The sequence below is a fragment of the Mustela putorius genome, unplaced genomic scaffold, assembly GCF_011764305.1.
Source record: "Mustela putorius furo isolate JIRA1106 unplaced genomic scaffold, ASM1176430v1.1 tig00000785_pilon_pilon_pilon, whole genome shotgun sequence".
NCBI classification, from domain to species: Eukaryota; Metazoa; Chordata; class Mammalia; order Carnivora; family Mustelidae; genus Mustela; species Mustela putorius.
The window spans coordinates 372,760-516,938 of record NW_025421480.1 but is presented as its reverse complement, the minus strand read 5'-3'; the positions used below and the strand labels follow the sequence as shown (position 1 = coordinate 516,938).

Genomic DNA, 144,179 nt, shown 5'->3' with positions numbered 1-144,179 from the left:
CCAGGTGCCTCAATTTCCTTCTTTTTAATATCCATCTTTAATATATTATTTCAAAATCATTTTAAATTGCTTTATTATATTCATTTAGTCGAGAGTGAATTCATCACAAATACTGAATACACTGACTGATGTTGACTATTGAATATTAGTTTCTGTAACACGCTTTAGAATTTTAGTTTGTAAGCTCATCTTAGACGGAAGTCAGTCTCTTAATTCTCACAGTGAGCTTAGCTCTCGTCCTTTGTCATGTATGGGGTCCTTTATGTTCTTTATACCTCATAGGAGTCAAATTTCTTTGAGGCTGTTTCTAGTCCCAGAGTCTGGCAGGCCTGTGCTTTCTTCCTGATTGTTGTTTTGCTTCTTATTATTTATCAGCAAATATATCTAACATTTGTTAAAATGTATTTATATATATGTAACATATGTAATACATAAATAATATAAATAAATACTGTATAGATATATAAAATATATAATATATTTAGAGTTTTAACATTGTTTTACTGCTTTAAGAGCAGCTGTACCTTTTAAATGTATACACACAGAAATCTACTGTTGCTAAGTCTTCGAAGCAGAGGAGTGAGACTTTAAACTTACACCTTGACTGGAAATGCACTTACTATTTCTTCTTTTCTTTTAGTTTCTAATTATGAGACCCAAAAAATACATGAAGGTTCAGAACATATTGTATTCACTTATGTACCACTGGTAAGAGAAAACATGCTAATTTTTTGTTTATTGCCTCAAGTCTTTCATTTTTAAAAATGTAAACTATTTCAGATGATGTTAAAATCCCTCCATCCTTCCCTGCTCTTGCAAAGTAACAATTATTTTACACATGATGCTTCTGTTTCCTGTATATTTAAGAAACATGTAACAGGTGTTCCTATATGTAAACATATATTTCCCTGTATGTTTAACAAAGATATCCCAGTGTGTTCCCATTTAAAAAATTTTGAATGGATGAATTATTCCATATAAATACAAAACTCTATTTTATTGTGACTTAAGTTTTGAGATTCAATAGCATATGGGAGTTTCATAGCACGTATTTCCCTATTTCAGAACTGGTAGGTTGTTTTCACTTTTAATACTTTGTTGGTATTAAAAATGGAGCTAAGACAATCATCCCTGGGCATGTGTCCTTGCACTTAGGTGTGTGAGCTTCTGTAGGATGGACTTCAAGAAGTACACTTGCCAAGTCAATACTTGAATGTTTAACTTGAATGTTGCAATGATTCGACAAAGTAGTTGTACTATAGTAGAATCCCAAACCTGTGTGGGGTTCCCAGTTCACATCTTTGCCTTCATTGGTGTTATCAGATATTACATTTTGCCTTTCTGGTGGGCATTAAACATTATCTACTTATTTTTAGTTGGAATTGTTCTGATTCCCGGTTAGGCTGAGCATCTGTTAGGTTTTTTCATCTGTTTAATAGCTAGTTGAGTTTCTTTTTCTGGAGAATTATTTTTTCATGCCCTGTACTCATTTTCCTGTTAAATTTTTATCTTTTAACTTTATATTTGCTACTTATATATTCTTCATAAACATAACAAATTCTTTTATTTATTTATTTATTTGACAGAGAGGGAGAGAGAGATCGCAAGTGGACAGAGCAGCAGGCAGAGAGAGAAGGAAAAGCAGGCTTCCTGTTAAGCAGAGAGCCCGACGCAGGGCTCCATCCCAGGATCCTGGGGTCACGACCTGAGCCAAAGGCAGAGGCTCAACCCACTGAGTCACCTAGGCACCCAGACACAACAAATTCTTTGTCAGTGTTATAGTCTATAGTGTCTCATAATGAAATATAGTTCTTTCTTTTTGGGCACATGGAAAATGGAATTTCCTGGCCTCCTTGGAATTGGGTAGAACCATCCAACTAGTTCTGCTAAATGAATTCTGAATAGAAGTGGTGTGGATCACTTCTAGGTTAGAGCATTTACTTAACAACCAGTATAAACTTCCAGAACTTTCTTTCCATCCAGCATGGTTCATGGCAACAGTCAAGATGTTGGTGCTCCTATAACTAGGATCTCTGGGTAATTGCAGTGCGTAGCATTCCCTGTTGACTAGCAGTGCCCACGCGACATGGCCAAGATATACACCTGCATTGTTTTAAGGCACTGGACCTGTTGGAGCACTGGACCTGTCATTCTGTCATAACCTAGACTATCCTAATGTACAGGATTCATTATACATGTTACAAATTACTTTTCTCCATCTGTATCACACTTAATGTTTTAATTTTAATGTAATCAGATTTATCAATTTTTTCTTTATGATTTTTGCCTTTTAAAATTGTGTTTTGTAAATTCTTTTCTCTTCCAAGTCATAATCTCTTCTAAAAAGTTTTAAAGATTTCATGTTTTGGAATTTATTTTTGTGTATTATATAAAATAAGATTAATTTAATTTTAATTTTATACATAGATGATCAATTTTATAACTTGCATTGATGGAATTGCTTAACCTTCCCCCACTGCTTTATAAGCCTGCCTTGATCCATATCAACTTTCCTTAAATTCTTGGACATGTCTCCCAGCCACTCCACCCTCCATTTGTCAACTTTATACCATTACCACACAGTCTTTGACAATCTCTGCTTTTGACTGAAAATGTTTTATTTTGCTTTTATTTGTGTATATTTAGCTATTATATAAGATTTTAGTTTGGCAGTCATTTTCCATCAGCACTTTAAGAATTTTGCATTTTCTTTCAACTTCTATTGTTGCTATGGAAGCACTTTAATTGCTATTGCTTTGTAGATAATCTGTCTTTTCTATCTGGTTGCTTCAAGGATTTGGTCTTTGTCTGTGGTGTTCTGCAAATTCACAACAGCAGGTACAGGTATGACTTATTTTTATTCATTTGTTGAAAGTTATTGTGAAGCTTAGATGTGAGAATTCAATATATTCATTGATTCCAGAATATTTTGAAACACTTTCTCCATTCTTTTTTTCTTCTATCACTGCAATGAAATAAATGCTACACCTTCTCATTCTATCTTCCATGTCTCTCAATTTCCTATATGTACATGTATTTTTTGTGTGTCATTAATTATCAATCTGTGCTACATTTTAGAAGTATTCTTATTTCTCATGCTACTCATTTCTCTTCAGATACCTCTTGTCTGTTGTTTAAACTGTTCATTGAGTTTTAAATTTCAATAACTTAAAATTTTTTTTCTTGAATTTTTTCAGTTGTCAGTTTCTTTTCATGCTTTACTTATTTATTTGACTTTTACTTATTTTTGTATACTTATAGCATAGTCATTTTAATTAGCAATAATCACACCTCAGCTAAACCTCATTGGCTATGATACTGCCACTGCACAAAGCTTAGCATAGTCATTCTATAAGTCATATTATTGTCTAGTTATCTCAAGTTCTCAGGGATTCCAAGCTTGCTGTTTGCCATATTTGCTATTTTTCACTCACACCAGACTGTTTCTTTCGGTGTTCTGTAATTTTTAATAGGAGTGCATCCTTAAATAGGATGGGTATTTTTTTTCCTCCTAAGAATCCTTTGTACCTGTGGATGGAATTCCCGAGTCACTTGCATCTGTCAAGTGACCCAGGAGTATTACTAGCCATCGATCAATTTTACTATTATTTTCTAGGGCTAGAGTTTTCTAGATCACGTAACATACAATTTTAAATCTCAAACACCTGCCAGAAAAAGTAACATATTTACAAATTATCAGGAGAGACTTCCTTGCCATGTCTGTATATCTATGGTAATTTTTTTCTATTCTATCCTTTAATTAAAGATGCAAGCCTTTTTAAGCTCTGGATCTGTTCAGATGGTCTTTGTTTTAATTCCCTGTTTTATATGGTTCCAAGGCATCAGCATCCATCTCTGTAAGGATGATAGAAATTATGTCCCTGGTATAATTAGGGGCACACACCATACACATTCTACCATTTTTCCTTTCCCCAGTGGTTTTCAGTCTTCCTTCTGATTCTGGCAACTGTGGATTTTCCATTCTCAGCTATGACTTCAAGAGAACATTTGAATGCTTGAAATATGCCATATTTTATCTAGGCGTTCTACGTTTTTGCATTTGATAGGTTTACAGATCATACTGTCCATCAATTTCCTAGAACTATAATTACTCAATATTTTAAAATCATATGTCTTAAGATAGAGAAGAAGAGAAATTCCATTTTGTGTTTATTATAAAACAAAGCAAAAGAATCATACTTCCCTGGACTACTTGCATCTGACCATATTTATCTTTCATAAAAGTCAACCAGATATAGCTAAGCTACTTCATTTCCTAGTGTTAAAAGAATTTCCAGAGCTTTGATTTTACCAGTATGAAGATACTTTTCAGAATATCAAATAGTCACTGAATCTCATTCTATGTTATACCCTAAGATTGCTTAGATTGAATTTTAAGACCTCCCACTTAGAAGTTACATAATCTTAGACAAATAACTTAGTAGAGTATGGGAACAAAAATCGTATCTATCCCAAAACATTGTTCAAAGAGATAAATGAAAAACTAAAGTAAAAAACTGAAGTCCAGTACCTGGTCATAGAAATCACTGAGTAAAAGATTTACTCAAATTTTTTTTACTCAAATTTTTTACTCAAATTTACTCAAAAAAATTACTACTGCTAGTAGTAATTAATAATAACACCAACAATAATAATAACAATAATAATGTGGAAAGTAGTATTTGGTCCCCAAATTCCAGATGGTCCTGAAGAACCAACTACATTTGCTTCAAAAAAACAGTTCGTTTATGACACCAAATTTTCTACACATTTTTATAGAAATCCTGGCTGTCATAGTGAGGAATAAGATTAAAGTGCTTGCTTTAGCATCCTTTTTAAAGCTAAGTTAAAGCCTTAAATTATTACATATGTGACTCCAAATTTTTCTTTTTATTGTTTAAGTTAATTCACATTAGGGATAAGCAGTGAGAATGGCACCTGGCACTGAGCATGTGTCCGTTTCCCTCTCGTTATTATTACTTGTATTGGCACAAATCTAAGTCTGTATTTTCAATTCGGTATATAGAAGGAAGTTAGTAAATATATTTGAGCTACTCAAAACTAATCACTATTTGATTATTTGATCATACAGAAGGCCTTTCATGAAGAAATTAGGTCAGTCCTCCAGAGAATGGTCACCACATTTTCTTGGCCACACTATACACAGCACACTTGGGAACTGTTCACATGAAAGCCTTGGCGAGTAGCTTTGTCTTAGTGGTCTGGAGCTGATTCTGAGATTGGAAAGATTATAAACCAGTATAGTATATGCCAGGCACTCAGCATAAGTCAGCAAATGTACCTACTATTCCAGAAGGCGAGATCAAAAATCTTGGCCAGTAATCCATATTGACTTTTACATTTTATCTCATGGATGAAATTGATTTCAGTAGATTTTCATCTCAAAATACTTTGTAAAGTCCCCACTTTTATCTCACATATTCTGGTGCAACTAGAATACCTCTTTGCCAATTCTTTGCAATACGGAGTTCTAGATAACCTTTTTGAAGGGCAAAATGAAAACTTAATTGAGTGTCATATCCAAAACTAGATCTCATCATTTTTGGGGAAAAAGCAGCTAGAAGAATGCTGTGTACAATATGCAACTCAGATCCACTATAAATTTTGGAAATCCTTCCTGCCTGGAGTCTGGAAAAAACCCATTACCTGAAAATTTTAAGTATTTTTTCTGCCTCCTGGAAAGGGACTTGACTTAAAGTTTGAGGCAACGTATCCCTTTGACCTGAGATAACTTTCCCAAAAAAGATTTACTTAAGGAAATGAAGAGCAAATACCTTTCCCGGAATGGACATGTTTGAATCAATATAATTTCCAGGCATTAAGCTGATTCTCACCACAATGAAAAAGTTAAAATGAATGGAATCAATGCATTTCTGGAAGTTGTTTCCTTTAGAGGAATATTTCTTTCCTAGGTATGATTACACTGCTTGGCCTCAGACTCACGACTGCGTGTTTATGTCACTGAATCGCCTTTCCTCCATTGCTGGCCATGAGTCATCACGCCTAAAACAAATTACTAAAGGGATGACTTATACTTTATTACCAGTGAGCTGTCTGGCTTCCTGGAGGAACTTAGCATAAACAGCTGCTTCAACTATGTCGGCTAATGCAGAAAAAGATCCAAAGTATATGAGCCTGTAGTATAATCCTTATACCATTTAGCCCACCCTTTTGTTTCTTAACTTAACTTCCCTCAATTCTACTTTTTTCTTTTTTGGTTAAGATAACATCAGTTTCTGTAACCTCAGAAGTGATAGCAATTTGCCATGCCATGTCTCAAAGAGGTGTGATTCCAGGACTCAGAATCTTTTTGTCTTGTGGCTCTGCTATCTTTAACATGTGGCTCCCAAGTTACCATGTTCACCTACATCAAGCTGTGCAGAAAAAAAAAAAAAAATCATGGAGGTTGAAGCACAAGAAATTTTATTGCCAGGCACAGAATGAGTGTACATTATTACCACTCAGAATCCACGGGTTCAAAGCCAGTTCTAAGACATAGATTTGGCAGAGCCTAACAAGCAGACTCTAACCACCTGCCCAAGAAGAAAAGTAAATGGGTTTGGCAAAGAGTTGGCCAGTGTAAAATCACACTGTCTTTACTTCTTTATCAACCAATTTTTTAAACTGGAAGTTTACAGTTTTTCATGGGAGGCTATGGTTCTCATTTCTAGCTTCCTGCAGCCTCACAGAAGTAGAGGATTTTCATATTCTAGAAGTCAGAGGAGTGAATGTGCCTACAGAGACACCTTACAGCTACATGGGCATTCTGGTCTTTACAGTCACCTGCTGCACATCAGGAGCAAAGACCGAAAATCAGAGAGAAGTGGAAGTGTGGTCCTCACCTTATGTGAGGGAGGAGTAAGGAAAGAAGTCGGAATGGGATTGCTAATGCCCGGCCTGGATTCGGCTGACCATCTCATGGGGTGTGTTCAAAGGCTATTCAACAGCAGGGCCAGTGGAATGATTACAAACAAAACTTCAGTCATCCCCAGACAGGCTGAGATGAGCACTTTTAATATTTCTAAGTTCATCAGAACTTTATTCTGGATCTCTTGGATATTGTTTTCCCCCTGTCAGCCTTCCTAACGATGCGGAGCTGGGAGCAGAGTGGCTTCCCACCAGCAGGGCTGAGCTTCCTGAGGCTGGGTCGTACAAGTTTCAGAGCGCGGCTCCGCTGGTAGAGCATCGTGGGGCTGGAGGTCTGGAAGGCCGTTCTAGCTGAGGGCTCACGAACTGCAGAGCCTGAAGCCATCCAGCTGGTGCTATCTGACGCTTGCTTTACACCTTCTGCAACTCTTTACGAAATGAAAGATGCAACAGACACTCCTCCTACAAAGGAGGCACCTGGAATTTTTACGCACATTAATAATGTCTAGAGACAGAGAGCCAGTATCTTAAATGACTGAGAGAGACTAATTTGTAGACTTGGGCAATAGCTTAATTCTTATCTTCTCAAATTTTTTTAGATTTTATTTATTTATTTGAGAGAGAAAGAGAAAGAGAGAACACGAGACGGGAGAAGGTCAGAGGGAGGAGCAGACTCCCCGCAGAGCTGGGAGCCTGATGTGGGACTCGATCCCAGGACTCCGGGATCGTGACCCCAGCTAAAAAGGCAGTTGCTTAACCGACTGAGCCACCCAGAAGCCCATTATCGTCTCAAATTTAACAAAACGCTCTGATAGGCTTTGCGGAAAGACAGGGAAGAAAGGGTGATGCATAGGTCACCTGGTTAACTTTAGGGGTGTGAGAGAGGAGATAAGAAGTCCCACATCTGTTCATCAAAGGATTCAAAGGTTCAGTTATGCAGGAGGAACGAGTTCCAGAAATCGAATGCACGGGTGATGACGGCAGTCCGTACTGTATCGTATGCTTGAAACTGGCTAAGAGTGGTCATAAGTGTTCTTGTTGTAAAAAAATCACAACTCTGTGAGGTGATGGTTGTTAATTAGCTTGACTGAGTCATCATAGCACAATGTATAAACCTCACATTGTGTATCTTAAATATATGTAATGTTTACGTGTCAATTATGTCTCAATAAAGCTAGAAAGGAGGAAATATATATACATTTAACTAAAACATATGGCATAACAGTATGCTGAGCCAGAAATATAGACGAGGGGTAGCGACAGTACAGAAGAGAAGTGGGTTCATTCCCATTGGGTGGTACGTAAGAGGGCTCTCAGAAGAAGTGCCGTGCGAGCTCAGTCTCGAAGGAGCACTGGCTTACGGCTGGTGGAGACGACGCAAGAAAGCTCATGGGAACAAACGCACAGAAATAAGCAAGGTCGTAGGTTTGGGGAGTAGAGAGTCATCTGATCCCGTGGAAGAGGTTCAGATGTGAGTCAGTGAATGTGTGCAGGCCTACCATGTGTCAGATACTTTCATGGGTACTTGAGATATATCCAGGAACAAAACAGATTAAATTAAGAAAACAAACAGTGGGATGCGTTCAGGGTGGGAGGAGCGTAAGCAGTGTGAGGGAATCGCGGAGATGAGTAAAATAATTGCAGCCGGTACAGAGAAGTCTAGAATCCTTCGCTACTAAGCCAAAGGGGCTGAATTCAGAATATAGATTTGGAAGTCCTTGCATGCACACACGCGAGAAACAAAAGCCCTGGGGTGAATCTCGCTCCATTGAGAGAGGAGAGCCCAGGAGGAGATTTTGGGGAAGGCCAATATTAAATGATGGGGAGGAGAGAGGGGGTTGGTGGAGCAGACTGAAAGGAATGGTTGTGACACAAGGGTCCCCAAAAGGAAGGGACAGCACCTGCCTTTTCACCACCAGAGAGCCCCAGTGTTCTAGCGTGATGCTCTCCACATCGGAGCGCCACTGTACGCATCACAGAAAGGAACCAGGAGGCAGCATTAGAGATCTCAGAGGGTAGAAAAACTTTGAAGAAGGAGCCAGAAAAATGTTCCCAAGTGTAAGTATGCCGGTTACGCCTTTCACTCCCTCCCCTGCAACCCGGCAAATCCATTACACACCCCTTCTCTGCCCAGCTCTGCAACCGCTAGAAAACTGACACCTACAAACCATATTACTTAAGCTTTTCTTGCCCACTGTTCAGCTGGGGTTAACCCACGGGAGACGCGAGCGGGGGACATGAGAGGGTAAGAGAAGAGAGAAGGGAGGAATTGCTTCTCCTCTCTCTCCTCCTGCTGGCCGGTGGCTCTGGCAGAGGCTGAGGGTCAGGGTTCCTATCAGACGGCCAGAGCGCCTGTTCATTTCCCATCATGCTCCTCTCCCTCACTGCTTCAGGCCTGGCTCCTGCTCTGGCCAGTCCCAGGCTCCCTCACCACCCAGGCTAGCTCCCTCAACCTCCCCACAGGGCTTCTTGACTTCACTAAAGTCCACTTCATTAAAATTAAACCCTCAGTGTGCGGCTTCCTGCTGTGACCACGGCTGAAGGAACAATTACACACTCTAAGAGACCATTCTGGATCCTGTAGCTGGTTAGAGAGGAAGTCTGGATCCGGGTAGGAGAAGTCGACTGGCCGAGAGTAGGTAGAAATGTCAAAGCTGTGAGCGGAGACTTTTTCTTTTGATTTACAGGAGGGTGAATGGCAGGAACAAAGAACGTGCTGTAAAGAAGAAAGAGCAAAGGAAGGCTTTTAAATGTGTTTTAGGATGAGAAATAATTTAGCCTATAAACATGGTCCGTGCAATGAGCCAGTCGAAAAGGAAAGAGGAGAAACTTCAGCCTCAAAGACGATAATTAATGGAGCACGACTCCAGAGGAACACTGGCTAAAACCTGTGAGAGAAAGGGGGGCTTATTCTGGGACAAGCAAGAAAACTGGAAAGTCGGGGGCAGAAAGGTGGGACTGGTCACAGTAAAAGAAGAGCGGAGAAGGGGCTGTGTTTCCCGCGCCGCACCTCATGAGTCATGTCTGCAAAGATGCTCTTAGGAGACTGCTCAGGATTTGAGAGAAATGAAAGAGGAGAGTGAGTCAGAATGTTGTGGAGTTTAGTTTTATCCTATACAATGGTATCGGGTAAGAGACGATGAAAGCTCTGCCTTCCTATCTTCAATCTGGCAACAGTGAGTAGGATGGATAAGAGAGAAAGGAAACCACCGTATCGGAAACGCGGAAACTGCAGTTGTCCAGAGCGAGCGTTAATGAGGGTCTGGCCTGGACGGAGAAGAGTCAGGCTGAATGAAGATGCTGCCGAAAGTCAACTCGTGCATTTAAACTGCTCTGTTGTTGACTCTGTAGAAGGCACGACAGAGATTTCACAGGCAGCAGAAAATATACGGTATACCCAGCATACAGCACGAGTTCACTGGGAAAGCACAGACACCAGGACAAAGACCCAAGGAAAGGACAGACCAGCAAACCAGGTGTTGCAGCCAGGTTTGAGTTGCTGCGTGCCTCCGAGGGTGCGGTGGTAACGGATTCTGGGTCACATATTGCCCCCATTAACATCTCAGCTTCCTTATCTGACCCATGAAGAAGTTAAAAAACTGATGGCCTCTCTGATTTCTAGATATCATTTTTGAATAAGAAAACCTAGGGCTCCTTGGGGCAATGACCATGGCTAGAGCGCGGGGGCAGGTAGAACAGAGGATGAACCTGGAGCGCCTGCAGCGGCACAGGGGGAGTGGCCGGCAAGCACACCGCGGGGGACGGGTCTGAGCTCCCAGAAGCCCACCTGAAGGTGCACACGATGGTTGAACTTGGAGCCACTTGATCAACGAAGCAAACTCTGACCTTGGGTTATAGCCCCAAATACAAAATAGATCTACATGAGAGCATTTTGATGAGATAAATGGTTCAATAAAAAATATAGGGGAGAAGAGTCAAATCTTTTTTACAGAAAAATTTCAGATATACGTAGATGTTCCCCCTCCCAAACATGAAGAACAGTTCCCCTTCCCACCCAGATGCTCCCTGAGATGGGTCTAGTCTTAGTGACTCAACTCCAGAACAGAACTGAATAGGGAAAGGAAAACAGTTACGTTCCCCGGGGAAGCCGGGCAACTTCGATGTTAACCAAGGGTTGGAAATTAATGTCACTATTATGTACTCACAATATAATTGCACTATCATGTACTCACAACATACTATGATAAGCACTTTGCCTCTATTCTCTCCCCCAAAACACCTAACTGCCGGCTACTGGTGAGAGAGACATCATACAAACTCGGAGGAGGACATTAAGGGAGCCCTCGCCGGTCCTCCTAAGGACTGTACCGGGTGTTAAACAAACAAAACAAAGGACTGACTGAAACTAAGGTAACATTGCGGGTCAACTGTACTTCAGTTAAAAAAAAAAAAAAAAAGAGGTTGGGGTCCCTGGGGGGCTCAGTCGGTTCAGCGTCTGCCTTCAGCTCAGGTCATGATCCCAGGGTCCTGGAATCGAGCCCCGTCAGGCTCCCTGCTCAGTGGGAAGCCTGCTTCTTCCTTTCTCTCTTCTCCTCCCCCTGCTCATTCTCGCTCTCTCTCTCACTTTCAAATAAATAAAATCTTTAAACAAGAGAGGCAAAGATTAAGAAACTCACAAATCAGAGGAGACTGGAGAGACATGACAACCAAAGGCAGTGTGCTGTTCTGGATCGAGGCCCGGAACAGAAAGAGGACCTTAATGGGAAAACGGATGAAATTCAAATAAAGTCTGGAGTTTAGTTAATTAAAAAAAAAAAAAAAAAACTGATGGTCTCTAAAGTCTCCTCCAGCTGGTAGCTATAAGAATAGCATTTATTATCTAATTGCTTCTTAACTGTGCTCATATCCCTTACTAAGTGCCAAGAACACACGAGGTAAGGGAGCCATTAAGGCAGGCTGGAAGGCTTTAATCAACTGGTTTTTTTTTCCCTCTTCTAACTTCCTGTAGTTGTATGTTTCAGTGATGTCATATGTGGTTAGCTCAAAACAATTTTTGAGGCAATAAAGCAGTGTTTTGGTGAAAGTCTCTTGTCCGTTACTTTCCCAAACCAGTGCTCACCCTGTGCCCTGATAAGGACAACCTCAAGTGACCCAGCAGGTTTCCATCCGCTCCAGCCCTGACTGATTTCCCGAGCCTGTGCCACCCGCCACCCAAGGCAGCCCTCTGTGAAGCCGTTGCTATGGAGATGGTCTCGGTGGCAAGACTACCTTTGGCTCATTTGATTTTCCTGGACAGTTTCTTTGCTTAAAAAAGTTTATGGAGCCCCAATGTGAAATCATGCTGGCGCTGATTCATGACATTTTCCTGAGACTTTATAATGTTTCTTTTTTCTAAATAAGCAATTTCAGGTCAGGTAAAAATGTGAGTAAATCATGCCTGGCTCTTGTTCCAGATGTATCAATTTCTGTCCATTCCCGTTTTTTCTCTTTCATGGCTTTGGGGCAATAAAAATAAGCAATGCCTCCACTCCGGAGCCCTTCTGAGGATGCCATATATAAACGGGGCACCGTGCAGGGAGCAGTGTTTCCCTGCCTTGGTCATTACCGACCTCAGCGTTTTCTCTGGCAATTATCTGAAACAGAGCAAGAACGTGGAGAAAAACGGTTTTTGGCACACTTACGACCCCTGGGAGGATCAAAGAGGCTGATGTGACAGTTCGTGGAATGGGGAGGAAGCAGAGCGTCCCCCACTGCCAACACTAACACAGCCCAACGCTGCGGAGTCAGGGGGAGCCCCGCTGCCAAGGGTCTGCCTGCATTTTCTCGGGGGAGCCAAGCTCAGAGCCAGCCTGGAAAATCATGGCTTTTATCAGGCAGACACTGTGGCTCTCTTTGTGGATGGCCGAAGTCTCCCTCACTGCTGGGAACGGCAACACGCGCGGTCTTCTCCGGAGAGACAGAATATTTTCACAGGCTGGGAAAGAAGGGTGCCCCACAAGGCCGCATGGATGTGGGACACGAGGGCGAGGCTGGAAGCAGTGACACGTTGGTGGAGAATATGGAGGGAGCGCCCCGGAGCCACACTGCGTGGGTTTTTAATCCCAGTCCTCTCCTGGGGCCTTTCGTTCTGTGTCACTTGAGCAAATTCCCTAACCTCTTCGCCTCAGCCCCCTCGTCAGTAAAATGAAAATGGTGATGGAAGCCAGGTCGGTGCACGTCCAGGCAGGAGTAGATACGGAGCGCTCACATAGCACGGTCCGGCGCTCAAGCTCCAGAAAAGTCAGCAGCTCTTATTTTCATTTTAATCGTCATCATGCAGGAAAGAAAGTACAGGTTTTGTGATGTCCTGAGAGTGGCTTTTTCAGACTTATCAAGTCTTCAAATAGTCACTAAGGCTTCAAGTGTACTAAGCATTGTGTAAAGCACTGTAGGTAGTTTAAGAACAAACAAGTCCGTTTTTTTTGCCTTAATATTCCAGTGGCAGAGATAAGAGAAGTATGCACGGGGCGCCTGGGCGGCTCGGTCAGTGCAGCGTCTGCCTTTGGCTCCGGTCATGATCTCAGGGTCCTGGGTTCGAGCCCCCGGGTGAGTTGGGCTCCCTGCTCAGTGGGGAGTTTTTCTCTCCCTCCCTCTGTCCCTCTCCTGCTCATGCTCTCTCTTTCACTCTGCTCGCTCGCGCTCTCTCAAATAAACAAAATATTAAAAAAAAAAAAAAGAAGGAAGAAGAAAAGTCTACACAGAGGAGGATACCTGATGGACACGTTCTCCCCCCGCCCCCGCGCGCCTCTGATTGGGAACGACTTTGGGGCTCCAGAAAAGAAGTGAATTGCCTAGTAAATGTGATGGGGAGGGTCTTTGTGAAGAAGGTGGCACGTGTCCAGAATTTGAATCACAAATGGAAATTTTTGGTTTTAATGACGAAGATTGGCACAGCGTGGGGGGCAGGCAGGTGGGCGGGCGGGCAGAGAGGACTCCGGGCAGACAAGACGACAGAAGAGGAACTTCAGAGACAGGCATTAAACCAAGGTTTCCTGGTGGGAAGTTTCCAAAGACAGAAAAGGCAGCCAGGGAAGGGCCCCGAAGAGACTTAGCTGAAGGAGTCTGCATTTTTATTTCATTATGAAATTCGGCCTCTTGAGGAACACATCGGTAGTGCTAGAATGTTGGATTCGAGGTGTGCTCTAGAAACTCACTCTGGGGGCACCTGGGTGGCTCAGATGGTTAAACTTCTGCCTTCTGCCCAGGTCTGATCCCAGGTCCCGGGTTCCAGCCTCACATTGGCTCCCGGCTCAGTGGGGAGTCTCCCTCTCCCTCTCCCTCTGCCTCGCCTCCTACTTCTCTGTCTCTTTCTCTGTTAAATGAGTAAGTAAAATCTTAAAAAAGAAAAACCCTCTCTCTGAGAAAACATCCTGCCACAACGCTGACACTTCCTCACACAGCACAGAAAGATATTTCTATCATCTATCATTGTCTCCAGTACATATGTTTTTTTAAACTTTAAAAATTAATAAAATATCTTAACAAAACCCTAGTTCCTCGAAGATTATGTGCTATGAGTTTTACAATTACAGAATACTTTTACCGAAGGTTTATAGAACACATTATCTTTAAGTTCAATAATTTTAATAACAAAAAGGATTTGCCAACAGAGATTTCTCTTTGAGAGAAGAGTTTCCTTTCTCCCCACACTCTGTTCATGAAGTGTTTGCACTCAGCTCTGCTTCACACTTTTTTTTCACATTTACATACAAAATGATTTCTTATGCAACAGTTTTGGTCAAAAGGCCAAGTTACTTCAGTTATGCAAATACAAGACAAAAGAGACCTCAACAAAACAGGTTTTTTCAAATATTCCTTGAAATTAAACTCAAAAACTTCACTCCCAAGGGTTAGTCACAAATTCTGCAAATAGAATATTTTGAAGAGGCCCAAATACTGCATCTTTATTCTCTTTGGGATACTAAGCCCCCTGAATTTGGGGTCTGTTTTCTGTTTCAGAGGCTGGTGCAAAAGCCCTTCCTGCCTCCCAGCCGCCCTCCTTCCCTTTCCTTCTCTCCATCAGTAAAAATCCGTTCAGCGAACGGCCCGCTGCCAGTCACTGTAGCAGATGCTCCCATATCAGCTTCCATCAGCCCTGGTGCTCCTATTTGTTCATTGGTTCCCGTTCAAGCTTCCCAGTCAGTGATGACGGAGAAAAGCACCGCATCACGCACCCCAGCAGTCGCTTCATGATGTTCTCTTGTAAAAAAAGCTCAGTCTTTAGTTACGGAGGGATGATTGCAAAGCTTTTCAGGGATTCTCCAGGCACTCTTTGAGGCCCTTATAGTCTGCTTTTCCATCGCACACAGACCCTCTAAGCACAAGTCCTGGGTAACAGTGACCTTGGATGTTAGTCAGAATTCTTCAGAACTCAATTTTGGTTGTGATTCCTACAGGACCCGAAGGTAAGCCCGTAACTCACTCTCCCTGACCTTTGGTTTCTTAAACTTATAATGTATTAATAATACTTGCTACATGTTGCAGAACAATTAAGGCACATATGTGGGCAGAGTATTTGGAGCTCCTTAGATGAAAAGAATTATATGAATTATTAAATAAAAATAACAGAAATGGCAATAATGCCAAGACAGAAGAATATTGTGCGGAGTTTTACTTCTTCCTCCATGGAGTTTTTCCACATCCTTAAAGGAGTTATGAATTAATTGTCTTTTAAATGGACACTGACTGGCAAGTCACCCATTAAACAAGAGTGATACAATTCTGTGTACCCTATTATTAAAGGGAGCGTCTCATAGCAGAAAAGGAGCACCTAAGAATTATCGGGAGATACACCGTACAGAGAGGACGCAGCCCTCCATGCACAGCTGGGAGATACAGACCGTCTCTGACCTCTGGTTCCACGGCTATAAAACAAGGAAGTGAGTCTACAGCATTTGTCAGATCCTTTCCAACACAAAAAGTCTAGCATTCTTGGAACCCTCTTCATGCTAAGCCCTAGTGTAAATTTCCAACCACTAACTTGAAACTTTTTTAGAATTTAAAATAGCCATAATTTCTGCTGTTTTGGCCTTGCCCACTCCAAAACTCACACCTTTTGATGGGGCAGCCACAGAACATAGTGTTTTCCCAGGGTCTTTGTTCTCAGCAGAGTTGTGCTTCAGTTCAACTTCCCCGGTGACTTATTCCACATTCTACTGAAATTTGGCACCCAACTGCTCCATGAAACACTGCACCACAACTGAGAGCTCGAGATCATTTATTGTCTCGAGCCTTCTCGAATTTATTCCCAAAGAAGGAGACTCTGAAAGCAGCTGAAAGAACCTCCAACCCTGAGTGCTTCTTTCCAGAGGCAGCTGAATTCAAGTCCGAGGGCCTCATCATCTTGTCTGTCGGCAGGGGAGCGTATGGCTGCAATTCTCAGATAACATCACCATTTGTGTTTTGGGAAACTCAGGTTGAAATGAACAAAGGAGTCTGAATAATCTTTCTCACAGTCTTGTTTTAAGGTTTTAGGATAATGTATGTAAGGGTCCCGATCCGTGGGAGGTACTAGTATTGGTGGTCATTATTAAGGGTTACCTTGATTTATTGGATCAACTCTCATCATATCCATCCCCCATTCTCAGCCTTTGACAAACAGAAACTTCAGTTTCCCATAGTTACTATGCTTTCTATTCCTATTCTATTCTAATAATTGAAGCCTATTATTTCTATTCTATTCTCATAAAGCTGAGAATGATTTCTAGTTGGGAAAGGGATTGTAAATATGTGTATGCTGTTCCTTTTGCTTGTCCCAACCCTTCACTCCATTCCTTCTAACTAATTCCTGTTCAACATTTTTAAAATCAAAATTCAGTCATAAATTAAATAGATATTTAATGAGAACCTACTATGTCCAAGGCACTGTTCTTTGATGCTGTGAATACCTCAGGGAACAAATCAGACCAAAATCCAGTCATGTGTTCTCCCTAATATGGCTTGTAATTACCAGATGCTCCTCTGGTTATGTTCCTTTCCACCCCCATGTGACTGCTTGCTCCCTGGGAGGGAGAGAACCATGCCTTTCATTGAAATACAGCACCATGCGAATGTCTGGCGTTCAAAATTTGAACAAATAAATCATTAAGCCAAATAAAATTAAGAAGAACCAAGAATAAGTAGAAAAAAACAGGAAAAGGACAACACTTGAGGCATGTTATTAGGACCATTAATTATAAGAGCGGCATGAGGAGAAGAGAATACTCAGGCCCTAGGAGATTCCTGATGGTCATTATGGACTTTATTCTCAAAAATCACAATTCCCTTAAAGGTAAGTTATACATCTGTTTGATCCCAGGCACATGTTTAAATTTCCCTTGAATGTGCATTTTTTTTTCCAAAGGGGGGAAAAAATCATCCTTTAAGATGTTTCCCAAGAAGCATTTTGAAGACTTCCATGAAAAGCATGGCACGTGCAGAAGAGGGACATGGAAAGAATTACGGAAAAGAGAAGGAAACTTTTAAAAAGCAGGAAAGAAAAAAAAATGTTAAGAAAGATGCACTATGGAGGAAAGAGATGGACAGTTTAAGAACATGAAAAACAGCAGAAACCATACAAGGAGCAGTAAATAGGACTGTCATAAGTTACTCCCGAAATTGCTTTATTGATTCACTCCGCGGCTTTGTGCAGGGGGAGGCCGCCCTTCCCATGGCATACATAGGGAAACTAGGGCCCAGCACTTTCCACGGCCAGGAATCAATGGTCTCTGATTTATGGTCTAAGAATTTTCCCACGAAAAGGGGAAAGATAAGATCTCAAATCGAAGATAAGAATGAGGAACAAGCCGTGCTCAGTGAAATGTTTGCCGTCGGAATGGGAAACAGACGTGGAAACAGGAAACAGAGATTGAAGATGTGAATTCGACTTCAGGGCAGGCGCTTTCTAACCCAGATCACGGAGCCTGTTCAAGACATCGCTCCTGACTCCCATTGTTATCTGCGAGATGTGAGTAAGAGGAAGCAGTTAATATTCTCAGTTTATACATAACAGGGTTGGTGAGCAGTGAGTCCGCCAGTGGGCCCGGCACCAGCCACAGAGCAGGTGGGCAGGAGCATGGTCGACGGGGCAAGGACATTTAATGAAGAGATTTACAGAGATGGAGGCTGGAATAACCCATGACTGGCCCTAGAGGGACATGACTTCTACCCCAGGCCCAAAGAGACCACAAACCCCAGGGAGAGCAGCAGCCGGGAGAGAGGGCAGCTAGGCAGCCCCTGAGGTCTCTGGAGCTCTGACAGAGGAACGCGGCCATGGATGTGTAATGTGTGTAATGTGGTGCATCTTCTCCAAGAAGATAAAGTTGAGAAATAAGGACAAGGAGAAGGGGGCAAGACGACGGACCCTACTATTTTTATGGCAAGACGACGGACCCTACTATTTTTATGGCAAGACGACGGACCCTACTATTTTTATGCAGGGGACAAAAAAGGAGGAGAAAGCATGTTTAAGTTATACGAATTTATGAAATGGATTACATATATGTACACACACGTATACATATACTGTCTACTTATCTTTTCAATTTCCCTCCATTCATTCTGCAACAGTGTAACGAGCCCACAATCGCGACAATCGCAAGACAATTGCGTAGAAGTCCTGCTCCAAAGGAACCCCCGGGCTCCTGGGGAAGAAGATGTGCGAGGGAAGGATTGCAACAGCAAAAACTAGCAGGAAACGAAACAATGCTGCAGCATGTTACAAAGAAGCACATATCTGATTCCACCCTGCAAAGATAGCAGGCCTGACTCCGCCCGCGGGCAAGGGAAGGTTGGGGAGGTTGGGGAGGGCTCATGCCTGGGGGTGACGTTCAAGCTGCACTTTGAAGTAGCAGCTCGGAAGCAGACCTGTGGAAGGAGGCGTTCCAAGCCAGGAAGGTGGCCTGTGAGACAGGACTCGGGGAAAGTGCGTAAGGATTCGGGGAGCTGGGATGAATCGGCAAGGCTCGCGTCCCCGTGTGCAGCAGCAGCAGCAGCACGAAGACCATCGGCTACCTGCCGCCGATGGTGGCAAGCCACTGGAGACTGGACAGCAAGAAAGTGATGTTTATTTCTTGTTAGATATGTAAACCAGAAAGTCTGTACTGAAGTTTGCTTCTGATAAAGAGACTGGAAAGGAAGCAATGAAAGGAGACAAAAAAAGAACAATAGAGTGTAAGTTTATTTTCACTCAATTTCTGTTTTTATCGATCATGTTTTCATATGTTTATTTTATCTGTTTGATAAAGAACGGCCATTTCGATCTGAGATCAGAAGGGGAAGTCCATGTGAAAGATGGGATTTACCATCAAGTCGGCGTCCCAGCTGATGGACGTCTTCGTGCAGGACCATGGGGGAAGAGGAAGTGCTCGTTGCACCGACCTGGAAACGACCTCAACATTGAGGCATTTTCCCCTTCTATTTTCCTTTCTCCTTGTGGCTAGCCCACCAAGGAAGGGAAGTGGAAAGGGAAGCCTCATCCTCTAGCCGGTGCCCTGTCGGGCAGTGCTGAGAAATGGTGCTGAGCACTTGAGAGGCGCACCGGGGTCCTCTCCTTCTTTCCGTTATTCCTGACAACAGATGGAAAAAAAGGCAAACCCTCACCTCCGGGGTCACTGCTGATACTCAACTGGGAACCTCCTTCTCGGTAGCTACAGATTTTCCTAATCATTCATCTTAACACTAAACCTGAGGCTGGGTTCTATTGCCTCTCCTGAGAAAGGTCTTGGGAGGCTGTAAACCTCTGTGGTTGGGTCAAGAGAATGTACCGCCCTGGATGGGGAAGGAGGGGCTGCACATTTCCAACTTTCACAGCTTGTCCGCCTGTGGAGACTGTGCTGCAATGTGCTCTTGGAATCATTTGGGTGGGCCTTGTTTCTGAGGAAATAAAGAGGCCCCAGAACCTCCCAAGTGAGTGAAAGAATGATTTCCAGATAGTCAAGTGCAGCAGCCCATGAGCCGGATGGGCTTGGCAGCGGTTGCATGTGGCTGGCCAGTATCCTGAGGGTTAGCAAAGCAGAAGGGCAAATCTTTGGGGAGCTAAAAGACATGTTGATGTGCCAGTGCTTTTGACAAATGCTGAGTTGAATTGTTGTCTATGATTCTTCTCCTGAGACACAAACTGTGTGCACCGGGCACCAACAACGACCTCTGCCCACCTTCCTAGACCCTAGGGGGAGTCTTCACAATCACAGACATTTGGGCTAAGGGTCTACCCCCCCAGGAAATGGATAGATCAGCCCCCAGGGATTAGAGAATTATGCAGGGCATGGGAAAGTAGAGAAATGTCCTGGGTGACAGGGAAGACGAAACTCACATAAGTAAACCCAAAGAGTTTCTCTACCAAACTTGAGAAAAACTCAGAATTTCCTATAACAATACCGGTGAGATGATGGTCAGAAGAGACTTGGGTAGATTGCTGAGAAATCTGGAGGCTCATTCCAGAACTGGTAAATTATTAGTATTTGGAAACCTCAGCATTCCAGGATAGAATTCAATTGGGGATAAGTTTACTGGAAACCATGGCATGTACAGTGAGTTCAGAGACAAGTTGTGCAGATGCTGAGGTGAAAACAGAAATCTGAGCTGTCCAATCCCTGAGCTTCGTGACAATTTTCTCCAAGATCTACGTCTTTTACAATCCTGCCCCCCTCCTTTTTTTGGCTACAGCTTTCTCGAGTTATGTTAATGTTCCACCATTTGTTCATGCTCAAATATTTATAGCTCTGCATTGTGTAGGATGCCTACATATTCCACTCTTGCTAAGTTGGGAAGATTGGAAGATGTATCCCCTCTGAATAAATGCTAATTGAATCAGAATCTTGCCAGAGACAGCAGTGTTGCTTCTTCAAGCAACAGACTGCAATGGTTAAAAAAATTCCCAGCTCTACTGTTAACACTGCTCTAGAGATTGGTTTCAATGGAAAGATAGCTCAATTTTGACTGATTATTGTCAAAATGTTTGAGTCAAGAGACTTACGCATTAGATGTAAAATTTAACCTCTCTTTATAACAGTGTTGAGGTACTTGTTACTTCTACTGATGGTCAATTTTATGAATAATGACAATAACATGTCAAATCAATTTCATGGCAAGATCTTCAAGCTAAGTAAGTCCCAGCAGAAATGCTAAGATGCTGAGTAACTGATTCAAGGATGAGTTATCCATTTTCTTTGAATCTAAAATGCTCAAAGAAAATGGAAACTTTCTTGGGAAGAAGTTGAATGTAAAAAGGCTTTTAAAATCATAAAACTGAGAATGACATCGAGTTGGGTAAGGGATTGTAAATATCTAGGGAAATCTATAAGTAGCCTTCCACAGAATGTCAGCCTAGTAAAGGAGAATACAAAAGAAGAATGTACCTACAATTTAAAAAAAGTTAAACAACAAAAACTGTCATCAGAAAATAAGCAAATCAGATGGGATCAGTATTGGCAAATTCAGATTTTAAAATCTGACCAAGACGGTCCATATGAGGGGTACAATAACATTAAATAAAGTTAAGGAAGTATTTAGGCAGGAAGAGAGAAAAGAAGAGAAATTGTACTGATTTTCCTTGACAAAGAAATAACTTATCTTGAACAACCACATTGACTTCCGTTAGAAGAAAAAAAAAAAGTGTTTTATTTTGTTTCAGTTTCTTTTTTTTTAAAACCAAGAAACAGCTGGGTATGTCTGAAATAAAAATAGTGTGACCAGAAAACTTGGTTGGATAAAAGATCCCACCGAAACTCTGAAATTAGTACAAGGCCATTTGCACATCGAGTTGTACTTTAAGAAGCAGTAGTAAATCTTCTGGTATGCTTTGTTTGGAAAAAAAAAAAAAAAAAAATGTTAAAGAGCCTCAGTGAAGCCTCTCAGACATGTGTCATGGGCTTTTTGTTGCTGAACTCTTCCATATTAACAAGCTAAGTCGTTCTTCCTTTCATTCCTTTGGCCACAGGACAGGCAAAATTTACCAATGTCTCTACCACAGACATTCTCAGATGTTGCTAATAAAAAGAAATAAACCCAAACCAGAATTGGTGGTCCACATTGTGAGAATGCTAAATATCATCACAAAGCAGTAATTATCCTACAGCATGCTTGGTGGCTCAACATTCTGAAATGCAAATGTCACAAGCACATAATCTCGATGACGTTGCTAATGGGAGCTCATGTTTTGTGCTGGGTGGTCTTCTGTTCTGCCTGGTGGTCTCCTTTCTGCCTGCTATGACAGCACTAATGGTTTTATAGAGTCCCCAGTCCCACACAGGATTCACTGTCTCTCTTTAATAAGGCACAACAAGTCCTAAAAGACAGACTACCCAGAAATGACACTGCAAGTATTCCAGACATTTTCTCTCTTGGTGGTGACAGTTCCAAATCAAGTTGGCTCAGTGTCGAAGTCAAAGCATTTTTTGAAGGCTCAAAACACAGCCTTAGATCTGGAAAATCAAACTGGGCTCTTCTTGCCTCTTCCATCACGGCTTGTAATAAATATTCAACTGTTGGACCGCGGCTAGAAGCTCATGATAGATGAAGCAGAGCAGGATCCAACTCTCTCTTTCCCAGATGTAAAGAGCTCATCTTTGGGTCAGAGAGACTTCACTACCTTTTAATAAACATAGTCAGATCATTTTACAGACTTTCTTGTCACACTCACTTAGGATTTATTTTCTAAGGTCCCACAAAGAGTAGCAAGGGAACATTCATAGTTGCGTAGGATGTCAGTATAATCTCTGTTCAGAGGGTCAGAGTGTCACATAGCCCAAGATTAATCCAAGCAGTTCTCCGAGCCTTAACTCTAAAGTGAGAATGCTCTCCAGCATAAGCTGACCTATGACTCTGTTCTTATAGGACATCAAACCAAGAATTTAATCTCAATAAAATTTGGGAGGATCATCAGTCAGGATGGGTTTGGACATTCAGTCCCAGCCCCCATAAACCACCCACCCCAAATTAATCTCCCTACAAACCCCTGAGGCACTCACTGCTTCTCCCATTCACTGGCCACTTTACTACATTTGGTCTTGTATTGTGAATAAATTTTCGTAGTAATTCCTTTGTTGAACATCACAACTGAGTTCCCACCAATGCTTTTTAAGACCTAGGAAAAGGCAGTGATACTGGGGCTAAGCATTCTAGGTGCTTCTATTACGTCCTGAAGAAATACCTGGCACAGAACCTGTCATACTATATTGTAGCAGGGTTTTTTTCTGTTTTTTTTTTTTTCTCTATTTCCCCTTCTTTATCGTAAGTTCCTTGAAATCAGATACCAGACCTATGCATCATCATTTACTCAGTGTCTAGCAATCTGCCTGGTACATAGCAAAGGGATCACACATTTCTTAATGAGTAAATTAAACTTGGCCACGTTGGACTGCAGAAAGTGATCATGAAGATGAATCAGTCTCTGTGCCTTCCCTCAAGGTCTTTCTCATCTAGCTCGTGTCCAATACAGAGGAGGTCCTCAAAGGCCATTGTATCTGAAGTCAAACCTGGACACGTGTTCTCACACCAGGAGAGGATATTTGAAGATAGGACTGTAACACAGCATCCGTAATGTTTGGGTTTTAGTACTTCTGATCTCCAAAAATATCAAAACACACTTTATTCTTTAAAAACTTCTATTTAGGCCTTCACAGTTGAATGAAAAAATAAACATGAATGTGCTTTGAAAACTGTATAACACACAAAGACAAAGAGGGTAAGGGCTATGGACAGAATATGCATTTCTGCATTAAAAAATACACAAACTGATTTAGTGAGTGTACACATGAAGAAATAATAATTTGAAGCCTTCACCAATTTGCATACATTTTTTTTATTGAATACCTTAAAGCATGAGATCTAATGTGAAGTCAGAGTCAACATGTACCAGAGAAGGAAATAAAAGCAGACGGCAGAAGAGCAGGGAGTTGCCGGAGTGCTTAGGAGTGAGGGGATGTAAGGGGTCCGCGTGCAGTTATACAGCCTGAGAGAGGAAATCAGAAACTTGTTCAACATCTACTCCACGGACTCATCAGTGTGCATGTCTGAGGGGCCAGGCACATGGAGTTAAGAACTGCGGAGGACACCAAGCAAAATAAAATCCAGGCCGGTGAGGGAGGACTCACGATGTAGAGGCAGCGGGGCGGAGAGAAAGCAAGAGCAGCTGCATGTATAAAGGCGACGGCAGAAGTGGTGGTCGTAGAGGACGAGAGGCTCAGGTGGAAGTGTGCTTGGAGTTCGGTGAAAGGAAATATCTCCTCATGGAAGGATGCGTCAGAGTCATTTTATAATCTTATAAAGGGGATGATGCTTACACTCAGCCTGAGATAGAAGGAATTCAAGAGGCAGAAAAGGAATAACGAACATCTTAAGTGGAATTACCAGTAGGAAAAAGGCAGGGAAGCAAGAGAGAGCTCCTAGATCTGTTCAGTGAGGACAAAGTGGGTCCATTCTGCCTGAAGTCTAAGGTAGAGATGCAGTGAGAAATGAGGCGGACGGCTGCACTGTGGGTCGATTATAGATAGCCCCGAATCCTAAGTGAAGGTTTGGAATTTATTCGACAGTTTGGGGAAGCTAATTAAGGTCTCATGAGATCAGAGCTTTATTTTCAGAAGTTGAATCTAAACACAACGCAAGAGTAAGGTAAAGGAGACTGGGGTTGGGAGATAAATTTGCATGTTGTTGTAAGCAGCATAGTACTAAAATAACTATTTTCAAGAAGGAGATGACTGCCAGAATGTAGGGTTATTAAATGCGACAGACATCACGGCCTGTTTTAATCAGTGTGGCAAAATGAGTCAACAAAGACCTGAATGAGACGTCAGTATGGCTGGAACTGAGGTGGGGAATGACACATGGAAAACCGTAGCCAGATCAAGATGACCAAAGGCTTTTGTGGTTGAGTCACATATAGGGTCTCATGACAGAGGGAAGATGTGTGAGTAAAAGAAGGTGGCAGAGAATGTGAGGCGTACTTCAGGACTGGGGTCCCTTCTGCTGAGAGTTACTCTGAGGGGAGACTTCAGACACATTGGCTTGCGGCTCAGGTGACTGCAGCCTTTCTTAGAAAGCTCTGTCTTCATGAGGGTCTTTCTAGGTCTTAAAGGGCCCATGAGGATCTTTCTGGATCCACCAGGTTATTTACACAAAACGTAGTAATAGAAGGAACTTCACTAAAAGGATCTCCTCTTCTGAAACCCTTTCCCCCAAGTCACTCATTTCTTCATTTAGCATGTGCTTATCAAATAACTACTATTTGCCAGGACCCTAGACTAAGTGCTTGGGATAGCTCTGTAAACAGACTAAAAAAAAAAAAAAAAAAAAAAATCTACCCTTCTGGAGTTGAGACTGTGATAGATAGAAATATTAAAACATAATTATATATAGTACATTAGAAGGTGATAAGTTTATGAAAAGATTAAGTAGATTAAAAAATAGAATAGAGTCAGAGAGTGGAGATGAGCTTGAGGAAATTTACAATTTAAAAAAGTGGTTGGGCAGACCGTGTTGAAAAGGGTGTAACTTGAGCAAAGGCTTGAGTGAGAAGAATGAGTTCTCCGTGTGGGTATCTGAGAGAAGACACTCCAGGTGAAACCACTGGCTCAGGGGCGTTGAGGCAGGAATGTGTGTGCTGTGTGCTAGAAAAACAGTGAGACCAGCATGACAGGAATAGCAGTGAGGAAGGAATACTGTAAGATGACATTAAAGACGGAAGAGAGGGCAGATCACGAAGGGTTTTGGGGGCCACTGCAAAGGCTGGTCTTTCCAATGAACGACGTGTGCAGCCACTGGAGGAGTCTAGCTCTAGGACCGATGAGATCAGACTCGCATTTCCAGAGCATCCCTCTGGCTGCCTTACTGAGAACAGACATTAGGGAGTGAACGTGGCCTCAGGGAGACCACCATTCTAGGGGGCAATTACAGTAATCCAAGTAAAGAAAGATCATGTCTTGGCACAGACTAGTGGTAATAGAAGTAGTGAGAAGTGATTTGATTCTAAATACATTTTGATAGTGGAGCCAATAGGATTTCATGGTGAGTAAAACACGGAATGAGAGAGGAGTCAAGAATTTCTCAACAGTGTTGATCTAAGCAACCAGAAAGAACTGCCAAAATCTGAGGTGAAAAAGATAACAGATGGGGCAGGTTTGGGGGAGAGTTATCAGGAATTCAATTTTGTATGTTTTTATGTGCATATGGAAATGATACACAGGCATCTTAAAGTCAGTGGTGACGGCTAGAGATACAGATTTGGGAGTCTAGTATATTGATGGTGTTTAAAAGTATGAAACTGGGGGTGCCTGGGTGGCTCAGTGGGTGAAGCCTCTGCCTTTGGCTCAGGTCATGGTCTCAAGCCCCGTGTTCAGCAGGGAGCCTGCTTCCCCCACCCACCCCCCTGCCTGCCTCTCTGCCTACTTGTGATCTCTCTGTCAAATAAATAAATAAAACCTTTTTTAAAAAGGTATGTGGGGGGTGGGAGGTTGGGGTACCAGGTGGTGGGTATTATGAGAGGGCACAGATTGCATGGAGCACAGGGTGTGGTGCAAAAATAATGAATACTGTTATGCTGAAAAAAAAAAGTATGAAACTGGGGTAAGTTCACCAAGGGAATGAATGTGGACTGAGAGGAGAGTCTGTGTTGTGACAAACTAAAAGTTCTAGAAGAAGAACCAGGAGAAGAGACTGAGACAGCATAATCAGGAAGATAGGAGGAAAACAGAGTGTGGTGTTCTGGAAGCCAATGGGTAGAGCATCAAGGAAGAGGGTCAGTCGACTGTGTCAGAGTCTGCTGCCTTCTCAGGTAAAATGAGCACTGAGAGTGGCCACTGGATTCTCACCAGGTTGTTAGGGACCCTGACTGCAATGGCTTTGGTGGGCTGGTGAAAAAGCAAAAAGCTGAATGGCATGGGGTTAAGAGAGAATGGGAGGAGAAGAGCAGGACACAGCAAGCATAGGGACGCCTGGGTGGCTCAGTGGGTTAAAGCCTCTGCCTTCGGCTCAGGTCATGATCTCACATGACCCCCCCCCACATCGGGGGGGGGTCGAGCCGGGAGGGGGGGTCTGCTCAGCAGGGATCCTGCTTCCCCCCTCTCTCTGCCTGCCTCTCCGCCTACTTGTGATCTCTGTCCATCAAATAAATAAAATCTATTAAAAAATAAATTTAAAAAAAAAAGGTTTTCTCTAAAGCAGAATGGATAATGAGGTGGTAGTAAGAGAGGGAAGTGGGGTAAAAAAGAGGGTCTTTAGTGTTTCTTATTGTTAGTTTGGGTTATAGCCTGAATTGTTTTACCCCAAATTTCTATTGAAGCCCTAAACCCGGTATCTCAGAAAATGACTATACTTGGAGATAAGGGCCTTAAAGACATAATTAAGTTAAAATTAGGCTATTAGGGCGGGCCCTAGTCTGACATGACCAGTGTCCTTATAAGATGAAGAGATTAGGACACCTGGAGACACTAGGGGTGTGACCTATGGAAGGACCACAGTGGGCAGGAAGCCATCTGCAAGCCACGAAGACAGACCTCAGGAGAAACCAAACCTGTCAACTCCTTGATCTCAGGCTTCTCGACTCCAGAATCGTGAGAAATATAAAGTTCTGTTGTTTAACCCCACCCACTCGGTGGCATTCTGCTGCAGCGGCCCTGGGAAACGAGTGCAGTTATTTCTGTTTGGGCGGTTTTATTTGTTTCTGTTTTTTTGTTTGACGGAGTAGTTGTTAAGATGGAAGAAATAATCACATGTTTATGTATTTTGGGCAAATATCCACAGGGGAAAAATTATTGTCTAGGAGTCAGAGGAGAGAACATTGATAGAGAGATATTTGTGGAGAAGGTGAAACTCTTTGTTTGGGATCCGGTCATTGTTACTCATCCCAGAGCTCCTCGCAGTTTTAGGCCTCAATCAAGGACCTAAAAATAAATATCTGATTTCTTGTTGGTTATTGTACCCGAATCAGTAAACTTAATATGGGAAAGGAGGAGCCTCTACTAAACCTGATTTCTAGAAAAAACTGTGGGTCTGTTAACAGAAATAGATTCAAAAAAGAGAAATTGGCTTTTAGTGGAAGGAAAGAGACAGGGAGACAGAATTGAGGAGAGCCAAGGAAAAGAAACAAGGTGAATTTAACTTTGTCAATGAGAAGTTTGAGTTCGAGAAGATATGTAGGATTTGAGAGAAAATTTAGTAAAACCCAATGAAAGAGATGGAATGAGTCTTACAAGTGAATCTCCCCTAAAAGTTTTATATTTTCAATCAACAGTTTTCTTACTATGAAAAAATTACTGCCACCACACTATCCCTCCCTATCTTTAAAAAGACATGTAATAGTTATCAAAATAAGGTCATTAAGATGAAAAAAAGTGGTTTGGTAAAGGGAAGTTGGTTAAGAACCGATTCCAGTTGGGGAGAAGAGAAATAATGATGCAGTCTTGGCACCTTTGAGAGGTTTAACCGCAGGCCGAGGACAGCCCGGAGATAAGGGAGAGAACACGAGGATATTAGAGCTGGTGTGAAGAGAAATGGATCATCTTACCACCCCTCTCACGGCACCCCTGGAATTAGGAAATCTACAAAGACTTACCCCATTTTTGCCGTGGTGGGAGAATCGTAGCAAAGTGAGGCTAATATATAATAATAAAATATATTTTGAATGGGTCCCATATGTTTCAATGAGTCAGGATCAGGGACTCCTGGTTCCTAGCCAGGACTCTACCCACAAAACGGTATTTCTTGTGTTTTTATTTTTTGATGTTGAATGAATTCTCCATCTCTCTCACACAGTCTTATTCTCACTCTGGGTCTTCCTCCCTCCCTTTCTCACACACCACAGATGACCCTTGTATGTGTCCTCCATAAATCACTCCACAATGGAGCCCCTTTGTTGTTCTCTTCTCTAGGTATCCAAAGGAAGATTATGGCAGGAAAACCATGGCTCACCATGAAGGGAGATAATTGAAGGTCATTCAGCTGAAAATAATAATTCATATTTATCCACGGCTTCCTCTACCAGAGCATCTGGTTTCCGTTAGCCAGCATGGTGTCCTCTGCTTCTGACAGTGGTGGCCTGCAGTAACCACATTTTTTTGCTCAGAAGGAAAGAGGGCTTTCTTACATCTGTTCCCGAGATGTTTTTTCAGCTCTTGCTTGTACGAAGCAATGCCCTGCATTTAGATGAACAAAGACTAAAACTTGATGGTCTTAGGTCCTCGTGACCAAGCCCTCTGTTGAGCACCTTCTCTGCTGCATTCTCTTTCTGTCAAGACCAATCATAAACCTAAAGCTGAGGAAAGTGAAAACCAGTTCGTCCTGCTAACGCGTCCCCAAACGTCACCGTCCTAAGCAGGTTTGGATTTCTTCTGTCTGTAAGGAGATTTTCTGTTCTTATCTCCATGTATGGAGAACACAAGAACTCATTCACTAAGCTATGAGCTGGTACCTGTAGGCAGGCTTCAGAGCACCTGCCCTCCATAGACACTTTATTTTCATTTTTATTTTTTTGGCCATGACTGTTGCATTAGCAATAGGAACTCTTACCTATATTTATAACCGTAATCTCCTTCAGCTAGTTTATTTCATAAATGATCTCCTCCTGTTACTACCAGTTATCTTTTAAGAAACTAATTTAAGAGGCAAAACATGAGCTACAAGAGAAAGGAAAGTGAGAAAGAAACATTTCCTATAATAGGATAATGTAGGGAAAAAACAAACATACATAAATATTAGAAAAACAGAACATAGACGTATAATCAACAAAGGTGAATTTTAACCTTATTCAAAAATGAGTGATATTGCCACAACTAATAGTAATAACTAAAACTTATCAAGTGCCTTCTGCATGTGAGGTGCAGAGTCTTAGGTCTAATTTCTCAGTTAATCCTCACAGCACGTCTATGAGGCAAATAATATTTTTATACTGATTTTGCATGAAAATAAATGGAGTCTCAGATATATTTGTGGGTCCCAGCAGGAAACAAACGGAGCGCTCAAAACTAAGTTAGTTGGAGGAGGTTTTAGTAAAAGCACTATCTGACAAAGTATAGGCTGGGGGTAAGGAATCCATAAGGGATAACACAGCACCTGACATGGGTAATGCTGGGGTCATGGCCATCCCTAAGCCTGGGCGCAGGAGGGAATGATCACCTGAAGCCAGAAGGAGAGCAGGCGGGGAGGACCCATAGTCAGAAGCCCCTTTTGTAAAGGGACGCAGCCAGCCTGACGGAGATCCAAGGAAGAGGGAACAGGTCCTCTACCTTCATTCTCTTCCCATGCTTCAGTGCAGCTAAAACCAGCCAGAAGGCCCAGAGCAAGGGTCCTGCGGATCAGTCCACAGGGGTCAGACTACTAGGGAAGAGAGCAGGTGGGGAGGGTGGAGAGTGGCTCTCGATGGGCACAATCTCCTTTCTAAGGTCACAGTGACAGAGCAAGTCACCGAGTGAACTGAGGTCACCAAGTGAGGAGCAGGGGTTCGAGTCCATAGTGGCCGACGGTGGGTCTCAGGCTCCTCCGCACCGGCTCTGATGCTCACACTGTGAAACGGCAAAGGGAAAGGAGGCTAATTGGGCAGCGCGGAGTGTACGGAGAGGGAGAGAGGCAGGAACGCACAGGACTATGACAATCTACTAGATGCGTGACCTCTGGCTGGACTTCCCTGAATCCGTTTTCACATCTACAAAATATGCCTCAAATGCAAGATGCAGTCCCTTTCCCTCAAAGCAGCGAATATCATCGGTTTCATTATAACTGCTTGGATCTGGCCTGGAATCAAAATAAGCCCCAGCCTTATGCTCAGAGACAGTAGCTCCGGCAGAGGTCAGTGCGTCGTGAACGACTTCTTGCTCTGTAGGCCACACATGGGTAGCCGGGGCAGAAAGAAAGCCGCCATGAAATTTTCTGTTCCTTTTTCTTACCTTTTGCACCTCCCATAATAGAAGTACCCAATCATTTCGCCAAAATGTGATTCAAGAAATTTTGTATCGATGGCAAAATAAAAGTTAAGAGAGGTGATTTGATTCCAAAAGGGTTCTCCACCGACAGAAAGAGTCCCTTTAAACACAGAAGTGGCAGCCCTGACACAGGGGAGTCTTCTGTGCTGGGGTCAGCCCCCGGCAAATGGGCCCGATCGCGGCTATGAAAGTCCACACGGTGCCAAGCCCCTAGGAGGTCTAGAGAGGTCTCATAGCAGCTTACACAATATTGTTCAGAAACTTCTTGTGCCAAAAGCGAAGGTGAAAAACAAGACTGTAAATTGGAGAGAGAAAAACCAGGAGAGCCAGAGGGAGCCCAAGTAGAAAATGCACAGCAGGAGTAATTTGGAAACGAGTCTGGGGTTGTAACAGGGCCTCTAGTTTCACTGACATATGATGTAAGAGAGGATCAAGTTCAGTGAGAAATCAAATTTCCAGAATAAAACTTCAACAGAAGGATAGAAAGATATGGTCTAGTTTGCTTCCTGGAAGCTCCTTTACTCCTGGAGTAAAAAGGAAAAAAAATGGGAAACACAGGAAAAGATAAAAGACTTAGGAGATGAATCCAGAAGATCGAACCTCTAGCTATTATGAGTTTTGAGAGAAGAGAGTAGAGAGAGAAGAGAAATAATCAGAAAAGCAAAACAAGAATAATTTTCCAAACTGAAAGGCTAATTAAAAATGGATGGTTCCACCAAATGCCCTAGTAATATAAATGAGAAAATAGAGAAGCACACTTAGGAAGACTGTTGAAAACATTAAGAAATTAAAGAAGCAGACCATAAAAGCACCCGGGGAATTTGCACCCTGGAGGTTTTCTTAGCTGTGGTGCCGATCATTTGCAACCTACATATGTATCAAATTAATATGTACACCTTCAATTTACACAATGTTGTACCTCAGTTGTATCTAAGAAACCTGGGTGGGGAGTGGGGAGGGGCCTCCAGGGAGAAAAGCAGACGTCTTGTAGGTAAAACCACATACTACAGAACAATATCTTCAAATTTAAGGATCAATTTCTTTCAGCCCAGAATTTATTCACTTTTTTCCTGATTTGATACAGAGATATTGCAAATTGATTACTACAGTGAAGTTAGTTAACACCCCCAACCCCTTACTTCACTATTACATGTGTGTGTGTGTGTTGATAACATTTAAGAATTCTCTTAAAAACTTTCAAAGTATAGCATGCATTACTGTTAATAATGGTCACCATGCTGTATTTTAGACCCCCAGGACTTATTCATCTTGTAGCTGGGAGTTTCTTTTCTTTTCTTTCCTTTTTTTTTTTAAGATTTTTTTATTTATTTGACAGAGAGAGATCACAAGTAGGCAGCAAGGCAGGCAGAGAGAGAGAGAGGAGGAAGCAGGCTCCCCACCGAGCAGAGAGCCCGATGCGGGGCTCAATCCCAGGACCCCGGGATCGTGACCTGAGCTGAAGGCAGAGGCTTAACCACTGAGCCACCCAGGCGCCCCTGTATGTGTTGTTTCTAAATAACGACCCAGCGGTATTAAGCATTCAGTCTAGTTAGCAGCACAGTGATTGCCAGAGGAGAGCCAGTGTCCTGTCCACTGATAGGCATCACCGTGACCCAGTGCTGGAAGGGGCTTGTCAGCGTCTTTGCATTGCCATGAGTCCGGGAAGCCTGTCTCAGACTTCTCACACTCCTGATGGATTGAAGATTATCAATCCAGTGAACTGCCTCTTCCTCCACTTATCTCGGGAGATCCTCCTTCTAGGGTTTCAAATGATGCTCCTTCCCTTTCCACAGTACCACCTTCTCATTAGCAGAATAATTCATAACAAAAATGTGACTCAGCGAGCAGAGAATAAAGCAATCAGGAATATGTACGTTTTGTCTGCCTGCTAGACGTGGGGCTAGAGGGGAAGGATCACTGCCCCACGGCACCTGCATGGGTCGTGTCTGTGTCTCCCAGTTCCCCATCTCCCGTGTCCTTTCCCATTTGTCCAGGCTCGACTGTCTTCTGTGCACTCAACTCTTTCACCAGAGAAAGTACAACACAATTGGGTTCCAATTACTAAATTAAAATCACATTCTAGAACTGCCTGCTTGAAATTACACCCAGGTGACCTTAACCGGGGCTTTCTGTGTTCCCAGACACTTCAGGAACATATTTCCAGACAGTCTCCAGACTTACTCCTACAGATGGCAAACCTTATTCCCTAGTCCCAGTTTAGGAGGAAGCAACTCATTGGTGTCTTGATTGTACTGTTGTCATTCAACAGAAAAATAAAAATCTATCAGTCTCTCCCAGGCATATAGAATCCCTCCTCCCCTCTGCCTTTTTCTTCTGTCCTCTCTCTCCCTCAAATGAACCTCCTCTAGCTATCCAAAATCCATGGAAGTCTAAAAATAAGAAATTTTCATTTTTAGATGTAAGAGTCACCAGCCAAAGCAGAGATTAGTGGGTAAAGTCTGATTCGAGTATTAATAAGAGCTTTGCATTAGATGGTTTTTGTAGATTTTTTTCCCTTTATTTTCTTCTAAATTTTTCATGAGTCAAAAATTTTGCAAGTTTTCCTTTCATACGGCACAGATAGAACTTACATCCCACAATTCACACAGCTATTCCCATTGATTGGTTTGTTTCATGTTTTATGGTAATCCCAACTGTTACTTTACCTCATATGTCCTTCTCGAGTGTCAGCCTGTCACTCGGGGACATTGAGGAACGGGTGTGACTGTGTTATAACACAGTGCCTGGCACGCAGCTCATGGGATGATGCAACATGGCAGGGGGAGACGCTGGCTTCCCTGTGCCCTCTGTCTAGACAAATCTCCCGCCAATCTTCTCCAGACCTCACTGCCCTCCCCTCCTTTTTAAGAAGAAAACACAAAATAATCATTCCATTTGGTGATGCTCAAGCAGAATGAACAATAATTCACCAGGACAGAGAAGGGATGAAGTAGAGATGGGGAAGGCTCTCTGAAGACTGGAAAGAGAGAAAAAGAAGGGGATTTAATACATCTTTAACTCGATTTCCTGGCCCTTGTATGCCTCCTAGTTAAGGCATCAATAGCAAATTTCTTTTACACTTCTGACATCATGGCCATCTTGAGTCTTGGGCCTCAGATGGAAATCTGGAAAAGCCATTTAGAAGTAAGTTCTTCCTTTCACACTCCCACACACACGCAGAGAAATCTGTACGCAGACGCAACTGGCACACCCACCAGCAGCCACATGGACAGGCAGACAATGAAAACGCCAGTGGTAGCCAGAACCAAGGCCGCCGCAGATGCCTTCTGCGGCAGACAGCACATGTGCCAGCGTCCTCAAGCCCACGCAGACACAAAGACCCACACACAGATGCCACTGCCACACCCACGGCCCCTCCTTACTCCGCTGTGACTTTCCTCCCGCGTGCCCTATCTGAATGCAAGACTGTCTTGAATTAGAATTTCCCAAGTCCATGTTTGCTTGACTCATCAAACTGCTCTCTCCGCAGCCTCATAAAAACTCACCTACTGAATTGCTCAGAATAACCGAGAAGGGAGGAGAAAACAAAGCACAACTCACTAGACAGTGGGGGGGGAGGGGGGCACGGGAATCTGGAAAGCCAGGTGGGAAGGCTGGCAGGACTGGCAGGGTCCCACCCCCACTGGCTCATCAGTGGATGGAGAGCCGGGTGGTCTGGAGATGGTAACAATGCAGTAATTACTGAGGAGTGAGCACTGACGTTAAATGAAGAAGAAAATAATATGACCTACTATGGGAAGAAAATGTACGTTAGAGCCAAACAGACTTAGATCCAAATCTGGCAATGTCATTTATTAACTGTAATCTTGGGCAAGTTATTTAATATCTGAGTACAAGTCTACGCAACAATAAAATCTACCTTGCAATATTCTTGTGAGGGTTGAGTGTAGTGACATATGTAAAGTGGCTATTACAGTGTTTGGCTTCGTAAACACGTGTTTTACTTTTGTTACTGAAGTTGTTCCCAAGGTATCCCATGAGCTCTTCAGGCAAATGACAATGGCTTCGGTTTTCCAACTCGCTAAGCCAAATTAGATAGGTTACATTCTCACTCTTTCCTCACGAACAGAGTGCCACCGGAAAGCAGTATTTGACAGAGGAATAAGCAAATGAGGGGACAGACGGATGACTGAAGAAATGGCATGACTGCAGCAGACTTCTAGTACTTGGAATTCTGAGTGCCTGGTGCTGAATCTAGCACAGAGTCCTGGCACTAGACAGTCCTCAGCTTAAGGAGAGAGACCTCTGGGAAAAAAACATTCTAATGAAGAGAAACATTGCAAGGTTTTTTTTAGCAAAGAGGAAAAGAGTAACTCTACGAAGAGACAAGGGGATGTTTCAAGACAGTTCTCCAAAGCAGCGCCATCTCCATCTTGAAGGCTAAGCGAGAGTTTATTGGACAGCAAAACCTAGTAAAGCCACTCCAGGAAGGAGGGATGATGGGCAATCTTTATGGCCTGGCCCTGAAACTGCATAAGGTCTCCTCTGCCCCCAGTCCCTTTACTGGTCAAGGTAATCACAAAGGTCCACCCGGCTCAGGGAGGGAACAGAGACCCTGAGCTCTGGACGGGAGGACTTACCATGTCACAACACAAGGTCACGATGAGATATTCTGTGGTAGTCATGCTAAGAAAAATACAATCTGTCACAAAAACACAGAAAGAAGAGCAAGTCTGAGTCCTGTTTTGAACGTGTTGAGTTTCAAATGCCTGCAAGACCACCCAGATGAAGAAGATAAGTGGGAAATGATGAACTTGGTTTGGGAGTTCAGGATCTGTCCAGGGCGTATGTGGCAATGGAAGTCAATGGTTGTCCAGGGAAAGGGAAGAAAAGAGAGAAGGGAAAGCGAAGAGAAGAGGTACGGGAGGATAGGGGAGGGCTGTTAGCATCATAGGGTTGCAGGAACAAAGCACCACACACACTAGGCTAGAAACAAGAATGTATTGTCCCAGTTCTGGAGGCTGGAAGTCTGAAATCAAAGTGCTGGCAGGGCCATGACCCCTTGGAAGCTTCTTGGAGCAGAGCCTTCCTGGCCTTTTCCTGTTTCTGGTGGCTCCAGGTGTTCCTTGGCTAGTGGCGGCCCCACTCTGATCCCCCCCTCTGTCTTCCTGTGGCCGCCTTCCCTCTGAATATGCTGTGTCTAAATTTTCCTTTTCCTGGGGCGCCTGCTGGCTCAGGCGGTTTAAGCATCTGCCTTTGGTCTGGTCATGATTCCGGGGGCCCGGGACCGAATCCCATACCAGGTACCCTGCTCGCCAGGGAGTCTGCTTCTCCCTCTACCCTTCCCCCCTGCTCATTGCTCTCTCTCTGTCTCTCAAATAAATAAATAAAAGTCTTTAAATAAATAAGTACATTTCCTTTTCTTATGCAAACACCAGTCATTCTGGACTCAGAGCCAACCTTACCTCCCTACAACCTTAGGTTAACGTAGCTAATTACATCTGCAGTGATGCTACTTCCAACTCGATAAGGCCACATTCTGTGATGCTGGGGGTCAAGATTTTAAGACGCCCTTTTGAAGGGGACCCAGTTCAACCCATAGAGGGAAGAAGGGGAGGGAAAAGTGGAGGATGGCAGAACCAGAAGCCCAGGGGTGACCCAATGTAGGACGAGGCAGAAGAAGGGGAACCAGTGGGAGGAAATGAGAAGAAAAAATCAGAGAGGAATACGTGGGACAGAGTTGGGGAAGAAAGAAAAAAAGATGTGATTCAAAAGTATTCCGTCAACAAAAGGCCCGAATGCTCTGCGTTTGAGGCATGAACTGGAAGGTGACTAGAGACTTTGGTGGGACCAGATGTAAGAGGAGTGGTGGGCAGGAGCTCGCCTTGGGATGCCAGTGACTGACAGATGAGGAGGGGCAGGAGTCCGTCTGCACCGCGGGGCTGCAGCCGGTCCACAGAAACGCCCTACAACTTTGCCCCAAAGCTAGCTCTCGTCATCTCTTCTTCCCATTAGCTAAGCTGCATACGCAGAACTGAAAGGAAATCCTGAAAGTGGGAGGGAGAGAAAAAGAGCATAATCGTGGGGAGCAAGCGGAGACGGCCATTTTAGGAACTTTCTTGTGGTTTCCCCATAAGCGGAAAAGCAAGCAGCTTTGAGCAGCCTGGCTCACCCCGGACGGCTGCTGAACGGGAGCCCCCCAGCAGCCCTCGTGGGGGTGAGGGCAGCAGACGCAGGACGGGACCCTGCACAGAGAAAATGAGTGATTGACTTAAGGAGTAATTTCAGAGGTTTGGAGAACGCAGGAGAGGGTGCAAATGCCAGGAGGAAAAGGGTGTGGCCAGGGCTAGGCCTAACTGTTTATTTCCTTGATGTCTCAAAAGCATCCAAGCAGAGAGGCCGTTCTGGGCAGCTTGCTTTAAATCTGCCAGCTTACACGAGTGAGCGCCTGGGAGAGACCGGCTTTCTCTTCCCTCTCATTCTTTGAAGACTCATCCCATCGCCCAGACCCGGACCCCTGACTTTCTCATTCTTCTCCTGTTCCTCTTGCACACTTAATGCTCATAGACTCTGCCCTCTTCCTTTAAATACTCGGCTTCTTGCTTCTCCCGTACCCCCCGTCTCCACCCAGAGTTGGCCTAACCACACGCAGACGACGGCAGGGGCCGTCGTAAAAACCCAGGTCAGTAGTCCTCATCTCTGTCCACATTTCCTGAGTCTCGATGACAGATAGAAGGATAACACCTGTGTGGTCCTCCCAGAAGATGAAGGAAGGCATGTACACCCTAGAAATGCAGGCTGAGAAATGGGTAGAAACGGTTAGAATTCGAGCTAGACTTTGACAAACTGAATATCGCTAGTGCAATTCTTTCTAATTGTGCCCCCAAACAGCAACTGATCCTTTCTTCTTTATGGTGGCTGAGAATTTGGCTTTGGCTTCTCTTCAGAGGGAGTTTTGTTCTAAACTGGTTGAGTGCGCAGTGGCAGCAGTGACCCACCTCCTAATCTGGGTAGCTTACTGGGAGAGTAAGGGGGGCAAATCATGGATCCCCAAGCGTGTGGGGGCTAATAAGCAAAAGACAGTATCTTTACATACTCGGATGAAGGGCCCAAAGAGGAAATGTGTCCAGAAACATGGCTCAGCCCAAGTTAACAAGTAATATAACTATCCTCATGCAAAATATCCGGACTAATAGTACTTGGAAGGCAGCAGGGTATTATAGTGGGCAAGAGTACTCTAGAGCCAGATTATGATTCAAATTTGCTTTGCTGGAGCAAATGAGTCCATGTCGGCCGATGACCATGGTACCAAACTCACAGGGTTAACGAGAAGACTAAACGAGTTACTGTAAAGGTCCCAGACAATACCTGGCACATAGTAGCACTATATAAATGTTACTCGTTATTATGCAAATTAACAGTTATTTAATTACTTATATCTAAAACTATAATAGTGTTATTATATTATTATACCTAAAACTATAATAGTGTTATTTTTTTGATTTTTGATTTTTAATTTCTTTTCAGTGTACCAGAATTCATTGTTTATGCACCAAACCCAGTGCTCCACGCAGTCCGTGCCCTCCACAATACGCACCACCTATAATAGGGATATTTTTACAATTCTAGCCTCCAGCAACATAGCATGGTCTATTTGATACAGCACATTGTATAAGGGAAACATTTTAATTTCTGTCAGTTTTATCTTCAGCCATTTTTCTTGCAAATATTTTAAATATTTAAAAATCTAAAATAGGGTTTTGTAAAATGCAGCTTTTTGTGAATGCTGTTTGTTCTTTACTCAAATATCCAAAAATATAAACAGAATATATTTTGTTTTTATAAAAGGAAATAAAAGGAGGTTAACATTGAAAATGAAAAACAGATTTCTTCTCAAACTTGGCTTTTGATAAATACACAAGCTATTGTTTTCCACAATAAAATAGAGCCAGTGTCTTGGAAGGACTGCTCCCCTGAGCATCAGATTTAATTAACGAAATTTAAAATCCAGATTCTCAACCGCTCCCATGTTTAAAGTGTAACTTTAAGGAAATCGACAACCGGGCCCTACTTAGACTTCACAAATATCCAGATGACACCGAAACAGTGAACTCTGGGTACAAGTAACATATATCTTCTTACCATGACCTTCAAGTGTTCTACTTGCCTGGTGTGTGCGCACGCACACACACAGACACACACACACACCCCTGAATCAGTCAGAACTACTTTCAATAGCAGGTGACCTAACAGTAGCTCAGGTGAACATGTGATTGTTGTTTTCATTTAACAAAATGGAGGTAAGTGACTTCTGGCACTGGTTCTGCGGCTCAAAAACGACAAGGCTTTCTCTCAAGGCTGTAGGGTGGCTCCCGCATCCCAGACCATCCCTTCAACACTCAAGGCAGAAAGAAGGGTTTATACACAACACCACCAGGTCTGTCCTTGTATCAGAAGGCAGAAAACGTCCCCAGAACTCTCTCTTCCACCCTCCCACTCACCCAAACACACACACACACCACACGCATATTGCCAACCTCCCCGGAGCTGGTCATCTACTTACTGGGTTCCATGACCACCTGTAAACTGCAGAGGAGTCTGGGAAAAATGAGAAAGACAAGTTACTTAGGATCATCTTAGATCTAACACGATTTAGCACCTGGGCCTAGGCATTACCACCCTAAATAAAAATTAGGCCTTTGCCCAGAGAAAATTTAAATTTTGGAAAAATTGATCAGAAAAATAAGAAGGATAAGAATGCTGACTGTGATTTCAAAGATACGCAAGTTGTCTGAGAAAGATTGTAAAAGGCAAAGTCACTGACATTTAGTGTAAAATCAGTACTGACGGTCACATGAGACAGTTACACACAGCTTTGACATAGAAGGAGAACAGCTCCAACTACTAAAGGAAGATGACGGCCTGGGGGGCACCGAGTGGCTCTTTCGGTGAAGCGTCCGACTCCTGGTTTCAGCTCAGGCCATGATCTCAGGGTCCTGGGAGCGAGCCCCTCATTGGGCTAGCATGGAGTCTGCTTGAGATTCTCTCTCTCTCCCTCTGCCCCTCCCTCCACCCCGTGCTTGCTCTCTCTCTCTCTCTCTCTCTCTCTAAAATAAATAAATAAATCTTAAAAAAAAAAAAGGAAATTAGGGCTTGTGTTCTCAAGGAAAAAGAAAATAGGACTATCTCATAGGTAGCTAATAGTGTCTATCACAGTAACTTAGCACTCAAACTGAGCGCCTGTATACACAGACGGCACAGACGTAGCCACTTCACACCCACATATGTCATTTAATTTTCACAACACTGTAGGATAGTTCTTTGTAAGTGCTGGTTGTGCCCTATTCCTCATAAATAGGGAAAGTGAGCCTCACTGAAGTTGTAAGTACCTCACCCAAGTCAAACAACTAGTAAGTGCCAGGCTGGAATCTGAGCTCAGGTCTGATCCCAAGTTCATATTCGTTCTACAGGGTCATGATGCCCATAATTTTACCACCAGTTCTGCGGCCATTCCTGATGCCGTCTGGCTACAACATACATACACCCTTGACCTCATGCTCTCTTCATCACAAGCCTCCCCACTACCAAGTCATCTGGAGTCTTCATTGAGAAGGTTGCACATTGTCTTTCTACACGTCAAAATGTTGGAAATACAACAGGGAACAGAGCAAACAGGTTCCTGATCTTTGAGACGCCACTCTGATAGGGAAGAAAGGCATTAAAACTATATAAACAAAGATAATTCCAGAGAGTGGGAGCATTATGAAGAATATGGAACAAGATAAACGGGAGAGTAAATATATCTGCGGGCTACTTCTGATGTGACGGCTAGAACCGAACCCTGATAGCTAGAAGGAGATAGTCTGGCAACACTGGGGGAAGAGAACACCAGGCAGTGGGCCTGTGATGTGCCAAGGCCCCGAGGCTGGAATGTTACATGGTACAGACAGGTGGAGAATAATGATTGGAGAGGGATGTGATAAGAAATTAGATTTGAGAGAATCTGCATTTTTTTTTCAACGTGCAGTGGGAATTTTGACTTTTTAAATAAACAGGGGTAAAATAACTTCATTTTTTTTAAACCACCATGGTAGCTATGAGAAAGCAGCTTTGAAGAGGTCCGGCAGAGGAAGTGAAGATTTCAGTGAGGTGACTTGGCCAGAGCAGTGCTGCTAGAGACAGGGGAAAGATGGGTTTGTTCAAGATGGAGAAAACACTGTGACAGAACTTACCTGTGAGGAAATTTGCTCATTCATTCAATTTTACATGGCTTTGCAATACCATTACATTTTCTCACCTTCTTATGTATGACCTCTGAGGAACTGTGATTACATTTTCTTCTTAAATGCTTTTAAAATAAATGTCTTAACATGCTGACAAATTTCAACCTGATTTAGCATCTTCTCCTACTTGGATGGACTGTGTCTACAAGGCAGTCCAGAAGCAGTCAGTTCATGCAAACCTCTGAATTCAGAACCCCCCAACCCTTCCAGAGAAAATATAAATAATGGTCAGTCTCATATCTTTTTTATAGATACAGGCTGTCAGAGGTTTCGGTTTGCATAATTTGCCATAATAAATTATAAGCTTCTCCCTTTCTCTGAGTTCATGAAATTAGGATAGTGGAAGTAAGGTTCCCCCCAGAAACTGTTCTGGGGCTCATCAGTGTGCTCCTGATTGAAATTATGAGTGCAGTAAGTGAGGAGAAACACACGTCACTTTTGGAAGTCTCCATTGTAAATTTACTGTGGCTGAATGCTAGCTCCTTCTGGAAAAAACCATCTTAATTTAGCTGCAGTGGTAACTGATATCAGCACTAGTGTTCCTTCGAGAGAAACTTAGATGCCTCTGACCCGGCCTGTCCCATCCCGCTCTCTCGGAATCGAAGCCCTTCAGGAGTGACTCAGGGTGTTGCTCTGTGCAGCAAGACTGAGCTTCCTCAGTTATGATGGAAGGAAGGCAGTCGGCACCAGAATGAGTTCTTTGTAAGTAAGTTATACTTTTCACTTTCATCAGTTTGGGTGGAGATGACATAACCTGCAAGTCCCGAGAGGAAACTGGGGGTATGGCTCTTACAAAGTAAACCGGGTGGCTGGGGCCAAAAGTACTCCAAGCAGGAAATCCTGGGCTCATGGATCTTTACAGGCTGAAAGATTCTGCTCTGAAGACTTTCAAGGGGAAGGCCTACCTTTGGGAATCTTCAGAGGGCTGAAAACAGATGTCCAGGTGATCAGCGCCGAGAGTAAATGTTTGCAGTCACAGCATTCAGCTCATGTGTTCTTGTACAACCAAAGGAAAGAAAAGAAATCAGAAGACATTTAATGCCTTTTAAATCCAGGTAGGTTTAAGCATAATAAAAACACACACCATTCCTTGACTTCCTGGACTGACACGCCCCAGGTATGGTTGTGAACCTGACCCAAACTACAGGAACAGTGAACCAGAAAGTCTTGTTGAAACTGCAAAGTTTCTATAGGTCTCCTATTCTGAGTTAGGCTCAGCAGCCAAACTGATTTATAATATGTCAGGGGAAATGGGTTTTTGAAATAAATAGCAGACATCTCCTGGTTATTAGGGATTGCTGACCAGTACTTGGTTTATCTACATCATCTCCTGTTAATTCAACAAATAAAAGGCTCAGAGAGCTGCTATTAGTTTCCATATGCATTTTTTAAACGATTTTATTTATTTATCTGACAGACAGAGATCACAAGCAGGCAGGGAGGCAGGCAGAGAGAGAGAGCGGGGAAGCAGGCTCTCTGCTGAGCAGGGAGCCCGATGCGGGGCTTGATCCCAGGACTCCGAGATCATGACCTGAGCCGAAGGCAGAGACGCAACCCACTGAGCTGCCTGGATGCCCCTTTCGTGTGCGTTTTCAACAGCAACAGACTATATGAGCTTCCATTCATCACAGACTTCCCGAACCCTGGTACATGGCTTGCTGGAGCTCTCAGAATCTCCAATAACTTGGAATTTCATTCCCCACCTGCCTATCGCTCATCTCATTCTTAACCATGCAGCAACCCCTGCCTCCCCCGACCCCCCAGCAGCGCTGCTTATGTACTTTGTCGATCTGAAGGCGATAATACTTGTAACTCCACCACGTGACTTTCCATTTCTGGTAAGCCAAACAAACCACTGCATATTTCTGTACTTCCCTCTCCTTTTATCAGTGGTCCTGGGGTAATCATCCTGGCTGCCTATTTTGTTTTCATGAGTTCGGAGAGGACTGACATTCATAAAACATTGTAAATAAAGAAGAAAGCTGCTTCTAAGTGCCTCGAATTACTATTTTCACATGTCTTAACTGCCATAACAAGAAGAAAAATCTTCACAATTGGGAAGGCTTTCTGAAAATTAGCCCCCACTGCACCAAACCTTTGATCCTTTGGTCAAACTGTCAATCTCTTGAGAACTCAGCTTTCTTGTGAAATTTCCAGGCTGTTCCCAAAACAAGTGGTTGCATAAGATCTGGGAGCCAGACCCACAAAGCTTCTCTGTGTTTTGGAAAGCTCAATAAATAGGCCTAGGTAATGATGGGACTAGCATGGGGACGGAGACTCAGGGAGTGGCACCGCCTTGTCCTTCCCTGGCACTGGGCTTGGCTCACTTGTTTCGTTCTCTCACCATCTTTCCCCACCCCACTACTACCCTTTTTTCTGTCCTCTCTCTCCTCTCCTTTGTTTCCTCCCTCCACAACACTTCTGGGCCTTGGGCTGGACTCCGACATCACCTGTTTGCTTAGGCAGGTCTGCTGCTTGACCTAACGATGGAGGATGTTTTCCCTGTTCAACTAAAAACCCAGGTCGGACCCCACACACCACACCTGCACTTAAGTTCTAGTGGCCAAGTTCTCCAGGGACAAGTTTTTTTCCCCAATGTTTCTGAACTTTTGCTACAAACTCCAAGGAGGAAATAACAACTTTGGGTTAAAAAGCTATGTAACATGCCACGGAGTATTACGCAGCCATCAAAAAACATGAAATCTTGCCATTTGCAACGACATGGATGGAACTAGAGGGTATTAGGCTGAACAAAATATGTCACTCAGAAAAAGACAGTTATCCTATGATCTCACTGATATGAGGATTTTGAGAAGCAAGACATAGGATCATAGAGGGAAGGGAGGGGAAAAATGAGGCAAGACCAAAACCAGAGAGGGAGACAAACCATAAGAGACTCTTCATCTCAGGAAAACAAACTGACGATTGCTGGAGGAGAAGAGGGTGGTAGGGATGGGGGTGTCTGGGTGATGGACATTGGGGACGGTCTGTGCTGTGGTGAGTGCTGTGAAGTGTGTAAGACTGATGATTCACAGACCTGTACCCCTGTTAATAAAAAAAAAGTAAATAATATATAAAATATAAAAATAAATATGTAAATAAAATATATATTATTTACATGTAAATAATATATAAAATATATATATATAAATATATAAATAAAATTTAAGTTAAATTAAATTTTTTTTTAAACTACGTAACATGGCATGCCAAATAACTGAAAACAAAGAGTTGTTTCATGGTAAGACCTTGCTAGTTCTCACTTTTCTTGAGTGTAGAGTTAAAAGTTTGATTCCTTTGTTTCGAGAGCAGGATTGATTTGCTAAATTGGAATAAATATAAATTGAAAAAATAACGTATAATAAGTTATCAATATAACTGTTATACAATTATAATTTACTTTGGTGTTGACTTCCTCTTGATGTAATATTAAAAGACTTAAAATTATGCATGCTATTCTGTGTGCTTTTTGTATCAGTTAATAAGCTTATCCTGCCAATTTTATATACAATGATAAGGTGTATTAAACTGACTTATTTCTTATTGACTTTATATTTAATAAACAAAATGCATATTATTTTATGTTAGTTATTATTTTAATCACTAACACTTACATATTTGTAGTTATTATTTATGATTTTATTATTTATATTTTTCTATAAAAATGGCACTTTGCATATGGAAATCAACAGATAATCTTTTACAAAAAAGGGCCTATACTAAGGATCTTACATTTGTAAAGTTGCACGTGAAGCATTTTATAGCAATGACAAAGGAAGTGAGAGAATATAAAGAACATGCAGTTAGGAGCAATCTCTAAACACCACTTTATGAGTGGATAGGAAATGGTGCCAAAAATACTGTGGAAAGTCAGTTATCGCATCACTTTTAAATAGATCGGTTTAAAAAAGCATTTACTTTTCAAAAAACAGAGAATATAGGGCAGCAGAAAAATCAAATGAAGTTTTTATTGTGATCAAAATATAATTAGCCCAGAATTCCTAAAGATTAAAACTTAACTAAAAAAGCTCTCCCACTGTGCTCCTCCCCACTCCAGGAGTCTCAAAGAGGGTCTAAAATTTGTTCTGGGACCTCCTACAGCACCACCTCTCACCATTCTTGGGGGAGAAGGTGCAGGGACTACTTTAAGAACTCTATCAGTCAGATGTGCAAATAGCTATACTCACTCTTTACAAACATGGTTTGAAGGAAACCCATTTCCAGATACTCAACTTCCATATCTACTCTTCCTAAAAGCAATCTGTCTACATAGGTGTCTTCAATGAGACCTTTGTAGGCCTTTTTTCTCACTTCGCCTTGTCCATAGCCTGTCCCCCACGTGGTAAAAGAAAGGTACCGCTGTCCCCTGTCCCTGTTGGTGCTATGCTTTGTTCTCAGGTATAATCATCTCTGGAGTGTCAAACAAAGAAACAATTTTAAATATTTGTGTCAACTCATTTGGTCAAGACACCATAAATCTCCAGTACCTATCACACTAAGAAGTGCAATTTTCATTTTTCCCCAAACAATTTTTAACACTTAGTAATTATAAAAGTGATAAATTTTGCATATTGGTTTTGATTATTTGCATATGAAAAATAACTAGTGATTATACAGAGAAAATTTTGGCTTGTAAAACTATAGGGTTACAGAAATTTTATCTTCTCTTTTACTGATAATTTGCTACTGATTGTAGCAAAAGGAATTTAAATTTAGACATGAAAGTTTTGACTATGGAGATTATGAAAAAAAAAAGGAATAGAAATTTTTTAAAATTTTTGTTGCATAGGCATATGAAAGGATAGTCAAGGGATGCCTGAGTGGTTCAGTTGGTTAAGCATCTGCCTTCAGCTCAGGTCATGATCCCAGGATCTTGGGATCGAGTCCCTGCATCAGGCTCCCTGTTCAGTGGGGAGCGTGCTTCTCCCTCTCCTTCTGTCCCAGTCCTGACTGGTGCCCACTCTCTCTCGCTCTCTCAACAAATAAATAAACAAAATCTTTTTAAAAAGAAAGGGTAATCAATAAAAGATACTTAGATATAAAAATGTTACATTGGTATAAAATTCTGAGGGGGAAACAAGTAACATGAAAATATAATTTTAAGGAGAAAAGAGAATGATAAAAATGTCTAATTATTAAAGAGGTATTTGTATTCCTTTAAAAACAGATGATGGTATACATAATATTGCTATAGATAATATTTAAAAGTAGAGTAACAGTTTTACCTTAAAATTCAATTTAAATGTACAAGAAACTATATATTTTAAAACTTTATAAATGTATGATTCAACATTTTAGTTTTAAACTTTAAAATGTGCAAAGGAGAACCACAGTTGAAATTATCTTCAGTATGTCCTGTTGAGGAGAACATGCTCCGCCTAGTGAAAGTCACATTCCTAACCGGAAGAAGTCAGACAGGGAAGGCTAAGCACTAAGTGACATTTTTTGGTTTATTATAGGAAATATGTCCTGTGCTTTCTCCTCCCACCTGGAGGCTCTCAATAAGAGAGAAAGAGAGAAATCAATCAATCAGTCAATCAACGTAGACTATTTCTCTTCTGGTCTAAGTGGAGGTGGCTTTATGCAATGGCTAGAAAATACAAAACAGATCCCACAAGCCAGCTACTCTACGCGAAGACCTCCCAGTATCTCCAAGTGACCGGATTAACCTTGTGTTTCCTGTGTGTCCAACCAAATGCCAGCAGCCAACAAAATACTACACCCTAGAAGCAGGGTACAAGCACCTTATCTGAAAGAAATCAGGTTAAAATATGCGTCACAGAGAGACTTGAAAGAGAAAGAAAAGTGTGCAGAAAGTATTTGAAAGGGAACTCATGGAAGCAAGAGACCAAGACATGACTATGACCATACAAAGGATTGGGAGCTGATGAGATGTGTATGTTGCACAGAGATGTGTGTGTGTGTGTGCGCGCGCGCGCGTGTGCGCACACACCTCTGTTGGGGGGTACTTTTTTTCCTGCACTGCTACCTGTTTGCTATGGACTGAATGTGTGGTGTCCCTAGAATTCACATGTTGAAGCCCTAATCTCCAGTGTGTTGTTACTTGGAGGTGAGGTCTTTGGAAAGATACTAGGTCAGGGGGATCAGGGGGGTGGAACGTTCACCATGGGATTAGTTTCCTCAGAAGAAGAGAGACAAGAGAAGTGATATCTCTCTCTCTCTCTCTCTCTCTTTCTCTCCCCCTTTCCTCCCCCTGTGAGGATACAGTAAGGAGACAACCAACCACTCACACAAGCCCGCAAGGAGCTCTCACCTGAACCCAACCATGACGGCACCCTGATCCTAGACGTCCAGCCTCCAGATCTGGAAGAAATGAATATTTGTCCTTTTTTTTCTTTTCGTTTTTTTTTTAAAGATTTTATTTTTTATTTATTTGACACACAGAGATCCCATGTAGGCAGAGAGGCAGGCAGAGAGAGAGAGGGAAGCAGGCTCCCCGCTGAGCAGAGAGCCCGATGTGGGACTCGATCCAGGACCTTGAGATCATGACCTGAGCCGAAGGCAGAGGCTTTAACCCCCACTGAGCCACCCAGGCACCCCTGAATGTTTGTTCTTTAAGCCACCCCGCCTGTGGTGTTTTGTTACAGCAGCCTCGATTGACTACAACTTTCTGCAACAAAGCATTCCCCAAGTCTCAGGACCCCAGTCTGCCTGAGTTGTTCCTGCCACACACTTTACTCTTTCAGTAACATAAAACCAGGAACAATTTCTCTTGGAGTGTGTTTCTGAGCCCAAACCATTGCTAAGAACACCTAATTCCTAAGAAGGGAACAGGGAGCAGTGAAGATGAAAGAAAAATATATAAAAAGAAAGGGATGCGAAGAAAAAAATGATGAAACCTTGGGAAAGTGGGAAAAATCAAAATCAAAACCATGAGAGTGTATTAACCAGTTTCAATGGAAAATTTCTATCCTTAGTTGGATAGATACAAAGCAAATTAATTTTACCCTTCTTGTCATTATTTCAACACCACCATTCAATACCCCCCTAAAAAATCACAACGAAAATGCCACTCATTGAGTTTTTTGAATAAACCACTGGCACAGAGTTACGGATAATATTTGATTATGTTAGCTAATTGGAAAGGTTACCAACTAAATTTCAGTGGAGAATGAGTTTTGAGCACACTTAGCTCTTCCTAGTGCTCTTGTAAAAAGCAAAACCCTATTTTTAGATTTCACCCGAGAGGAAGATTTACAGAGAATTTAATGACACTTATGCTTCTAAGTGGCTTTTTTTTTCTTAAGATTTTATTTATTTATTTGACACAAAGAGAGAGAGATCACAAGTAGGTAGCGAGAGGCAGGCAGAGAGAGAAGAGGAAGCAGGCTCCCCGCTGAGCAAAGAGCCCGATACGGGGCTCGATCCCAGAACCCTGGGATCATGAACTGAGCCGAAGGCAGAGGCTTTAACCCATTGAGCCACCCAGGCGCCCCTTCTAATTGGCTCTTAAACTACATGGACTCTATCAAAGGCCCTTAGAAGCCACACAGGTTTTTGTAAATTTTCAAAAAAGATATTTCAGCCTCAATCAAAGAGACAACTGTTTCTTTACGTTCTCGCTTTCCTGTCCATACATTCCATAATCACAAATGCTAGTTATGCTGGTGTAGAAGTGCCATCCGGACCAACTCCCGTGGCCACCTGTGCTTTCTGCCTACTGTCATGACCCAAAGGTTCTGGGCCAGGGGACAAATAGGACGGGGAACATGTCCTGAGGTGGCAGTGCAGGGAGTACATGGGAAGTGGCAGAGAAGGAAGTGAAAAACCTATGAAGTCAGAAGCCAAACCTGAAGAACAGTTTTCTAGTCATGAGTGGAGTAAATTTTCAGTTTCGCATCAGTGATTTGTTCTTCATAGATGCCTCCTCAAGACACACCTTCTTCCCTGACAGGAATATAATGCAGCCAGTACAGTTACGACACATTGTACACTATCCTTTCTACTTTGGTGGGAATGGTGAAAAAGAGAATACTGGAATTATCACAATTCCTATGTACATAGAGGGTACACTGGAAGCCATGGTAAAAATACTGAGTGTGGACTGGGTATTTACCCTAAAGATACAAATGTAGTGATCCAAAGGAGCACGTGCACCCGAATGTCTATAGCAGCAATGTCCACAATGGTCAAACTATGGAAAGAACCTAGATGTCCATCAACAGATGAATGGATAAAGACGATGTGTTTCATATATGCAATGGAATACTACGCAGCCATCAAAAGAAATGAAATCTTGCCATTTGCGATGAAGTGGACAGAACTAGAGGGTATTACGCTGAGCGAAATAAATCAATCAGAGAAAGACAATTATCACATGATCTCCCTGATATGAGGAAGCTGAGATGCAGGATGGGAGAGCCGTGGGGGGTAGGGAAGGGAAAAATGAAACAAGATGGAATCGGGAGGGAGACAAACCATAAGAGACTCTTAATCTCAAGAAACAAACTGAGGGTTGCCAGTGGGGCAGAAGGGGAGTCGGGAGAGGGGGGTGGGGTTATGGACATTGGGGAGGGCATGTGCTATGGTGAGTGCTGTGAAGTGTGTAAGCCTGATGATTCACAGACCTGTACTGCTGGGGCTAATAATACATTATATGTTAATTTTTAAAAATTAAATAAAATAAATACTAAGAGTGTCTGCATATGAAGCCACAGTTGTATTCATCTAACCCAGAAGTCCTAAAAAAAACAAATTTTCAATCAACTGTGCTAAAAGGCAGACCGTGATATCTTTCTGTTCTCTCTGTAGAAAATATGACAAAATTGTTTTAATGTGAAAAGGCAATCAAAACCTATGCAGTCAAAAATACAGGAAGAGAACATAGTGATATGTTGACTGATAAAAATTATTGTTATTTTTCTGGATTTTGTGACATAGCATCGGTCAAATCTTTTAGTTATTTTTGGGAGTCTCTTTTCTCTTTCTAAATTCTTCAGTTTCTGCTTGTGTCCCTAAACTGTAGACTCTTCATGCTTCACTAAACCCTGTTTGCTCTGTTCCTGAATCCATACCTCATCAATAGACATAAATGGTTCTGCCACCCCTTGTCTGCGTTCCAGGTGACATCGTGAGTCTCGCCTCCTATGTATGGGGAGCAACTGATCCAAGAATAGGGAAGAGTTATTACATACATTTCTTTTTCTTCAACAGAGTTAAACAAGGGCTCACTCTCTGGCTTTCCAGATGCACTTAAAATGAAATAATAATGTTGGGCCAGTCTTGCCCTGCTTTAAATTAATCACTCCAGGAAGAGACATTAAAGCTTTCAGACCACCAGTGTGCGTAAATGCTTTAGTGCCCAGACCATACACCCTCTCTTGGTTATTCAGGACACAAGGAAAGGTAAGCTCAGTAAATGAGGCTGTTTTATGATCCATTTAAATAATCTGAAAAGGAAATTAATACTTTTATTACTTTTTATAAGTGAAAAACTTCCCTAAAAATCTGTAAGAGTTCTTTATGTTACAGTGGTTAGGACTGCCCAAACCAGAACATGGATCCAGAGAAATAATGGAAGCTTAGGGAAAGCATGCATGGGCACACAAATCATAATGGAATAAACAAGAGAGGCTATAAAGTAATTTGGTGCTAAAAAAAAAAAAATCATGTCTAACAGAGCCAAGAAAATTCACTTGATTAGAAACCAGATTATAGCTAAAATATATATATTTCTTAGTCTTTCTGAATAATAATGTATTTTTTCTAGCACTATTGCATTTTGGAAGGGGAGTCCAAAGAAAATGTAGGAATAGTTTGGGGTTCTTGGCCCACATTGGTACCTTTAATACTTCTTAGTGAGAAATATCCTACTAGTCACTTTGCAAACACTCATCTCGAACATAAGTGCTCACAGCAATCCAGTAAAGAAAAATGTCCTAATTGGAAAGAAAAGAAAACTAAGGTTACTTTTCTGATGTCACCTTTTACCCGTTTCTGCCTCAATCAGTTCCAGCCATGCTGGCTTTTTCTCTGTTTTGAAAAACACCTCGAACAGTCCAGTCTCCAACTCTTTGAATCAAGTGTCCCCTCTGCCTGGGACACTCTTCAGCTGGCTTCCACATGGCTCCCTCTTCTACTGTACTGAATATCTGTTTCGATGTCACCTTCTCTGAGAGCCCCTACTCCATTATTCTTTGTCTCCTCACCCTGTTTTATTTTTCTTCTGAGCATGTCACAGATTTACCCTTCCCATTAAACTATCCTCAAGAGCTTATAAACATTTGGAGATTTCTAATTATTACATAGCTGAAGAGGAACACAGAAATTACCTTTGCTGTACAACCATCACAAAAATGCTGGCTTCCAATCTGACACCTTGCACTATCTTACCTGAAAGATTTTCAAGCAAAGCTCACAACTCAATTTTAACAGGTAGTACCTTGTCAAATTCTTCTGTTAGCTGGACATTATCTCAGTAACTTATTTCCTTTTACTGCAGCATTTAGACCAGTCAGATACACAGTGGGCACCAGTTGACATACTCAAGCCAAGAAAACTCTAGGAATGTTAAGTAAGGGACCATTTACGTGGCATATTAATTTCCTAGCACTGCTGTACAACAGTTTGGGAGGCTGGAAGTCTAAGATCAAGATCAAGATATCAGCAGGGTTGCTCCTTTTGAGGCCTGTGAAGGAGAATCTGTTCCTCCCTTTTTCCTAGCTTCTGATGGTTTCTGGCAATCTTTGACATCCCTTGATACCTCACCCCCAGATCTCAACCTTCACTTTAAATGGCATTCTCCTTGTGCATATGTCTCTATGTCCAAGTTCCTCTTTTTTTTTTTTCTAAAAATACAGTTATATTGGATTAGGGCCCACCCTAAGAACTTTTATGGTAACTTAATCATCTATGAAGATCACATTTTCAAATAAGACCATGGCTATAGGCACTGAAAATTAAGACTGCATTGTCTTTTAGGAGGATGTGATTCAACCCATAACACATAGTAGAGATGAGGTGTAGAAGAATTGCAACATGCAATGTGGTAAGGGACAGGACCGTTTCTACCTCTAGGCCTGAAAATGTAAAGGAAGGACCCAGATACTCAAACAGGAAGGAGAAAGCTGTGCATGGAAGCTGTCTCAAGAAGAGCACTGACCTTTGATTTAGCAATAGAGCCAGGACCAAAGACCTGGGAGAGAAGGACCCTCTTTTCAGTCTCCTACGAGGGTTTCTGTTGGTCCAAACTAGCCAGGAATCAGAAAGCTAGGAATCCTTTTGCAATCATCCACACAAATCAATGTTTTAAAAACACTTCTAACATTTAGTATGATCTTACTGTTTTTTAATTTTTGTCTTTTACAATTTTAAGAGAAGTTTACTTGGAGGATTACTTTACATTAGCTTGGAAGATTCCTTTCCTAGTTTTCCTTTATTAGTGGAGAGAAAATGCAGGGCTAAGAAAAATAACTGAGTGGATGAAGACGTTTCTTTCCCCCACTTGCACGGGCTGCCTCAGAGTCTTGCCCAGAATCTTGGCTCCACCATTTACTAAATAGCTGGACGTGGCTTGCCTGCCGAGGGTGTCTGCTGTTGTGTAAAATGAGGGGGCTGGAGGCAGAGTCCGGGAAGTTAATGATGTTGTATGTGATGTGACTTCTCCCATAACTTCTCAGATCTTCAGTAAAAGCACTAGAATATGACATATTTGGGGAAAGCAGGTTTTGCATTCAGATGACACAGGATGACTACAAAGCAAGGCAGAGAAAACCAAGAAGAAGGAAGCCATTAGGAACTCACGGAAACTGCGGAGATGATTCTGAACCTGCCTAGGCATCAGATGGAAATCGTAAACTGAGTTGACCTAAGTCTGCAAGGCACAGTAGGACTTCTGCTGACAGATCCTTGGCAAAATTCTCCAAGGATTTTTATGCTTTAAAATTTTCATTTTTTTTTATAATCCCTCTCATTAAGAACTCCAAGTCTAAATTTAAATTCTTATTTCTGTAATTTCAGCTGAGCCTAGGGGTTGTAGGAATAGTCATAATAGCTTGTCAGGTATGAACAATGGAGTCAGACTGTCTGGGTTTGAGTCCCAGCTACACTACTTATAAGCTCAGGTGAATTACTCACACCCTTGAAACTACAGTCTTTTCATCCATCGAATGGGATTGATGTCTACATCCACCATAAGGCACTTGTGACTATCAGATACATTAATGTGTACAAAAAAATGAAGCACCTAGTACAAAGCAAGTCCTTGATAATATTTGTTATTAATATCATCACCATATGTTGGGTGTTGTGCTTTTTAAATAAATCATCATATTTCATGCTCACAATAACCCTCAGAATTAGCTATTTTAATCTTCAGTTTACATACAAGGAAATTAAAAGTCAGATAACTTAAGAAACAAAAAATAGCTATTTTTATCCATGTCCTTCTGTATTTACTGTGGGGTCAATGTGATCATGGAGAAATAAATGTTTGAATGAATAAATTTCCTCCTCTGAACTTTCATGGACCCAGAGAAGGGAAAGAAATAATTTGTCTCTTAATTCTGCCATTTTTTTACTGCCTACTAACACTTTCAAACTAAGGATTTGAGTGCCAATTTCATTAATGCTCTATTTTCTTTTTCTTTCAGAGAAGCAATAAAAATATTTATAGGAAAGAGATGTAAACCATATTGCTTCCCAAACTCCAACACCTTGACTTTTATTTTCTTGCTTCTTATACAAGGCACCTTTAGAACATAATCTATGCCAACTGAAACTAGCTATCAAAATAAATAAAAAATACAATTTTGCAATTTCCGAATCATTCTATAAAAACTCTAATAAATAACATCCGCTTTTCCTTCTCTTGCTAATAGAAAATTATTCTCCCAAAAAGTAATCTAATCTTCTTGGTACAATTTTTCCTACAGAAATCCATAATCTTTCTGACTCATAATTTCCTTACTCCTTTCCAATGTTTCTTCTCAGAATGCATCTTGTGATTCTTTAAAACTGACATTGGATGATCTAACTGGTCCTGACTACAAGCACTTTCTCTGTTTTTTAGAGCTGAGTCTATACCTTAAGTTAGTATTAAGTCCCACTGAACAGAGCTAGTCCTTCTTGTAGATGCAGAATTACTCTGCTGAGACAGTCATTGGGACGTAATGACCATCAAATGTCTATACTTTCCATTTCTCACCTACTGCTGCTTCAATCTTCTGCTAGTTTTGCAAGTTATTCTTTACTCTTTAGTCGTTCCAATTCTTCCCTTCATTTGATAAGAAGCAAGTGTGTGGAAGCAAGTCCCCCCATCCTCGAAGTACACGCCGCCAGCTCCTAGACCATTCTGTCCCTTTTCACTAACTAGTCTGCCCTGTGTTAGTAAGAGTAACATGTACAAGGGCACCCAGGTAACTCAGTTGGTTAAGCATCAGCCTTTGGCTCAGGTCCTAATCCCGGAGTCCGAGATCAAACCCTGTAAGGAGCTCCCCGCTCAGTGGGGAGTCTGCTTCTCCCTTTGCCCCTCTCCCTGTGGATGGTCTCTCTCTCTCTCTTTCTTTTTCATATAAATAAATAAAATCCTAAAAAAAAAAAAAAAAAAAAAAAAAAAGAATAACACTGACCGTATAGACTGGAAGCCGTGGGAACTAAAAGATCAAAGATACATGTATCTGCTACTGCGTAGCATTTCTTCACCTGTATTCAGCCTTAATAGTGCTGTGTCCTCTTTTGCAGACATCATAGGAAAGCGAAGAGCTTTAACTTCTTTACGTGAAAGTGACCGACCATCCATATCCCTCGGGGTCAGCCTCTGTCCCTCCCTGCGACACTCCACACTGTGGTGCCTCGCTCCTCAGCAGCTGTCCCCTCCGCCTTCAGTCTGCCGCCCGCGTGCTCTCTGCTTCCTGCGTGTCTTTCGGACGTCTCCTCCTCGTCCACGTGCCTCATCACGCGTGCTCTCTTTTAGACCTTTGTTCCCACTCAACAAACGGGCACAGGGGGAGGATACAGAGATGAGTGGACTCTGTTCCCAGTGCCTCTGAGTTCCCCAAAGTACAGAATTGTCTTTCTCTCACTCCTGAAGTCTTCGGGGGCGGGAAAAAGCTCTTGTGTGTCTATGGTTATAATATCTCATAGCATCTCTGCTACAACATCTCTGGCCCCTGTCAGGTTGCTTTCACAGAATCAGAGAGTTTCAGAGCCAACGTTTGTTACACAGATAAGCCATCTAAACCTGGAGAGAGGAAGTCACTTGCCCTTGGCCACGAGGTTTGTAAGTGGCAAAGCAGGACCAAAACCAGACCTCGGGGCTCCCACTGCTCCTGCTGTCAAGCCTTGTGGCAGCCCTTTGTGGGCTGAATTTTCCGTGTTAATCCATAAGTAACTTCATACTCAGTGACATAAGAGTTTGGGATTTCCCTCCCATTCCACAGAGAGGATAGCACGGCCTGCGGATTTGAACAGGAACAAAAATTCACACCTCTCTTGACAGAGCAAACAAATGCTTCAGGCTCCGTGTCAGTTTGTGGAAGATCTGCTCTGAAAGCCAGTGACCTCTGGCCTCCAGGCTGCAGAAGTCATTCTAAGTCCATTAAAATTCATGCTTGGAGCCTGATGGATCATAAGGGAGCTGCTGTAACAGAAATCATTCCTAAGGTCACACGGTGCGTTTACCCCCTTGCTCCTCCCCACAGTGACGACGGCTCAGATCAACAAACGTGGATTTAATGAATCCTCAGATAGAAAAGTCTATCTGGAAAAAGGGTGGATGGTGTCCCCCAGGGCTGTCGGATGCAGGACATAGCATGAAAGAGCAAACATTGACAGAAACCTGATAATATTTACTTTTCTAGTGGTAAAGATGACATGCAGATATTCTGTGTCCAAGTAAGGAAATGGGAGAGATTTAAAAAAAAAAAAAAAAAAAAACAAGGGAGGGGAAGGAAGCCGGGGAGGGGCCGGGGAGGGCAAGAGAGGGCTGGGGAGCAGGGGAGGGGCGGGAAGAAGGAGGTGCTGGGAGGCGAGGAAGAAAGGAGAGAGAGACAGAGAACAGGAAGGAAGGAGGAAGGCAGGCAGGCAGGAAAAAAATGGCAGGAAGGAAAACGGTTTCTCCAAACTGACGCCCGTCAGATAAAAGAGATTAGAGCCATAAATTCCTCCCAGCGTTTCTAATGGGATTTTAATACAGCATTTGGCCATCATCTTTTTTTCATTCCTTTAATGACATACATGCCTGAAGTGTAGCCACGGAGCCTCTGAACTCTGTATATTTCTGTAATACACAAAGAAAACAGCCGTCACATCCATTTTTTTAAGGAACTTTTAAATACATTACAGTGAGGTCCGTAGGCCCCGGATCCGAAGGGAACAGCACAAAGCCTGTCTGTACATCATCTGTGACGGGCCTGAATTCCAGCCAAGGCAGGGCTTTTTTTTTTTTTTTTTTTTTTTTTCAAATAAAAAATAAAATACTGTTTTTTTAAAAGGAACATTATATTTTTAAAATGGAAATCATTGTATTTTGTATCTTATGTGGCATCTGAAAGTGATTTAGTTGAACAATGTGGTTTCTGATTGGTATTTGAATTGGTTCCAGAACATTTTTCATAATAACCATCTTAAAGATCCCAATTATCTGATCGTCTTCCCCCCCCTCACATGGTTCTGTAGGAGGTTTCCAGAGAAAGAGAGAAACCTGCAGGGGCAGACAAGCCAGCTCACGTCCAGCTAAGCCGTGTTTGCCGGCTGGGCTCAAAGGAAAGGGCTTGCTAGTTATTCTGAGCTGTCCAGGACACATTTATGACTTCATAAAGGAGGACTTGGCCTTAGCAGAATAATTACTTACTCAAACAAGCCCATAAAACCAAAGGGTCGCCCCAACTAAAAGGCAAGCAGGGAACTTTTTTCCTTTTAGTGTTAACATGTAAATCTAGTAAACTGTATTTAGATTTCTATAAAATCAGCTCTGGATGCAAAAATGAATGCTTGATTTACCAGGTGGGTGCTGAATCAATTCCCCCGGGTTACAGAGGAGCTCAGGGAAAGCAGTCCTGTTAAATATGAAAGAGCTCTCTTTCACAAATAGACCCAGCCTCGTTTGCAACGTGCAGAAATTGTGTGGAAGGTGAGAGAGCGGGTCTGGGGGGTCAGCGGGGTCTGATGCGTCTCCAGCACTATCGCACGGTGGTCCATATTCTTTAGGTTTCATGTGTAAAATAGCACTCATGTAATACCTATTTGACCCAATGTCAAATAGGTATTACGTGATAGGGTTGTTGGACGAAATGAATAGAATTCTACCTGTGAGCAGCTCGAGTAATACCTAGTGGCACACACAGTAACAGTAGTTCTTACTGCTGGAAGTAAGAAGCTGAGATCTACAGATCTACAGAAAGCATTCCCGGAGTGATTAATGGTGTCTGCAAAGCACCTTGGGAGAAGGGAACATGGCAAAAACGAACCGAGGATCTCTTTGGCCGAAGTGGAGAGGTACCTGGGCAGCACCGGGGGGAGACAGGGTGAGAAATGTACCATACTAGTTACGGTAGGCCAGTCCACAGCAACATGGACATGTGGCTTTCAAAATCGACATAAGTGGCACCGTCCCCATCAGCTGGGAGGGGCGTGAAGGTGCCTCTCGGAGATTCTCATGGCGCCGCGCCTGAAAGTGGCACAGTAGCACCTTTGCTCACATTCCGCTAGCTCGACTCAGCGACGTGGTCCCCCCTGGCGGGAAGATCTGGGATCTGTAAACCGTCTTTGTCAAGGAGGAGCAGGAAGGAGTATTATTAACAGCTCGTCTGCCATAGGAAGTAGAGCCAGATGATACAGAATTTTAGTTTTATCTCAGGACCAGCGAAAATCTATTGAGGGGATTTAAGCAAAAAGGAGTGAGATGATCTGATATGCATTTTGAAAAGATCACTCTGGCAGCAAACTGGAGAACCGAGGAGAAGGGACCAGAGGGGTGGTAGGGAGATCACGTACTTGAGGACCTTTTAGCACTCTAGGCTGGATGTCACGGGAGCTTGGAATAGGGTGGTTGGTGAGGCTAGAAACAGGGAGCAGCAGACGGATACATCATTACCAGGAGACAAAGCAGTGGCTAGAGAACAACAGGCAAATATCTAATAAGCCCATTTTCTTTGTTAAAATGTTTTCTACTTCCTGTTACCCCCCAGCTCTCCTTTTGTACCACTAGGCTCTTCCATCAGCATCGGCAACAATGAAGATGTAAGAATCATCATAAGGGGGCGCCTCCATGGCTCAGTGGGTTAAGCCTCTGCCTTGGGCTCAGGTCATGATCCTAGGGTCCTGGGATGGAGCCCCGCATCGGGCTCTCTGCTCAGCGGGGAGCCTGCTTCCCTCTGCCTCTGCTGGCTGCCTCTCTGCCTACTTGTGATCTCTGTCAAATAAATAAATAAGAATCATCATATCCTCGAATTTGGGAAAAGTTATCAAAGGGCCTTTAAAGCAGCTCTGGACAGAGTCCCTAGGATGCCAATGAGCTCAGGATAGCCTGGCCTTTTTTTTAATACCAGGCATGTAAAATGAAGTTTAAAAAAAATTATTTTAAGATTTTATTTGTTTGAGAGAGAGAGAGAGCAAACACAAGTTGGGGGCAGAAGGGAGAGGAGAAGCAGACACCCCACTGAGCAGGGAGCTTGTCTGGGGCTTGATCCTAGGACCCTGGGATCATGACCTGAACCAAAGGCAGATGCTTAACCGACAGAGCCACCCAGGTGCCCCTAAAAATATTTTTAAAAACAGAACACTAGAATGAGCACAAGACAGGAATCAGAAAACACAGGGCTCTTGGGCCGCTGTTTGTTTTCTGATACATAAAATGAGGATAATGATACCTATACATCCTTCCTCTTATGCTCTGGGTGCTGTGAGAACGAAATGCCGCAGAAATCACTTACACGGAGGTGCACGGCAGTTCATATTAATAGGCTCTGTGGTGTTTGAAGTTCTATAATTGCTTGTTCAGACCATTTAAGTATTTGCACATAAAATAAAGAATTCCATGTTCAAAAGCCTGTTCATTCTTTCCTTGCTTTACTGCTACCTAGTATCACCGTGAGTTAGTTACTTGCTAGCACAGACGGCTAAGCAAACAGTGGGCACATAAGCACATCATTCAGTGTGCGCTGTTTAACTGAAGAGTTGAGAGTTCATGGTGGAGTTTACTGGTGTGGGAGAGGGAGCTGTTCAACCTCAGCTTCCTCACAGCCACTAACTTCGGTTTCTCCCCTAGTCATCTCGTGGAAAACAGAAGTAGGAAGGGGGGCGGCTCGGTTGGCCCAACTCCCGATTCCAGCTCAGCTTGTGATCTCAGGGCGGAGCGACGGAGCCCTGCGTTGAGCTCCTCGTTGGGTGTGGAGGCTGCTTAGAAGTGTCTCTCTCCGTCTTCCACCCACCCCTCTGTCTCTAAAAACGGGGGGAAAAAATCATAGGAGGCAACTCTTACTAAATACCAAGCACTGTTCTAAGTAACGTGTGCAGACGCTCCCACTGCGCACACGTGTATATCAGTGTGACTAAGCCGCTCACCACAACCCCACCCAGAGGACACACTTACCACAACGCCCAGTTTACGGGTGAGGAAACCGAGGCCCTGACTGGCTAAGAAACTCGCCCAGAGTGCAAAGCTAGTGAAGACCTGAGTCCGAATTCAAATTCTGGCACCCAAACTCCAGGGTATGTCCTCCTAGTCCCCTAGAGCCGCATCTGTCTAATGTTCTAAATGCTGAATAAAGTACGATATTCTGCCCCTATTAAGATTATCCTCCTTCTCGGGGCACCCCGGTGGCTCAGTCAGTTAAATGTCTGCCTTCGGCTCAGGTCACGATCCCAGGGTTCTGGGATAGAGCCCCAGACAGGCTCCGTGCCCAGCGGGAAGTCTGCTTCTCCTTCTCCCTCTGCCCCTCCCCCCTACCTCCCACTCCCCGCTCACGCTCTCTCTTATAAATAAATCAATCTTTAAAAAACATATATTATCCTCATTCCACTTACTGCATTGTTTTCTCTAGAAGAATTTTCACGGACAGTCATCTGACTAAATTACTCCAAGAATTACCACTTGGCCCCATAGCTATTTAAGCGAGGCTAGTAAGATAATCCCAGATGGGTGGGGGAACGGAAAATTCCACAAGGAACTGCAGCCAGATAAGTCTTGCCCGGCAAAGAGCAGGTTGCTGTCACAAAGTCGCTGTGTCGGCGTGACAAATCCCAGGACCCACCAATGTGCAGGGACAAGGAAGTAAGGATTCGGACCTTTCTTTTCTGGTGTCACCGTCTTGTTGGATGGTTAAAGAGAAGGCATTACTTGAACTGAATCTTGGAAGTTGAACAGGTGCTCATTGACTTGACAAAGGGGGAGTGATATCAACTCGGGCAAGGACAGACCCAGCAGAGAAGAGAGAGGGCACGGGCTAGCGAGACGGGAGCGGAGTGGCCAAGTACGAGAAAAGGTGCCAGGAACCAGGTCATGTGGGGCTTCGTGTAATGTCGTAACCTTATTCTGTGTGGCTCCAGGGAGCCACTGAAGGGTGTTGACAAGATCGGTGATAAGTTTCAAATATCAGAGAAAGTATGAGGGTTAAGGGAAAGATTATGGTTTCAGGACTTGCTGAGTTTGAGAAAATCAAACTGAGGGAAATCCGGTGGAAGTGTTCTGTGGACAAAGGACATGAAGTCTACAGTCTAGAAGTGCGCTACGGGCAAGAAACAGATTTGGGAGTCGACCCCAGTTAACTGGCAATTGAAGCCATGACCGTAAAATGAGATTTTTCCAGGCAAAAATACACAAAAAGACAGAGGAGAGAGATTGGGACCCTGAGGTCCACACTGGAGGGTGGTGGACAGATGAAGCATGAGCTTGGGGAGAGGCAACACGTTCGGGGAATTACATGAGCAGGGCATACGCCAAGGGAGGAGGGAGTATTATTGAAAAGGGTGTGGGCAAAAATGTCAGATGTCTCAGAGCGGTCAAATGAGGTAAGGACTGAAAAACCCTTCCTGTTCCAGGGCAGTGACAGGCCAGCTCCTAACAGCGGGGTAAAAAGTGACCTCGGGGTTCGGAAGTGAAATATGAAAACAGGTGGAGAGGTTTCTGAGGAAGGGGAGGCCGAGGCAGCAACTTGGCAGCCATTCCACGTTCTGCTTTTCAGGGGCCGGTTTCCTCAAGAAGCTGGCAAGAGGCGCACGGTGCCACGGCCCTTGTCCCTCTGACGGCCTCCCTCTGCAGACACCTCCCCAGCTGGGAGTTTCACGTGGGATCCCACGAATCCAGTTTTAAGGTGATTTTCTAAATCCCTAAACCTCGGGCCCTCCTTTGAGGCCCTGTTACCTAATACCTACTGAGCTCACGTGATTGCCTCAGAGCCCAGGGTCTTCGGTGTGTCTGGGGCCCGCTGACTGAACTGAGTCTTCCTGTCCTGTCGTTATAAATCCCAGGTAATTTCACAGGCTGCAAGGAATTCTCACTGATTAGTTTTACTTTCCTCTAGGGTTTATTAGTAAGTTTAGTTCATAATCATGCAACCTCAGGGGTATGACTTAAGACAAAAATATTCAAAGGAGCCCAGCTCTGTAGAGACGGCCCAGCTCGCCTTTCTCTGCGTTTAAAATTTCATGGTCTGTTTTCTCCACCCCACCCCTCCCTTGTGTCATCTTGGACATGTCCGTTAATTTTGCAGGATCTCCTTGGCCTCAACTGTCTAAAAGGGGACTGGACAAGATGCTGAAGAAAACCGTATTACTCCACACCAGGGGTCAGCAAGCTTTTGCTATAAAAAGCCAGATAATAAACACATTTGACCTTGCAGCCAAGTGGGCTCTGTTGCCACCACGCGGCTCTGCTGTCACGACCCTGAAGCAGCCGCGGAGAATGACAAACAAATGAACATGGCTGTGTTCCGATAAAACATCATTTACAAAAACAAGCAGTGGGCCAGATTTGGGCTTTGGGCTGCAGCTTGCCAGCTCCTGTTCAAAGCTTTAAAATTAGGTCCTTCAGTGTGCTAAGCTGAGCTCTTGGACTCACCTGTTAAAATATTCCCATCCCAGAAAAGGCAAATTACTCAGCTACTGCCAGCTCTTATGTGGGGGGAATCACAAAATTCAACTCATGCACAGCAAATGAGAAAAAGCAGAGAAATAGAAGGTTTAGTATTTCATTGGTAAACAATCCGGTCTTCCTCAAAAGGGAGGTGAGAAAAATATACTAACAATCCAGCCAAACCAAAAATTCAGTTTGATCCAATAATTTAAACAGTCTATTTGAGAAGTATTTAACATCTTTTTTGTTAAAAATTCCCCATCTCTGTGAAAGCCTTTCCTCCACCTGCATGAAGACAGCAAGGAATGAGGAGGTCAAAGGGGAGGAAGGTGACTTGTGGGTCCCCAAAGGCCGCAGGGAAGAGTAGGGTCTCCAGGAACAATGCCCCTTCCTTCCTGCTTTGGGAGACCATCTTTATCTACAAGGCGTTCATGCCCTGCAGGCATTCAGAGGCCACGATCTGTGGTCAGTATAACTTGCCTTCTAGCTGGTCTTGGCAGGGCTCCATCGTGACCCTTGGCTGATTCTGCCTCACCTCTGCTCCCGCTGGTGTTAGAGACCCCTCTGAGGTCTGCCAGGTTGTCATTCATTAGGCCCTGGCTTGACAACAAACCAGAGTTTGCAGCTCTCACCATGGAGCCACTGCAACCCCTCCCCCAACACGGTGACATCCCCTCTGCCAAGTTCCATAGCCACAGTCTCGGCTCTTTCTCAAGGCTGTCTGTGCAGCCATGCCTCAGAAAAAGGTCTACCTTGGACCCTTTCTCTGCCTGAGTTTGCTGCATGACCAGGTTGATGGGAATGTGACCCAGTTTGGTTTAAGGCAGCCACTAAGCTGGCCTCTGCCACAGTCCCAACCTGCTTTGAGTTCGCTTCAACTTACCTAAGGGTAGAGGAAGCAAGACATAACAGACCACTTCACTACCTCACTCTCTACTACTCCACTCTACTCCTCACAATCTCTGCTCATCCACTTTACCGACCCCCCCACCCCCCGGCTGCCATGGGGCTGACTCCACCTCAGGGCAGAAGATTGTCTGATTGCTGCCGGAGACGTCTCAGAGCACAAGCTCTTCAGGCTGCTCATAGGCTAAAGGCGGCAATGAAGGGAGCATTTAGGGAACACGTTCCTATCAATGCCTGCTTGGCTCTCCAGACCATTGTTCAAAATCTAGTTTGTCTCATAGAAACTGTTTCCTATCTTTCTTCCTTGAATTCCTTACACAACAAATCATAATCTTTCCCCAGGTTCATGGATGGATGAATGTATTTGGAGCACTCGGATGAAGGTCTTGGGTTCTAAGAGGTCAATTAAGCAAATGCATATTTCCAAGGTAGCCTGTCATTGCAATCATTGTCTTAATTTATTCAATAGTGTTCTGTTTTCATGAAGACAGCTGAATAAGGGCGAGTTCCTGAGAGAAATAATCGCAGGGTAGGTTGGTATGAATGTAGGAGAACATGCAGAAGCAGCGAAGAGTATGTCGAGACTGGCGTGCTGGGTGTTCAGGGTTCAGCACGCAGCCATGATGCAGAGGGAAGAGGAAGAAGGTTGTAGAAATGCATTTCATGCATGTGTCCAGGATTAACGTGACCCAATGTGACAAAGGGAGAAAAAGACATGAAGCATAAATCAGTCTTCAGTCCAGTAAGAAGGCGTGGAGAGAAGACTAAGTCACAAACCCGAGCAATGATCTTGCACTATCTGAGCATTAGAACTTCAAGAGTTAGTTCTGTTGCCAAAATGGTGCCAGGGATATAGAACCCTGTTGAGAAACAGAGCAAATTTATTGAGTTGATTGTCTCTGTGTGGTTCCCTGACTGTGGGACCAGACTCAAGTTTCAGGAGGCTCTAGTGGTGAAGGGTCCAATAGGGTGCCCCGGGGAGAGCTCAAGAGACTAAACATCCATAAAAATACTTAGTCACTGAATAGAAAGTTTGTATTTTATTAAAAAACGGATAATTGCTTATGGTCAGAAACTTATACCTACAGTTTAAATGCCATCTTGCTACCTAAAAAGCCATGAAAATCCTATCGGTAATTTACTTTTGACTTTCAAGTGTATAATATAATTTTAGAATTATATTTTTTCATGATTATGTCACCCCACGGCTGACATAAGCATTTCTTGAGGGTGCACTGACTAGTAAAGAGATGGAAGAGGAAGTCAGTAAAAAAGCCAACCTAGCCCGAAAATGCTCTTGAGAGAGTGGAATGTGTGCTTCATTTACTGACTACACAAAAGGTTCACAAAACAATCCCAGGCACTTGTGTATATAGAATAAAGACCGTGCTGATTCCTCTCCTCAAGGAGATTAAGGTCTAATGGGAGAGAAATAAAATACATAAAATCAACATAAATACATACAGATGTGCACAGCAATTACAAGAGTGCAGTGGTCATACGGAATCGAGAATTAGGCTCATTAGTCAGGGAATGATTAGGTAAACCTCAAAATACGTATATGAAGAAAATAGGGATGCAGGATTCAAGGTGGTTATCCGTGTAGTTTCCCCTAAGATTTAGTTTCATGATATTCCTCGAGTTTATACCTGTAGCAATCCCCAGCATCTAGGAAACTTGATTTCCAAGACTTATTTCCTACCTGATACCCCCAATCACTGCAGGGATAAGGGTTTGTTACCAACCCTCACAGATGGCGATTTCTCTGTCAAAAATGCCAAAATCAAATGTGAGAGCTTGCTAGGGTGTGATGGCAGATGTACGTATGAGGGTACATAACAACTCAGTCTTGCCAGGTTCCCATTGCTGTGATGTGCGTGGTGTAGGATATTCTCACCGTGGGTTATCTGCGGCCACGGGGCCCCCAAATCCTTCACCAACACCACAGGTACTCCGGAGGAGTACCTGTCTGTGCACTGCAACAGCTGCAGAGAAATCCTCTCGCCCGCTCTGAAGCCTGATGGAAGCAGGTTTCAATGGTCGGCTCTCTAGGATCGTCTGTCCTCTCCTTTTCCAGACCAGAGGAATCAGGAAGAGGATCTATTGTCTGTCTGTGAGGAAGACCGAAGACCTAATGTCTAAGAAAGGAAAGACCGAAAGGCAGGAGTGAGTGAGAAAGTATATTCTTGGGCGCCTGGGTGGCTCAGTGGGTTAAGCCGCTGCCTTTGACTCAGGTCATGATCTCAGGGTCCTGGGATCGAATCCCGCATTGGGCTCTCTACTCAGTGGGGAGCCTGCTTCCTCCTCTCTCTGCCTCTCTGCCTACTTGTGATCTCTGTCAAATAAATAAATAAAATCTTTAAAATAAATAAATAAATAAATAAATAAAATAAAAGAAAGTATATTCTTTGTCCAAAGGGGGATCCAAAAAAGACATCCCACCAGAGGAGAAAAGAGCCAGAAATTAAAAAAAAAAATCAATACAGCAGAGTCTAGAAGAGCTTAGAGGCTCTGGAATCCTACAGGCTGTTGCAGTCATTTGCCAAAAACCCACCCAGCAGTTCTCTGGGAAAAAGAAAAAAAAGCCCATAGGGACTGAAAACATTGACTAATAATTCTTGAATCCATCTCCACAATATTATTCATCTCTGCCAAGGTCAAGTTTGGTCACTGCATGGCTGGAGGTCTGGGCATGCTGTTCCCAGTTTTATTTTTACAGTAGTTATGGAGCCTTTATATTTTCTAGGGCCCTCCTGTCACTTATTACCCACCCGTCCAGACCACCCACCCACACTCCCACACACAATATGTCCAGACACACCCACAAATACCCAGATTCTTTAAACCTTATGGTGATTCAGGCTACAGGAATAGTGTTTGCTCCAAACGACTCTGTTCTACATTCTTGGAGTTTCCCAGAATAAATCTGTTTCCCTGTCTGGGGCGCAGTCTGTGGATCTCTCCACTCCGCAAACATTTACGGAGCACCTACTGTGTGCAGGGCGCGGCTGGACGGGGGAGCTGAAGGAGGCTCCCCGGGAAGCTGGGAAGTGGCGGTGAGCCGGTCCCGCAGAGCAGGTGGCCTGCTTCCTGTCACCGCGGGCGCTGGCGGAGGGGAGGCTCTGTCTGCACGCAGACCATTTCTCCCGCCCGTACTTCCACTTCCCCCCTTCCTTTTCCTTCCCCTTTAATTCATTTCTTCATCTTTTGTGTCTCTCCCACTGCGTCCTCCCCTTCCTTCCCCGTTCTCCTTTTTCTGAGAAAAATGGGAGGTTTCTAAAAACACCTCGGAGGTTCTGTCAGAATGGGGAGCTATCACTGTGCTTTTCCCGCCTCCTCAGTGAACAACTCATGGGCCCTGTGGCCAGACAAACACAACAAAACATGAAGGGGGGGGGCAAACAATTGTCCTAACTCAGAAAAGCTGACTTGGAGGAAACCACTTTCCTCCACATCCTAACACTGGGTGCCCGCATAGCAGGAAGGCCGGAAGGGCCTCCAGCCACCCCGCGCTCAGGGCTGGCTGCCGTGTGGCCCCACAGCCTCCCCAAGTTCCCCTCCCCCACCCCAGGCCCTGAACCCTTAGGATAATTTATGAGGTGTCAGGATATTCTGGCCACAAGGTCAGAAGAGAATGGTTTTTACACTTCAGCTGCCATGAAAGAGAAACAATTTAATTCTGTTTTACTCTGGCACTGTCTGTTTTCACAATGAACAGGGGATTTGGGTCTCCTCAAGATTATTTGTCTAAGCAGAGACCAAGCCTCTGCTGAGTCTGGAGAGGTCTGATTTGACTCTGGCTTCCTTCTCCTTCCTCCCCAGCTACGGAAGGAGGCCCTTGCCTTTCCCATTGCACCAAAATGAGATTGAAACCCATTTCACCGAGGCAGTTGTGCGCCAGTGAACACACCCGACACTGCAGTCATTCCATGCTCCTCGCGGTTTTAACGGGCAAAGAGTGCTTTGAGCACGGAAAGGTATGAGAGAGCCCACTCCTAAATTCAGCAGGCCCCAGGGTCTCTGCCAAGTCGTGGTCTTGAGTCTGAAGCAGTGTTTCCCTTGGCGGGGAAGCACAGCCTCCTGGCTCCCCCCAAAGCTATGGAACCAAAGACATTCCGCTGAGTAGCCCGAGGGTCTGCCTGCCAGCAAAACCCAAAGTCTCCTCCGAGAGATCGCAGAGTGGGAGTGCTTCCTCCCTCACTGACAGAGCAGCCAAGAAAACAAACGCAAGGCAATCCGGCTTCTCGAGACCCCACCGGCCCCCTTCTCTGAGCCAGACTGGAAAGGTCAGCCGAGAACCAGAACGGGGCAGACGAATCCCATTACGGCCATTGCCCAGGATGCTGACACGGTGGAGACGGGCGCCTGGGCTCCAGGGCCGAGAAGCAACAGGCATTTCTGGACCAGTCCACGCGGTCTGCCGTGTGGAACTCATCTCCCAGGGTTTGGCCACATGGCAGGCTCCAGAAAGACAGGAACAGTACCAAGATAAAATGGAATAGATTTCATCAAAGCTTAAATGTAACTAAAAGGAACGAAAGAAATCTCTGCACGCTGAGAGGTAATAGTCTTTCAGAAGCAGTAAGTGAGAAAGGCAAAGGCATAATACAGTGAGCTTAGTCAGCTACCGAGTGCATAAAAAGAGGCTGTTATAAATTCATATATACTTCTGGGAAAACAGAAGAGGCTTGTTTTAGAGTTTGTCCCCAGAAAAGAGAACAAGAAGCTTCGGGGTCAAAATTCAGATGCAGATTTTCTTCTTCTACATATTCTTTTGTGTTTACAACTTTTTAACCCAGAACTCATATCACCTTTATAGAACAAATTTTTCATTAAAAAAATAATAAAGGAAAACCCCAGAGAATGGCAAAGAGAACAGAGATGGAAGAAGAAAAGCAAATGATTGAACTTTAAATGCCGCCTTACATTGGGCCAGCCAATTCCCCCAAAAACCACTCCCCTAAATTAGAGCACCGAATTCTTGGTGGGAAGGGTAAAGGAGCTATTTGGTAAATGACCTCTTCGAGTTCCCTGAATAGTAGTACTTAAATGTGTATGGCAGAGTTCTCTACTTTCATGTGGGCGAGAAGATTAATCCCCAAAAAAGGGCTTCAGTAATGCATGGAGCCTCCTTCAATCTCGCAGCAGTGAGCCTCCATCTCAAGCCGGTGCTGAGTCAGACTGATCTGCTCTCCCCTCTCCCCTGTCACAGTTTCCAAAGTCCCTTCTCTATTCTGCTTGTCACAGTAGTAATTATCCTTTGCGTTTCCAGAATGTCATTGATCCAAGGCAGGTGTGCGCCTGCAAAAGAACGTTGGATCCTCGGCCAAACGCCCGTGTGTTACTGTACCAGCCGACTCTCTGGGCTGCAGTTTTCTTCTCTGTGCAGAGAAGGATCTGAATGAGAGGCCGTGCTATGAAATGCCTTAAATGCAACAGGTCTCTAATTCTTTGAACATACAGTTATCGGGCTGTGGGCAGAGGGAGACCGGGATATATTACAGGCCTGTCACAGGTGTCCATGGTGCCATCTGACCGTCTGATGAACACATATAGGAAAGTACTTTCCAACTTGTTTCTTTGTTAATTGGAGATCATTGAATTGCCGTCCCAAAAATGCTGTCCACAACCAGACCATGAAAACAAGGTTCTGGAAGTACGTTCTGCCCTGCCATATGACAGACAGAAGAGACTACTATGTTGTGAAGTAAGCCTCCAAAGTACCCTGGTGTCACCCCCAGGACCTTGGATGGCTGGCCCACTGCTGACCACATCAATCATCTGATAAGCAGAGCTTCTCACTGAAGGCTACATCCCTGGGTAGACAAGACATGCCCCACAGATGAAGGCCCCTCTTCCCATTCTCCATTCCGCTGCACGTGGTTTGGGGTATCAGAAAGTATTTTCTCCATGTCAGGACAAGGTACTCTGGTAGTACCTAGTACTAGCAGTCTAGTACCACCGTCATGGTTGCCATGAACCAGAGAGGCCTGGGAGAAGGCGAGACAGAAAGAATGAAAGAATTGCCAGCATGGCCGCCTCCATCCATCCACTCTACCCTAACCTCAGATGGGAAACTTAAAAAACTCAGTTAGTTATCAGCCAACCTGAAATGTGTCTGGTTCGTTCTCTGTAACTTCCTCCTCCTCTAACATGTTCCCATTCAGAATATAACCGCTCCTCATTTCTTTCCCCCAGACATTCCAATTCTTCGGTGCCACGTGTGACGTTTTCTCCTCAGCCCTATAAAACAGTCTTGATGGCTCCTTTCCTTAGTTGCACTTTTGGGTCTACATCCTCGCGGCAACTTGAGTACACTGAGACAGTATGAAGAGCAGATTCTGAAGGGATGACAGGGGAGAAGGCTTAAGAACATGAACTCTGGAGCTAGAAGCCCTCGCTTAAATTCTAGCTCTGGCCTGAACAGATGGCAGCAGCCAGAGGCCCCCTCAATGGCTTTGGACCTGCTGTTCATGGAGGACTAGGCCCTGCTATGTTGCAAGAGAGCTGCCGGTCCCTTAGAGAATTGTAAATTCCATCTGAAAATGGAATTTACTGGTGAGCACCACAGCTGGTAGCAATGGAATGAAATCATAAATGCCAATGGAGGAAAAGGGAAACTTATGGCGGCTAGCTGTGGTTCTGAAATTGACCTGAGCTCATTAGCCATTGGACAAGTTAAAGGAAGAAGAGGCCACGACTACCAAAATCACAGACACTGCCGAGGAGCTGTGCCTTCCTCCCAAGGGAGCTGCCCTGCTCCAAGCTAACTGAAGACATAATCACGGTGTCCCTGGACAACTGGAAAAGGATGTAGAGAAATGACAGAGCAAAGAAAGAAGCCCACGGACCCACCTCCATCGGATCCAGTCATGTGTTTTCCCACTCTCAGCGTCGCTGCTTTATATGCCAAAAAGCCCATTACACTGGAATTAAGGAGCCATGGGACACATACAACTTTCTGCCACTTATAAACTTTTGCTCTAATACAGGTGACAGTTAAATGACTTCTAACATAGGCACAGTGTTATGAACAGTGCCTGACACGCACAGCACTGTATTAGTAGTAGTAGTCGTAGTAATAGTAGTAGTAGTAGTAGTAGCTAATGGGGATATTAGATATCCTTGAGGACCTTGACACACGGCACCAGGTTTACCAAAAAAAAAGTAAAGGTGCTATTTCTGAATCCCTCAGGCCCTCCCAGAACCCCTACTTCAGCCGTGGGTCACGACCGTCGTCAGCTCTGTCGTCAGCTCTGTTTCTTCATGTGCCACGTGTCAAGCTTCCTCCGCCCTTACTGACACGTTTCCTTACTTACACACCTACCCCCCGCTTGTCCGTGTCCTCTCAAATAATAAAGCTGGTTTGCTCTTCAGTTTTGAGCCGTTCTCCTCCACTTCCCTGTTCCAAGTTCTAGTATTTAGATTTGAGTACTAACAGCAACCGAAGACTTTGAGAGGATAGTCAGACTCACTGTGATCTTTCATGGGATTCTGGTTTCCTCCCCGTCTTCTTTTCTTTAAAGCGAAATATTCCATGTGGGTCTGCTTTCAGTTGAGGGAGGTCGAGGAGGACATTTTTCCCGGGGAAATGAATAAGCTGTTCATTACCTGCCCAACCCACCTCCTCCTCTTACTTACTAATCAATCTCCAGATATACTTAGGTAGCAAGCAGAGGCTTCACACTTTGGAAGAAGTTTAGCCCCTTCTCCGGCCCTACTCTCCGTTACGTTCTCTTTGCCAACAGTCAGAGATTGGTCTAAGACCCAGACCTGGCTCATAAAACACAGGAGAAAGTCTCCTGGGGGCAGGGTGGGAGAAGCTTCTGGTAACTCTTTCCTCTATTTATTTTTTTTAAATTTTACTCATTTATTTTAGAGAGAGAGAGAGAGAGCGAGAGAGAGAGAGCATAAGCTAGGGGAGGAACAGAGGGAGAGGGACAAGCAGATTCCATGCTGAGCTCAGAGCCTGATGCCAGGCTCCATCCCATGACCCTGAGCTCATGACCTGAGCTGAAATCAAGAGTCAGATGCTCAACTGACAGAGCTACCCAGCATCCCACAAGGAAAAAGTTTGTTTTCTCTGTCTCTAAGTGTAATGAGGTGAAAATGTGATGCATCGGCAGGTCTCTTAGTGTAATGAAGCACAAGTGTAAGCACCAAAAGCCAACGTGCTGGTAAAGGGAAAGTAAGAAAGAGAAGGAGCTGAACCACTTCGACCTCTAGACTGCTTTTAACAAAATGCAAAGCAACTGTAATTTGGTCTTCTGTTACTCAGCAACTGCTCCTAATACAAATACACACTTTACAAGGAACGTTGAGTCCCTTGCAATAGCACATTCTTTCATCCTTGAGAATCTTCTGTGAGATCCAATAAATATTTATACATACAAAGACCTTTCTGTATTTCAAATTATTGTCATGCCTCTATTTTTCTTTATATACTTTTGTTAAAATGATTTACTTATCACATAATATAATTACCTCACCCCAAACAAGTCCAAATTTCTACAAGAACAAAGTACCATTCTCTTCTCTAAAATTATGCTTTTAAATAATTATAATCTTATTTGATTCATTCTGCCCTCCATACTTATTATCTCTCCCTACAGAGGCTTTTGTTAAAGCATGGATTTGACATCAGAGACCCAGAGTCACAAGTAGTAGTCATGTGAATGGATGAATGATTTTTTTTTCTGATATTTAACATCTGTATCTAAAAACAATATCTAGGGCTATCACCAAGGTGAAACTAGATGACATAAGCAAAATGTTTCCCTAAATCTTGGCATAAACTGAAAACTCAAAAAATTGTGGAGGAAAAATAATTTGTGGAGGGAGTGGGGATGGGGAAGAAACACGTGAAGGAGGAACCATAAAAGAAAAAAGAAGAGGAAAAGGAAGACATGGAGAGAAGAAAAGAAAGGAAGAGTAAGGAGGGGAGCAGAAGCAATGGGAAAGGAGTAACTGGGTAAGACAAGGAAGGAAAAGGGAACGAGAGCTAGAAGACAGAAAGAAGGGGAAGGGGGGAGTAGGAGGACAAGACAGGACGAGAAGCAAGAAGATGAGAGGGAAGGTGATGGTGGTGATGTCGGCTCTAACCCAGAGAAGAACTCAGAGAAACAAGTTAAGGTTAAGGTTAAATTTTTGAGCCCAGACAAAGCCCTGATCATCTACACCTTCCTACGATGTGATCCTTTTCCCCTTGAGCTTTGGTATTTTGTAGGACTGACTCTCATGGAGTTTGAATCTAGTTACTCCAAATATCACTACAAAGAAAATTACAAAGGATTGTAAACCTTGGGCAATAGTCCTCATATTTCAAAGAAGTGGTTGATTCATCAAGATTCCAGTGCAATCAAAGAACTTGGAGAAGTCCCTGGAGTTTGTTTCCATCAAATGTGAGGTATGCCTCAATTAAACAAGCAGAAACTTAAATGAGTGATTCATTGGGTTTCTTCTATAATGACCAGGTGTCCTCCTTCCTCAATGATGACAGGACAAGAGGAAAGAGAGGTTTGGGGGTTTGTTTTTTTCTGATACAAGAAGGAGATCTTTTTAACAGTGAGGGCTGGTGAAAGCCCTGTTGGTTTCAAGTTATTTCCTACAGAGAGTCTAAAAATACGGGACTGACTTCGTGCAGTCACGCTGAAGTGCAGCACAAATGAAGGTAGAGAAAGGACTAGAAAAATCTCTACGAAGACCTTCTAGCCCCCACGCTTTCATCCTGCAGCCTGTGCTTCTCTGTTTTCCTCAAGGGGGACTTTGGGCGTGGTCTTCCTGTCACTTGGTTAGGCTCGTCCGTACCAGCTCTCTCCTAGTCTTCCAGTCTCCCTCAAATGCTGAGGCGGGTCCCTCATCTACAGCTCTGTCCTTCCTGCTGTGAGGAGCATGTGCAAGTCCCTGTTTTGTCTGTGCTTCCCTCTCCACACCGGTTCCGTTTCCAGCTTTCGCCGGCGTGCATTCTGAGCCCGAGACTTTCTGACTTTCCCACAAGATCCCTCTCTGTTTCCGGCTGTACTATCATTAGCAACCATCTCTCAGACCATCCATGGCTACTGTTGCCAGCGCTCTTCTCCCTCTGCAAGGCTGGAGGCTCAGTTAGAGCCCCGCTCTCCTTCGTCACCCATCATCCTAACCGCCATCCTCCGGCCTGACCCTGTCCCTTCCTCATTTAAGTTTTCGCTTTGAGAACCCTGTTACTGTGCATCACAGTTCCAGTAGGGCCTTCACCCAAGAAAGGCAAAGGAAGGAAACATTCATGTTGGCCTGAATTAATAACGGAGAAAGGGGAGAAATCTAATTTTTCCAGCGCAGAAGATGTGGTGCCTTGTTTGTTGGGAGCAGCCCTCGGGGAGGCAGAGATTTCAAGTGCAGCATTTACGTGGCACATTTTTCAATTAGACAATATACTGTATGGCATTTCCCTTCCTCCCCCAGTCCCTTCTCTTTTATTACCACATGACTTCATCTCCCCGTGTGACTGACAGAGCCCATTGGGCTCAGCCCTGATAAAAAACATCTGGGGAAGAAAAATTGCAATTTAGAAAACAATTAAGTACATCAATTTCAATTCATTTAGTTGGCCAGAGAAAGAAAAGCTCTTTCAAAGAGGTAACCCAATCTCTGGAGGTCATGGATTAAAGGGCACGCAGACTCATTTTCTCCGGGTTGCAGTGCGGAGGAGTGCACTTTAGTGCAGAGGTCTAAATGCAGACATAAACTCCTATTTTGCAATTTTTAACAAAGAGTAAACCACAGTCTCCCTAATTTTCTCATTCCTTCCCATTTTTAAGAGATTCTTTCCGTATTCATCCTAAATTCCCAAGAACTTAAGAGCATCCTTGAAGGATGTATTTTCTCTCTCAAATGCTCACCATGTGTTCATTTGTTATGGGAGCTCTGTGAGTGAACCTCCGTTTGCTGTTAAAGACCCCATCTGAAGGACTGATGAGGGTGTGTCTGGGGGAGGGGTGTGTTCCTGATTTTTCCTTCCAATTTTCCTCACTCGCTCTGTGAGCACCCATGGCTCCATGGCTTTAAAGAGCTCAGAGCCTTTATGAATCATGGTATAACTTTTTCATTCAAAAATACCTTAAATAAAGAATTTTATTATTTTTTTCCAGCTTCATTAAGAAATAATTGACATGCGCCACCGCACAAGTTTAAGGCACACAACACGGTTTGGTTCACATATATCATGAAATGATCATCACAGTAGCAATCATCTTCTCATACAGATACAATAAAAAGAAAAGAATGACAATGAGGAAGAAGGAACAGATTTCTCCTTGGGATGAGAGCTCTTAACAATTTCTCCATACAGCATGCAGTGTTGGCTACAGTCGTCATGTGGTACCTTGCAGGCCTGTGTCTCTTGGTCCCATAACTGGAAGTTTGTACCTTTTGACCTCTTTCATTCAATTCTCCCGTGTGCCACCCTCTGTCTCTGTAGCCATAAATCTGATCTCTTTTCCTAGGACTTTGCTTTTAGATTCCATATATAAGTAACATCATACAGTATTTTTCTTGCTCTGAGTTATTTCACTTAGCACAATGCCCTCAAGGTCCATCCATGTTGTTGCAAATGGTAGGATTTTCTCATTTTTTATGGCTGAATAATAGTCCATTTTATATACATGTATATATATAAAATATACATAATATATAATATATAGTTTCTTTATTATTCATCAATGGACACTTAGGTTATTTTCATATCTTGGCTATTGTGAGTAACGCTGCAATGGGCATGGGGTTTTCCAGTCAGGGTTTTGTTTCCATCGGCTCTATTCCCAGAAGTTGAATTGCTGAATCATGTGGTAGTTTTATTTTTAAATTTTTGAGGAACCTCCATACTGTTTTCCACAGTGGCTGCACCAATTTGCATTCCCACCAGCAGCGCCCAAGGGCTCCTTTTTCTCCATGTCCTCACCGGCATCTGTTATCTCGTGTCTCTTTGATGACGATCATGTAAGGGGCGTGAGGTGGCATCTCACTGTGGTTTTACTTCGCATTTCCTAATGACCAGTGATGTTGCCCACCATTTTCTGTACCTGTTGTCCCTTCAGATATCTTCTTCAGAGAAATGTCTACTAATGCCTTTTGCTTATTTTGTAATTGGGTTGCTTTTTGCCATGGGCTGGTACTATACTGGTCTGGGGGAGGGGCAGGGCAGTCAACCTGTAACCACTTATCTTACCTTCTAATGCCATCTATCTCGGTCTCTGTGTTGTCTCTGTCTTGGCTCTCTGTGTTCCAGGATGCTCTCAGCGGTGTCTTGTCCTTGAATAGTTTCTAGTTGTTCTTCTTGTGAGGTGTGAAATCAGGAACAATGAATGTCATCCTCTTGGTTATATACCTTCCAAATAAGGACCAGAAACACATTATTTGGTCAAATTACTCCACTGTTCTCGTCTCTTGAGTTACCTGCTATGGAAAAGTCACAATAATCACACCTTAGTCATAATGTCTGACAGACTTGTGTCAGGAGGTGAAGGAGGGACAGTAAAGTGCCCCCCAAACTGAGAAGGCACCTGAGGCCGGGAAACGAGGGTGACTCCGTATTGAGTCACTGAGTTACATTCCGGGTTACAGACGGGGAGGGCAGCAGGCAGAGAACGATCCACAGCGGCTGCCTCCTTACTCTCCACAGGTCCGGACTTTCGTCCACAGGTTTTATAGAGCAAATGGAGATGCAAAAGGGCACTGTCATGAGATCAAAGGGTTTTCAGGCACCTAACTGACAGCTAACTTCAATTAGGTCTTGGGACACCACCTATACCTCAGGAAGGTAAAAGAGAAGTTACCTCTAACAGATTGTGGGAGGCCCCCCAGGTGTGATGGGCATTTCTAAGGTGTGCATATTCCTCTCCAAGAGGCCCAGAGCACGCAGCTCTGAAAGAGGCCCTTGATCGGCCATGAGAAGGACGGAGTCAGGATTGTCAGCAGCCCTACGACTTGTGACATCAATCCCGTTAAGTAGGTATTATCATTCCTGGATTTAACAGGTGAGAAACTGACTATGTTATTCTAAGGCATGGAAATTTGTTCTCATATAAAAAGAGGAAAGACCTGAAGCCAGGTTTGTGAGCTTCTTGGGTTCGTGCTCTATGTACCACATGGAGAACAGCAGCCTAGGAGACGAGCTCCGGCAGAGAGGATCTAGTGATCACTCTGAACTGAAAGTCTCCATCCACGTTTAATGAAGATAACCTATACAGAGTGACTAGTTAGTGCTTGGTCCAAAGTAGTTCCTCAATAAATGATAGCTCTAATTATTGCACAAAATCATCTCTACCTAGTCCTTACTCTTATCCTCAATTTCCTTCAAACGTCCCTCAAACTTGGGATTGTTGAGTTTCTGCTGAGTTTTTCTTACAGTCCCCACTTAAAAGGGATCACCTCTGCAGCCTAAAGATCTAAAAGCACGATCCAGAAGCAGGTATCTGATTGAGAGATATTAGCCATCAGGAAATCCCACTCCAGGAAGGAGCCACTAGGTGGAAAAGTCCTAAAGGAGACCTCGCTCATGTTTTATTAAAGTCTGCCTTGGGAAGCAGCTTAAAACGCAGCCACTTTCACAGCATGTGTTTCGTTCTGCCGCTGCAGACAGAGAATGTAATTACAATAGTACCACGAGGCCATCTGGAAGGCTGAGGTGAGGGCGTGCACATTTTGAAGTGAACCAGAGGTGACTAACAGGATCACTCAACAAGTGGACCACATTGGCACTGGGAGGGCTCGAGGCCAGGAAACATGAGCCAACAGTGGATCTGATGTCAGTGAATGGATGGTAAAGAACAGAAAAGGAGGACACGTGGGTTAGAAGGCATCAAGGGCAGAGGGAGCCGGCAGAGGGAGCCGGCAGAGCCACTGGGGGCTGCTCCTTGGTTGAGGCAAGGAGCCCATAAGCTCCTGAAATTCAAGACTCTGGGCTCCTGGTAAAGAATCCAGAGGTGATCTGTGGCTTAGGAGAGTTAGAAGGTTGCTGGGAAGAGTTCCTTTGACTTAATTGTAGAGATAAAGGGATGGGGGGCGGAAATACCTGATTCTAGCAGTGGAGGATTTGGGAGCCTGGAAAATCTTCATAGTTGAGAGATGGGGAGATCGTTGTGAACTGGAATGTTTAAGGCACACCTGCTCAAAAAAGTCTCTCGGTAGGATCTGGGAAGATGAGAAGAAATCTGGGCAGTCTGCTTAGAGGTGAGTGACTGACAATGTCAGGAAGCCAAAGCGGGAAGGTAATAGCAAGAAAAAGAGGGAACTGAAAATGTGTCTGAAGACTGTTGAGGGGGCTTCTGGGTCAGTGGGTTAAGTGTCTGCCTTTGGCTCAGGTCATGATCCCGGCTTCCTGGAATGGAGCTGCCCAGCGGGATCCCTGCTCAGTGGAGAGTCTGCTTCTCTGTCTACCCCTCACCCTGCTTGTGCTGTCTCTCTCTCTCTCTCCTGCTCTCTCAAATAAGTAAAATCTTAAAAAAAAAAAAAAAATGACTGAGCCCCTCACCATCCCTCACTCCACCAAGTCTCCCGGGGCAGACGTGCTTGCAGAGGGCAGGAAAAGTTGTTCATGATATGTTGGTTTGGATGTTTGTTTCTATTGTTTGTTTTAGTTTGATTCGGTTTTTAACCTCTCCAGATCAGCTCAGGACAAGTAGTCAAGTCAGATACAAAGGTATTGCTGAACTTATCAGAACCATTTTTCTTCTTTGACTTTAAAAACCAGGCAGAAAATGTTACAAAATAAGATTTCCAGTCTTTCCGGCCCCTGCTTATGCCAAGAATGCCCCATGACCGCCCTCCAAGAGGCAACAGCCCTTCAGATCATCAGGAAACCCTGGAACTTGCTAATAAAAAGAAAGTGATTTTCCATACAAAGTAAACAGTTCCCTCCTGCACATCTAAAAGGACTTGGCTTCAGATGCAGGTAAAGGTTTGGGGTAGAGTTTTAATTTTCATATTCCAGAAGCTCATTCTGAGCTTGGATTTTCACATTATTCTTCAAAGCACAACAGAACCCCCTGTCAGGATATATCCAGCAACTGCATTCTTGGAACAACCATAAATTAGCTTGCCTTGCCTTTTCCCTCTTGAACTTGAGGTTCCTTTCAGGGACCCAGCATAAACCCTTTAGGAAGCAACAAGTAAAGCTTCGGGGATCCGTTCTGTTGTCTAGAACGATTGTTCCTATGGATTCTCGTCTTCTTTAGTGCCCCCACCCACCCCCAACAAAACCCTGAAGCCTGCTCTTCAGTATCAACATATCATAACAGATGCTGAACCAAAAGAATCATCTCTCTGGGCTGAATTGCTTTGTCATGGTGCAGCTGAGCAGGAGACTTCTACAGTAAAATTCTCCATGTGAGTTAGAAGAAAAAAAGAGAGAGAAAACCCTTTTCCCTCACATCATCTTTTTGTTTATGAAACACTTCTGAGCTTATTGGCAGAAAGGCACGATCTAATGCAACATACAGGGTGGTCCATGTAAAACAGTCCCTGCAGCAGAGGGTTGCTCTTAAGTGTGGCTTGTAAGTGGGTCGCCAGATGTATTGTTATGTCAGTCCTTCCTGGCATTGTAAAAACAGGGAAGGCTTTCAGGGTTTGGGAGTATATGTGGAAATAGAGGGAGGCGGACTGGGCTTTAGAATTGTGAGAATAAAGGCATTTGCCAAGACGCCTGATCATCAGGAAATAAAACGCAAGTAAACAAATGGGAAACGTGTTCCGTCTCAGGGCTAACATCTTTGTTGTCACAGGTGAGGTTTCGGGGTTTCATTTTGTTTTGTTTTGTTTTCCTCACCACCCTGATGGCTGGTTGTATTTGCACTGTATTATTCATTCAATAAATATTTATTAGAGCATCTACCATGTGACAACGCTCGACTAAATGCTGGGAATATGACAATAAAAAGGCAAAGGCAATGCCTTCCAGAACCTACAATTTAGAGGAGAGAGATAAACAGATATCTGCACGATGTGTTGCTGACAGGATGTCAGATACTGACAGCGTTTTGGAGAACATTTCAGGAAGTGAGGAGGAAGGGAGAAGGGAGAGAAACGGAGAAGTGCTTTCTTTAATAGAGTCGCGTTACAGCAGAGACCTGAGGGAACTGAAAGTTAAGCCGCACACACTAGGCAGAGGAAAGGGCAAATGCAAAGGCCCAGGGGCGAGGCTGTGCCTGGTAAGTGCAGGAGCAGCAAACATGCAAGAGCCACGCTGCAGGCCTTACAGAGGCGAGCGTCCTTTGGATCTTCCCAAAGTTAGAAGGCGAAAGTGGAATAGGGTAGAGCTTGGGTTGCCGTTATTTAACTGAAAGTACCAATCGAGGTACAGCGACAACAATCAACCTACTTCCCAAGTCCCTGATCAAGTAGTCACACGGGGCGGTGTATGGTTAATGGGAACACAGAGGGTGAGGGAGGAGAGGGGAGACTTGTGCCTTCTGAAGCGAAGGGGCAACCACTTTTCAACTGAAGACAAGGCAAGTGTCATCGTTCCCTGTCCCAGGAGGAGGCCATTCCAGAGCCGGTGCAATTACTCGACTGGCTTCAGTATGAAACCTGGCGCTAGCGATGAGGCAATCACAGTTAAACTGAAACCAACTATTTGTATCCCAGAAGCTTGCTATTGAGGACGGAAAGGGGAAAGGGCATTTTATTCAGTGTTTCCTCTTCTCTCTCTCTCCCTCCACCTGCTCTAACCTGACTGACTCATTGTCTTTCCAGAGCTGCAGAGTTCTCAACTTCATTGTCAGAGGCGGTGCTGAAGAGTGCCGGAGAGCGTAGGAGGGCCGAGAGGTGGGTCTTGGCCCCTTGGCGTGGCCCCCTAGACCAAGGCTGCTACGGATGCCATCAAAGTCTGGACTGGCAGGGACCCACTGCCTCAGCCCAAACTTTAGGCATCAAATGAGAAGAGCCCCTTTCCTTGCTGCTGGTCTTTGACTTCTGCCTTCAGGACATTTTTCTGGTATTGTCTGCAGATCGTTCATAGAGCCTATAAGACATAAAGTCCCAGTGTGGGATTTATGAGCTGAGTCTAACTCTCAAAATTTGATCTGCCTCTTTACTCCCAGTTTTGCCCTGATGCCTTCCCTGGAGACAGAGAAACAAAGAATGTCATCTTTTAAATTATTCATTTATTCAACAGACATTTGTTGAACACCTACTATGTGCCATTGCACCAGGCGCTGGGAACAAAACTGTGAACAGCACAGACCAGACTTACGGATGGTATGCGAGAAGGTACGGAAGAGATGGACATTTCTTCCCCTTTCAAGTCCCCCTTTAGCCCCTGCGATTTATGAGGACCCCACCCAGGGCATCTCATCACAGCCCTCATTTCATAAATCGCCCCCAGTGGAACCCCTAAGAATCCAGATTTACTAGCCAGCAAAAATTATTCTAGATCTTCAGATATAAATTAGATATCCACACCCACTATTCTCTTTCTTGTGTGTTTGCTTCATGGCATTTATCGCAATAAAGATTACGGTTTATTTGAGTCCATGCTCATTTCCCATCTGCCATGGACCAAATTGAAAGTTATTTAAATCTATTTTGCTCCCCATGGTATCCCCAGGGCCTAGCACACTTTTTGGCATGCATTAGGTGCCAAATAATACTGACAAATAAACGGACTCATCAGCTTAGTGAATGAGTGAGCAGTTGGACAAATAAATGCCTTCTTATTTACTGGAAGAATGAGGAGTTAAAAATAAAGATTAGAACGTATCTCATATAAATTTCTCTAGAAGTAGGGATCATGGTCAACATATTTCCAGAGTAAAAGCAATGCATCGGGGGCCCCTGGGTGGCTCAGTCAGTCAGGCGTCTGCCTTCTGCTCAGAGCATGATCTCAGGGTTCTGAGACAGAGCCCCACATCGGGCTCCTTGCTCAGGGGGGAGTCCGCTTCTCCCTCTCCCTCTCCCTCTGCCACTGGCCCTGGCTTAGCCCCTGCTTATGTGCTCTCTCTCTCAAGTAAATAAAAATCTTAAGAAAAAAATCCATCATAATTTCCCTCAGAAATGAAAATATAAATATGCCAACTTGTCAACCCAGCTGCCTGGCCTCTTCCTTCTTCCTATCATCATGGGTTAAACCTGACTTGAGTATCACACACCAGACCCCAGACCAGGGCCTCTGTAAAGAGCACTCAGCCGTCCTTAGCCAAGACTCTAATGTCCACTCCAGGCAATCTGGGCTCCTGGCTCCTTGAACGGCTTCTTCTGCAGCCGGGCCTGGAAGCCCCAGAATCTACCCACATTCCAGGGAGGGTTAAGGTTTCTCATCAATCTCTGTCTAGACCCTGTCCTCAGATTAGCTGCCACTGAAATGCAATCCCTGTGATGAGAAATGAATGACATGGCCCATGTGAAGCGTAGCTGATGAACTATCGCTTCCCTGAGACCAGTTGTCCCCAACTTCTCACCTTTCCCAGGCACAGCACGTTCACTGAGAGAAGCCATTACTGTGTTCTCACTGCCAAGCAGAAGGTATGCAAATGAGCCCTTCCTTCACCACTTGCCATCTCTGTCCACATTTGGTGTCCACAGAGGACACAAAGGACAGTCTCCTGGAGTAAAGAAAGGGAACGCACTTGGGTTCCAAAGAACAAAGTCAGACTCTTTTTCTTCAAGAGAAAATAAAAGAACAGGGTCTAAAAAGGATCAATTCTGTAACAATCTGTTATTTTATACTTTGTGCTCATTTATTTCTAGAATATCTGACTGTGGGGTTTGATGGTAAGAGGAGAAAAGGGTTATATGGTGCAGAATATGGGAATACAGAAAGATCCAGAGATCACACAGGCCTCAGGACTGGTAAGGGCAGAGGTAACCTCTTTTGGATCATGTTGGTACAGTTGTTCTATAGCACTGTATGGTGCCCAAGAGCTCGGAGACACAACTCCAGCTGCATGAACTCAGTTAAGTTCCTGGTGTCCTTTATGCGTCAGTTTACTGTTACGCAAAGTGGGAATAAAGGTCGTACTCAGCTTCTAGGAACATGGAGAGTCTAAGTGAACTAACACATCTAAAGTATTTACAGAGATGCTTAGAAAAGAGCAGTAAGTCCTTGCTATTATGATCTATCCTCAAAAGTACGACTCAGATGTTGGGTTGGAACCTTTCCAAAGTTGGTTTCACCTCTAAGAATCAAGCTCACAAGTTCCTTCTTCAAACACACATGGATTTAGAAAATAAAGGAATCTGTTGAGATGAAACTTAAGCTTGGAAAAGAAAGTCAAATAGAGATAGTCTTACCACCCTAATAATCTTTACTATAACACTTCTCTTGAATTGATTTGTAAAATTCTTTGTGTGTGTGGGCATATAGAGAAAAAAAAGGCTCACAACCTACATCACATTTTAAACTCTATAACTAAGAAAAGACAAACTTTTCTACAGAGTTTACTGAAACACAACGTACAACCAAAAACCAACCTGAAGGCAAGTTACTTGTGTGGTTAACTTAATTACCATATGTGTTTTCTATATATAAATAAACAGAAAAATAAAAGAATTATATTGACAAAATTTCTTTTTTAAAAAAGATTTTACTGGGGCACCTGGGTGGCTCAGCGGGTTAAGCCTCTGTCTTTGGCTCAGGTCATGATCTCAGGGTCCTGGGATCGAGCCCCACATCAGGCTCCCTGCTTGGCGGGGATCCTGCATCCCCCTCTCTCTCTATCTGCCTACTTGTGATCTCTCTCTCTCTCTTTCTGTCAAATAAATAAATAAAATCTTTTTTAAAAAAATATTTTATTAAAGAGAGATAGAGAGAGGGGGTACCTGGATGATTCAGTCATTAAACATCTGCCTTCAGCTCAGGTTGTGATCCCAGAGTCCTGGGATCAAGCTCTGCATTGGGCTTCCTGCTCCATGGGGAATCTGCTTCTTCCTCTCCCTCTGCTTATATTCCTTCTCTTGCTGTCTCTCTCTGTCAAATAAATAAAATGAAATCTTTTAAAAAATAAAATAAAAAAATAAAGAGAGGGAGAGCGCAATCGGGGGGCAGAGGCAGAGGGAGAAGCAGAATCCCTGCTGAGCAGGCAGCCTAACATGGGGCTCAATCCCAGGACCCTGAGATCATGATCTGAGCTGAAGGCAGATGCTTAACTGACTGAGCCACCCAGGCGCCCCTACATTGAAAATTTCTGAAATTATTAAATAGATTGTAAATACTTACAATGCAATAGAAGCTTGCTAAATGCCTCCTTACGGCAGATTTGGAGGAATGATCTAATAACATACTGTAATAACAAAGAAGTGAAGATAAATCTCCTGAAAACAAGGAGGGAGAGCCAAAAGCAAAGGACAAGTCCAGGATTTGCTGAGCAGAGGGTCAGCAGTTCTTTCTGGGCAATCATTTGACATAGTGAATGGTTGCCCATGGCCTCTCGTAGAAGGCCTGGGGCCTGGCCACCCTGGTTATCCTTTTCACTGTAGATCTGTTTCTCCAAACCAGGAGTCCCAGACAGTGGGATCATCTTGGGAGTGGGTTCTGTGGCCAGGCTCTTCAGAGTGACCCTTCCTCTTAAGAATAGTGTGAAGACTCTTCTGACATTATATGTGAGTGGGACAAGGATTTTCTGGAGGGTGGAAAGAGAAAGCCATTACACAGGTGGGGAAACTACTATATCAAGTTTAGGAAGCTCTATTTACTAACGCACAAGTGTCGCTCCTACAGAAGGTAACACCTGAGTCTATCTGCGTTTGGGAATGAAATGATGTCAGTGTGTAACTAGTGTAAATGTAGTATTTCCGTGTTCCTAGACAACATGATCATCCCTGCAGATTGTCTCAAGAGCACGGACTTAGCTATCAAGCAGGCCTGGGTTCCTAATTATGTTCGGTCCTCTAACCAGCCACCCATATTTGGGAATCCTTTAAAACTCTTTAAAGCTCAGTTTCTATACTTATGAAACATGGAATTTACATAAAAATATGTAAAACATCTATCTCACAGGCCTGTTGAAAAAGTTAAAATCAGAGATGTAAAGAACTCAGCGAGCATTTGCTGAGCGCTTACTACTACTCTTACCCCAAGTCTGAGAGGAAATTCCAGAAGCCAAAGTGAGGAGGAGACAGAAAGAACTACTCGTGTAACTTTTGGGCCATGGAAAGGGCCAAAGGACTAATCGTCCAGAGACAGACTAACAAGAAATGGTGGTCTGACCCAGAGCAATACCCAGAAGGACCCAGAAGGGCCAAATGCACAGGATTCCCAGGGCCACTGGCTGTTTCACTGCTTGGCTCTCAGAGTTCAAATTTCAGTTTTAACAGGAAGTATTGTCAGAGAACATCTGACAGACACAGAGGGCCTGTCTGCCACATTCCTTTTTCCTTCTTGACAAATATTCCTGGAGGGGGTGAGAACCAGACATTCTTCCTTGACATCCTTTTGTTCTTCTTACAATAACCCGTATCCTTTCTGTACACACATTTAATCCAGCGGCGCGGGAAAATCGCAGCCTACTTATTCTTGCTAAGGTCCCAAGTGCAGGTGTTGGCTGCATTTCCAAGACACTCTTTTAAAGAGTTCCTATCAAGAGACTGCCTAATTGCATTTTAGTGCATGACATAACCATGTTGCACGATTTAAAATTTTCTGATTACTTCCTGATCAGACACTGAAGACAGTTCTGGAGTATCTTCCCAGCTCGCTTCCTTTAGCTGTGGCAACTAGAGCCCACAGCTGGGGGTGGAGAGGGTGGGGTACACACAGCCCTGCAGCTTAGCTGAGTGAACAAGAAATGAGGCCCTTCGCGGGGAGGGGAGTTAGGGAGAGGGGGGTGGGGTTATGGGCATTGGGGAGGGTATGTGCTCTGTTGAGTGCTGTGAAGTGTATAAGCCTGACAATTCACAGACCTGCACCCTGGGGCTGATAATACCTTATATGTTTATAAAAAATTAAAAAATTATAAAAAAAAAAAAGAAAGAAAGAAATGAGGCTCTGACCTAGGCCAGACCGGCTGGTAACCCTTGCCCAGGAGCGGAGAATGAAGAGCAACTCCACTGAGAGTTGTCTCTACTGAGAGTTGTCCCTTCCTCCGTCACTCTCTGGCTGAATCCGGAGCAGGCAAACGGGGCAGCCCTGGTAGCCTGTATTTTCTGCTTTCTGTTACACAGACAAGGGCACAGAGAACGCCACGCACAAGAAAAGAGGAAAATGAAGCGTATTCTCAGAGAGAAGCCAAGGCTTGAGATGGGGAGGGTCTATTTCATGGGTTCCCAGGGGCTCCCTTTTCTCTGGTCCCATCCTGAGGCACAGCCTCACCCTTGACTCTCACAAGGCGTCCTTGCATCCATGTGCTAAACGTTCGCCCTCTCGCCCGGCTGGACCAGTGGTCCAGTCTATTTCCCTACGGGCTGTTTCCCTTAGTGCTCTGGCCCTGCACTTTGTCCCATTTAGGGCCCACATAGGACTAGACTACTGTACCTGAGCGTGTATTTTCAATTAGCAACAATCGCGCCTCGGATAAACCTCACTGGCTACGATGCCACTGCGGAAAGCCACCCGAGTTTGTATTTCAGTTTTCGTGTGTCTAACACAGGTCCTGTCGCAGGAAGGGGAATGCTTCTTACTGTGTTCCTCGATTTCCATAGAGAGGCACAGATTTCTCATTCTACTTCCAGGAGAGATCAGTAGGGGAGGAAGGAAGGAGCACTTGAGACCTTTTCCATCTTACTCCTTCTCACGGAAAGGGTAGCGACTTCCCTTGTTGAGTTTGGTGGAAGTGACTGGATTCACAGAGCAAGCAACGTCTTCCCTCTTGCTCTTGGTTCACTGTGGAAAGAAAGCGTAGATGCCCGATGCCTGACAAGCCTTTCTTGTCAGTCTTCCATCCTCCCTGGGCCAGGAGAGGCTGCACATGTCCTTGTATCTCTCTTGGCAAACAGAAGCCCTTCAGACCTGAGTCTCCCCCGGTTGGGATGCAGTGGGGAGCACTGGGCTGTGGGGGCATTCAAGCCCCAAGATCTAGAAGTGTGGGGTAGGGGAACTGGAGCATGAGAGGAAGTCTTATTGGGCACAAGCCTTCCTTCATACTTAATTGTATTAATATTCCATCCTTGATTCCTGAGTCTGTATCTAAAGTGGCTAAATTGTTTAGAGGGAAAAAAATGATTGGCCCCTCAGAAGTCTTAAAGCCACTTTAAGGAATGTTGAGTTCCATAAGAGAAAGAAATCTTTAATTACAGAACAGAGTGTACTCATGATGCCTCAGCTGAGTGATTGTCTATTAAAGGTGGGTCATCTGCCAGGTGTCGCAGCTGCTGTCATGTATTCCCTAAACTCTAAAAGTTAACATATTCCACCCAGTGGCTGTAGCTGGGCATCTTCAAGTCTTCCTTGACTCCTTTCTTTCTCTCCTCAGCCACACCCAGTCAGCGCCGGCTCCCGTTGATTTCGCCTCCGCTGCATGTCCTCTGCTCCTGCGGGCACTGCCTAAGTCCAGGCCCTTTGATCTCTAGTTATAGCTATCACTGTAGCTGTTTGGTTTTCTTCTCTGTGCTCCAATAAACGTGTATTTACGCAAAAGCAGCAAGCTGATTTTGGACCACGAGTCATAGTTTACCAACTCCTGATCTATCTGCTCTCCTTGCTTCCGTCCACTGTTACTTTTCTCAAGTCAAGGAAAGGTCCTGTCACTACTCTTCTCAAAACTCTGCAGTATTTTCCCTTCTGGGTCAGAGTCAAAGCCCCTTCCATAATCGTCAAGACCCTACATGATCTGGCCACAGCCATATCCCTAAATCTCACACGAATTGCACCTGCTCCTTCATCCACCATGCCAGAGCTCCTCTGACCTCCTCGCTAGTCTCCAAGTAGGCCAAGCATACTCCAAATCTGGGGTATTTGCACTGGTCGCCCCCTCCCCCCCAGACATGCACATGGCCAATGTCCTTACCCTCTTCATTCCTTTGCTCAAATGCCACCTAACCAAGGATCCAGTGTGGTCCACTATTTTAAATGACAGCCCTTCCTTCATGACTCTCAATTCCCCTTACTCTTCTCTATTTTTCCCTTTTTTTCTCCAATACTTACCACTTTCTAACATAACAAATAATTGACTGATTTATATTTACTGTGCCCCCAGCTCTCATAGAGTACAGTCTCCACAAGGCCAGGGATGTTTGGATTTGATTCCGTGGTATATCCTGAGACCCTCAAGACCTGGGTGACACACAGGAGGCTTTCAGAAAACGTTGGGCGAGTGGATTCTGTGTGGAATCCCTCAAATCCCAGAGATTCTGGTTTCTACATCACTTTAATTCTTTGTCCGTACTTCTCTTGTGGTCCTTTTCGTTCTGACTCATTACTCTTTATTTATCTGTCTTTCCCATTACAGAACCATGATCTACTTGGACATTTTCTATATGTTTATTTGCCTGTCAAAGGTCAGACCATGCCAACTTAATGAACCTACAAAGGTACCATATATGCATAGTTCTCTGTCACCAAATCACTAACTCTGCAAGTCAGCTATTATTTTAAAAGTCTCTCCTCAACCCCACTCTAGATACGTCTATACACACACTCTACTAATTGAGATAATTTAAAACTATTTTTCACATATTTGCTTAATTAGCTTGCAGTGACCTCTGCAAAAACACTGGCCTCTGATGATTATAAGAGGTAGTTTTCTGGCATGGACACCAAAGCATCAAAGAGTCAGGGGAACTAAGGAAAGCATAACACAACTGGTTTTAATTATTCATGACAGGCGGCCGAATACATCTGACACAGGGCTTCTCCCCAATACATCACTCAGAGCAGGCCAGTTTCAGGAAATGGTAGAGAGTAAAAAACAAAAAACAGGATCAGGCCAAAATGTGTCCGTAATACAAAGCAGATCATCTTTCACATGGATGACCTTATTCATTTTGTTTTCTATTTTTATGACGGTCCCGAATCTATAAAACTGCTGACCCCGAAGACTCGGTGTGCTCCGGTGATGACGCTTCGGAGCGGCGGCTCAGGCTCTCAGAAAAGGAGGTGGGTGAAGACTGCACCCATTCATGAATCACTGCCTAAACTGAGGGGCCCTCCAAAGTTCATCTAGAGCTGCAGGCACGTTTGCACTGAATTCAGCTGGGAAGTACAGGTGAGCAATTTCAACTTATATTCAATATTCACAGAAGGATTAACTTCATCTATAGCCTAGTTTGTCTCTTTGGATTTGTTGCCTAGCGGGAAATGGGAGAGGATTAAGAGTTGCTTTGCTATGACCTACCCACAATTTAAAATATCTCTCTTATGAAATCTACCCTCTTACCTGATGAAACTATGGGGTTTGGGTTGGCCATGCCGTTAGGTCAGCTCCTATTAGAAAAAGGGATTTCCTAATTAGGCACCATTTCACCTCAGAACCTAATTTCCTTGCTACAATCTCTTTCCAGATGCTTGATCCCTGAACTCCCTGACTTCTTGTTTCTGTGCATTTCCTGGTTCTTGTGAGCTGGAATTGTTTGATCACCGTTTTGACCAGTCTTACACATCCCAGTGCCCATGCAACTTCAGAAATCCTTGTTTTTTACCTGCTGCTTTGCTCTGATTCATGTTGAATGCCAGAAACTTAGGCTGTTCATGAGTCTTTCTACATAACATCACCTTCCAGACTTCCAACAAAAGCTTGAGTCTCTGCCATACTAGGGCCTATGCCTATGACTGAGACTCCAACCATAAATGTTCCATTAAAGAGCTCAGACTTAAAGAGGGGAAATGTCAAGTAGCCTTGCTTACGATGATATGACGAGGGCTGTAACAAGTGAAGCACAGGGTATGAAGGTCACACAGAGTGAGGGCACCTAGCCCAGCACTGAGGGGCTGTGGGAAGCTTTTCTAGAGTCAGCAACATCTAAGCAGTCTGAGTCAGACAAAAAAGAATGAGAGATGTTCTATGCTAGGGAAGTAATATCTATAACTGCCACGAGCTATAAATCATAGCTCCTTTAGGGAACTGACATAGTTAAGTACAGCTGCAGGGGATGTGGAAAATCTGAAGCTGCAGAGGGAAAGCAGGGCTGGATCACAAAAGGTTTTATATGTCCTTCCAAGGAGATAGGAATTCACTCCATCAGCGATGGGGAGTCACTGAAAGTTTATACATGACATAGATTATATTGCAGAAAAACTGACATCAATGTGGAGAACGGATTTCACTATCTAGCTCTTCCCCAGAAATAGACCCATACTCTTGCCTTCCCTACCTTATCTTCCTGGGTTTCTGACTAGCCCAGCTCCACACCTCTTTTCCCATCAGTATTCTCAAACAAAGCTAATTATCAGGATCAGTTTGAGACCTTATAAAAAAATACAGATTATATCTGAGCCCACTTCACAGAAATAGATTCTCATGGGGACAGGACCTGTCAATCTCTATCTTATAGAAGCTTCCCACATGATTCCGAGGCAGATGGACTATGGACAGAACTGGGGGACTAACATAGACTGTCACTTGCACAACACACAGGCATCGATGAAGACACGGCAGTGTTTGGCTTGTTGAATCAGAATTAGACTGAGGATGGCTGGAGTAGGTCTCACTCAAAATGTCTTCGTTCTACACAATCTACACCTCCACTCCCATGACTAGGAAAATCAGTCCCTTACTTAAATCTCCAGAATTTTCTCCTGCTGTTTGTGTAACACATCCAAACCTTAGCATGACCCATGAAACAGCATGATCTGGCTCCAGTAACCTTTCCTTTTCAGCCACTCTTCTGTTTACCTTGTACTTACTCAGAATAAAGAGGGGATGTTAATGCAATGTGCCCGCCCAACTTCAGCTTTCTTAATTAAGAATGGATACAGATCACAGCTTTGTAGTAAAGCTTGAAATCGGGTAACGTGATGCCCCCAGTTTTATTTTTGTTTTTCAACATCTCCTTAGCGATTCGGGGTCTCTTCTGATTCCATACAAATTTTTGGATTATTTGCTCCAGCTCTTTGAAGAATACCGATGGAATTTTGATCGGAATGGCATTAAAAGTATAGATTGCTCTAAGCAGTATAGACATTTTAACAATGTTTATTCTTCTGATCCAAGAGCATGGAATGGTCTTCCACCTTTTTGTGTCTTCCTCAATTTCTTTCATGAGTGTTCTGTAGTTCCTCGAGTACAGATCCTTTACCTCTTATGGTTCTTGGTGCTATAGTAAATAGAATCCATTCTCTAATTTCCCTTTCTGTATTTTCATTGTTAGTGTATAAGAAAGCCACTGATTTCTGTATATTGACTTTGTATCCTGCCACGTTACTGAATTGCTGTAGGAGTTCTAGTAGTTTGGGGGTGGAGTCTTTTGGGTTTTCCATATAAAAATCATGTCATCTGCGAAGAGAGAGTGTTGGACTTCAAAGCTGTGATCACCAAGAGAGCATGCTACTGGCATAAAAACAGACACATAGACCAGTGGAACAGAGTAGAGAGCCCAGATATGGACCCTCAACTCTATGATCAAATAATCTTCGACAAAACAGGAAAAAATATACAGTGGAAAAAAGACAGTCTCTTCAATAAATGGTGCTGGTAAAACTGGACAGCTATATGTAGAAGAATGAAACTCGACCATTCTCATACACCGTACACAAAGATAAAATCAAAATGGATAAAAGACCTCAACTTGAGACAGGAATCCATCAGAATCCTAGAGGAGAACATAGGCAGTAATCTCTTCGATATCAGCCACAGCAACTTCTTTCAAGATATGTCTCCAAAGGCAAAGGAAACAAAAGCCAAAATAAACTTCTGGGACTTCATCAAAATCAAAAGCTTCTGCACAGCAAAGGAAACAGTCAAGAAAACAAAGAGGCAACTCATGGAATGGGAGAAAATATTTGCAAATGACAGTACAGGCAAAAGGTTGATATCCAGGATCTATAAAGAACTCCTCAAACTCAACACACACAAAACAGATAATTATATCAAAAAATGGGCAGAAGATATGAACAGACACTTCTCCAATAAAGACATACAAATGGCTATCAGACACATGAAAAAATGTTCATCATCACTAGCCATCAAGGAGATTCAAATTAAAGCCACATTGAGATACCACCTTACCCCACTTAGAATGGCCATAATTAGCAAGACAGGAAACAACATGTGTTGGAGGGGATGTGGAGAAAGGGGAACCCTCTTCCACTGTTGGTGGGAATGCAAGTTGGTGCAGCCTCTTTGGAGAACAGTGTGGAGATTCCCCAAGAAATTATAAATAGAACTTCCCTATGACCCTGCCATTGCACTCCTGGGTATTTACCCCAAAGACACAGATGTAGTGAAAAGAAGGGCCATCTGTACCCCAATGTTTATAGCAGCAGTGGCCACGATCGCCAAACTGTGGAAAGAACCAAGATGCCCTTCAACGGACGAATGGATAAGGAAGATATGGTCCATATACACTATGGAGTATTATGCCTCCATCAGAAAGGATGAATACCCAACTTTTGTAGCAACATGGACAGGACTGGAGGAGATTATGCTGAATGAAATAAGTCAAGCAGAGAGAGTCAGTTATCATATGGTTTCACTTACTTGTGGAGCATAACAAATAGCATGGAGGACATGGGGAGTTAGGAGAAGGGAGTTGGGGGAAATTGGAAGGGGAGGTGAATCATGAGAGACTATGGACTCTGAAAAACAATCTAAGGGGTTTTAAGTGGTGGAGGGTGGGAGGTTGGGGAAATCAGGTGGTAGGTGTTAGAGAGGGCAGGGATTGCATGGAGCACTGGGTGTGGTACAAAAACAATAAATACTGTTACGCTGAAAATAAATAAAAAATAATTTTTTTTTAAAAAAGAATGGATACGGGGGGCACCTGGGTGGCTTGGTGGGTTGAGCCGCTGCCTTCGGCTTGGGTCATGATCCCAGGGTCCTGGGTTCGAGCCACGCATTGGGCTCTCTGCTCAGCACGGAGCCTGCTTCCTCCTTCCTCTCTCTATGCCTGCCTCTCCACCTACTTGTGATCTCTGTCAAATAAATACATAAAATCTTTAAAAAATAATAAAATTAAATTATATAAAAAAAAAGAATGGATACGGAGTTGGGAAATTGTATAAAGCAGTAAATATCTGAAACCGGTCCAAGGAGAATTGCAAAGTGACTTGACTTAGGAACACAAAGGGACTGTTGGTCAATCTCCAAAACTCATCTGAGTTAAAGAACCTATTTCTAAGACAACCATGTTATTTCTTCCAGCTCAAGAACCTGGGAGCAGAGAAAAATTGATAATTTGTCAACTAGCATTTGAATATTGGCAAAACAGAAAGTTAAGAGATAAGAGAATTAAGGGTGCTAGTATAAAAGAAAATTTCTAGAATAAGCCTTAAAAAATGATTTGGCTAATTTTCTCCAAGGCACAGAGGATTAAATCATGAATGCCCATGTTTTGCCATATTCATTTGTTTAGCAATGGCTTGCCATTTGATTTAGTTCTGGCTTGTTCTCTAATGGTTCCAACTCTCATTCTGTTACCCTAGAGCATGGTGAGTAACACAACATGTAGAAGGTGCCAGAGGCAAAGTAAATGACTTAATTTTCCAGGACATAAATAAAACTACTACGGTAATCCTATAACAAGGTAGTAAATGTTTCATAACGATTGTTTTCCTCCTAAGTTAGAGCTTTGACTTACAAGTATTTTTTTATGGTTATAGCGCATCCATGGAGTAGACCTTTTTTACTTAAACTGATATTTTGCATCTCAAACAAAACTCAACATATATCAAGATACAAATACATGTCAATATCAAATAGGTATATTTTCAACATGAAGATATTGGAGTGCCTTAAATCAGTTATATTTAAACATTCTGCTAATAAAAAGTAAATTACAAGTTGGAATGCCTGGGTGGCTCAGTTGGTTAAGCAAGTGCCTTCAGCTCAGGTCATGATCCTGGAGTCCCAGGATTGAGTCTTACATGGGGCTCCATGCTCAGGGGGAAACTGACTCTCCCTCTGACCCTCCCCCCCCCACCATGCTTTTTCTCTCATTCTCTCTCTTTCAAATAAATAAATGAATCTTTTAAAAAAACATTAAATTGCATCTTTTGTTTGAATGATTTTAGATTTTTTTTGAGGTGGGGAGGGGCAGAGGGAGAGGGGGAGAGAAGATCCTGCACCTGGCACAGAGCCCCATGCAGGACATACCCTGAAATCATGACCTGAGCCGAAATCAAGAGTTAGATGCTTAAAGAACTGAGCCACTTAGGCACCCCTAGATTATTTTTAACTAAACCCATGCCTTAAATTAATCCAGTTAGCTTAGTTTTCGTGGTTTATCATTTCCCTTCTCTTTCCAATGTACATTCTTAGCAATGAACGAAACAGGATTGGCAGCAATAAAGCAAGCAGTGCTGGAGGCCAATGGCTAAAATTAGATTATCGAAGATATTTACTTATACATTCACAGCTGAAATTTCAACGAACAACATTTTCTCCTGAAAGGAGACACTTCCTCATCACTGAAATGGAGACCTCTGTTATCAAATTACATCCATATTACATCATTGGGTGGTAAAATAGAACCAAAATAGAAAGTGAAGCCACATATACTTTCTCTGGGAAGAGAAAGGCTAAAGAAAAATGAAGCAGTGGATTTGTTTTCATAGACTATTTTGACTGGTGCTGTCTTAATTAGATAGAGATTTTTTGTCTAAGAGAAGTAGCAGTCCTAAAGAGGAATGAAATAGACTGTAACTAGCATGAGGGCAGAGAAAGGGGGTCTAGACTTGAACCCACCCTCCCGGGATACTCCATAATGCAAATCTTCACAGACCAAGACAGTTTAGAATTTAATATTGATCCCTTTTCTGTTTTTGTGTTCACTTGTATAGTTTGGGTGTATACAAGTAGTTCTTAAAACAATTTTCCTGATGTTTTACTCTATACATCGTCCAGAAAATCCACTGGGTGTGTGCATGTCCTTATAAAATCAGTGGAAAATTTTACATACTACATCATTTCCAGACATGCATTGCATCTCTTCTCTCCATCACCCCATGAACTAGGAGGAGAGGGCCTCTGCCCCAAAGCGCTCTGTGCAGCCCACCCCTGCATTCCACTGCCAGTCAGGAATGTCCATCGCTGTGCAACGCGAACATCCACACCGGGACGCACTGCTCTGGAAAACCTTCCTGCTTCTCCTGGCCCAGCACCACCAGCCCACTCTTCCTAATGAGGCTCCAGAGGATGTCCATGTCCCGAGTCACACTGCTGTCAGAGAGATCGAAGAGACAGCCCTGTCGAGCCACGTTGTCCTTCAGTATGACGACACCATTTTCTTTCAGGCCAGCTCGGCACCGGGAAAGAAACGCAAGAAGGTCTTTATCAGTCAGGTGCCCTACAGGTGAGGCCAAGTAGATGGGGGAACAGGATGAAGTGACGGGTGTGAGAGAGGAGAGTAGGAAGGTAGGAAAGACCACGAGGCTAAGAATAAGGAGACCATTTGTTCATTCATTCACGAATTACTTAAGAGCCTGAACTGGTCTAGTTGCAGGAGACTTAAGAATTTAGGGAAGAGGACAGGTATCCTCTCTGAGGAGGCTCTGTGTCCCATCTATAAAATAGGAATTCAACTAGCTAGTCTGTCTATCTCACAAGCACAAAATAAACTACTGCCTAGCCCCTGAGTCCGTGCCATTGTCCCCAGACAACCCAATTTTGTCACCACTCCTGTGTCTCCTAGACACACTCACACTCACTTAGACCAAAATCGAATTCATTGCTACCTTATTTCCTGAGAATTTAAATCTAAGAAAGTCTAGTTTTGCCAATAAATGGGGATAAACTTTTTTGACCTCACTTTTTAAAGTTTTTTAAGTGTTTGGTTTTCTTCTTAGAGTTAGGTTGGTATAAAGGCATTCCATCCCTGAATATGGGAACTTTCAGGCTTGCAGCAGAGCATCTTAGGGGAGAGATTGGGAGGACCAGAGCTCTGGGGGTTTCTAAGATGCCTAAGTCTAGTTAACTGCTCTAAGCATGACTACAACTCTATCTCCCTTTAGGTCTTTGCTTCCCCTCCACACATCCTCAAATTAGTCCCAGGTGTTGTCTTCTCTATCTGGGAAGGGGAAAAAGGCAGATGTTGGGCCATGCAGCACTAACCAGAGACCCACTGAATCCAGATGACGTCGTATCTGCCCAATGGAGGCGTGAATTCCTGCAGGCTGTGGCAGTGGTAACTGTCTACCTTGTCCCCATTGACCTGCAGATAGTTCTGGGCTTCGAGGAGGAACGATTCCATCATGTCCACCAGCTCCACACTGTTGAAAACCGGCAACAAGACATGCTTGCTGACCCTTCCTATCCCAGAGCCGCAATCCAAGGCACAGTCTGTCCCAGCTCGCCCGGGGCCCTGCAGAAAGGTACCTTATGGAATACTTCAAATACAAACACTGACCCTGAGTCTAGGACACTCCAATGACCTCTTTAAACTAACTTTATTTTGGTCAGTTTCACGTAATAAAATGCATTCTTTTAAATACACCATTCAATGAGTTTGAACAAAGTATACGAGCATGTACCCACTACCACGATTGAGTTCTAGAATACCCAGTTCCCTTTTTCAAAAAAATACCCAACCTTGCTAGCTTTCACTTTCTGTATTTTATCCAAATATATATCTTCAAAAGAATTTCAAAGTCAGAAAGTAGTATCTTAGGTCAAAAAACTTGGTAATTTTCTCAAGGAAACAAACCACTGAAAGCCCTTTAAAAGTAGAATTGTATTAACTGCAAATCTGGGTCAAGCCCACAGCTAAATGGACCTGCAGGGTGGCTTATGGCTATATAAAGAAATAGGAAGGGAGGGAGGGGGAGGGAAGGAGGGAGGAAAAAGAGAGGAGAGGAGAAGTGAGAGAAGAGAAGAAGAGAAAGGAAATGAGAGAAAAGTAAAAGGAAGGAAAGGAAAGGAAAGAGCAAAGCAGTGAGAAAGCCTTTTAGGCCAGAATTTTACTTCAAACCTAGCCCCGGTGGCACACAGCCCTATCACATGGATAGAAGGTGTTTGCAGCAAAGTCTTGTCGTCTCTTTTCATGCTAGAAATTGTTTTCTGCCTTTATAAGAGAAATTACCTGATTTACTGGGCACAAATTCCCTCTAAAATTGTTTTTATAATGACTGTACACTAAATTAACTGGAGATGACGGATAGATAGGCGGTGCAGGGGGAAGCCAGCCAATGGAAACTTTCTCTAACTTGCTCCTACAAAGTAACACATACCTATACATACACATACACAGATACATATTTGTCATATGTACATACATATATACACACACACACATATACATGAGTATATGTGTATTATATACATGAGTGTATACTATTCAGTGTCTATGCATTATCTTGTCTAGATTACTTGTCATGAGGGATGACTGCTAAATATGTTTTGTGTTAAAAATTACAACAATAAGATACTTATGTTGCCAATCAAAATCTTGAGAAAGACTGCTCTTGTTTTCACAGCAACTAAAGATTTTTAAAAAAACATCTGTCTAAGGATCAAGAGGTGATGTTTGAGCAGAAGGCAACAGCAGAAATGCTCCTTTCTAGTGTACCCAGGAGGCCTTCTTCACATCAATAAAGTCACAATGAAGAACAAAAAGTGAAGCAGTTGTGGCTTCTTTTCAAATTGAATCATAATTACCATGATTTATCAAGTGCTCATACACAGAAGCTCTTTCCATCTGTAATAACTATAATAATCAAAACAATTCCATAAAATCATGATTATTCCCACGTTTGAAGCTGAGGAAATTTAGATTTCTAATACCACACAGTAATGGCAAAATTAGGACTTGAACACGGAACTGCTTGAATCCAAACCCAGTTCTGCCTTAGCGTTGTCACCTCAAGTACCAGCCCTGATTCCCTCTGTAGTATCTGTCTAATGCTGTGTTGAACAAAATCATAAGGCTTCAATGAGACTCAATGAAGGAAAGAGTTCTGTGATTGTCTAGTAATGTCTGCCTTGTGCATGGAAAGGGGAAGTGTCAGTACATGTTCCATGGGTTTGCCATTCCGACTTACACTATGTCACCTCCCTCCTTCGGGTATTATAACGTAAACTAGTTCAGAAAAATAAAAAAGGTTTAGGCTAAAGATTTGTACTGTTAACACCATAATGAAAACATCTTTTAAGTAAATCTGTTACATAAACAGGATGGGGAAAGTATAGGGAAATTCATTTAAGCTACTGAAAATGATGTTAGTAGAAATGTATATGCTCAATTAGAGATTATAACTACAAATTTTTCCTACCGTTACTTGGCTTTCAATCTCTATGGATCATGTTGCTCAGGTTATCGTAGCAAGTAGTCTTAGGATTAAACCACAGAATGAAAAAGAGGGCTCAGAGACCTGTGCCAGAGGAATTGAGATGATCAAAGCTTTCCTCCTTTATCTCAATGGACCACATAAACACAAAGCCGCTCTGGCTAAGGGGAGGTAGGGCCTCACCCACTCACCCTCCCTATTATTCTCCCAATAAGACCTTGAAGGATCTTAGCAAAACCCTAGAGTTTTTAAAGCATTCATGTCTAATTTCCCTACCTTTTCAGACAAAGAAACCGAGGTTCAGAGAGGTGAAAGGTTTGAAATAGAATTCCCTTGAAAATTCTCACCCTTGGAGTTGTATTTTTCTCCAACTGAGATGTGTGATATTTGACTATAGTTACTTTTGAAACAACAGTTATTTACAAATACATTCAGGTCCCTTCACCCTAATTCTGTGTACCCCCGCTCCTACCCTAGTGCTTGGTTCTCGTTGTCTACTCTACATGTACTGGCACTGCCTCCCTGATCCTGGCACCAAATTTCACTCTTTCTTTCACACACAACTCCTCTAGGAAGGAGTATTTAAAAACAGATCTCAGGGAGATCTCCTGCCTCTTGGACACTATGGCTGCCCCTATTGAAAGCTCATGTCTTTCCATGAATATGACTAGACCTACACACAATGTATGATTTCAAAACAAGACGTTTTGTTATTTTCCTTTTTTTAATTGAAAAATGCTTTTATTATATAATGACCTTGAATAAATATTACATCTAATATTATGCTTATTTTTTATTATGTTGAGTGAGCCACTCTATAGTACATCATTAGTTTTTGATGTAGTGTTCAGTGATTCGTTAGTTGTGTATCATCACAGCACGTTTTGTTATTTTCATTGTCACTTACGACGCTGTCTTCCTATGTATGGATTCATATAAAATAGCAAAATGCTGTTGCGAATTTCATTTTAGTTTTGATTCTGCCTATATATTTTTCTTCGAAGAACATCATTTTAAGTTCATCCAGTGGAGTTTAAAACTAAAAGGAAAGTGTTAAATGCCACCATATAAAAACCATGAAATAGAACAAGTGAGACCCAGAGTTTTTTAGTCATCTCATCTCTGCAAGATGCCAAAAGATAAAGAACCAACGAATACTGGTTACTTTGGATAAACTGCTGCTTTCCCCCTAGAAGACTAAATAAAACCGAGGAAAGTTATCAGCCATGCCAGTGACATGTTTCAAACATATTTGAAACAAGTTTAAACACCTTTCCCACTGTCCTGGGTCACTAAGTGGTGAAAGGCAGGCAAAACTTTATATTAAACACTCTGCCTTTTCCCAGTTGACATGAGATAAATCATGTCAGATACTCGTATTCCCTAGCGCCTTGCATCTTGACCTGGATACTAATTTAGCAGATTATTAAGGTCAAAGCACCAAAATATCATTTCTTTAAAAAGACTGTTTGCCATTAGTTAGAGGTCACTGTTTCACAACGAGCCTTGTCTACTGAGAAGGACTCCTTATATTTGTTTGAAAAGAGCAAGCTGTTTTTTTTCCAACATAAATATGCAAGCATAAGGCTGTTTCCTTTCCTAGGGCCATGGGCATGTGGATGGGCTTTGTCTGACCAGCATCCCTGTGGTCAGCTTGGCATTCCACTCGGAGTGACAAGACAGCTGGATTATTAACTAAGCTTCTCAGGCGCACTGGGATCAAAGTCGGCCTCGCCACCAGGCAAGCAGGAGAGATTGCTTTCAGCCAGGCTGGAGGAGAACTGAGGTCCATGGTACGTGTGTGCATACACACACACACACACACACACACACAGCAAGGACTTTTCTGCTTCATGAGACAAATGGAAAAAGTATGTTGTGGTTAAGAGTAAAGAGTTTGGGGTCAGAAGGCCTGGTTGGGCTTCAGCCCCGGCTCTGTCTCTTACCGGCTCCATCGCCTTGACAACTTATTTCACACGTCCAAACCTCAGTTTCCACAACTGGAGAGACAAGGATAATGACAGTACTTACCTCCTAGAATTCTTATGGAACATAATCAAGACGATAACTCTAAAGTGCTTAGCTGAGCAACTGTCTCAGAAAACCACTCCCAGAAATCAGTCAGCAACACTGATGAGAAATACTCCAGGTTGCCCTGACATCTACAGAGCCACAGCCGTCACCTCCAGCCGACCCGGCCCTCATGGCAGTGGCTGATGCTCACACAGGGGCCCCGGTGGCTGCTCGGTCCTGATCCAACTCTCTCTGCTCAGGCACGTGGGGCTCCAAGGAGGATGGATGTGAGGTGGACCTCACTTCAACACTCGGGATATTGTGCTTCTAAGGAGCTTGGCAACCTAACCCAAATACTTATTTATAATGTTTATTTATAATAAATTTATTATAAATTATTACTTATAATGTTTACTTATAATGTTCTTTTAAATTTAAACTTAATTAATTAACATATAATGTATTCTTGGTTTCAGAGGTACAGGCCTGTGATTCATCAGTCTCATGTAACACCCAGTGCTTTTATAAGAATAAAATGGGCTCCAAATTTCCCACAGATGACTTCAAAATGATCGGGATGAAACTTGTTTGCCAGTTAGGACTTTATGGCTTCAGCAGGACCAATAGCAGCTTTATTGTGTCTGCAGCTCCTTAGTTTATTCAAACAACTGGATGAAGTTCCTTAAACTGTAATGAATATATTTTATGAAAGCCTAGTAGTAGTAGTAGTAGTAGTAGTAGTAGAAATAAACTAGATTTATTGAATGATAATTATGTGCAACAAAGCAAGCACTTGATACATATTATCTCATTTAATATTCACATTATCCTATGAGGAAGGTTCTAGGGTTATGCCCTAGTCACAGGTGAAAAAACTGAGACTTAGAGCACTTAAGAAACAATTCCAAGGTTGCTTATACACTAAATAGAAGAACCTAATGACTCTGAAGCCCAAGTTTTTGGCCACCACACTATACAGTCTGTCCCTATGGGGTGGGGGAGTAAGGAAAGAGTTTCACCCAAGACCAGAGCTACAGAGAGATCACATTCTTTCCAGGCAAAGTCTGCACTATGTATTAAATAATATAAGGAGATTCTACTGTTCTTATCATTTTAAAACCAAGCATAAGCATGCATTTCTTTACAACATTGAATTTGTATTACAGGAAATCAATAAATGGCCCCAAGATCCCAAATGGCCTTCTCATCAATCATTTTGGTGTCAACTATTTCATCTGTGAGAGTCCGAAAAGAGATGTCTTCCTAATCCCCAAATTATAACATTAGCACTGCTGGTTCACCTTCCCCTGAAGCACGAGAGATTAGCTGGTACTAGGATGATGAAATGCCAAGTGGGATGAACCAGTGGTTTGATGCAACCCATCCCCTCTCAATATCTTAATGCAGACTTTCAGGCTAAACTCTTGGCTGAGCTATATGGCTTCAATATGACTTAAATGACAACACAGAAGCATGTGAGTGCAATGTTTGCAAAGACTTTGCTTCCTTATCAAACAGCAGTTGGATAACTCACCCCAACAAAATTCCTAAGAAATTCCCGAGAAGCCTGGATATCTGGGTTGGACAGTTCAATGAAATTTCCCATCATACCCTCTTCTGTAGCAGGTACTTCTTGGTAGAAAAGTTTAGCTCTGGCATAGAACTGCATCTCACCATTGATGATTTGACTTGTTAAAGCATACAATTTCACTGCAAATGAAATATTATTAATATTTATATGACAGAACAAGTTCATTCTTAATATACATTGAATTGTCTCTTAGAAAGAAGCCTGGGAATTTGTGCCGTGGAGGAAAGGCATCATAGTAAGAAGACCTAAGTTTGAGTTCTGGTTCAGAGGCTTAATATGCTACCTTAGCAAAACTTCTTAACCTCTCTGATCTTCAGGTATCTCATGCATAGTGGCATTTTTGTGACTTACTAACTCTATAGTTTAATGGAACTTTAGTTTATTACTGTATTTTCTAGAAGTTTAACAGCATTTAACATAATAGAATGAAGACGGTCACAAGTTCCATAGTGAGTTTTATCTTTGAGCTCCAAATGTTTTATGAGAACTTAATCATTAATCTTTACTTCTAATCACAAGGTACATTCAGGGTAGCTATTTTTTTCACCACTTTTTAAAGCAACTCATACTGAACTATTTCTTTGTACCAACATTACAGAAGATGTGCTTGAGCTCTTTCTTCTGAAAATAAAGTAATAAAAAAGGGTAAAAAGATTGGTTGAGCAACTATTCTGTACCAGGTAGTATATTAGGCACATTCGCATATACTGTGCCACTTCATTATTTAAGAAACCATACAAGGTATTATTTTAAGACATTTATTTTTAGAAAAAATACGTACTCCCATTTCTGAAGAGTAAATCCGGATGTACGTGGTTTTTTTTTGTAGACAAAAGTGCACCTCTTTAGATATAAAATATTCTCATTAGGGGACATTCAGGAGGAAATTATAGAGAGTGAAGGAAAGGAAGGAAATTCTGATTCAAGTCTGTAGGCTGAATACATGCATTTATCTTGCCTTTCCCCAGATTCCTCCCAATTTTTTGAATAAACTCAACACATAACAGTGAAGAAAATGAGAGGAGTGCCATGGTGGATTCCTGATTTCAACAAATGTTTGAAAGACAAAAAGCAGATGGAACAAAGCTAAAAAATTGTTCAGTCTTGTATAGATACAAAAGGAAATAAGAGTTAGTCAAAAATCTCTCTGCAAGCCAACCAGTGAGAGGACAAACACACCCTCCCAAAAGCAACTAGCAGCACAGCTATAACCCTGGGTGAAGGAGTGTCTTCTTTAAAAAATTTTTTAATTAATTGCCCAAGGAAACCTAAAGCAGTTAGTGTTGGGATCCTGAAATATGACTCATTTTAGCATATAGATGAACCCAAGCATCTCATCTGCTCACACAGATCAGAGTCTGGTGAGATCTACCTATACATGGGGGCACCTGGGTGGCTCAGTGGGTTAGGGCCTCTGCCTTCGGCTCGGATCGTATTCCAGGGTCCTGGGATCGAGCCCCACATCGGGCTCTCTGCTCAGCGGGGAACGTGCTTCCCTTCCTCTCTCTCTGCCTGCCTTTCTGCCTACTTGTGATCTCTCTCTCTCTCTCTGTCAAATAAATAGATATATAGATAGATAGATAGATAGATAGATAGATAAGATCTGCCTATACATGTATAGCTCTTGTCATCCTTTCTTTTCAGGGGAGACATATTTAACAGAGGAAACCTTCTCCATTACCTAGAATCATTGAACCTGGCCTTATCCCTAACTATGGATAAAAAATGATTTCCAGGGACGCCTGGGTGGCTCAGTTGGTTGGACGACTGCCTTCGGCTCAGGTCATGATCCCGGAGTCCCGGGATCGAGTCCCGCATCGGGCTCCCAGCTCCATGGGGAGTCTGCTTCGCTCTCTGACGTTCTCCTTGCTCATGCTCTCTCTCACTGTCTCTCTCTCTCAAATAAATAAATAAAATCTTTAAAAAAAAAAAAATGATTTCCAAACACGTGAGGGTAAAACAACAGTCTGAAAGAAAAAGACAGAGATAAGCCATTAGAAATGACCCAAAAGAAAATAGAAATAATTCAGGAAGTAGATGAGAATTTAAACCAAAACTAAACAGAAAAAAATATAATCTTGGTGAGATATGAGAACTGGTGCATCCATAAACCAAAAATAAGATGCCAAGAAAGTAATAATTCAAAGAATAACAAAGAATTCTTAGAAATTAAAGTTTTGATTACCAAAAACTTTGGAATAGAGCATTGAATAAATTTGTCAGAACATAAATAAAAAGACAGACATGAAAAACTGAGGTAAATAGATTAGAGCTATAAAGACTTAATTCAGGAGACCCAAACATCAAGCCAATTAGAATTCTCAATAACTTCGAAATGGAAGGAAGAAAATTATTAAAGAAATAATAGAGGAAAATTTCCCAGAGCTGAGAGTGATTGTAGGGTCCAACAAATACTGAGCAACATGTATTTAATTTACACAAATCCTTAGGAAATTTCAAAACACAAAGAGTAATAATCCTAGAAATAGAAGATCCTAAAGTTGTTTAGAAGGGAAAAGGTGGTTGACATTCAAGGAGGGTTGCCAGATTCAGCAAATAAAAATATGAGACAAGCAATTAGTTTTGAATTTTATATAAACAATAAAAATTTCTTAGTATATGTATACTTGAAATATTGTATACTGCACAGGGCATACTTACACAAAAAATTATTCATTGAAAATTCAAATATATCTGGAGTTTTATATTTTATCTGGCAACTATATTCAAAGGAGTAGAATCAGGCTTACAACATAGGTCTCATCAGAGCACTGGGAATTATATGCAGCTAAATGAATCATTGAACACTCATCAAAAACTAATCATGTACTAAACAGTGGCTAGCTGAACATAAAAAGAAAGAAAGAAAGCAGAAAGAGAGAGAGAGAGAAAGAAGAGCTGAGACCAGAAAATAGGGTCACCTGGCTGGCTCAGTCAGTAGAGCATGTGACTCTTGATCTGGGGCTTGTGAGCTTGAGCAGCATATTAGGTGTAGAGATTCCTTAAAAATAAAATCTTTAGGCGCCTGGGTGGCTCAGTTGGTTGGACGACTGCCTTCGGCTCGGGTCATGATCCTGGAGTCCCAGGATCGAGTCCCATATCGGGCTCCCGGCTCCATGGGGAGTCTGCTTCTCCCTCTGACTTTCTCCTCGCTCATGTTCTCTCTCACTGCCTCTCTCTTAAATAAATAAATAAATAAATAAATAAATAAAATCTTTAAAAATAAAATAAAATCTTTAAGAAAAAAATAAATACTAGAAAGTAAAGAAGGAATGCCATCAATATTCTGAGAGAATTATTTTGAACCTAAAACTTAATACCCATTCAAATGTGGAAGAATATTTACCTACCACGGATCCATTCTTCAGAATTTCTTGAAGCTATATTCCAGCCCAATCAAGGTGAAAATTAAGACAAAGTATGTGTCAAAAGACAATGAAATTAACCCAGCAATCCAATGAAAAGAAATCCCAAAATGATAGATACTTATCAAATCTGGAAAGAAATCAGTCTTTATTACAACAGAAAATATAGACTACAGAAACATAAGTTCATCCAGAAGTAGAATGAATTGGATTCTGGGCAATAGAGAAAAAAAGAATCAAAGAAACATTAGTTATATTCTAAAGAAGACATATTTTTGTATCTCAACCATCTCAAATAAAAGATAAGTGAAAACTCCAAACAAAATATATAACAGTACAAAAAGGTTATGATATAAAGCAAATAAAAAAACATAATTTTCAGTAAAAAGAGTATATGAGAATCTATTTAACCTTAACTGGAATCATTTTTATTCAAGTAGCACCGAGGTTGTGAAATTGGACTAAGGCACTGCTTGGTTCTTGATTGAATAACAATTACATAGTCCCAAATTTTGATTCTAAAAGTTGAAAATCCAACAAACACCACTTATAATGTTTCATTATAATATATTCCATCTATGGAGTTACACTGGTATTTTCCAACTCAAAGATGTTGGAGCCAATTTTTGGACCTTTGAATGGTCATGAGTTTGCTGAAAGGGATAGAAGAATTGGTTCCAATGCACACTTTCTAGAGACTAACAATATTATATGCTGTAGTTCCATATATATTAACTGTTACAGATTTGTTAAAATACAAATCTTTTAAAAGAATTAAATATGTAGATGCTTTTTGCCATTTTATACACATATTAACAATAAATATGTGGCTCAATAAATTCTACAGGGATGACAAAAATCAAGCTTAGCCATCCCAATACCATGAGGGCTCCAAATTCTTCTGTGTATCTCTCAGAAAACCAGTCTAGGAAATCACAGCTCATAGATTCTTCCCCAAGTTGCATGCTGCCTGGGACCACAAGCAAGCTAGAGCCCAGTACTCTCATTGATCCAGCCATACTCATCATCACCTGCTTAAGTCAACTAGTTGGTGAAGTCTATTAAAACCGTTAATCTAGAAATGGGAATGGTCCATTATGCCAGCAACATTTAGACCCCAAGTGAATGCCAAGCCCAGCAGGGGTCAGACTCAATAGGTAGGTTTTTACGGTTATGGGCTTCAGTTCTCATTTTCACCTAATTGACAGGAGCATTTCACTAAAACGATATATGAGGTGTCATGGCCAGCCCCAGATTCCGCTCTCTTGGTAGCTCCCGCAACAGTGCAATTTGCCTCAGATAAGGTAATCAATCATCAGTTTGTGCCTTTTTAGTAAAGGAATACACTAGCAGCTCATTCTTGTAGGACTGCAATGTCTCTGTGAAATTTGGAGTAGCCTAAGACAGAGTTCTTGATATAGTTCTATTCGTTCTTGATATAATATGGTACTTATTTCCTGACCTACATTATGGGCTGAACTCCCAAGACCCTTGCAATGGTTCACTTGTTACAAAAAGGAAAGTAGAATACACGTTAATTTTTCCTGAAGAAGAATTCAGATCTTGCGAACTCCCTAAGGAAAATTTTGTTAATAGCTAAGTGCTTATATCTACTGAGTATCTTCTTGTCTTCTCTTTCCTTCTTCTTCCTTTTTGTTTTTCTAAACGGTTGGTTATAGTTTTTTTTTAGACTTTGTTCCAGATGTTAAAACTGTTTGTCAACTAAAAATTGATCTGGGAGAATAGGTAGTTTAAGTTGAGAAAATTTAGTTTGAAATGATTTGAGATAGGATAATGGATCATGTTAACCTTTTGTTTATAAACGGGGGAAAAAATCCCAATAGGAGATGGTTTTATGAATGGTAAGACCTTCCATAAAAGAGATTTACAGATGAGAACTTCCCAGTTTAGCCATTAAAGAATTAATGGTAAAAATGGAAAGAAGAAAAGAGGGAAGGCAGGCAGGAAGGCAGGTGGGCAGGCGGGGAGGGAGGAAGTATCTAGGTACCATGGAATATTATTCAACCACAAAAAAAGAAGGAAATCCTGTCATTTATGACAACATAGATGGACCCTGAGGGCATTATGCTAAGTGACAGAAGTTAAACCGGAAAGACAAACAAGGTCTGGTGTCTTGGAATACTAGAATACTTGTGATTATCAAGTCTTGCAATTGCCCTGAGGGGCCCTCTAGGTTTGATTTAGTCCTTGGATGCTTTAAGTATCTGGTGGTTTCAATCTCTAAAATAATGCGCTACCTACCCTAAAAGTTTCCAAGTGCTTCTTCTTTTTCAGCTGAGGGCTAGTTCAGCGGTTCCTAATTCTTTCCAGGCTTGATCACAAATGAGGTGACCAAAGGGAGGGCAGGAGGGACAACACACTTTCCCCGCTTCGGCAAGGACCTGCCACCCCATGCCATATTCTTTACCCACTTGGCTGAACATCTTCCCGACTCTCTTTCTTGAGTGTTCTACCTAACCTACTATCAAACTTTAGAAGTCTACATGTCTGGCTAAGATAGAGGGGGGAGACTCCTCATGGTGAGATGTGCACTGGAACCATCAGACCTGATTCAGCAGTCGCCATGTGTCCTGTGCACCTCGTAGCCTGTGGCAGTCTCTAGCACTCTGTTTCCACTTTCCGCAAAAACACTCTGTGTGGATCTCTCTCTGAATTCTTCAGGCTAAGGCTGTCTCTCACTTGTGCTTGCAACCTCAGCACTTACCATTATGCTTAACACATAGCAGGCCTCTTTTGAATATCCACTGACTAAATGAATATGGTTCACTTTCTGTTCTTGGAATAGCATGCAGGTTCAACAAAGGAGAGAGTGGCTAGGGGGAAAAGCTGACATAAATGACACAAGTTACACTTTTCGTGTAGTTTCTATCTATCCTCCTAATTAGTCAAATCCACATAATGAAACGTAGTAACTGCCACTGACCAAACACGGACGTATGCACTACCTATGCTTAGCATTCACACCTAACAGAACAGGTAAGATAGATGCTGTCACTTACGAAAGAGCGCAAGACAGCAAGAGCTAAATTACCCAAGACTGAGTAGCTACTGAGAACACAACCAGAATTTAAACCCAGGTCGAGGGGCACCTGGGGAACTCAGTCGTTGGGTGTCTGCCTTTAGCTCAAGTCATGGTCCCAGGGCCCTGGGATCGAGCCCCACATCAGGCTCCCTGCTCGGCGGGAAGCCTGCTTCTCCCTGTCCCAGCCCCTGCTTGTGTTCCCTCTCTCGCTGTCTCTCTGTCAAATAAATAAATATTTTTTATTTTTTTTTATTTTTTTTTACTTTTTATTTATTTTTTTTTTTTAAGATTTTATTTATTTATCAGAGAGAGAATGGGGGAGAGAGCGAGCACAGGCAGACAGAATGGCAGGCAGAGGCAGAGGGAGAAGCAGGCTCCCTGCTGAGCAAGGAGCCCGATGTGGGACTCGATCCCAGGACGCCGGGATCATGACCTGAGCCGAAGGCAGCTGCTTAACCAACTGAGCCACCCAGGCGTCCTAATAAATATTTTTTAAAAATACATAAACCCAGGTCTATTTAAATCCAAAACCCGTATCTCATCCCTCTCATGCCATGTGTGCATCTAAAGTCTGCTAAATAAAACAAGGCATCTGGCTCTCCATTTCTTTTTTTTTTTTTTAAGATTTTATTTATTTATTTGACAGAGAGAGACCACAAGTAGGCAGAGAGGCCAGCAGAGAGAGCGGGGGAAGCAGGTTCCCCGCTGAGCAGAGAGCCCGATGTGGGGCTTGATCCCAAGACCCTGGGACCATGACCTGAGCCGAAAGCAGAGGCCTTAACCCACTGAGCCACCCAGGCACCCCTGGTTCTCCATTTCTTTCAAGCAAATAATCTTGCAGCGTCTGCATTGCAAAGGTAACAGCAAACGTTTGAAAACCTATCACTGTTCAGTGAGTTGTGCAGCCGTGCCTCCACAGGGGTAAAATCAATTTGAAAAATGCCAATAGTTATATGCTGAGTTTTGTTTGGCAGTCCCACGTGTCTTATGGGAAGTGTTTTTATTTGTTAACTCTGGCCTTTACCTGTGGTGCCAAACAGGTGACCATTGTTGCAATTTCCTCCTTAGAGACCAATTCCTGTCGAAAGAGGTAAGGGAAGGGGGAGGTACTAAAAATTGGTGGGTACCTCTTAGGCACCCGGCCTTATAGTAAGCACTTTCATATTAACTCTTCATATTATCTATTTTAATCCTCATTATGATAACATGAAACTGGGGATGGAGTCCTCATTTTGCCCATGAGTGATGAGAGACTCAGAAAGATTTAGTAATTTAATATCACTTGGAGATGACGTGTCATAGCCATGTCCTACCTCATCCGTATTCTGCTAAACTGTGGAACTCCAGTTCCAAACGTGAAGTTAGACGAAGCCTTTAACAATGCGCAGGAGAAATAGACTCTTTCTCCATGTGTGATCAACAAATGGTCACTGACTTCTATGTACTCGGAAGTACACTGTGGGGAGCGCTAGAAGGATCCTTGAGGGGGCTAACCTGTAGAAACATCTCTGCTGGGCCTTAATAAGCCCCGTGAGCACTGCTTCACCAACTGGAGATGTATACAGTTGTTATTTCCTATTTGGTCGCCAACAACCACCTTCAGACAAATCACTCACCCCAAGACACCAAGTGCACTTGTGCTGGTATAACTAGGTTACATGAACCTACTCACTGGCCTGCCTCTCTTGTTGATTATCTCGGTACAAACCTAATGTTCCTGTCAACAAATAAACACAGTAAAACTTCCATCGCTGCCTACAGAACTCAAGTTGCCATTTTCAATGGGAGGCAACATGATTCTGAACCTCAAAAAAAGGCCGACTCTGGAGTCAGACGGCCCGGGTTCTAACCCTGCTTCCTCACCCACAGCCATGTGACCTTGGGTAGGTCCCTTAACTCCACCACCGCACATGGGCCCCGCAGACATAAGGCACGAAAAGAACAGTACCACCTAACAGGCACGCCGGCAGGAGTCACTGACTTAGGAACGTGCAAAGCACTGAGAGCAGCGGCCGGCTTACTCCCGTTTCCTCCTGCACGGTGTTGTGTTTGACACCACAGCCAAGCCGTTACAGGGGATTTGCGTCACGCATGCTCTTGCTTCTCCACAAATTTCTGAATCTGGCCAAGGATATTCCAGCAAATGCCCCCATGACTGAATGTCCCTGCACAATGCGCTTGTGGGACCGGCCACCTAACGCAGGCAGCTGGAAGGAGGAAGGCAGGAGAGAAGGAATCAGAGTCTGGTTAGCTACCGTCCTTCCCACAGTTACCCCAAACAACAAACTCTCTTGGCAGGCCCTACAGTAGCCTTTCCCTAACCTTTTAAAAGAAGGGCTTTACTTTCATTTCTACGAAGTTTTGAAACCACCAAAGGAGGGGAAGCCAATTCCAAGACACGTGAGCGGAGCTGAGGAGAGAGCGCATCTACTGGCTAAGTTTTCTTTTCAAACTAAAAAGCTCATTGTCCCCTGCTGCCTGACTGCTGCCTGAAAAGTCCCAAACAAGTGTGCTGAGCTTATCGTCTTTGGTAATGCCTGTGCTAGGGAAGACCATCTGGTAACATTAGAAGAGGCCTGGCTCCAAGGAAGAAAAGGAAAACTAATCCTTACTGAGTATTAGCTATTTACTATGTGCAATTGCTTTTAATGCTTCCAACTGCCCTGAGGAAATTGATACTCAAAGACTTTAGCAACTTCCAGAGGTGACTTTCTCTATTAGGAGCAGTGTCAGAATTTGAACTCGAGACTTTAGTGACCTGAAATTAATTATTACTAGGAGGCCACATGATCTGCTGTGAACAGATATGGAGTTCTTTCTATGTGCCAGGAACCACGGTAAATGTAAAATTCTGTAGATATAGAAGAGGACAAGATGAATGAGTCATGGGAACTAGAGTCCCATCAGAGAACTAACATAGGTAGGTACATGCGTCCCATAAATAGACGTTATAATCACCTAGGGGAGAAAACCAAGGGTTAAGTAAGATAATCACAGGTCTGGGGAAGACTTGTGATTGGATGAAAGTCATACTAGCAGGCGAGACACACGTGCTAGTTCCTTTCTGCCCCTTGAAATTAGCTTAGAGTCTCCTGGAGGTGCTTTCACATCTGTCGTGAGAAGAAAACACTGCAAAAAAAAAAAAAAGCCAAGTATTCATAGGGCTGACAGCTTGCCTTTCTTGTAACCTTAATTTAAACCTTTTAAGAATTAATAAAAAATTATTTGTTGATTTGCCTTCATTACCAGTTTAATAAAATTCTGAAGAACAGATACTGCGTCTAATTGTTTGAATCTTCTCCAGGACACTGAAGAGCTCTTTGCACAATGACAGAGTTCCATTAAAGTCTCTGACACTAAATTGAACTCATCAGAAAGCAGAAGTGTCTGGTGTTTCTATCTCTAGAAACCAGTGTTTCCCCCTGGCAGAAGCACTTACCAGAGACCACACATGCGTACAGTATGTTGTGTTGCTCAACATCCCTGTAGTTAGACAGGGCCACGCAACTGGTTCCGGGCAATGGTCTCTAAGTAGATGTAATGTATGTCCTTCTGGGACAAAATATTTATGAGCTATTAGGGAAAACTTCAGCTCCTAGCTTCTCTTAACATCGTGACTAGCAGTGTTCCCAGCAGTGGAGCCTCTGTCATCCTAGATCCCTGAGAGCCTACGTGGAACACAGCCTCCACCCCCATAATGCTTGTTGAAACGATACAGAAAACGTAAACTTTTATGTTTGGCCATTGAGATTTTAGGGTTAGTTTGCTACTGCAGGATAGCGTAGTGCATACAGACTAAAATAGCTCCCAACTGCTAAAATCAAAGAGACACCGTGGATGGGGCCACCTCGGTTACTCTCAAGGGAAACGAATGCCTGGGCTGAATCACCCCAGTCAGAGAAAATAAGCAGTACCTGTTCTTGGAAAACTGACTAAGTGAGACGGATTTGTCTTTGGCTTAGAAATGCACTAAGGTTTTCAAAGAGTGATAATGGGAACTGATGGGAGATATCAAAGTGCCTCAGGAGCCATTCGTGAGGCTAAGAGGACAAAGCAGGGCACACATCCAGTCCCCAACCCTAAAGCAGAAAATTTGCGCTTTTTCCTATTTCGCACTGGGCTTTTATAGCAGATGCTGTCAAAACTTTGTTCTTATTAATATTTTTGGTAAAGACTGAAAATCACTCATAAACCATCAGCACACTCACAGAGGAGAAAAATCGGTATAATCAGAATGACTCTACTAATTAAAAAAGGGATTGAGACCAAACGTAAATCATACTCTCCTTTTCCCGAATTAATTTTCAACTGATTTTCAGAAGATACTGTTTTATTCTTCCTTCTTAACTCATCTTCAGCTACTTTCAGAGGGGTAAATCTCTCTCGTAATTATCTTTAACATTTGGCAGCCGTCTGCCCCTTGGTGAGTATCTTAGTAATTGTAAGTGATAACTCTTCCCAGTCTACGGCAGCTCAGCCACTAAGATGTTACTGAGATGTGGCACACACAGGCTTTCAAAAGTGTCTCTGGAAAAGCAGCGCTCTGCCGGTGTGTGGAACAACCAGGACAGCCTCACCTTCCAAAGGAACTGCTCTAGTTTTTCCATTTGGATACAAATGAGACGCATGACTCATCCTTAAAGAATTACTCATGGGCCCCGTGACCTACAGGAAAGAGCCCTTGTCTTAGTTTCTTGCTTTGCTATCTGAATGAGATCTGTGTCGGTTAGATTTCATCATCTCTGAATTTTCTATTCCCCATTTGAAAAAATAAGATGGGGGGCAAGGTTGCAAAGGTGGGAGGAGAAATGTGATCATATTATCCTATCCGTCCCACGGTGTAGCTGTGAGGACCAAAGAGAATCATAAATAAGGAAATTCTTAGGAGGCATTGCGTAAGATGAAAGCATTTGTAGGTCTAGAATTAAAGATCCCTTCATAAATGGATTTATAAAAAGAAAAGTTGGTAGGCTGCTAACAACTAGTTTCTTGAACGCAGTACAAAGAATTACGTAGCTCCTACCATGTCTGGAAACCCTGGCCACATCAAGTGCACAAAGGGGCTTTCAGACAGCGTTAAGAAAACAGACTGGGGCGGATACATACTGGTCCTGCTTTCGTTGGGAGAAAATATAAATCAAAGGGGGGACACTTCACTCTTTAATCACAAGTTATTTCCTTTTCGGTGCAGTTAAGGGTTCCTTGAAATAACCCCATTCACAGAGGCTAAGAAAAGTAGTGGAGCAAACCTGATAAGCTTTTTATTGCCCTATTGTCTAATTCCCTGAAAACGGGAGGAAGTAGGGAAAAGGGAGACAGACCACTGCCCCAGGTTTTTTGTTAATATTCAAAGACCAGACTAAAACCTGCTCCTTTTTGGTTCTCTATTCCTGTGACTCAGGAAAGCCAGAAAGGATCATGCAGAGTGTGGGCTCATGTACACACACACACACACACACACACACACACAGAACAAGGACACCTCGATCTATTACCGTTTAGTCTTTCTTTTTATCTCTTAGCTGACATATTACCATGTTAATACTCTCATCTTTGAGTTACCTAATTTGCCCCCCTCTCAATTGTGGCAAATATTTTAAAAGTTCTTCAAAACTCAGGAAATGGATTTCTGTAAGCCTGGTAGTTGGGCAAACCGACACCCAGGGAAGAAAATCACAGTTCTTGACAGGGCAAGGGTATCGCAAAATAGAGACCCAACTTTCCAGGCAGCACCTGATCTTTGCACGTTGCAAGAAAGAATGCCATGAAAACATTTAAGCCCCCTGACATCTGTTGCAGGTTCTTTTTACATAAAAAGTGTCCTTGTTCTAACTTCTCTTGCTGAGGTCTCAGGACCTCACAAAGTTCCCCTTTCTTGTCCCTTATCTAGTAGCTCTGACTCACTTACCCAGGGGAATTTTTTCCAGCAGGTAGAGATAGCTCTGAAAGAAGTCATTGCGAATGGCTTTGTGAAGGATAAAGGACATGCTATGTCGACAGAGTTCATTGTCGGTCTTCTGCCAGCGGGATCTAAAGGCAAAATGGGCTCCCAGGTGGGCCATGGAGAGGGGGCTGATAATTATTCCTACAGAGAAAGGGAACTTGCCCGGCTGTTTCTTTGAATTAGCCTTCTCTTCCGACACGAACTTGAGACTGTCATTTTAAACCAGCCCCTGTCCATCTATATCAGGAGAGGCTGTCATGGGGGCGTGGGGGAGGGGCAGCAGGCTCAGAAGGTCAAGCTCCTGGCACATCCCCCGTCTAATGACTTGGGCGACACCGCTTCAAGCCAGCAGGTGCTAAGTAAAGATGAAAACAGGCTGAGTGAGATCCTGCTTCATCCAGGAAAAAGCAACCTTCCCTCTTTACTTGCCACTTCAAACCGGGAGGAGCACAACCCGCTAACACCCTGACTATTTGCTTTAATTTGATTCCTAAATTGGAACAGTCTAATTTCCATTTCAAAGCATAGGAAATATTTTGCAGGAGATTCTGTTTCCTGATTTCCATCACTCGTCTTGGAACACAGAATCCTCAAGTTACAAGGACCCTTCAAAGTCATCCTAGCCAACCAGGCTCCTCCCATCAGGGCAATCTCGCCCAAATCTTTTCATAGAGGTGGATATGCATTTCCTATTTTAGGATTTTTCAAGGGACACAATTACATGAAAACCTGTTTTGATATTAAATACCCATCTCTGCCAGCAAACCAAACACTCCATCTAGCTTGCTCTAAACAGCGCCTCATCATGTACACCTGTTTCTTCTTCTCTCTGTATCATGGAGATGATTTTCCTCATAAGTACTCAGTTGGTTTCTACTTCTGACCGTCCCTCTGGGTCCATTCTCCACTCTTCCCACACACTGTGTACCTCAGAGGCTGACCTGTATGGACAACGCCAGAGGATTCTTTGCCTTCTCAGTTCTAGTTGGGTTCGGCCAATAGGTAGTGACAGCAAGAGACTGGAGGAGACCGAGCTGATATATTTATTCCACAGGCACTTTCCCTGTGGAGATGCCACAGGCTGACTGCTTCCTTTGGTGGAAAGTCACAGCTCCAATCTGGCATCTTCTCATACAGACATCTTGTCCTACTTCTGCTAACTGCTCCCTCCTTTACAGCTTCAACCCTTGGGGCAGTGACGTGTCAGGCTGTCACAAGCCCTGGAGTAATGCACTATTCCTTGCAGTTTTGCTGTACTTATCTACACCTTTGTAAATAGTCCCTTTATTAAACCCACTCAAACTCTCAAAGTTCAAATGCCATCTGTTTCCTATAGGAAACATGACTACCATTTTATCCCTGTAATGTCCCTAATAGGAAAGCCCATAAGAACTCAACAGTCTATTGAACCCATATCATGTGTGACCCCAGACCACCCACCAACTCCAAAGGTAGTAGATACACACACACACACACACACACACAGATACACACACACAGATAATCCAATGCGCACAGGATAGGCAGCCTCTAAGATGGCCCCTTCCCCTGCTTGATATTCACACCTTTGTGTTATCCTCTTTCTTCAAAGTGGGATAGACTTACTGACTCACTTCTAAAGAATACAATATGGCAGACATGACAGGATGTCACTCCCAAGATTAGGATATAAAAAGACTGTCTTGGACATTTTCTTTTGCTCTGTTGCTTGCTTGCTCTGAAGGAAGCCAGTGCCTGTTGGGAGCAGCCCTATGGAGAGGCCCCAGGGCAAGGAAACTGTCTCAGTGTAACAGGCCTGGAGTGTAAGAGGAGGAACTAGAGTCCACCAATAATCCTGAGTAAGCTTGGAAGACCTTCCCCCAGCCAACTTGGTTAAAAATCCCTGAGCCAGCTAAACTACGCCCAGTTGCTGACCTACAGAAATAAATGTCTCTTCTTTTAGACCCCTAATTTTGGAATAATTTGTTTCAATACAGCAATAGGTGGCTAGTTCACACATCATCAATGGATGTTTTCTAAGGTGTGGAATCCAACAATGATCTTTTCTTACATTTAATTTACATGTTAATCTTACAAGGAAATAAGGATTCCATGTGTTTGTCTCGGACTTATTTTCCTAAGCTTCTACTTTCCCATTTCCACTCCATCCATCTCAAGGAACAGCCATTCAATGTTGATGAAGTTTTCCCCCACCCTGGCTTCAGGAATTACCCTAACTGCAATCCAAGTTATCCATTTTCCCCTTGGTGCAGTGCGTGGTTCATGAAAGGGAGCAACATCCCATCCTGAGCTAATCAATTCAGTGTTGTCCCAAGTCCTGTTTTCAGTTGGAAGCTGATACTTTATCTCAATCTATTGTTGTTAATGCCAGCTTCAGTTGGGTGGATGAGACATGAAGTCTCATCTAACACAAATACCATCCTGCCTCATTTATACTCAGTTCTCATGAAGATGGAGATAAAGCAGATGATACCAAACAGAACAGAGAAACCAAGTGAGCATTTCATGGTGTTGGGGAAAAAGAGATTTGACTAAGTTAGGAGCTCATTTCTACCACTTGGGCAACCTTGATGAATTCTTAGTCTCACTTCCCTCTTTTGTAATAGGAAGATAATGATAATAGCGTATATCTCATATAATCATCATGAGGACTAAATATACTTTGTTTAAAACAGTGCCTGGCGCAGAGTATATTTTCAATAAGTGGTAGGGATTATCAGTATGATCTTTGGAAGGAAGTTATAGGTCTTGAATACACTTTGTTCATATGGCTCTTCTTGGGTTATTTTCAGTGTGACGCTGCCTCTTACCCACCATGAAATTTCACCACCTACCCAGGACATTATTTGTACTGGATGCATTTCTAAGTTGAAAAGAAAATAAATCCAAATGAAATGTGCCATTAGAGCTCATTCATCTATCCTTCAGAATTTTCCATTGCTGTAGGGAAAACTAAACATCAGCAAAAGAAAACTAAAGGATTCTCCTTTGTTACTTGGCATTTGTCAATACATCTAATAGGAGGCAGGTTCTTAACCTCAACAGCAGTAATGACTTGACATTTCATATACTGAAAAGGTCGGGATATTTCGTCCTCGGAGAGAGACTGGCAGTCACTGACCTCAGCTACCCAGTATTCTTTATTTTGCAATGGATATTGGCAAGTTTCTCAGTTTTTACATAAAGAACTGATTTATTTCAGTTCTTTATGGGCAATAATTACTTGTGTTTGGTGAAAGCTTATTAAGTGCTCTAAGATCTCTGTATTTCGAACCCGTAACTCCTGAGTGTGGATGAAAGACTGATTGGTCTACAAGATGCCTTGTCAGCTTCTGTTTATCTCTGTGAGTCACGTTACATTTTGTGACTATTTCTCATACTGGCACAGCTGGTACCAGTTTCTGGCTCATTGCATTTGTTTCCTTATGCAAATAATTTTTCCTTCCCGGCTGAAATGCTCCATTTGTTACCACCTCACACCACTCACCTATATTCACAGAGAGAGTGAGGTTACAATCTAGATCTTTACCACAGGCATCTAATTTTCAGGCAGGAAAGGAAAGCCACGAATTTAGAAGAAAGAAATATACGGTAACAAGATAAGGTGGGAACTCCGAATTTATTCAGATTGCTTTGCCTTCTCACAAGGGATCATGAAGAGAGAGCCCCAGAAGTAAAAAAAAAAGATAAAGGAAAAATATATATAGAAAACATATTCACTCAGCAGTATGATAAGCTAAATATTTTGGAAATCTCACAAAATGTAAACTACCTATCAAATTAAAATTCCATACTTGAGACTGAAAATTCAGCAAAGTGGACAAAATAAAGATATTTTAGGTCAAGACTAAATTTATCATTCAGACACTTACTGAAAATTTAACTTAAAAAGTCCACTTCAGGAAAAGAAAATGAAGACAGTGTATAATTAGTACAGGAATGGGTGTAAAGATTACTAAAACAGGATAAAGCACCCAAACAAATCTATTCATATATACTAAGTTGATATAAGACAGAGAGAGTATTGAAATAGAGAAAAAGGTATTTTCAGTAAGTCCCGATGTTGTACAAATTGGATCCCTACCTTACATCCTGCACAAACCAACTCTAGGTGGATTGAAGACTTAACTGTGGAAAAGCATAGCTCTGAAACTCTTTGAACAAATTATAGGAAAACATATTTAGGATACCAGAGGAAAAAGAATACCTTTTTTAAGATGCAAAAAACAAAACCACAGGGGGCACCTGGGTGACAGAGTCACTTAAGCATCTGCCTTTGGTTCAGGTCATGATCCTGGGGTCCTGGGATGGAGCGAAATCTCAAGGTGGGAGGTCTGCTTCTCTCTCTGCGCCCTCCCCTGCTTGTGTTCTCTCTCTCTCAAATAAAATCTTTTTTAAAAACCAGGAAAATAATTAATTTGACTAAATTAATATTTGAATAATGAACTTCCAGTCATCAAAAGAAACCAAAAAGAAAGTGAAAAGTCAGCTAACAAAAAGAACAAAAAAATACTTAGAGCATCAGTAATCAATAAAAATTGGTGTACTAAATAAAAAGTCCTTACAAAAGAATAAGAATAATACAAGCAATCCTATAGGAAAAAAGATGAAGAATAATATAGACAGGTTGGCGGCTAAAGCAAGGCTGAAGTAAAAGCACCTGAATGAAGATTCCCAACCTCAACCCAGGGAGGTAGACTTAGACAGCTAAAATAATAACCCAAAATCAGTGAAATTAAACTTAGGATAGAGTCATCACTGTATAGTCTCATATACAGGTTTTAGTGAAAATTAATAATGAGATTACAGGATGAGTAATTCTGCTTGATGAAGTCAATGTTTCTTTCTGCTAACATGAGCACGGAAGCAGACTTGAAGAGAGAATGATACAGCAGGATGAGAAATGTTCAAAAAAGGAACAACTCAAACTGATCACCAGGCCTCATTCCTCCTTAGACTGGTCATACAGAGAGTTTGCCTCTTTCTTTATCTTGTTTTGTTTAAGAAACAGGGACCCAGTAAATACCACTGATTATAATTTGGAAATTATGGTCATTAAATAAATGGTATATTTATGACCAATAAATATAAAATAAATGGTATATATAATAATACCAAATCATATAATAATACCAAAAATAAATGGTATATATAATGACCAATAAAATGGTCATTAACAAAGCCCATTACCTGACTGTGGCTGGAATAAATGGTACAAGAGTCAAGTTTCAATGACTATTTTCATGTACCACAGAGCTTCATAGAGTACAAAAAGGCTGTCTGTTGGGTATATAAAACAATTAGATTCGAGGTTAGCAGACAGGTTTCAACCTCACATTCCTCATTAAATTAAAATGGAGTTTGAGGTAAGTGACCCTTTGCAGCTGAAGAAATATTTAAGCCCATAGTTTTCAGGTCAAGTCATTCAATTTAACAGATGGAAAGGCTGGAGTGGCCCTTGAAGGACTCCTTCCTGTCTTCCTGAGGAGGAGAAGAATTCAACTGGGCTGCCTAGTTCTCGTTAGGGGGTTTGATTCCCCAAGCATTTAAATTAAAAAAATATATATATTCACATCTGTAATAAAGAGAAAAAATGTCCCTGCCTAAAACATCTGTTTGGGGTATGAGTGTGTGTACTTTTCTCTTTACCCTCACTTAATGTTAGTTAAAATCATAAAACATTATATAAAAAGTATATATGTTATTGTATTATAGATAATATAAATTATAGGACACTCAACTTCTTATCAAAAATCTCCTTTAAAATATCATGAAGCTTGATTTCACATAATTTCCATAATTTCCTATTTCAAAAGGACTTTGAAGAGGTAGAAGTGCATAGAACACTATCTAGACAAATCAATCTTTGCACATTTCCCTTAACCAAAAAATACTAGATAATAATTAATATAATAAAATAAAATTATACTTCTTTTCTTCATCTTAGTTGAAGAGTTAATAAGTATGATGAAGTCTCAGATTGACATTTCATGTTTCGGTTTTCAACCCATATTTTCTGTTTCAATAGGAAGACATGTTGAGGAAAGACGCTGAAACGTGGATTGGAATGTAAAGAGAATCTGCCGTATCAGTACTAATAGGTCTTCTTGAAAGACTAGGGGCTGAGTACGATGAGGTGAACAAGCAAGTAGACTTGGCGTCCCTAGCCTCTCACGGGCCAGAAGAGCAGACTTTGATCTTTATACACCGGAATTCTGTGTCGGCTTACCTCTGAGGACAGTGCCGTGGCCCGTCCCCTCCCTTTATCACACTTCCCTTCTACCCGATATCCTGGCGCCTACTTAATGTGCCCCTGGGTTTCTACTCAACAAAAATGTTCTCATAATCACATGAGCCTCCATATTTACCCCATCGTGCATTTAGCAAACTGGGTTTGAGGTTAAGCATTCTACGTAAACTAGTCTCTGATACTGTGGAACTGAACATAGGTCAGGACCAGAGAGAAATTTTTAGGAGCCCTAAGTACTGAAAGGAATAAGCTGCCCCATCACAATATATACTACAAAATAAAATATTCTCTCTCTCTGGACTAAAATAAGCATTCATGTTACCACCTAATGCTATCAAATGTAGTATACTGTGCAAGCTTCAGATTATTTTTTTCTTTTTAAGAATTAGACAGTTATAGAAATACAGTGAGGATCTCTTCCCTAACCTAATTGCTCTGCTGCCTTCCTTGGAAAATATGTATATTAAGGTGGTTAATACATATTAACTATATTAATATATATGAACTACACTAGTATATATAAACTACCTTAATTAATAAACTACATAAATTAATATAATATATACACACACATATATGATATGTATATATCAGCTAATTCCATGAAATGCAATGATAGCAACTCCAGCTTTCATTCTCACTTCGAGTTCCCTTCTCCTTTCTGGGGCCTTGAAATTTCCCCACTATTTTTAAGCACAAGAAAGTATATAAAATTTGTAATTATTGTCAGGTGCTATAAAACATACCATAGACTGGGTAGCCTAAACACAGACATTTATTTCTCATAGTTCTGGAGGCTGGGCAATCCAAGGTGCAGGTACAAACTGGTAGACCCATTCTTTATTTCTAATACCTAGTACTCAGTCATGGTTTAACCCACTCAAGAGAGCTGACTATGAAATGGTGGAAAAGGTTAAAAAAAACTGTCATATTATCAGTAAAGTAGAGAGACAATCTTATTGTTACAAATTTCCATCTCAAATTATTTTAATGAGGCTCTCCTGTGGGAGAGGGGAAAAAAAAAAAAAAACTCCTCTAAAATGTGCAAGCTGTCCCGGGCCTGGGAAAGCAGACACGAAAGAGTTGAGATGGCCAAAGGTTGTCACTGGGGACCAGGGATTAGAACCTGGTCAAAGCAGCAAATAAAAAAAATTTAAAAAGCTCTTAAAAGAACCTGACAAGGGAAGCTTAAATCTTATTTAAGGGGTTGGGTTGTACTAAGCCTTGAAAAATTCAATCCTCTGGAGGACTATATCTCACTAAGAAAGCTCCATGTAAGTTTATCATGTATCCAACACCTAGACATTGGGCCTTGGAGACCACTAGGATAATATTTCCTCTGGTTTAGCACTGAAGCTAGGAAGTGACATTTGTACGAGGCAGACTTTAAACTCCAGGGCTTTTCTGATTACAAAATGATAATTCGGAGGGCAAGAAAAGTGCTTACTGCAGAGAGAAGTCGCCATGATTTATAGGGGCTGGACAGTCTTCCTTTTTCACACAGGGTAACTTTTTAGACCAAATGTGTTTTGCTTTTCCTTTTGTTTTTAACCAAAGTTGTCTTTTGATTGATATGATAGATAGAACATATTTGTTTTAGCTCCACCATGTCCAAAAGAATGATTGTATAAATCCTGGTTACAGGCGACATCGTAGTTCATTTGCACGCATCACACAGAAACATTAGCGTGAAATGCCAGAGTGAGGCTCGGGTGAGCCCCGCAGCCTCACTGTCTGGCCCTTCACTGCACAGACTCCATAGACGACTCTCCAGCTGCTCTGGGTCTCTGATGAAAGCCAGACAAAAATGGAGTGATGCTGAAAAGCTGTCCCTCCTTTGCTCCTGGTGCATCTATCAAGATCTCTGGGATCACTGTGAAAGCTCCTATCATTCCAGTTATAAAGGGACTTTGGGTGAATTAAATATGTAGTGACAACCAACGTCATAAACTACTTGACTCCCTTGGGTCATTTTTCCGGGCTGACATTAATAATGCTTTGGCCAGCAAGTATATTTTGTGCAGTTGGGAACATAGATGGGCTCAGGGATGTCATGTAAAATAGTGTGTCTGTTAGCACTCGCATGCGGACATCCAGGCTATCTAGAGAACAAGTGAGGCAGACTTGCATGTGAAGCCAAATTAAACCTTCTAACTGCCGTTCCACTTTACAACTGCAGGCTAGAATCCTAATTGACTCATCTCTTTCATAAATCTGTAAAACCCGCCAGTGGTGGGACTGAGTAACAGATGAGGTCTACATCACAGCAAATCCATCACCTCTGGTAGAAAAACAACTCCTAGATTTACTGACGAGGCCAGGAAAATCATCATTATACAGAGAATTCTTCCCTCTCAAAACAAAAATGAATCCTGAGGGCGCCTGGGTGGCTCAGTGGGTTAAGCCGCTGCCTTCGGCTCAGGTCATGATCTCAGGGTCCTGGGATCGAGTCCCGCATTGGGCTCTCTGCTCAGCAGGGAGCCTGCTTCCTCCTCTCTCTCTGCCTGCCTCTCTGCCTACTTGTGATCTCTCTGTGTCAAATAAATAAATAAAATCTTAAAAAAAAAATGAATCCTGAAACCAAATTTCAGAAGCCCACCATCAGCCAGAAGATTGTTTTACACGTCACATATTCTACAGAACAAGCCGAGAAACCTGGTGCAAAAAAACTCCTGGTGGCAACGCACTCATGCACGCTCTCTCTGCCTTGCTTCTGCTGTTTTTCCATCGCTCATTCCCTGTTCCCTCCACATCTCCTACACTTCGCTTTATCTGGACTCTGGAGGTTTCATCAAGGCCTGAAAGTCGTCATAGGTTTTTGAGGTCTGTGAAAGTTCTATATATACTCAAACAGTCTTACCAATTATTTTAAAAATTAGGATATACACATTTTTAGGAAACCATGAAGATTGGTGTTCCTTTTTTTTTTTTTTTTTTTAAAGATTTTATTTATTTATTTGACAGAGAGAGATCACAAGCAGGCAGAGAGGCAGGCAGAGAGAGAGGAGGAAGCAGGCTCCCTGCTGAGCAGAGAGCCCGACGTGGGACTCGATCCCAGCACCCTGAGATCATGACCTGAGCTGAAGGCAGCGGCTTAACCCACTGAGCCACCCAGGCGCCCAAGATTGGTGTTCCTTAAGCAACTCTAGAACCACATTTAAAAATCAGCATTAACCAAAGCGAGACCAGAATAATATAAAATTGAGAGTCATTTTAATATTAATTAATGTTAATATTCAATACAGTGATTGAAAACAAAATTCCAAATTTGAAGAGCTGCATGAAGCACCTATTAACGAAAGGAGGACCAGAAGAGGAGCAGGTGTGCAGATCAGCCAAGACTCTGTAGACTTTACCACATATCACCAGAGGGAGAGGGAGGAAACCCTAAAGCTTAGAACACCTATAGTTTGGAGGAATTGTGGAACATTGGTGGTTGGATAAGAGCTAATATGGAATAAAACTGTCTAAACACCCTGTTCCACACTTATGTTTAAAAATAGGATTTTGATTACCTGCCATGATCCCGACACTGTACATGGCACCAAGGGTCAAGTAGTGAACAAACCTAATCTCAATCTGTTATTCTCATGGACCTTACAGCCTAGTGGGGACAACAGGAGTTGGCCCGATAATCACAGACACATGAAAGCATATCTCTATGATGAGTGCCAAGGAGAGACACGCATGCCATGACCGCCCACCAGAGGTGGATATATTCTAGTCAGGGAAAGTTCCCCTGGGAAAGTCACCCTTGAGCTGATCTCTGAGGAATAAGCAGGACTTAACTAGATGCATAATTGGGAGAGAAAGATGGCTGCCCTCCTCTGCAGCAAAATTGAGGGCACTTGGCTGGCTCAGTCAGTAGAGCATGTCACTCTTAATCTCAAGGTTGTGAGTTCAAGTCCCCCACTGTGTATCGAGATTACTTTAAAATAAATTTTTAAAAAATGAACTGTAAATGACAGTATTTCTCATTTTTTAAAGCATAACTCATTGACTTAATAACTGTTAAGACTATGATTAAGAGATATTAAATGAATGAATGAGTAGTTCCTTTTCTCCCCAAGCTTACTGAGGTATAATTGACAAATAAAAATTATATATATTGAAAGTTTCCAACATGTTTTGATGAATCTATACACTGTGAAATGTTTATCTGTCCCCTCACATAGCTATTTGTTTATTTACCTGTAGATTTGGTGAGACTAGTTAAGCTCTAGCCTTAGTAAGTACACAGTATAGTGTTGTTAACTACTGCCACCCTGCTATGTACATTAGATCTCCAGAATTTATTCATCCTGAATTTCTGAAACTTTATAAGTTTATATGCTCACTCCCCAATGAATCAAAGAGGCTCAAGCCCCTGGCCTGGCTCTATTTCCAGGCTCTCTCCCCGCTTGGTTGGAATGTGGCTTTGATGCAGGGGCAAATTTAACAAAGAAAGGCAGGAAGAGTGTTCCTAGAAGAGGGAACAGCTTATGCCAAAGCCCTCTGGCTCAAGCAAGAAGCAATGTCTGCAGAGCTTTACAGACTGTATCAGAGAATTCTGTCTTAATTCTAAAAATGTGGAAAGCCTTTGGGCTTTAAGCAGGGAGGAAGAAAGAGATGGGGCTGACATGACCAGTTCTGCATTTTGGAAAGGCTATCTAATCTACAATACAGAAAAGAAAGAAAAGTAGTAAAGTTGTAAAAAGTTTGATTGTGTACACAGCATTTGTCTCAGATATATTACTAAAATAAAGGGCTTCTGTCATGTTACACAGAATAAGTATATAATAATCACTTCCTCATTCATTCATTCAAATGATATTTATGGTGCATCAACAATGTTATCAGGCAAGTAGACTATGCGCTCTGTCCTCCTAGAGTTTACAGAATTAGACAAAATATAAAAGTGAATAATACAGCTTGTGAGAACCCAAAAAGCACCATGGAACAAGAAAAAATAAAGCAGGATAAAGGGAATTGAAAATGAGAAGAGAGTACAATAGCATGGAGTTTTACACATGATAATCAGAATAGTCTTCTCTGAGAAGGTGTGTTTTACACAAAGACTGAAAGAGGTGAAGACATCCACCTTGCTGAGTCTGGGTCAAAGGCTTTCTGGCCAAAGGGCAGCCAGTGCAAAGTCTCTAGGACATTAGCATATCTGCCATGTTTGTGGAACCCCTAGGAATACAGCATGTCCAGAGTAGAGTAAACATGGGGGAAGAAGCTAGAGATGAAAACAGAGAACTGGGCCTTGAAGGATATTGGCAATCCTTTGAGTGAGGTGGGCATTCACTGTAAGGTTTAGAGTGGAGACTTCTCAGGACCTGACTCCTTTTTTAAAAAGTTCACCCTGCTGCCATTGTAGACAACAGGCTATAGCAAGGCAAGAGGAAAGTGGGGAGACCGTTAAGAGGTTTCTACAGTGAAGCAGGTGAGAGATGACAATAGTTCAGACCATCATCACTGGACTTGTGAATGGTAGTAGTGACAGTTAGAAGAAATAATAAAAGGTTTTCAAAATTCTGAGAAAAAAATTTCAATACTAAAATGCTAATACTCGGGGCGCCTAGGTAGCTCAGTGGGTTAAAGCCTCTGCCTTCGGCTCAGGTCATGATCTCAGGATCCTGGAATGGAGCCCTGCATCGGGCTCTCTGCTCGGCAGGGAGCCTGCTTCCCTTCCTCTCTCTCTGCCTGCCTCTCTGCCTACTTGTGATCTGTCTCTGCCAAAGAAATAAATAAAATCTTTTTAAAATAAATAAATAAATAAAATGCTAATACTCAGCCCAACTATCAATTATGAAGTATAGGAAGAATATCTTGCTGTGGAAAAAGGCACCAAAAATTACCATGTACCATTTCATAAGAAGATACTAAAAAATGTGCTATACGAAAATGAGAGGATAAACCAAGAGGAGATACAGGATTTTTAATTCTAAATAAGACAAAACCCTAGCAAATTTATTTGAATAAAGAGCACAACAGAGTCAAGCATTTTTAAAAAATGCATAATCCTTTTCTAGCTCAACAAATAAACCTCAGATGCATTTATAATTTTTCATCAAAAAAAAAAAAAAGACGTCCATTTGGATATGCTGCAAGGGCAACAAATTGTTAAAGACAGCCAGTCAGATCTGCACATTTTACAAATAATAGATTTCATAGGACACAGCCATAAATTCTAATGTCTGGTATCTAAAAGTTTCCCTTGTACAAATAATGTTTCTCCATTTTTCAACAACTAACTCAATAGTCAAATCTATTTTTACAGAAATATTAAGACTGGACAGGAATGTAAAATCAAGACTTTTGTAGACTTTCCCAAATCATCATATTATCAAGGTGAGTGCTAAATTTCCCTAATATATTTCAGTCAGGGAAATATAGTTGTAATATTTTTACAGGATTTTTCACAAGTAAATGAAAGAGGCTTAAGTTGCATAAACTTCAATTGCCCCCAAATGTCTGCTACATTTTGCTATATTTTTTTTAAAGAATTTATTTATTTATTTGACAGAGAGAGATCACAAATAGGCAGAGAGGCAGGCAGAGAGAGAGAGGAGGAAGCAGGCTCCCTGCTGAGCAGAGAGCCAGATGCGGGACTGGGATTCGATCCCAGGACCCTGGGATCATGACCTGAGCCGAAGGCAGTGGCTTAACCTACTGAGCCACTCAGGAGCCCCTACATTTTGCTATACTTTGAAGTATTACCTCTTAAGCTTCTTTTTGTTGTTGTTGTTTTTTTTCCTAATTTGCCTCATATAGTCCAGTTTTCCAGGATAAATTCAATCTTTTTCTTTAATGTCACCTTTTATTAATACTTTCTCATTAAATTATGAAAACTGCAAAAAAATAAAATAAATTTAAGCAACTAAAAGGAATGATGGAACATTTTTTTTCCTTTTGAGTTTTCTCAGATTTCTTTCACTAGCTGCTTGAAAGTCCTGAAATTCTTAAGGCTAAGAATTGGCATCTTATTAGTTAGAGGCACCAAATAAATAAATAAATAAATAAAATAGCACAGCCCAAAGCTCATATTATGAAATGAAAAGGTAGAATGTAATGATTTTAAAAAGGAACGAATGACCACGTAGCATTTTGAATTTTACAAGATCTAGCAAAGTGGAAAATCTATCATTAAAGAGGAAAAGAATTCCCAAGATGCTAGTGAAATACTTCCCTAATGGCAGGCATACAGCAGTGTTAGGAAATCACTAGTCCAGTTTAGGACAAGAGGATGATGGGGCGCCTGGGTGGCTCAGTTGGTTGAGCAACTGCTTTCAGCTCAGGTCACGGTCCTGGAGTCCTGGGATTGAGTCCCGCATCGGGCTCCCAGCTCCATGGGGAGTCTGCTTCTCCCTCTGACCTTCTCGCCTCTCATGTTCTCTCTCACTGTCTCTCTCTCAAATAAATAAATAAAATCTTTAAAAAAAAAAAAAAAAAGAGGATGAAAGTCTCCAGGGGGAGCCAAATGTGTTGGATATAGTGTGAGAGATTACCAATATAAGGCAGAATTTGTGATAGGTGCATAGAAACCTTGAGGGACTTAAGAAAGGAGGGATTTATTGATTCCAGAGAAAACTAAAAATTATAAAAGAATAAAAATCTAAATAATTATAATTGCATGGCACAGATACAAATGTTATGTAATCACAATATTACAAACAGTGAATATGAATTTAGCAAAAAAGTTTTGCAATTTAGCACTTTGAAAAAAGTGGGAATAAAGTAGGGATTAGAAACAGTGGTATGAGAAACCGAAAGCTTCATTGCCACTACAAGGATGTCAACAGGTAATATCTAAAGATGAAAGATAGAAGTAGCGGTAGAAGCATGTTATTTGGAGGTAAGTTGTACAATGAAGAAAAGCTAAAAGAGTTGCCTCTAGAAAACATTACTCAGAAATGGGTGGTTGGGTTGGGGTAGGGCACCAGTGGACCTCTGATGAACACCATTATCCCTACCATCAGAATATACCAACTCTCAGAGTTTAAGATGGTGCCAGCAATCGAAAGGCTATTATGGGGTGCTCTATAGTTCACCAATGCAACAAAGATACTTAGGATTCGAAAGGAGATTAGCAAAGTAGGACAGGCAGGTAGTTGATGGCCTTACTTCTATTCCTTTTCCATGAAGCTTCAGGAGAAAAGGCAGGTTAGAAACAAGGCAGGATAAGGAGCAGATAGCACTACTTCCAGGTGTAGACATGTAGGTAAGTCTGTGAGGTATTCTTGGTCTTAGATGACCTACCTCTTTGATACTATACAGTCTTGAATGGGAAACCTGGATCAATAGACTCTTTCATCTTGAAAGACTTTCATCTTTCCATATTGACATATCGAATGCCTGATCGAGGCTTAGTAATCCACCTCAGCTGTCCTATTTTCTGATTTTTTCCATGGTCCTCTTCTTGCCTTAACAACTTGACTATTATACTAATGTTCCTGACTATGGCCCCAAAATCTGATCTAATTCTCTGCATTCTTGATTTTCTTCCGGTTTGTTGCATCTCTTATGTCCTTCATGCTAATCTGTTTCTCAGGCCAACCTGGTAGCCTAATCTTTATCGTTGGTTGTCCCAATTGATTGAAGATTTGGTTTAGTACTCATGACACCATTTCTGATTAATGTTGCCATATGCTCCAAACCTTTTCTCCTGGCACTGTTCTTACTGTGCCACTATTGGTTGGCTTCTGCTTAAAAGCTGTAGTAGCCAAATCATGTTCATGTGGCTAAACTTGAAGACTGAATAGGCTAGATCAGTTACTGTTAGTGAAGAAATTAAAATGTGCTCCTGGGACAAACAAATCAAAATAGAAGATCCGTGGATGCACACATATCTGCTCTCCAGGCCCCTTTTCCCAGAGAAGGGAAAGAACCCAAAGAAAGAGTTTGAAAGGTCATATAGGAACTTTATCTCTCAGAAGAATTCCCTGAGTTTACTTCAAGGTTAGAAGGCTTAACCCTCAGCACTTCCACAGTGCCTGTAAACCTAACTTCATGTTAGAATTCTTTTTTAAATTTTTATTTATTTATTTATTTATTTGAGAGAGAGGGAGGGAGTAAGCATGAGTGGATGAAGGGCAGAAGGAGAAGAAGACTCCCTGTTGAGCAGGGAGCCTGTTGGAAGAATCCATCCTGGGACTCTGGGATCATGACCTGAGCCGAAGGCAGATGCTTAACCAACAGAGCCACCCAGGCACCCTCATGTTAAAATTCTTAAAGATAAAGACTCTTTAGGCCTCTGGGATAGTTCACAGTCTATATATCAGCACTATCTCAAAGTGGATAAAACAGTTCTTGCCTGACTAAAATTTCAGTATATCAATACTGACACACCCTGACTCTTAGAATTCTTAGACTTTCTTCTGCTCTGCTTTGTCAACAGTCCCTGAGTAAATTAATTAATATAAGACCAAGAAAAGAAGAAAGAAAAGAAGCAATTTAATACACTGGATCTAGAAGATGGAAATATGTGTAATTCCTTGTTCCTTCTTAGAAAGTTCTTTTAATGGATGGTAACTCTCTTCCCTTCTTGGGAAAAACAACAAGGAAGGGATCAAAAAGTAGTGAAAGCAATACTTACTTCTTATTGAATATGAACTAGGTCCTGGGTCTTTGTACACATTAGATTAGTTCATTCTTACACCAACTCAATGAGATATTTAATGAATAAGAAAAATTAGATTCTGAGTCATTAAATAATTTGCCTAACATCAGGCAGCTACTAGCTGAGGAGATGGGACAAAAACAGACCATATAATGCCAGACACCATGATCATAACTTCAAAGATATATGACATTCCCAGAAACACTAGGAATGGAAGGAGATGATAATTCAAACTGTTAAGGAAACAACTAGGGTTTTGATGGTGCTATTTAAATCCAAAAAGAAGTGACCTACCTTCCTTTATCATTCATTCAAGAATCCAAAATAACTTCTAGGAAATCAAGTGACAATTTCAATTTCATTCAACAAATATCTTCTTGAGTTCCTACTAATACCAGGATCCATATTGGGGTCTAGTGTATATAATGGTGAGTTAATACAGACATAATCTCTCCCTTCAAGAAAGTTACAGACATTTTAGAAGTAAAAGTAACTATAATAAACAGGAAAGGGGAACAAAAACCTGTGGGAGGGAAGAGCAAGGGCATTTTATGATCTAGAACATAGAAACTCCGAGTCAAGATGGCGGAGAAGTAGCAGGCCGAGACTACTTCAGCTAGCCGGAGATCAGCTAGATAGCTTATCTAAAGATTGCAAACACCTGAAAATCCATCGGCAGATCGAAAAGAACAACAGCAATTCTGGAAACAGAAAACAACCACTTTCTGAAAGGTAGGACCGGCGGAGAAGTGAATCCATGGCGACGGGAAGATAGACCCCGGGGGGAGGGGCCGGCTCCCGGCAAGCGGCGGAGCAACCGCGCACAAAATCAGGACTTTTAAAAGTCTGTTCCGCTGAGGGACATCGCTCCAGAGGCTACCCGGGCAAAGCCCACACGGGGTCAGCGTGGCCTCAGGTCCCGCAGGGTCACAGAAGGATCGGGGGTGTCTGAGTGTCGCAGAGCTTGTGGGTATTGGAACGGGAAAGCCGGCTACAGAGACAGAGCCGACAGTAAGCTCGCAGCTCGGGGTGACCTTGAACCGGTCGCAGGCTCGGTGAGCTCGGAGCGCGGCCGGAGGTCAGGCAGACGGGAGTAACTGGGCGCTGTTCTCTGAGGGCGCACAGAGGAGTGCAGCCCTGGGCTCCCGGCTCCTCGGGGCCGGAGACCAGGAGGCCGCCATTTGTATTCCCGTCCTCCGGAACTCGAAGGAAAGCGCTCAGGGAACAAAAGCTCCTGAAAGCAAACCCGAGCGGATTACTCACCCCGGCCCCAGGTAAGGGCGGTGCAATTCCGCCTGGGGCAAAGACACTTGAGAATCACTACAACAGGCCCCTCCCCCAGAAGATCAACAAGAAATCCAGCCGAGACCAAGTTCACCTATCAAAGAGTGCGGTTTCAATACCAAGGAGAGCAGCAGAATTCTAGAGGAGGAGAAAGCAAAGCACGGAACTCATGGCTTTTGCCCTGTGATTTTTTTTAGCCTTGCGGTTAATTTAATTTTTTTCTTTTTCATTTTTTGTTTTTTTTTTCTCGCCTTCTGGTTAAATTTTTTTTAACTGTTACCTTTTTCTTTTTTAACGATTTTTTACTAGTTTATCTAATACATATATTTTTTCTTTTTTATATTTTTCTTAGGTGTTTTATTTTTTTTTTAATTCTTTTTTTTTCTTTCTTTTTTCTTTTTTTTTTTTTCTTTTTTTTCTTTCTTCCTTTTTGAACCTCTTTTTATCCCCTTTCTCCCCCCTCACGATTTGGGATCTCTTCTAATTTGGTTAAAGCATATTTTCCTGGGGTTGTTGCCACCCTTTTAGTATTTTACTTGCCCCCTCATATACTCTTCTCTGGACAAAATGACAAGACGGAAAAATTCAACACAAAAAAAAGAACAAGAGGCAGTACCGAAGGCTAGGGACCTAATCAATACAGACATTGGTAATATGTCAGATCTAGAGTTCAGAATGACAATTCTCAAGGTTCTAGCCGGGCTCGAAAAAGGCATGGAAGATATTAGAGAAACCCTCTCGAGAGATATAAAAGCCCTTTCTGGAGAAATAAAAGAACTAAAATCTAACCAAGTTGAAATCAAAAAAGCTATTAATGAGGTGCAATAAAAAATGGAGGCTCTCACTGCTAGGATAAATGAGGCAGAAGAAAGAATTAGTGATATAGAAGACCAAATGACAGAGAATAAAGAAGCTGAGCAAAAGAGGGACAAACAGATACTGGACCACGAGGGGAGAATTCGAGAGATAAGTGACACCATAAGACGAAACAACATTAGAATAATTGGGATTCCAGAAGAAGAAGAAAGAGAGAGGGGACCAGAAGGTATACTAGAGAGAATTATTGGGGAGAATTTCCCTAATATGGCAAAGGGAACGAGCATCAAAATTCAGGAGGTTCAGAGAACACCCCTCAAAATCAATAAGAATAGGCCCACACCCCGTCACCTAATAGTAAAATTTACAAGTCTCAGTGACAAAGAGAAAATCCTGAAAACAGCCTGGGAAAAGAAGTTTGTAACATACAATGGTAAAAATATTAGATTGGCAGCTGACTTATCCACAGAGACCTGGCAGGCCAGAAAGAGCTGGCATGATATTTTCAGAGCACTAAATGAGAAAAACATGCAGCCATGAATACTATATCCAGCTAGGCTATCATTGAAAATAGAAGGAGAGATTAAAAGCTTTCAGGACAAACAACAACTGAAAGAATTTGCAAACACCAAACCAGCTCTACAGGAAATATTGAAAGGGGTCCTCTAAGCAAAGAGAGAGCCTACAAGTGGTAGATCAGAAAGGAACAGAGACCATATACAGTAACAGTCACCTTACAGGCAAAACAATGGCACTAAATTCATATCTCTCAATAGTTACCCTGAATGTTAATGGGCTAAATGCCCCTGTCAAAAGACACAGGGTATCAGAATGGATAAAAAAACAAAACCCATCTATATGTTGCCTCCAAGAAACTCATTTTAAGCCCGAAGACACCTCCAGATTTAAAGTGAGGGGGTGGAAAAGAATTTACCATGCTAATGGACATCAGAAGAAAGCAGGAGTGGCAATCCTTATATCAGATCAATTAGATTTTAAGCCAAAGACTATAATAAGAGATGAGGAAGGACACTATATCATACTCAAAGGGTCTGTCCAACAAGAAGATTTAACAATTTTAAATATCTATGCCCCCAACATGGGAGCAGCCAACTATATAAACCAATTAATAACAAAATCAAAGAAACACATCAACAATAATCCAATAATAGTAGGGGACTTTAACACTCCCCTCACTGAAATGGACAGATCATCCAAGCAAAAGATCAGCAAGGAAATAAAGGCCTTAAACGACACACTGGACCAGATGGACATCACAGATATATTCAGAACATTTCATCCCAAAGCAACAGAATACACATTCTTCTCTAGTGCACATGGAACATTCTCCAGAATAGATCACATCCTGGGTCCTAAATCAGGACTCAACCGGTATCAAAAGATTGGGGTCATTCCCTGCATATTTTCAGACCACAATGCTCTAAAGCTAGAACTCAACCACAAAAGGAAGTTTGGAAAGAACCCAAATACATGGAGACTAAACAGCATCCTTCTAAAGAATGAATGGGTCAACCAGGAAATTAAAGAAGAATTGAAAAAAATCATGGAAACAAATGATAATCAAAATACAACGGTTCAAAATCTGTGGGACACAACAAGGGCAGTCCTGAGAGGAAAATATATAGCGGTACAAGCCTTTCTCAAGAAACAAGAAAGGTCTCAGGTACACAATCTAACCCTACACCTAAAGGAGCTGGAGAAAGAACAAGAAAGAAACCCTAAGCCTAGCAGGAGAAGAGAAATCATAAAGATCAGAGCAGAAATCAATGAAATAGAAACCAAAAAAACAATAGAACAAATCAACGAAAGTAGGAGCTGGTTCTTTGAAAGAATTAATAAAATTGATAAACCCCTGGCCCGACTTATCAAAAAGAAAAGAGAAAGGACCCAAATAAATAAAATCATGAATGAAAGAGGAGAGATCACAACTAACACCAAAGAAATACAAACTATTATAAGAACATACTATGAGCAACTCTATGGCAATAAATTTGACAATCTGGAAGAAATGGATGCATTCCTAGAAACATATAAACTACCACAACTGAACCAGGAAGAAATAGAAAGCCTGAACAGACCCATAACCAGTAAGGAGATTGAAACAGTCATTAAAAATCCAAACAAACAAAAGCCCAGGGCCAGACGGCTTCCCGGGGGAATTCTACCAAACATTTAAAGAAGAACTAATTCCTATTCTCCTAAAACTGTTCCAAAAAATAGAAATGGAAGGAAAACTTCCAAACTCATTTTATGAGGCCAGCATCACCTTGATCCCAAAACCAGACAAGGATCCCACCAAAAAAGAGAGCTATAGACCAATATCCTTGATGAACACAGATGCGAAAATACTCAACAAAATACTAGCCAATAGGATTCAACAGTACATTAAAAAGATTATTCACCACGACCAAGTGGGATTTATTCCAGGGCTGCAAGGTTGGTTCAACATCCGCAAATCAGTCAATGTGATAGAACATAGGAACTCCCACTCAAGAAATGAAGGTTAAGCTAAAATGTAAATGATAATATGACTTAACTGAGTCCTGGATTCAGTCTGATGTCACAAAGTAACCTAATGAACTAGAACAACTTGAAGAGTGGCAAGCTCCTCTGAGGAGAAGCAGGATGCATGACTCTTTCACCTTTAACAGAGCAGCAACATGTGAAGGAAGTTACCACACCCATGAGCAATAAGAAAACAGTTGAAATTTTAAAGGCCTAGAGACTACATGTGGGCTGACACAGCATTATAAAACCCTGAGAGTTCTGGACATGAGGTGAGTCTGCAGTGTTCATCCACTCTCTTCATTATCTTTAACCGAGAGTTCATGAAAAGATTGAGAACATGGCAAGAGAGTAGAAAGTAGTCTGCTAAGTCACAGGTATGTAGGGCATGCCTAAGCCTGAGAACAGAATGGAAAAAGGGACTGAGAACAGAATGGGAAAAGTGAACAAAGGCCCTCTGTGTTCTGGATCCTGCACTGAGTATAAGACAGATACAAGAATTGTAGATATTTATGCCCCTACCTTTGGAGCAGCCAGTTATATAAACTAATTAACAACAAAATTAAAGAAAACATTGATAAAAATACAGTAATAGTGGGGGACTTTAACATCCCACTCACTGCAATGGACAGATCATCTAAGTGGGAGACCAACAAGGAAACAAGTGCTTTGAATGACACAGTGGACCAGATGAACTTCATGGATATATTCAAGCATTTTACCCTAAAGCAACAGAATGCTCATTCTTCTCAAGTGCACATGGAACATTCTCCAGAACAGATCACCTACTGGGTCACAAATCAGCTGTCATCTAGCACAAAAAGACAGATTATACCATGCATATACTCAGATCACATTGTTTTAAAACTTGAACTCAATCGCAAGAGAAAATTTGGAAGAAACATGAATACATGGATGTTAAGGAACATCCTAATAAAGAATGAATAGGTAAACCAGGAAATTAAAGAATAATTTTAAAAAATTATTGGAAACAAATGAAAATAAAAATACAACAGTTCAGAACCTCTAGGATGCAGCAAAGGAGATCTAAGAGAGAAGTATATAGCAATATAGGCCTTTCTCAAGAAACAAAAAAAGTCTCAAATATACAACCTAACCTTATACCATACACCTAAAGGAGCTAGAGAATGAACAGCAACGAAAATCTAAATCCAGAAGGAGAAGAGAAACAATAAAGATTAGAGCATAAATCGATGAAATAGTGGGCGCCTGGGTGGCTCAGTGGGTTAAGCTGCTGCCTTCGGCTCAGGTCATGATCTCAGGGTCCTGGGATCGAGTCCCGCATCGGGCTCTCTGCTCAGCAGGGAGCCTGTTTCCTCCTCTCTCTCTCTCTCTGCCTACTTGTGATCTCTCTCTGTCAAATAAATAAATAAAATCTTTTAAAAAAAATAAATAAATCAATGAAATAGAAATCAAAAGAGCAGTAGAACAGATCAACAAAACTACTAATTCCCTGAAAGAATTAATAAGTTCAATAAACTCCTAGCCAGACTATTCAAAAAGAAAAGAGAAAGGGCTCAAATAACTAAAATCATAAATGAAAGAGGGGAGATCACAACCAACACTAAAGAAACACAAGCAATTACAAGAGCATATTATGAGCAACTATATGCCAACAAATTAGGAAATCTGGAATAAATAAATGCATTCCTAGAAACAGATAAACTACCAAAACTGAACCAGGAAGAAATAGAAAACCTTAACAGACCAATAACTAGCAAAGAAACTGAAGCAGTAATCGAAAGTCTCCCAAAAAACAAGAGTCTGTGACCAGATGGCTCCCAGCAAAATTCTACCAAATATTTAAAGAATACCTATTTTCTGAAGCTGTTTCAAAAAACAGAAATCGAAGGAAAACTTCCAAACTCTTTTTATGAGGCCAGCATTACCTTGATCCCTAAACCAAAGACTCCACCAAAAACGAGAGTTAGAGACCAATATCCCTGATGAACATGGATGCAAAAATTCTCACCAAGATACTAGCTAATAGGATCCAACAGTACATTAAAAGGATTATTCACCATGACCAACTGAATTTATTCCTGGGCTGCAAGGGTGGTTCAACAACCACAAATCAATCACTGTGGAAATAATTAATATAAGAAAGGACACAAATAAAAGAAAGGACATGAACCACATCATCCTCTCAATAGATGCAGAAAAAGCATTTGACAAAGTCCAGCATCCTTTCTTGATTAAAGTTCTCTGTAGTAAGGGATAGAGGGAACATCCCTCAGTATCATAAAAGCCATATATGGAAAAACCCACAACAAATATCATTCTCAATGGGGAAAAACTGAAAGCTTTTACCTTAAAGTCAGGAACACAGCAGGGATGTCCACTATCACCACTGCTGTTCAACATAGTATAGGAGTGCCTAGCCTCAGCAATCAGACAAAAAGAAATAAAAGGCATCCAAATTGGATGAAGTCAAACTTTAACTCTTCACAGATGACATGATATTCTATGTTGAAAACCAAAATACTCCACCCCAAAATTGCTAGAACTTATGCAGGAATTCAGCAAAGTAGCAGGATATAAAATCAATGCATAGAAGTCAGTTGCATTTCTATATACTAATAATGACACTGAAGGAAGAGAAATCAAGGAATTGATCTCATTTACGATTGCACCAAAAACCATAAGATACCTAGGAAATACCCTAACCAAAAAGGTAAAATATCTGTACTCTGAAAACTATAAAACACTTACGAGAGAAATTGAGGAAGACACAAAGAAATGGAAAAAAGATTCCATGGTGACATCACAATTCTGGACATCAATACATTTTGTGGTGCTTCCACAAAAGCAGATGCATAGATCAATGCCACAGAAATAGAGAGCCCAGGAAAGGACCCTCAACTCTATGGTCAACTATTATTGAATGAAGCAGGAAAGAATATCCAACAGAAAAAAGATAGCCTCTTCAAAAAATGGTGTTGGGAAAATTGGACAACCACATGCAGAAGAATGAAACTGGACTATTTACTTACACCATACACAAAAATAAACTCAAAATGGCTAAAAAGACCAAACTGTGAATCAGGAATCCATCAAAATCCTAAAAGAGAACACAGGCAGCAACCTCTGTGACCTTGGCCATAGCAACTTCTTTCTAGACACATCTTTTTTTTTTTTTAATTTGACAGAGATCACAAGTAGGCAGAGAGGCAGGCAGAGAGAGAGGAGGAAGCAGGCTCCCCGCTGAGCACAGAGACCGATGCGGGGCTCGATCCCAGGACCCTGAGATCATGACCTGAGCTAAAGGCAGAGGCTTAACCCACTGAGCCACCCAGGTGCTCCTCTAGACACATATTTAAAGGCAAGGAAAACAAAGCAAAAATGAACTACAGGGACTTCATCAAGATATAAAGCTTTTGCACAGCAAAGAAAACAGTCAAAAAAACTAAAAGACAACCTACAGAATGTGAGAAGATATTTGAAAATGTCTCATCAGATAAAGGGCTAGTATCCAAAATCTATAAAAAAGCATATCAAACTCAACACCTAAAAATAAATAATCCAGTCAAAAAATAGGCAGAAGACATGAACAGACATTTCTCCAAAATGACATACAAATGGCCAACAAACACAGGAAAAAATGCTCAATACATCATTTGGCATCAGGGAACTACAAATCAAAACACAAAGAGATACCACCTCACACCAGTCAGAATGGCTAAAGTAGAAAAGTCAGGAAACAGCAGGTGTTGGTGAGGATGTGGAGAAAGGGGAACCCTCCTACAACTGTTGGTGGGAATGCAAACTGGTGCAACCACTCTGGAAAATTTTGGAGGTTCCTCAAAATGTTAAAAATAGAGCTACCCTATGACCCAGCAATTGTAGTACTAGGTATTTACGGAAAGGATAAAAACAGTGATTCCAAGGGGCAGACGCACCCCAATGTTTACAGCAACAGTGTCTCCAATGGCCAAAGTATGGAAAGAGATCCATACACAGACAAGTGGATAAAGATGAAGTGATATACAGAATGGTTTATGACTCCGCCATGAAAAAAATGAAATCTTACCATTTGCAGTGACATGGAGAGAACTAGAGGGCATTATGCTAAGCAAAATGAACAAACCAGAGCAAGACAATTATCATGTGATTTTACTCACATGGAATTTAAGAGACAAACCAGATGAACATAGGGTACAGAATGGAAAAATAAAATAAGATGAAATCAGAAAGGGAGACAAACCGTAAGAGACTCTTAACTATAGGAAAGGAACTGAGGGTTGCTGGAGGGGAGGGGAGGGGAGGGGGCTCCTGGGTGACCGGCATTAGGGGTCCCTTGATGTAATGAGCACAGGGTGTTACATGCAATTGATGAATCACTAAGTCCTACCTCTGAAACTAATAATACCCGGTTAATTAACATTAACTGATTTTAAATAAAATTTAAAAATTAAAGATGGGATTGGGAGGGAGACAAACCATAAGTGACTCTTGATCTCACAAAACAAACTGAGGGTTGCTGGGGGGAGGGGGTTGGGAGAAGGGGGTGGGATTATGGACATTGGGGAGGGTGTGTGCTTTGGTGAGTGCTGTGAAGTGTGTAAACCTGGTGATACACAGACCTGTACCCCTGGGGATAAAAATATATGTTTATAAAAAATTAAAAATTAATTTAAAAAAGGAAAAAAATTAAAGTAAACATCATGATACTACTGTACTGTGAAATAAAAACCCATTTAAATTTTAAAAATAAAAATACTGCGTATTATTCGATGTTCCATTGCCCTGTTGCTCCTGCGAGGGGCGGAGGAGCAAGATGGCGGAGGAGCCGGCGACCGACGGTTTGTCAGGTCCCTGGAACTCAGCCAGCGAGGTACCAAACCCTTCCGAACACCCACAAACTCAACGGGAGATCCCAGAGAAGAACGGCAGCAACTCTAGCAACAGAAAAGTGACCACTTTCTGGAAGGTCGGATGTGTGAAGAAGTGAACCTGAGGCGACACGGGAAGACGAACGGGGTGGGGGCGGGGACTCCCTCGGCCGCTTACCCGCAGGCGAGAGCGCGGCCGGCGGATCCAAACCTCTAGACGTGGGCTCCGCGGGGGCGTCGCTCCAGGGGCGCCGCGGGGTGGGGGCCTCGCGGGGACCGTGTGGTCGCGGGTCCCTCAGGGTCGCAGGAGGACGGGGGTGTCCGAGGGCGGCAGAGCTCCGGGTGTCGGAGGGGCGGAGACGGAGCCGAGGAGGGGCTCCCAGCTCGGGGTCCTCATACCCGCGGCCCGCGGTCCGCGGCGCCGTCAACAAGCGGCAGGGCCGGGGAGGCCCGTTCCTTCTCTGGGAGGAGCTGCGTGGGAGCCCAGTAGGAATCGCCTGGGTTTAGGGACTCCAAGGCCATGCTCAGGAGATAGAAACACTTGGTCACAGACCTGGGGAGCTCAGAGCACGCGGGAGACTAGGGACACGGGAGGGATTGACGACTTTTCTCTGAAGGCGCACTGAGGAGCCACCCGGAGCTCTTGGCTCCTCTGGCAGGAGACTGGGCGGCCGCCATCTTCTTTCCCGTCGTCCACCGCGGTACGGAAAGCGCTCAGGGAACAAAAGCTCCAAGCGCGAACCGGGGCAGATTGCTTAGCCCGGCACCTGGCAAGGGCGGTGCGGTTCCGCCTCCGGCAAAAACATTTGAGAATCACCGCAACAGGCCTCTTCCACAGAAGATCAGCAAAAACATCCAACCAAGACCAAGTTCACCAAGTGGTGAGCTATGGTAAAGCAGCACATAGAATTCATGGATTTTTCCCCATGATTCCTTAGTCCTTCAAAGTCAAATTTTTTTAAATTTTTTTTCTAATTTTTAATTTTTCTTCTTTCCTATTTTAACCCATTTTAACTATTTTATCTTATCAATACACTTTTATTTTTTATTTTTTATTGTGTAATGTTAATTACCATAAAATACATCATTCGTTTTTGATGCAGTGTTCCAAGATTCGTTGTTTATGTACAAGACTCAGTGCTCCATGCAATACGTGCTCTCCTTAATACCCACTAGGAGGCTCACACATCCCCCACCCTTTTCCCTCTAAAACCCTCAGTTTGTTTCTCAGAGTCCATATTCTCTCATGGTTTGTCTCCCCCTCCAATTTTCCCCAATTCACTTTTCCTTTCCTTCTCCTAATGTCCTCCATGTTATTCCTTGTGCTCCACAAGTAAGTGAAACTATATAATTGACTTTCTCTACATGACTTATTTTACTCAGCATAATCTCCAGGCCCATCCATGTTGAGGCAAAAGTTGGGTATTCATCCTTTCTGATGGAGGAGTAATATTCCATTGTATATATGGACCATATCTTCTTAATCCATTCATCTGTTGAAGGGCATCTCAGCTCTTTCCACAGTTGGCGATTTGGCCATTGCTGCTATAAACACTGGGGTACAGATGGCCCTTCTTTTCACTACATCTGTACCTTTGGGGTAAATACCCAGTAGTGCAATTGCAGGGCCATAGGGTAGCTCTATTTTTAATTTCTTAAGGGATCTCCACACTGTTTTCCAAAGTGGCTGCACCAACTTACATTCCCACTATTACTCTTACAGTGTAAGAGGGTTCCCCTTTCTCCATACCTTCTCCAACATTTGTATTTCCCTGACTTGTCAATTTTTTTGCCATTCTAACTGGTATAAGGTGGTATCTCACTGTGGTTTTAATTTGAATCTCCCTGATGGCTGGTGATGATGAACATTTTTTCATGTGTCTGTCAGCCATTTGTATATCTTCATTGGTGAAGCATCTGTTCATGCCTTCTGCCCACTTTTTGACTTGATTATTTGATTTTTGGGTTTTGTGTTTGAGAAGTTCTTTATAGATCTTGGATATCAGCCCTTTGTAGTATCATTTGCAAATATAGTCTCCCATTCCATGGGTTATCTCTTTGTTTTTATGACTGTTTCCTTTGCTGTGCAGAAGCTTTTAATCTTGAAGAAGTCCCAAAAGTTCATTTTCGCCTTTGTTTCCTTTGCTTTTGGAGACGTGTCTTGAAAGAAGTTGCTGTGGCCAATGTCGAAGAGGTTACTGCCTATGTTCTCCTCTAGGATTTTGATGGATTGTTCTTTCACATAGAGGTCTTTAATCCATTTTGAGTTTATCTTTGTGTAGGGTATAAGAAAATGGTCGAGTTTCATTCTTCTGTACATAGCTGTCCAATTTTCACAGCACAATTTTTTGAAGAGACTATTTTTTCCCCACTGGATATTTTTTCCTGCTTTGTCAAAGATTATTTGACCATAGAGTTGAGGGTCCATATCTGGGCTCTCTATTCTGTTCCACTGGCCTAAGTGTCTGTTTTTGTGCCAGTACCATGCTGTCTTGGTGATCACAGCTTTGTAATAAAGCTTGAAATCAGGGAATGTGATGACCCCAGATTTGTTTCTCTTTCTCTACATTTCCTTAGCGATTTGGGGTCTTTTCTGATTCCATACAAATCTTAGGATTGTTTGTTCCAGCACTTTGAAAAATGCCACTGGTATTTTGATTGGGATGGCATTGAAAGTATAGATTGCTCTGGGCTGCATAGACATTTTAACAAAGTTTGTTCTTCCATCCCATGAGCATGAAATGTTTTTCCATCTTTTTGTGTCTTCAATTTCTTTCATGAGTGTTCTGTAGTCCCTCGAGTATATTCCTTTGTCTCTTAGGTTTATTCCTAGGTATCTTACAGTTGTTGGTGCTATTGTAAATGGAATTGATTCTCTAATTTGCCTTTTCTACAGTTTCATTATAAGTGTACAAGAAAGCAACTGATTTCTGTGCATTGATTTTGTATCCACCACATTACTGAATTGCTGTATGAGTTCTAGTAATTTGGGGGTGGAGTCTTTTGGGTTTTCCACATAAAGTATCATGTGATCTGTGAAGAGAGAGAGTTTGACTTCTTGTTTGCCAATTTGAATACCTTTTATGTCTTTTTGTTGTCTGATTGCTGTTGCTAGGACTTCTAGTACTATGTTGAACAACAGTGGTGAGAGTGGACATCCTTCTTGTGTTCCTGATTTCACTGGGAAGGCTCTCAGCTTTTCCCAGTGGAGAATGATATTCACTGTGGGTTTTTCATCGATGGATTTTATGAAGTTGAGGGATGTTCCCTCTATCTCTATACTTTGAAGAGTTTTAATCAGGAACAGATGCTGAATTTTATCAAATGCTTTTTCTACAAGTCCTCAATTGAGAGGACCTTGTGGTTCTTCTCTCTTCTCTTATTGATTTGTTCTATCACTTTTGTTCTATCCCATTGATTGATTTGTGAATGTTGAACTACCCTTGCATCCCAGGGATAAATCCCACCTGGTCATGGTGGGAAATCTTCTTGAGGTACTGGTTGGATCCTATTAGCTAGGATCTTGAGAACCTTGACATCCATATTCATCAGGGATACTAGTCTGAAATTCTCCGTTTTGATGGAGTCTTTGCCTGGTTTGGGGGTCAAGGTAATGTTGGTTTCATAGGAAGGGTCTAGAAATTTTCTTTCTGTTTCTATTTTTTGAAACAGCTTCAGGAAAATGGGTATTATTTCTTCTTCGAATGTTTGATAGAATTCTCCAGGGAATCTATCACATCCTGCACTCTTATTTTTTGGGAGGTTTTTGATCACTGCTTCAATTTTATTACTAGAGATATTTGTTTATTCACGTTGTCACTTTTCTTCCTGTTTCAGGCTTGGAAGTTCATAGGTTTCCAGGAATACATCCATTTCTTCTAGGTCGCTTAATTTATTTGGCGTATACCTGTTGATAATAATTTCTGATTATTGTTTCTATTTCCTTGGTGTTAGTTGTAATCTCTCCTCTTTCATTCACAATTTTATTAATTTGTGTCCTTTCTCTTTTCTTTTGGATTATTTTGATTCATGGTTTATCAATCTTATTAATTCAAAGAACCAGCTGCTAGTTTTGTTGATGTGTTCTACTATATCTCTAGTTTCTAACTCATTGATCTCTGCTCTAATCTTAATCATTTCCCTTCTTGTGCATGGGGTTGGCTTAAATTGTTGTTGATCCTTCTGTTCTTTAATGTGTAAAGAGGGCTTGTTTATTCAGGATTTTTCAATTTTTTTGAGTAAGGCTTGTATGGTTATATATTTGCCCCTTAGGACTGCTTTTGCCAATAGGTTTTGGTCCGATGTGTCTTCATTCTCATTGGTTTCCATGAATTGTTTAAGTTCGTCTTTGATTTCCTGCTTGATCCAAACATTTCTTGAGCAGGATGGTCTTTAGCTTCCAAGTATTTGAATTCCTTCCAAAGTTTTTCTTGTGATTGAGTTCCAGTTTCAGAGCACTGTGGTCTGAAAATATGCAGGGAATAATCTCAATCTTTTGATATCAGTTGAGACCCGATTTGTGACCCTGTATGTGTTATATTCTGGAGAAAGTTTCATGTGGGCTTGAGAAGAATGAATATTCTGTTGTTTTAGGGTGGAATGTTCTGTATATTTCTATGAGGTCCATCTGGTCCAATGTGTCATTCAAAGCTCTTGTTTCTTTGTTGATTTTCTGCTTATATGATCTGTCTATTGCTAAGAGTTGCCTGTTAGCATCCCCTACAATTAACATACTCTTTTCAATATGACTCTTTATTTTGATTAACAGTTGGCATATGTAGTTGGCTGCTTTCATGTTGGGGGCATAGATATTTATAATTTTTACAATTGTTAGATCTTCTTGGCGTATAGACCCTTTAAGAATGATGTAGTGTCCTTCTGTATCTCTGACTACATTCTTTAGCTTAAAATATAAGTTATATGATATGAGAATTGCTACCCTAGCTTTCTTTGAGGCCCATTGGCATGAAGGATGGTTCTCCATCCCTTCACTTTCAGTCTGGATGTATCTTTAGGTTCAAAATGTATCTCTTGTAAACAGCTTATGGATGAGTCCTGTCTTTTTATCCAGTCTGCAACCCTGTGTCATTTTATGGAGTATTTATGCCATTAAGATTGAGAGTGATTATTGAAAGATAATTCTTTTTTTTTAATATTTTATTTATTTATTTTACAGAGAGAGATCACAAGCAGGCAGAGAGGCAGGCAGAGAGAAAGAGGAGGAAGCAGGCTCCCTACTGAGCAGAGAGCCCAATGCGGGGCTCGATCCCAGGATTCTGAGATCATGACTTGAGCCGAAGGCAGAGGCTTAACCCACTGAGCCACCCAGGTGCCCCGAAAGATAATTCTTATTGCCATCATTTTGCCTGTGAAGTCCTTGTTTCTATAGAGTGTCTCTGTAAATTTCTGTTCTGTATCTCTCTTGGGGGTCTTTCTTCTTTTATAGAACCCCCCTTACTATTTCTTGTAGTGCTGGCTTGGTGGTCACATAATGTTTTAGACTTTGCTGGTCTTGGAATCTCTTTATCTCTCCATCCATTCTGAACATCAGCCTTGCCTGATAAAGTATTCTTGGCTGCATGTTCTTCTCATTTAATGCCCTGAATATGTCTTGCTAGCCCTTTCTGGCTTGCCAGGTTTCTGTGGACATGTCTGACGTT

The 144,179-nt window shown here is 42.3% G+C and overlaps 1 protein-coding gene, 2 long non-coding RNA genes and 1 pseudogene across 3 annotated transcripts; 1 reads left to right on the top strand and 3 right to left on the bottom strand.

Moving 5' to 3' along the window:
* Window positions 1-3,249: 3,249 nt before the first annotated feature.
* LOC123393273 lies at window positions 3,250-3,336 on the bottom strand (annotated as a pseudogene).
* Window positions 3,337-41,935: 38,599 nt separating this feature from the next.
* On the bottom strand, window positions 41,936-139,252 carry LOC101678379. Its single transcript, XR_199739.3, has 3 exons — window positions 138,698-139,252; window positions 75,160-75,318; window positions 41,936-42,016 (listed from the first exon to the last, which is right to left on the bottom strand). It is a non-coding gene; the product is annotated as an uncharacterized LOC101678379 (long non-coding RNA).
* LOC123393237 lies at window positions 76,783-80,774 on the top strand. Its single transcript, XR_006607962.1, has 4 exons — window positions 76,783-77,162; window positions 77,683-77,883; window positions 79,683-79,754; window positions 80,104-80,774. It is a non-coding gene; the product is annotated as an uncharacterized LOC123393237 (long non-coding RNA).
* On the bottom strand, window positions 94,027-113,380 carry NTMT2 (N-terminal Xaa-Pro-Lys N-methyltransferase 2). The gene is made up of 4 exons (XM_004756682.2): window positions 113,154-113,380; window positions 100,781-100,956; window positions 95,063-95,312; window positions 94,027-94,298 (listed from the first exon to the last, which is right to left on the bottom strand). The coding sequence occupies exons 1-4, from the start codon at window positions 113,305-113,307 to the stop codon at window positions 94,027-94,029; spliced, it is 852 nt and encodes a 283-aa protein (XP_004756739.1). The 5' UTR covers window positions 113,308-113,380.
* Window positions 139,253-144,179: the final 4,927 nt, after the last annotated feature.

Excerpts from the sequence above, each read along its gene's own strand:
- NTMT2 (XM_004756682.2), bottom strand. The coding sequence starts at position 113,307 with ATGGCCCACCTGGGAGCCCATTTTGCCTTTAGATCCCGCTGGCAGAAG. Across the intron at positions 100,957-113,153 it reads GCTGGAAAAAATTCCCCTGG|TGAAATTGTATGCTTTAACA; the intron begins GTAAGTGAGTCA and ends TTTCATTTGCAG. Across the intron at positions 94,299-95,062 it reads CTGGATTCAGTGGGTCTCTG|GGCACCTGACTGATAAAGAC; the intron begins GTTAGTGCTGCA and ends CCTCACCTGTAG.